The 144,179-nt window shown below is 38.6% G+C and overlaps 3 protein-coding genes and 1 long non-coding RNA gene across 4 annotated transcripts in view; 3 read left to right on the top strand and 1 right to left on the bottom strand.

Moving 5' to 3' along the window:
- The first annotated feature begins 10,299 nt into the window (after window positions 1-10,299).
- Window positions 10,300-38,162, top strand: LOC148595789 (uncharacterized). Its single transcript, XR_015914422.1, has 2 exons — window positions 10,300-10,357; window positions 38,097-38,162. It is a non-coding gene; the product is annotated as an uncharacterized LOC148595789 (long non-coding RNA).
- Window positions 38,163-53,868: 15,706 nt separating this feature from the next.
- Window positions 53,869-115,380, top strand: GHR (growth hormone receptor). Its single transcript, XM_088540307.1, has 8 exons — window positions 53,869-53,950; window positions 101,384-101,513; window positions 103,252-103,412; window positions 104,362-104,540; window positions 108,537-108,708; window positions 110,828-110,918; window positions 113,107-113,176; window positions 113,435-115,380. Exons 1-8 carry the CDS (start codon window positions 53,881-53,883, stop codon window positions 114,404-114,406), a joined length of 1,845 nt encoding a protein of 614 aa, XP_088396433.1. The 5' UTR covers window positions 53,869-53,880; the 3' UTR covers window positions 114,407-115,380.
- A 10,715-nt stretch (window positions 115,381-126,095) lies between these two features.
- CCDC152 (coiled-coil domain containing 152) lies at window positions 126,096-138,279 on the top strand. The gene is made up of 8 exons (XM_010228415.2): window positions 126,096-126,226; window positions 127,545-127,650; window positions 133,463-133,531; window positions 134,746-134,810; window positions 135,642-135,744; window positions 136,440-136,567; window positions 137,452-137,538; window positions 138,062-138,279. The coding sequence occupies exons 1-8, from the start codon at window positions 126,164-126,166 to the stop codon at window positions 138,182-138,184; spliced, it is 744 nt and encodes a 247-aa protein (XP_010226717.2). The 5' UTR covers window positions 126,096-126,163; the 3' UTR covers window positions 138,185-138,279.
- A 1,139-nt stretch (window positions 138,280-139,418) lies between these two features.
- Window positions 139,419-144,179, bottom strand: part of SELENOP (selenoprotein P) — a 7,496-nt gene continuing 2,735 nt past the window's right edge. Inside the window, exons 3-5 of the mRNA XM_088540308.1 lie at window positions 143,445-143,657; window positions 141,907-142,024; window positions 139,419-140,027 (exon numbers count right to left, since the gene is read on the bottom strand). Of these exons, the coding sequence (XP_088396434.1) occupies window positions 139,611-140,027; window positions 141,907-142,024; window positions 143,445-143,657 (748 nt within the window). The 3' untranslated portion in view covers window positions 139,419-139,610. The remainder of the gene's footprint in view (window positions 140,028-141,906; window positions 142,025-143,444; window positions 143,658-144,179) is intronic.

A 144,179-nucleotide genomic window follows, 5' to 3' on the forward strand; every position in this document is an offset into this window, starting at 1 on the left:
TTTCAGATGCTCTAAAGGGTAATTTTATGTAATAGTTAGTCAGCAGTTAGCATTAATAACTATGTGGAGCAGTAGGACACGGTTTAGGTTATTAATAACAATTCTCTCTCCTTACCATCATGTTACATTGTTCAGGTGGTCAAATTGAATTAGCAATTTTACTGCTTCGGGAGAAATGAGATTGGTAAAACCTGGCCCTTCAGTGGGAGAAAAAAGAAATCGTACAATGACAGGTTGCCCCAGTGCAGTGCTGAGTGTCTGTTTGCTGGTACATCAGCTCAGTATTTCTGCTTTTGCAGCAGTGCTTACTCAGTTCTGGCCAGCTTTCCTTTTGAGTAAAGCAGAAATAATTTGCCTATTCTTGTCCAGGTAGAAACATCTAAGGGCAGTTTCTAGTCTTGAAAATCTGCTGAACTTCTAAAACACTAGATTAATTTAAATCCCAGCAAATTGGCTCCACTTTCTAGTCGATGTCTAGGATGCAGTGCGTGTAATCTGTAAATAGGAACCATACATACATCAGTCCTGTGAAGAAATAATCTGTGTGTCTGGGCAGTGTGTAGCTGTTCTGCTCTTTATACCTGGTTCATCTTTACAACCTTCTTGATGCAGCAGAACAACAACTTCTGTATCTAGCAGCGCTTGGGGGTTGGATGTAGATGGTCTGACTGTGAGATGCGATCTATAAGCCAGGAGAAGCAGGCTGACAGAACTGACAGGTTTTATTTTCACTGAGTTAAGGGAGCACGCTTGTTCTTTGCTTCACAAACTGCATGCCTGCTGGAATTCTCAACTGCTTTCCAATGCTCAGGAAGCAGAGAAATTTCTGATATTTCTGTGGGTTTTTTTGTTATTTTTTAAACCTGCTTTTCTTCCCACACACATGGCAATTTATCTCAATGTTACCTTGAGAGCAGTTTGGTGCAGTGGGCTTCCCATTATCGCCTGGCAAATATTGTTTGAATCTGGCAGTGAGTGCTTATTAGATTGTGTTTGCTGAAGAAACACAGTTTGACCTTGCTTTAAACTTAGAGCGGTTCTCTAAGAACAGATAAAAGACAGAACTGTTCATCCAGAAAAGCCCAGACTGTTTAGTGTTTTGACTGTTAGTGAGATTGCTTGTCCCTTTACGTGACACTGTAGAATGTGAGTGAGATTTAAAAAAGTGAGATCGATAGTGTGGTGTTCTCTGGGAGGCCATTTTCCTTCCACACTGTGGTGGTTGCCCTTTTCCCCATACAAGTTGAAGAGGCCTGAGTGCAAATAAATTTGGGACAAAACTATATATATTGTCTAATGTCTATTCTGTCCAGAGTAAGGAAGGTCTGGGGTAAGGATAGGGAAAAACAATTAAGGGCTATGAGCTGGCATATCTTTGGAGTTGATTACTTTTTATGGTTAAGCCTAGTAAAGGGAAGAAGAATGCAGAACTGTTTTTGTAAGAATAAGAAAAAAGTCCAGGGAATGCTATGGAACTTTACTTACAAAGAAACCCTCAGGAAAACTATTGTTTTTGAAATTACAGTTTGAACTGAAGCACAGAGCAGCTCTAAAGGCTAAGTCAAATGTTACATAAACAAAGCAGAATAGAGTGTGGTCAAGGCTCCTGGGCTGTGCAAGCCCATCTGTACTTAAGAGTACCCAGAGCTGAAATCTAGTTAACTGTGCTTAGCTTGAGGCTGTAGTCCTTCAGAGAAGATATCAGGAATGATTTGCAGCACACTATGGGAAATCCTACCTTTTCTTTCCTGAATCCCAGTGCGGAAGTTCTTGGCTCATCAACATGTGTGACTGAAGCATGTGCAGCCGAAAACTCCCAGAGTTTTTACTTGCGCTTGTTCCAGCTAGTCCTAAACTGGGCCCAGTACATGTAGATGAGCTGTTCTTGCTCACAGTTTCAGAATTGCTGCAATGGGTTCAGAGAGAAAGAGAGGTAGCATTGGGGACTTTTCAGGTATGATTTTGTTTGGCCTTTGGAGAGCAGGGCTAAGAGCTCATTCATATGAGGTGGCAGCTCCGCGCAGCAGAGATGCTTGTTACTTGATATGGTCACTGCTGGCCTCCTGTAAGCAGGCCAGTTCTTGTGGTGCAGGACAGCTTGTACCACGGGGAGGAATTGTAACCTGGGATAAAGAGCTCTGCGTGAGGAAGGCTATTTTTGTGGAACCGTGTGGAGGGCTCTGATATCTTCCAGCACTGAGGTACACTTAATGAGAGTGACCATATCGGTTCAGAGGTACTCACTTCGGCAGAAACAGTCTGCAGCTCTTGTGCTGCTTTGTCATCAAGGGTTCTGCTTGAATAACTAATGTACTTGAAACAGTAGTAGATTTGAAAAAATAAATTTCTTTTACTCCATTGGGTTTAGACGCACTTCCTCAGCAACGTGTAATTATGCAGCAAAAGGCATACACAGGTATGTTAACTATAGAGGATACTGCTCGATTGTGCTGAAGGCTTGGGCTTCAGACCCATAGGGAGGCCAGCCAGTAACACTGAGGAAAGATAGCATTTATCCACTTAAATGTAAGAAGTGGTGTGGAGGGCCTTTGCGTCAAACCAAGGATGACAGCAAGAATACTTATATGAATGTGGTCTATACAGCACTGACTTTTCAGGCCTTCTGTCAAAATCTATAAAACCAGAGCTCTCATGTACGAAGGAAATAAGCAGTGCGGATATCTCTCATCCACCCTGACACATGGATGATGCACATAATATCATGATGCAAAAAATGGTGCTATTTTACTATTGTTCCCAGGCTATAACCAATTCTTTTCCAATTATAAAGAAGTTAATATTTTATTAACATCACAAAAAATATTTTGAAAAACACTGCAGGTGCCATTTCCCCTCTAATTCTACAACTGCAGATTGAGGATTCTTTCTGCAAAAGCCTAAGGGCCTTGATGGATCCAATAGAGATAAAAAGTCCTGCCATCAAAAAGAAAGAAGGCAATATATTTTGAATTTAAGACAAAAAATTCTCCCTACTTTCATACTGTGCATTAATTGGTCACATTGATCTTGAGCCCCACAACCAAACTGGAAGCTCCTACAGTCATACAGAAGCTTCTGTAGTCATACTACTATTTTATATACCAAAGTATAAATTTCAGGTCTAATTAATCGTTAAAGAATTTTGTCCTACCCTTTGAACGTTATTTTGGGCCCAAGGAAGTTGAGAGCACAGTTAAGCAGAGGACACCTTGGAGAAGAAGAGAGAATAAGTTTACCACAGTAGGCTCACATATTTTAAAGGTGTTCCAGTTAGTCAGATCATGCAGAAAAGGAGAGAAGGTTGGTTCTCTGGAAGAGAATACTGGGTAGTATTGGAAAGCATCAAATTATACACTCTTACCTATTCATTGGTGCTATCTTAAAGGGAATACCAGGCATTAATCACATGACCAGTGATCAAATGAGTATCTTTAAGTATAAAGATTTATATAACAATGTTTGAGGTGGTTGGACTGCACAGGAAAGAACTCAAGATGATTAAAAATTCAAGTGTAACTTGAATAGCATCCAGAAATGTAATGCCATACAGGTTTTGCTATAATAGTCATGCCATTTCCAGAGAAATCTGTGTTCACAATAGAAATGTTTTTGGTAGTGTGGAAGTTGTTTTTCAAGGGTCTTGCACTGCTGTTACTTGCAAAAGGCATTTGGGTTGCAGAGCCTTGTAGGAGAGTGTCAATGCAGCAGCGCATAATAAAAGGCAGGGAATTGAAAGATTGTTTTTGTATCAAGCAACTGATACCTCTCACCAACTAATTCTATATGTGAGTGGTTGATATGCATGTTATTTGTTTATTCTACAGTTTTCATTTTATTCCTGGCACTGAAGCATGAAAAGCTTCAGACATCAATAAAAATGACTGGCACCATATGTTCTTATGGCTGAAACAGAAGAAGTATTTCTTGCTAATTATTCGTTTGTCTGGAGTGTTTTAAACTGAATTTAAAGGCTCTTGACAAGGAGCCTGGTCTGACAGGGGCTGTAATGTGATAATCCTGTTTCTGTGATGTAGATGTGTGTTTTTATGAATACGCTTATGGACTACAAAAGAATCCTTTTTTTTTTTCCTTGGATCTCAGACATCTTTGCTGATTAGATGCCTTGAAATTTAGCATGAAAAGCACATTCATTCCCTTTCACATTGACTTCCAGATCTGGAGGGTGCAACTGAAGCTGATACTCCGTAGTACTGGTCAAACAGTGTCTGTCCTTACTATTTTATTTATTTATTTATTTATTTTGCTGCCTTAGTGTGGCCAGACTTCTTTGCCTCTAGAGCTGTGTGCCAAAACTATCATAGAGCTGAAAGTGGGAGTTGAATATGCTTGATCAAGCAATTACTTTTCATTTAAGTTGTTAACCATTAAAACACTTTCTAGAGGATGTGCAAGCCCTCTTTAAATGTCACATATTTACATTAAAGCAAGCATTAACTTCCTTTATGTTGTCATTTTTCATAGGTAGTGCGAAAGTAGCCTACAGCTTGAAAATCATTAGACCATTAAGTGTTTTTTTTTTTTTCTTTCTTTTTTTTTCCCATGGAAAAATTATATGAGCTGGCCTTAGAGGGGAAAGCAGCAATAGATTGAGAAGGGAGGAAATAATCCTTTTAAACACTTCTGTGTCAGGGTCAATATTGACTATGAGGAAGAAGGCAGTTTACTTGCCAAGATTTCCGAATGAGGATTTCTTGTTTTCTTCTGACTGCTTTTAAGCAGCTGTGTTAAATAATTGAAGAAGCCAAAAAACAGAATGGTGATCCACGACTTGCTGAGTTTACATACTTAAAGTTGGCTTTGGACATTTTCTAGCAGAACAATCTATAAAGAAGATTTATGGTTCCAAACTGTTGAATTGTCTGTTGCTTTATTGTATAAAATCCATGTGCACTTCATGTGCATGTAAGAAAGGTTATTTTGTTTTGTTTTTTCCATCTTTTCTGACTGAAAGTTGGCTTGCAAATATGGACATGATTTTCTGATTGCATGATGATTGCATGTTTTATAGAAGGTGTAGAAGGATCTGCAGAAGGTTCTTCTGCAGGACAAGTGAGCAGTCTTGCCCCATCGTTGTACTTTGGCAGGGTAGCTCTGGTGGACAGTGGCAAAATGCTATATTTGTGACATTCTTAATATCTTCATAGACTGGTGTGTTCCAAAGGATTTATGCTTTGCTTACTAACAATACACATAGGTGCTTCTCAAAAACCTTATTAAAAGCCCTGACTGAAGTAGCTTGGTTGTTCACAAGCTGCGGCTCATGGACCACTTCCAGGCAATCCACAGAGAAGTTGATTTGTTAAAGTGCTGAGCTATGCATGGCTGAAGGAGAAGGCAGTTAGAGCCTCAATTGCCCATTCAGCAGTGCTCAAGCATAGCTGCCTTGTATTCGTTCACAGTTCCTTTCCTATTCCTCAGTGTTTGGATTACTGAGCAGAACTTGAGGTCTCTGACTGACTTTGTGCTAATTAATGTGAATTCAGACATTTGTTTCTAGCACAGAAGAAGCAGCAAATGATAAAACTCATGTGCTAATGAAGTTAAGAGCTGCAGAAGCTCTTCCAAAGCTGTATAGTTGCAGGGACTGGTATAGGTGGGCATTGGTGGATGTGGAAGCTGGCTGATACAGAACAGCATGAAGTTAAAACAAGCAGCTATATTTGTTGCCATAATTACTGAGCAGAAGTAAAGCATCTTCAGAGGGAAAAAAATGAATTTTAATCTGTATTTTGTTCTGTTTATGCAGTTTGTAGCACGACTGGCTGGCAACGATTTGTAGATGCTGCTGTAATACAAACAGCTATGGAGGAACTGAAAAGCAGCAATAAAAAAGTACCATAGGCACTTCAGATTGTAGTGCAGGGACTGAGATGTGAAGAGAGTAGGGTGTTCTTCTAACACGACAGGTCAAGGTTGAAGGATATGTACATGTGAAGTGAACAAAACAGACTCGTTGGATGCTCTGAATTTTAAATAGTTGCCTTTTGACAGCTTTGGCTTTGAGCCTTGACTTTTGACCTGTAGAGCTCTTTGCCTTCGCTTCTTTGTCTTTTTCTTAGTAGAGCACTTCAGTTAGTACAGAAGGCAACTAGAGCTGCTTAGGATGTTTTATTGTTAAAAACAATAAAAATGAACAAACCAACCTCATAGGCTGTGTTCCTTCTCTTCCTAGACCTCTGTTTGTTTGGCGGGTGAGAAGCGATGCTTTCAAAGCTATCCTGGTCACTCGTAGGAGTGGAACCAGCTCATAGGACCTTGCTGGATTACATGTGGGGAACTTTCTGCAGATCGTGTTTTAAATTTAGGATGTATTTTATGTAAAGTCCTTAGAAATTCTGGTCATTGTTTATCTCAAAGGTGTATCTATGGACAGTACTTTAAATGTTGGCTGCTCTTCCCTAGAGGCAGTTGTTCTGCCCTCTTACCACACATGTAGAAAAAAAAAAGTCATTTTATTGTAATAAATTTGAGAAAATGTGAAGGCAGTGCTGTGAGGACCACTAGAAATAATTTTCATGGGATCAGAATGACCCACAACAGTGTGTTGCATCTTGAATTATTCAGTCAGACACTGAGAAGTTGTGAAGAAAATTCAAAACAGTCTCCCTGAGTCTTGCCAGGATTACTCAGTGGAATCGCGTGTTGCCAGATGCTGATGCTGGATGAGAACAGCAGCCACCACTGGGGGGGATTAGTTTTCAGAAGCTGCTCAAAGTCAGTATCAGTCCAGTTCTTCTAGGCATTCATTAATACTTTACTGACTACCTGGCAGTTTGAATGACAAGCAAGCTGGTAGAAATGATATTTATGAGCAAAGTTCTCATTTATCTTGTTGGATCTAGGAATGCATACAGCACATTTCATGTTTGGGGATTTAATATAGCTGTGAAAAAGGGGTTAGAGAATAGATTGCAGGATTGGAGTGACAGATTTGGTCTGAGTTTCCCAAGCAGTAGCTTCTGGAAGTATTATGCTGCTTGTGGCTAGGAACACAGCCGTGTTTCTGGCTATGACTGCCTTCTCTGCAGAGGGCTCAGAAAGATCTCAGTGCCGGAGGTAAACATTTAGATGATGTTCAGAGTGCTGCGCTAATGGCATTAGCTTCTACACCACAGCAGAACCACTGCAGCACTTCTATTGTGCTTTTATTTACCCTTAAATCACTGCAGTATTTGGTGAATGGTTGGGTATTGTTTTGAATGTACTGAGTTCTTGAAATTAGTAAAAAGACAGGTTCTGCTTGTATTTCAAGGATAACGTATCCAACCCAAGATTCACAGTAGTCTAAAAACTTGCTATTTCTTTTATTAAAGCCATTCTCTTTGGTAGTAGCATGAGCTGAAAGTTTTATATCAATTAAAGATTCATGGTGGAATATGAAGTCAGACTATTATAGTTATCTTGCTGCTGATCAGACCACCTTGAGTAGTTTGTTAATAAAGAAGTGCAAATCCACCCCTGCATTAGCCAGGTATATTTAGTTGCTTCAGTGGTCGGAGCTGCTAGAAGGAATCCAGCATCCTTTCTTAAAGCCAGTTTGTTGATTATTGTATGACCCAGCTGACAGCAAGCCTGTCTTGTGAGGCAGAGGGCAATAATGTTCTTCACAGCTACTTTGTTAAGTAATTGTAAAACACAGCCAGCATTGTTTGGGACAGATACATGTTATATAACCTATTGCTGCCAAGTTGTGTGATATAAAGAAGACTCTTCATCATACAACTTCCTGCATTGTTCATCAGTAACTGAGTTGAGGGAGAACTCTTCTGATAAGACCTAATGGAGAGCTCCTAATCAAGGAGTCAGTAGACATGTCCTGTTGCTCATAGTCTGCTTATTCTGAGATTTATTGTGCACAAGAATTCTGGGTATGTCCTCAAAATTCAGCATACTTTTAGAAAATTCAGATTGCTGCTTCAAATGTTTCTTAAACTGTTGTTTTCATAAATCAAGAGAAATTTAACCAAGTAACACCAGTAACACGTCCTCTCGGATGGTTTGAGTTTCTAAGTCTGGTTTCTGCCATGTGATGATGTGTCTACAGGAAAAAAATCATTTCTACACCATTCTGAGAATGCCCGTAATCTTCCTCTTTAGCAAAAAGGAGATATGGCAGACAGCAGGTGGAAATGGTGTGCCAGAATGAGAGATTGCTTCATGGAGTATTATCTGGTGTGACACTCTTTCAGTGGATGTGATCATTCTTTTTTTGCACAACTAATATAGGTACCTCGTGTGGTTAGTCTGATCTTTCTTCTTCTTTGGGGATTTTTCAGCTATCTGAACTCCTCCTGAAGACTAGATTGGTGCGTGATCTCTTATTTTTCAAACTAGTCAGGCCACTTCTAAATAAAAGAGCTAGAGCAGAAACATTCCATATTTATCATGTTTTATTTTCCAGACTGAAAATTGAATACTTTCAACTAACATGGCATTATATGCTTCTCATTCCTAATTAATTAATTAATTTTGGGTATATTCTTGGCTGTTTTCTGGACAGGAAAAATAGATTTGATTTTTATTTTAAGCATACAGCTGAAATGCCTCCATAATTGTAGACTAAAATTTTCTGCAAGTTTCATAAGGTGAAAAACTGTTGGGGGAAGTAAATGTATGGATATATAACTTTTACATTTCTGTGGAAGCAATTTGCTTCATCCCTTATCAGTACCTGCTTTGTCATGAAGGAACGAAACTGTTACACTTCACGACTGGGAATCGGTCATCAAGCATATTTACTTATTTCCATATTACTGAAGTCTGTATTTTTTTTTCCCTGGAGGTATTCTGTGTACTGTAGCACGTTTTACTAAAGGAAAATATGTTTTTTACCTACCTGATTTTATACATAGAAATTCCTACTTCCTCAGCATAGAAATTGATGAATTGTACCCACACAAAGAAGTGGATTTATAGTTCTGGCCTGGCCTTTGATGCAGGGAACTACAAAACCTCCCCTGAAGCCAGTTGTAAATATAGAGCACATCAGTGAAAACCTGAGAATTTAACAGCTGGCATTCTGTGTGCTTTATGGAATTTTATTCCAACTATCCTTTGACTCTCAATATCCTGACAATCTGCTGTAGTATAGGAAGCTGATTATTTCTTTAAGGAGCTGCAGTTTCTGAGTCTAAAGTTAAATCTTCAGCGTTGCTACAACTAACAGAGTTACACAGCTTTGTTAATTGTGTGTAAGTAAATAGTTTGGTTAGTCGAGTTTTGAACACAGAATAAATTCAAAATACTGCTTAAACATAAGCATATTCCATTTAAGATTCCTTCTTTCAAGAGACCCTGACCTCTATGCCACAGAGGCTGTAGTGAATGGTGTGGTGGCATGCTGGAGCAGCTTTCCTGGTTCAAAGCAAGTTTCGTACTTGGATCATGCTGAGCTGAGATTTTCCCACCTCTGAAAAAGGTGGCTGCACCATGTCTCCCACACAGGCTTCATGTTCCCACTGTCTGTCCATGTCAGCACAAATCCTCTTGCCAGTGCAGGGCAAATCAGATTGCATTTGGGTCAAAAAAAACATTTCAGGAAAATGGTAGCAGTGAGGACTAGTCTCATCCTAATCGTGGAGCTGATGCAACTTGTCCGGCAGTCGCTGGATAGAGGTGGGGACTCCGCCGTGGTGGGACGCCTCGCCATCGCAAGGGCGGCCCACAGCCAAGTGGACTTTAGTCAGACACGAGGCTCCTCTCTGGGAGCCCCACGTGATAGACGTGGTGAGTCTTGTAGCAGCACTGGGGCTGCAGCTGTCCTGGGGCAGCTGGTGTCCCAGGCCTATGCAGGGGGACGCTCTCCAGCTTTGGAATCTGCTTCCTCAACATTGACCGTGATACAACTGCGATGTGATCCAGCTTCTAGCCTGCAACCGTTGGGTGGCTGAAGGACTCATGTACCGAGAGACAAGGGGTTTGGGAGCTCCGCAAGTACGGCATTACAGTCCTGTTTCAGTCAAGCAGGGATGGACAGGATTTAACCTTAGCAGCAAATGGGAAAAGTATCCTAATGATGCCTGCTCTGTTTAGATGATACTAGAGGATTTTTAAAAAATGTTTTCATTTAAAAGAGAATACTTGATCTCTTAATCTAGAACTCATGCATCTGCAGTATTGTTATACTGACAAAAAGGCAAAACTTTATGTGAGAGTACAGGTTAATTCTGGTTCGTTTATTTTGCCAGTATAAATTGGTCAGATCCCTCCTGTGATTGTGACCTGCTAAAGGCAACCCAGTTTACAGCAGAAGAGAAAGAATATTGTAAGCGTCTTTCACATTGCCTGCACTTCTGAGGGTGTCAGTTCTTCAAAGAAATAGTTAAAATACTTGAAGGTGAGTTAATATGGTTCATTTTGCATCTTGGTTTGCTAGGCGAGTAAATGTTTGTTGGACACCTCATTGGTTTGATGTGAATGAATATCTACAGTTACTTTCTCAAAATACCAAGTGTCATTAGGCCAAGGCTTCTATTGCTGGAGAGTGTTGGTATGTTCTAATATTAAGAATCTGCATTAAATGCCTGAATTATTAGTGCTTTCTGAAAGGTCCTCTGACTGTAATGAACTAACAACACTAGAACCAAGATCTTAATTCAGCTGCATAAGTTTAGTACCTGATGTTCAATGGTATGCGCAAAATCTTCATGATATCCGCTATGATTAACAGGAACAGAGACTCTTGCCCCAGGTGATACATTAATTTATTACTAACCCTATGTCATATATATAATTTGCAATTCTATAGATTATGCCAAAGAAATATGAAGATACCTGCCCTGGAGAACTGATAGCTGCATTCTTGACTTCATTCAGGAATGGTATATTTTACATTGCAATATGAAACAAATACAGTTGCATGTGACTGCACTCTACGTAACTTGTGTTTTTAATACATTTCTTGGCATGCTATAAGCCTTTTGCAATCTGACACTCCCTGTTATTACCTGCTCCTTTATATCTTGCTAAAATGGCTGTAAGAAAATATTTTTCTGAAATCTCAGATTTTAGGGAAATTTTGAATATAGCCTGATGAGATATTACAGTGCTGAAATTTCTAATTCTGAATTAAAATATTTAGTCTGCTGTATGCTTTGATATATAAGATTTATTTATAAATAACCCTGACTCTGGATGCAATCAAGTAGTTAATTGCTGAAAAAATAAAGTTTTCAAGAAACTAAGCCAATCTATAACTTTAGGTCTTTTATAAGTAGCTGGGGCTATCTAATTTCATAAATGCTGAACTGCTTTAACACATTTTAAGTTAAAAACTCTTCTTTTTTTTCAGTGTGAAGCATGATTTTAACGGAAAGAAGAAAAAAACAGTTAAATAATATCAAATAAATTCAACTAACAAATAACACACTGATGTTTTTTTTCTCACTCCAGAAGGGTCTGTTTTTAACTTTGTCTTTTGCTCTTGCGCTAACAGCTGCTTGTTTTCCTTTACGGAAAAGGCTTAATTCTATGATGTGTGTGAAGAAAAGAGAAATGCCACTGAGCAGATGCAAAAGACACCAAATGAATATTCACTAATGCCAGATATTGATCATGCAAGATAGAAATGTCATTAAGGGTTATGATGGACATGATACTACTGCTAATGGTATTGCAGTAGACATAAAATGGATGCACCTCCCTGTCCCCGAAGGGTTTGCGGTGTTTTAAGTTGTTACAGCTTGCGTAGATGGGACAGAGGACCTCAGAGCACAGTTGAGGGGGTTTCCACAGAGGCTGTGGAGGCTGCATAACACTGTGGGTGGTTTTACTTAATTGCCAAGTTGGAAAGTTACTCAAAAAAACTAATCAGAACTTGTTTCACCTCAACTGGTACTCGTTGGCACACCATGGACACGAAGAGTTGTGATAGGTGTTTTCTTTCCAACAACCCTTGCCGACTGGAAGACTAGCTGTATTTCTCCATATTCCTTCCTGTCCATTCTGCTCCCCCATTTCTTGCTTCTCTTCTGTATGCCAAATACCATTCTTTAAACCTTTCTTCATCGGTCAGATTTTCTGAACTTCTTATCTTTATTACTCTCTTCTGCACACTCTTTGATTTGTCAACAGCCATGTGAAGAATGAGCTGCTCCAAGTGGAACACAATGTTCACTAGCGCTGGAGAGGGGAACAATTAATCTCCTGGGTCATGCATGTGATGCTCCCATTAATGTGTTACAGAATTGCTGGTGCTGTGAAACATTCCGTTGTTGACTCGCATTTGGTTTCTCGTTTTCTCCAAACCCCTGTTCCGTTACAGGGCTCTTTTTGAATTGTTTTCTTTTGCAAAACTGTACTCTAGCCAGTACTTCATATTGGTTAACAGTAGCTGCATTCTGACATTTAATCGCATAATAAAATACTGAGAAAACTTTCTTGACTCATGGGAATACCCTAGCCATAATCGCTTGTACTCCTGTGATTCAGGAAGTTCTTTGCCCTGTCTCTGCTCCTAAAACAATTATTTTTAGAAGAGGTGTTTAGAACGAAAAGTGGTTTAGTGCAGTAGACAAATCCCTCATTATTTCTCAGTTAGGGGTGATCACAAAAGATTTGCTGAGGAATCTGGACAGGTTCCACCAGCTGCATTAGCATGACATTGAATTCCTGCCTCTGGCACTGCCCCGTTTCAGTCTAAAGGTGCAAAGTCCTGTTTGGTTTGTGGACAGCAGAGATCCCAGCAGTGCTTTGTAATGGACTGAGGTGATAACTGGGGCTAAACTGAACTTTTGACAGTACAGTTTCCCTTTTAGCCTTATCTTCTGCTAATAAAACCTAGCAACTGTAGCTACTAAACTGGCAGGCTAGTTTTTGTCAGCTACAGGGAGGATCTTACTAAGAGCTGTTGCTCTCCCTGAGGTTTATTGCAAAATGAAAATGTTCTCTTTGTCTCTGGCATCAACACAGGCTTGTAAACTTTGTTAACCAAAGAAATACCGAGTTCAGATTCCAAAATACTTGGAATCTAGTTGTTGACTTTTGGGTACATAGGGCCGTTGCTCTTGCTCAGCGCAGTTTTGTCCTGAAACTTCTGGATGATCCCTGTACACATTTTCTTGTTTATTCCTTTTTCTGTCAAAGGGCTCTTTCCTGGAAAACCAAATGGGAGCCACAGTTTCCAAACTGTGCTGAGGGTGATCATTCTCTTTTGTTGTAAGTTCGTTCAGTGGGATGGACTGTTCTGCATGTAACTGGATTTTAGCACTGGAGATGAATATTCTTGAACTGTTGGAGAAGACGTGTGAACGGAGCGCATACCTAGAGAGGGGATTTGGCAAGTAGAAGCAAGGATGGTGTCCAGCTGGGAGTTTCTGCCTGTAGGACAAATGGAAAGGGGTGGTAGCTAGGAGGATCCGAGTCGCAAATCCTTGCCAGTAGCAGCCTGACCTTCACCCGTTCTCCTTGGCACAGCCTGCCCTGCTGTCCTGCAGCCCGTCTCCTTGCCCTGGACATCCCAGCTACTTTCTGCATTTAGAGATGACCTTGGCTGCACGTGTGCGGTAAGTTGGAGCCACAGGTGAGCTCCCATTGAACAGCTTTGGCTTGGCTTGGCTGCATTCCCAATCCAGGTGCTGTCTTGTCTGTTATTTCCCTGTCTGTGTGGGGATGGGAAGGACAGAAGACAGTGCCAAACTATAAGGGCTCCTTTACAAAGACTTTGAAGATGTGTTCTGAGCAGAGAAGTGGGGTTTTGTTTGTGCAGCATTAACCAATTTGCATTCCATTTGCACCGTAACCACTCTTATATAATTACTGTGCACCATGGGCTACTTAAATGAGTTCTGTATGTTCAGGTGAACTTTTTAACCCGCTAAATGGATCATATGAAGAAAGTTAATGCTATTTGTATTTAATTAAATATTTGCAAAGCGAAGATGGTGCACAAAACACGTTCCCCTTTTGGTTCAAGCTAATCAGGAAACACCTGGTATCTTCTTGAGGGACGATGAGTATGAGTTTCTGCTACAGCCAATTAGCCCTAATAGAAGGGTTGATCTATGGAAAGGACCATTGTCCACTTGACTAGTGTGATATTCATCAGTGTTAAAAGAAACGTCTGATAGTGAGTACAGCCTTCTTTTTCTGACAGATCCTTTTTATTTCTTGGTAATGTCACCTTCAAAGAGTTCAGGCAGGGGGGGCTGGCTGCAAAGAGGCAAACACATCTTAAGGCTTCATTTTACCATTCTTTCATTTTACCTTCCCCACCTCACCTTCTGTGCCTGTTTAGCACTTGCCTAAAGATTTTATGCTAAACATGGTGTTATAGAATGCTGGAAGACATTTCCTTAAGAATTGTGGCATCTCTTTGGCTTGCTTTTAATGACAGTTTGTTGCAAATGTGAATCTTAAAGGTTAATGCCACAGGGAAAAAAAAAAAAAAAACTCATTTTAAGCAGAGTTTTAAGCCAGCCACATGAATTTTGAATGCCTGTAGTGGACTTGGCAGTTTGAATAATACGATCCTGTTCACTGTAGTTGGTGTATGAATGCCTCAGTTATTAATAGTGAGAGTAGAAGCAGTGTTGTTCTCAACATCACTTTTTTTTTTTCAACTTGTGAGCAAACTGATTACTTTACAAGTTTTATATGAACTGTGTGCATGCTGCTCTTTCTGTGGACTCAATTTAAGCCCCAATTCTAACATGGGCCTTTTAAGCATAAACCGCTATTCAGAATCACTGGTGTTCTCTGCGAGTGCCTGCATTTATCTGAGAAGAGCTCATTCCATGAATGGCTTGTAAAAAGGGAAAGCTGCGAGGTGTATGTTAGCATTGAAATGTTGTACAGAGTATTGTAACCGTGCAGAAGGGACAGGAACTGTAGTTTAACAGTAAAACTGGTGGGTAGGACTGAGTCATGCTTTTTATATACAAAAAAAAAAAAGAGTTTTCATGTTAAAATAAACATCAGTTTTATTTGCTTGCAGGAGTCTTCTCCATTACATTTTCATTTCAGGAGTGTGTCTTCCTGATTAATGGATATTACCCCAACCTTACTGAAATACAGAAAATTGCCTTTTAAGCTGCTTTTAAAAAGTAAAGAAATGATCTTGTCCTTGCTTTCCTACTGTTTTTTTTTTTAAGCAACAGTTAAACCGTAGACTCTCAAGACGACGTATTGCTGCGAAAGATATGACTGTTAAGCTGGAAAGCAGTTGTGCCCTTTACAATTTATAGGCACCTTGACAATGGCAATAAATAGTCTCTATTAAAAGCAAAGATTGTGTTTAATTGATTGCAGTGGATGTTTTTCTGCTTGTTTTTAATTGTAGTGCCTAAGTTTTTTCCTCCCTAAACTGATGAATACTTGGATTTGGAAGGGTTTTTTCATCTTAATGCAAATGTTAACCACATTCCAGTGCCATCTTCGCTCCCAAGAGAATGGTGCCATTTATGTCTTTTGTCACTTACGGCTTGTACTGTGTTTTAGTGGATGCCTGCACCTAAAAAGTTCCTGTTGGAGATTACACAAAATATGGATTTGGGTTCTTAATGTGCAAAATGAGTCATCATTGGTAGATAGCTATCGGGCTCCTGTCTGACGTATGGATAATCCTACTCTTTCCCCCACTTCGTGGATTTCAGTTGAGTTTAGCTACAGTGATATTTCTGTGTTTGTGTAACTTGGTGCTTTTTAATCATTTAAATATCATAAGAGCAAGCTTTTGAAAAGCACAGTTTACAATAAATTATATTTCTAATATCTGTATCTTTTTGGGGGGGGGGGCACTACAGAAGGGAGGGGAAGGAATTGCCAAGAAGGAGGGTGACTCATCAGAAACATTTGTCCTCTTTTCTTTCCTGCATTTGATTATTTCCATCACAAACTGGAATGATCAATGCCAGTCCGAGTAGGACTGAGGTTATGAGATGAGCCTCAGAAGCGGAAATATTTTATGTCTTTTAACCTCCTTCCCTTGTTACATTAAAAAAAATCATTTTTTCATCTTAACTTTGCCAACCTGTAGCAGGTTTTAGTAACTGTGGAAGCTGTTTGTCTGGCTTATGCTTATTCTCCATTTTATGACATCCTGCATTTTTAAAGGGAAAGAAAGAACAGAAAATGAACAAATAGCTTTATGTCTCATTTCTGAAATTGTTAACATGGATGTGTGCATCCCACGCTAGATGATGATGAACTCCCTAAAATATTAGCATTGCTTTCCATTAAGAAATGTGTTGCACTGCACTTAATGAAGCAGCACTTATTGCTCCAATAGCATGTTGGGAAAACTACAAAGGTTGTTTTAAAGCACAAATGAATTCCCAGAACTCTTCCTTTGTAAATCTGTTTCCAGTGAGCTCTAATTGATAATGGCAGTTAATGTAATACCTGTTGGCTAGGACTGGACTTTGCTAAAAGAGATCTTTGAGATTTGTTATTGATTGCTACAGTCTGTTTGGGGAAAAAAATATTAATTTGGCTGTGGTTTTCTGTCTTTATTTATTTTAGTTGATGAAGTGAGTGAGACTGAAGTCTCAAAGACCTTGTCTATCTTTTTGTTTGAAAATATTTGATAGGTTTTATCTTGGATGTGGCTATGGTCCCAGGAATTACAATTATATACCTGTTAAATAATTACAGTTTTCTGTTCAGCTTGACTGTACAGATAAATGGTGTTTAGTCACAAGGCTGAGATGTCTCATGGCTAATAACTTGATGCTTTGGAAGGAATCTTTTCTCTTTGCAGCCTTGAAGTCACCAATACTTTATATTTGCATGGTGTTGTACGGACATTGAGTAAAGAATCCTTGTCCTGTGAAATAGACTCTAATCAACTCTGCTGCTACCTGTGTAAGGGATGGGAGCTGTGCTTTCATCCTTCCTACCTTCACGATCTGATTTGATTGCCATCATCAGAGAATGGATAATGTTAGACATAAGTCTTTCAGTGGTGACACCTCAAAAATGCCCTAACTGTGAATTGATACAGCTTAGTAGAAGATCTGGACTTGGAAAATGGTAGTGCATACAAGAATTAGTGGGAAAAAAAAAAAGAATTAGTTGTTTTTTGTAATATAATTATTATTCTGCCTTTACTGTCTGGTGTTGTTTGCTTTGTGTTTCTGAGTCCCTTTTTGTGCCATTTTTCCTCTGAATGGCACAGTATTATCTGACAGTATATTGACAAGGGAAAGAAATATGCTATGGAGAAATAAGAAAAAAACAGGAAACTTATCATGAGATTTTTAGCTGGACACAGCCATGAAGCAAATTTAAATAAGAGTTTTCACTGAAACGAATTCTGATTTTATTATGTCTCTTTAAAAAGCAGGTGTTTGTGCTCTGTCACACAACCTTTTACCATGTCCATCCTTGCTTTGCTTTAGTGTGGCAGTCCTGCTCTCAGTTTTTTCTTGCAAGTTGATCAGTTAGTTAAAATAATTTTTCAGTCTTTGATCTGGATTAGATCCCACAGTAGAGTGGTTTAAAATTTGTAGCTCAGCATACACTCAATTAGTGACTAATCCGAACAGTGGAGAGGTGATGCAATTGTCAATGTTCTAAGGGACAAACAGTGCAAGTAAACAACTCACCTGCAGCGACTCCTTTACAAATGAAACGTTTGTACAGTATAGTATAGGCACCTTATCCTGATGTACGTAGTCAGAAAAGAGGCAAAATATATTTTACAACCCATTTTATTTAACTGACATCCATTAATCTGTAAAAATACATGTATTTTTTTTTCCAGATATTGTTACAGACTTGTGTATTAGTTCTGGCTTTTTGTGAGAAATATGATTAATAAAAAAACTCTTGTTCTTTATGGAAAGTGCATCGAATAGTAGAAAATAAGAACTATTTTTGTAGCTCTTTTGAATACTGTATAGAGTGCTGAAGAGTTATAAATATAAGGATTTTTATACAGTGGTAAAGAGCTTGTTTTTGTTCTCTGTTAAGTTCTGTAGATTCCCTGTTATTTTTAGGATACCCTATTGTGCTTCTATAGAGCCCTGTATTTTTACTCTTTGTAAATAACTTCTGTTCACTGCATATGTGCTGCAAATGGCTCTACTGCTATTGTGGTAGGTAGGCTGTTTTCAGATCTGATACAGAAAAATGCATTTCTCGCAAGGTGTTAAAAATAATTTTGTCACCTCCATATTGTCTTTCACCATCACTTCATTAGGAGCCCCTGTTGATAGCACCATACGGTTGTGCTAATGTTAAGCAGAGCCAGGCAGTATTATTCAATCAAGCACTCTCCTAGTGTAAATACACATCCTGCCTACTCAGGAATATTTTCAGTAAGTACTTTTGCTGAACAGTTTCTCTTGATTTTCATCCTTCTATCCTTCCTCTCTTACCCATCCCCTACCCCTCACCGTTCCCATAGTCCCTTTGACTCAGGATGCTGTCCAGACTGGTGCCATATTTATGAAATTTCTTATACATATTTATTGGGTCTATTTGGTATGTTAGTTTGCTATATGGTTTCATTAATGGTTGTGTGATCTGTTTTAAAAACCATTTTCTGTTTGCAGGGCAGGCAGTCTAATGCTGGCCAAATGAACCTAGTCGAGGGCTAATTTTGTGTCGCAGCAATCTACAATGTTGGAGAGCCAGACCGTCATTTTTTGTTTCAGACTTCTACATTATTGCGTGACTTCCACTTAAGATTAACCCCTCTGTGTTTACTGAAAAGAAAGAAAAAGCATAGCATGGAGGAGAAATACCCGTTTCGTGCAGTCCATCTTAACAGTGAGTCGGCATGGGGCTATGTTGTCCTAACTGCCTGTGCATGTAACTCCCCTAGAGGAAAAAAGACTGTTCCTTGGAATTCCAAAAGCCAACTTAAAAATTTCAATCCATTTCTGTGTCTTTGGTTGCTTTTGGAGAGTCACTGGGACATTGGAAGCAAGGTATGGAAGAGAAGACATGGCACTGGCATTTCTCCTGCCACCCCACAGCTCCCTGAGCCAGAAGTCGCCCTCTGAAATTAGTGTCTCCACCAGTTGGAAATGGCTGTAGAGCTATACACTAGTAAATTAAGCTGTCCTGGGACAGCTGGGACATGGAGACCAGCTGTTGCAGAACAGCCCAGCTCCTTGCTTTTGAACTGCCTTTGCTCATGTTGTGAAATTGTGCCTCAGTTGTTTCAACTTTGCTGCTTGACTCAAGCCAATAGTCTTCCAGAGACAGGCTCACAGTTTAACTTCAGAGATAACTGAATTGCAGGGGATCTGGATAAATACTATTTCAGGTTCAAAGTGCCTAGGTATGTTCCCATGCATTGTTTAATTTGCTAGTATAGACCCAGTCCAGCTGGTGAGATGTTATACTAGCCCTCCAGCTCCTCCTTTGCTTTAGTAAATATCAAGATAAATACACCTTCAGCAAGTGGGATGTCTAGACTTGAGCATTGTGAAATTTTGAGTAAAAAGTAGCAATCGTCATGAGTCCTAGTATTGGAGGAACTTTGGCCACTTTGGCTGAGGATTTTGAACAGATGGAGAGAGGTTTTGATTCCGTTTGAAGAGCAGAGAAGGATATTTCAATTTCCATTTCTTTTACTAAACAAATGCTTTGCTACAGTTTTGTGGAGCTGTTTAATGGTGCCTGACTTGATCCTTAAAGAAAAGGAGTAACAGTGACCGAGCCTGGAGATGCAGGCAGGACTCAGTCTGCCTGGAGATGCTGGGCAAGGGGTGCCCCAGCACCAGCAAGAGTTGGAAGTGGGAATGACTATTCCCTGGGACAAGGTGCACCATTTAATACGGAGAAATCTTTCTACAAATCTTTTTCTGAATCATCATGTGATTTAATCTGTGGGGCACAGACCTGGAATGAAGTCGTCTGTGTGGGTGGGGATGCTGATGTGTGCTGCTGTTCTCCCCAGATAGCACTGTCAGAGGGTGCATAAAACACATGTCTGTTTATAATTAGAAACAAAGTAATTAGAGTATATTTGGTTAATGTACTTCTTCATTCTGTGCGCGACCTTCCTTTTTATTCAGATTTCTTTTACCTTGTTTTTTCATAGGCTTGCTCTGATAACTTTTTCTGTATGAAATCTAGATCCAACTGTCCTTAATACTTTTTTCTTTTTGGTGCTAAAACTTTAAAAATCAGATTAACTACCATGCCCTTTTGTTAAATATTCAGGTTATGGAGCTTAAGAAAGTTTTTTTCCTCCATTGCTAATTTGGCTTTTAAGATCTTTTGCTCTATTCTAAACCTGGAGGTCAGCCACATCTAGTTGGTGTTGCCTAAATTGTACTGCAAAAACTTCTGGGTGGCTGCTTAGTTCTTCTTGCATGTGTGTTTTGTATTAGGGTCAGATTGATTGTGGGAAAGGGAGTATTAAAGGAGTTGGCTTTCATTATAACATCTTGTGGCATTATCTTATTATCATTTGGGCATTTTCACTACTTTTCATTAATCTCACTGAATTTAAACATTCTTTTTTTCAGTTCCTTAAGACACTGTTACTGCCCTTGATCTCATCAACACTTTCTGTTGTTCTTAAGATTTGAGATCTTTGGCAGATGAGTTTATAAGTTTAAAAATCCCAAGTTTTATAAAACATTTCTCAGATCCCTTTTCCAGCAACCACCAATATCCTGCTCTAAGAAGATTTTTTTTTTCTGTAATGCTAAGGTATACTCAATATGCTTGAAAAATGTACTTTCATTTTTTATGAGACTTGTAAAGAATGTGATTATGATCCCAGAAGTTTCCATTTTTGCAGTAGTAGCCCAGGAACTTTAATGATTTCATGCAGCTTAGTGACATCTGTGTTATACAACCATTTGATAATTGCACAGACTGCTCTTTTAAATGGCTTTCCAGTAGAGAAATTATACCAAGGTGTTGTCGTTGTTGTTTTATTTTGTTTTATGCTGTATTACATTGTACAGTTAATTTCTGGTAGAATCAAGACATTCAAAAGTCTCTCTCAATAATATAATTGATCCTTGAATGCTGTGATCCAGGCTTAGCAAGGTTTCTTCTCATAGAACTGCTTATTTGATGACAATAATATGCTTCGAATCCTGTATGTGCTTTGGTGCTGTGCTGTAGTTTAGACACTCAATGCAATAAGATACGTAAATTGGAATATCTTGTGCTTGCATCACTTCAATTTTTGCTTATCAGTGTGTCATTGAACAATGTTTACAACTAGAGCTTGTATCTCATAATTGGATGCAAAACGTTATAAACGCATTCCAGCTTCCTCAGAGGACCTGAAAAGGCCTATCTGAAAATAGTCTGCAAACTTCATTAATGAAATCTCCACTATTGGCTTTAATTGGCCGAGATGTGGGGTTCTGGTTTTATAGTTATTTTTCTTCATTATGTTTCAGTAGATTCATGTGGCATTTGTGTGAGAAAACTTAGCAAGACGCTCCTTAAAGCATCACGGCTGCATTAAGTGTGACCATGTACGTTGCGACATAAGTACACGGAAGGAAAACATACAAAATGAAGCACGTTTTGGGAGCACACCTATCAAAATCATTTGGAACATTAAGAAGGAGCCCTACTGTGGGACCACATTTGTCATATGTGAGCCACTTCCTGTGGAAGCTGATTCATAGAATCACAGAATCATAGAATGCTTAGGGTTGGAAGGGACCTCTAGAGGTCATCTAGTCCAACCCCCCTGCACACGCAGGGTCACCTAGAGCACGTGGCACAGGACTGCATCCAAGCGGGTTTGGAAGATCTCCAGAGAAGGAGACTCCACAACATCTCTGGGCAGCCTGTTCCAGTGCTCTGTCACCCTCACTGTTAAAAAATTTTTCCTTAATTTCCTGTGGAACTTTTAGTGCTTCAGTTTGTGGCCATTACCTCTAGTTCTGTCAGTGGCCACCACTGAAAAGAGGCCAACACCATCCTCCTCACTCCCTCCCTTGAGGTACTTATAGACACTGATAGATCCCCTCTCAGCCTTCTCTTCTCCAGGCTGAACAGAAGCTTGATGCTTCGGGCTACTGGAATTTGTCCCCCATGCAGTCCATGGTCAGAGGTGGTACAACCACCATAACACAGGTGGTACAAGCACTAAATTTTGATTCTAAATGGATGATGCAGTAATATAGTGATCATGCAGTCCTTCCTAGAGCTATTCAGTTATCCCCAAGATCAATCTGTATAGTTATGATGATACATCTCTGCTTTCAATATGAATGTATTCAAAGCTTTTACACCCTCTATTTATCTTTTGTAAAACTTGCATTTGCTTGCAGACACCAGGTTGCTGCCTGAGATTTTAATTCAGGGATGTTTCTATTAATCAAGACTAAAACATAGCAGCATTTGCAAACTGGGATGTGTGTGTGTATATACATATATATATATACATATACATACATATATATACACACACACACACACCTATATATATATATGTTTTTTTTCCTCCCATGATTAGCAAACATTATATTGCACAAACCAATGGTCAGGTTGATGGTGAGGAAAATTATCTTGTAACTTTACTGGACTCTTGTTTTGTAAGTTTGTTTTCCCTTTGAATTAATGCATACTCTGATGGTAGGAAAACGTAGGTGGGCTTCACTAGAGTCGGTTCATAAGTGTCCCGTGTATTTGTGCTGTTAAACCACTGCTTTTTAGTGAATGAGGTGTGGGATTGTTTTTTTTTTCTGTTGGTGTCCAACCAAAGCCACTCAAAATCCTTGCAAGTCTTTCTGCTAATAACTGATAGTTTGGATGAAGTCACATGTTACCAGTGGGAAAGACAAGAGAATAATTAGGAATAATCCTTTAATTGAGATGTATGGCTGCTAAGAGATGGGTCCAGAGACACAGCCTGTACATTCAAGTAAGTGTTGTGTCTACACTGGTTGACCACAGCCTTTTTAAGATTTATGTACCTGCCTTTATTTCTCTTCTAAGGGATGACACTGGTGTCACCATGACTGTTGAGTTAAGCAAGCTCGCAGTGCAGCCTCATGGACAGGTCCTTGCAAATTTGGCATGGAGAGAGCTGCACTTCATAGGGGCTGAGTTTTAAATTATTCATAAGCTTTAATTTTTTCACACTCTATTGTATTGTTTTTCTGGTGTTGTTCTGGGCTTTTTCTTCCTGTCCACTTAAGAATCTGGAAAGGAGATGGTGGTTATTTCCTTTTAATATCTCCTGTGCTCTTAAATCACTGGTTCATTACTTAGAAGTACCAATATTACATTTTCCAGCCTCTTTTTGCTGAGTGCATTTGAAATGGTTGTTACTGTTAATTGTTACTTACTGCAACCTTATTTTCAGCCCGTTGAGTCCCTGTGTGTTATCAGTGTTTACTCTTACCCTGTGTATAATCTTGTTCCTGTTTTTCAGCTAAAGGTGCCTTCGGCCTCAGATTACCTCTGTGCTATACTTACTTCATCTATTCCTTTTTGAGTTACTGTTCTGCTCAGATCCCTCTGTTTTTGTGTGTGTCACATGCAGCTGTGTGGCAGGTGACAGATATTATTTAATACCACTAACAAACTGCCTCTCTTTCCAGTCTGTTTTCACCCAGTCACTTGGCTTCCTGATGCTCTTTAAGCCGTAGCTTGCTGCTCATGCAAGCTGAACATGGTTGAACACACGGTTACCTTCATCCTGCCCCTCTCTTGGTGCTTGGATGCCTTGCAGAGTGCAGGTCCTGAGCACTGCCCTGCTGCAGTCTGAGCAGTGGAGGAGAGGGTTGGAGACCACAGGAATTTGGGTCTTAATCTCTGTTGAGTTTTCCCTTGAACTGTTTGCTTCTAACTCTGAAACAGCAACTCTGCTAAAGACAACCTCTCACTTGCAGCTGTGCTGTGGTCCCCTCTGATTCAGTGCAGAAACCTCTTTACCACCTCTTAGTGGTGGTTTAAACTAACCCATTGGTTTCTGCATGAACATGAGCTTCTTTGTTCACACAGCCCTTAGCATTGGGGCTATGTTTAATGGAAGGCATATTTTCAAAAATTGCAATTGCAGCTGCAGTTAAGTGGTCGCTAATGGTGATACTGTTTCCAGAATCTTCATTTTTACTACAGTAAAAATTTACTGCACTTGTGCAGCTGCATCTGCATTGGTGTGCTTGGACAGTCCTCTTGATACCTAGGCAAAGACATATCTTCAGACACTAACCTGGGAATAACAAGAGCAAGCCACCAGGCTCGCTGGATGAAGACTCGAGCCCAGAGTAAACATGTAAGGTAAACGCACCTTTGGGGAGTTAGTGTCTCCCCAAGGTCAGACCTGCAATATAGCAAACCTGTTTATGAAGGTGAGGTCTGAGCCGTGGAGGAGGATCTAGATACAACACTGAGCTCATTTTCCATCCACAGCTGTGCAGAACAGTATGTAAACACAGCTGATGTTTGCCATTGCTGTTATTCCAGTTTAGGGTTCCCTGCACATAGAAAAGGGTCTGAGTGCTCTGAATTGAGAACTCTGTTCATGGCTTGCTTGTAATTCTTAAATCTTTTGTTTATTAAAAATCCAGATTCAAAAGTAAAAGTGGATAGGACACCCTTCTTTTTAGGGTGTGGGGGTGTTGTTCTTCAGTGCTTTTTTGAAAAGTGATAGGCTGCCCACTTGGGGTGATTCATCTTTTTTCCTTAAGGTGATGCATCCCTCTTGCTGTGTGTAATAGCACAGTGCAGAGGAGCAAAGTGATATTTATCTTGATGATCCGTATGCTTTGCAGCCACATGTTGATAATGTGGAGTTTAACTTAAAATGTGGCTGACAAATCTCTACACAAGTGAATCCGAGATAAGTATCGGAAGAGGATGATATTTTAGCGCTCTAGCGGAGCCGTCACCCATGCTCTCAAAGGATTTACAGTCATTGTGCATGAGACGAGCCTGGGAAACAAAAGTATCAAGTAGCTGCCTGTTATTAGCTTTGGCAATAGGAATCTTTGTAGCTTAGAGTATTAATTAAAAATTTAAACACCTCAGGGATTAATTAAACATCTGTGCAACAGTGATCTGGCAAGTGCAGTACAGTATGTTATTTTAGTGTTCAGGAATTTTCTATGTTTATTTTTAAAGACTTTCTTTCCTTCATTTTTGTACCTGGCCTGGAATGAGAAAGAGGAATTTCCTGTAAAAGTCTCTCAAATGATCATATTTCTGTACTGTATATGTTATGATAAAGGACTTCTCACTGATGCTCAGATTAGAAATTATATTCAGAATATTGTTCCTGTTACTATTTCCTATTGAATTTCTCCATCTGGTAATATTACCATTTAAGAAGTGATAACATATGCAAGTAACAAGTAAATTGTAAAAGCCCAAGCAGAGTAATTTGATTGTGCTACCAAAGCAGTGCTAGTGAAGCACTCTGGTCTGCAGTTGCCAGCTTTGAATTACCACGATTCTTATAAATCATATAAGAGCATCGTGGGGGAGATAAAGCTTTCAGCCCTTCATTGCAAATCCACCATTTTCTGTCCAGTAAGCTAAAGAGTAATAAGATGCAGCCATCTGTCTCATAGACTGTGGTGGTGTGTTATAGACCATTACTGTTAATGCTCTAGGGGAGTAAGAGTGGGAAGAAGGAGCAGGCATGAATAATGTAGCATCTTTGGGATCCCATTGCTTTTCACTGTTCAGATTTGTAGAAAGGGCTGAGTTCAGTCCTCTAGTTGAACTAGCGCAGGTTTCCGAATAAGGAATTGTGCATATGTTATGCATATGCAATTTAGGAACTATGGAGAATGAGTAGGAACTATTGGTGCATATATGCGAGTCAGCATGTGTTTCAACTTATAAATAATAATTTGCTTATTTTTCTCTTAAAACACAGATTTTGAAAAACAGGGCTGGTAAATGTAAACGGTATCATAGGGAATTTCTGCAACAGGCATATTTCTCAAAAGGTTTGATGCACAAGCCTGTAACAGGAAGCAACTGAGTAATGCAGTTCACATACATAGGTTACAAAGTGGTTGTGCAAAGACCTACATAAAAGATGCTTTTAGCTAGCAAAAGAACATCTCACACTAATACTTAAAATTATTTCTGATAGCCTATGTGCTTAAAGGCTGATGAAGCCCAGGCTGAAAGGGCCTAAGATAACTAAGGAGAGCACTGGGATCATCACACCTCGTAAACAAGGTGAAAGGACTTCACTGGGTTGGTAAAAGGCTTTGGGCTCAAAATGGTTTTCTTGGTCTCTCATTTTAAACCTAAGCCAGCAGAAGAGGCAGACTAGTATAAATGGCCATTCAGTGTTTTCTTCAGAGTACCATCAATTTTTATTTCATTCTACCTTTGCTTTGCTAGACCTGAAAGATAGTTTGACTGGGTTGAGCCAGATGGTAGGTCTAAATTCCCCCTGTTAAAAAATATATGTTCAACTGAGGCTCGAAAACTGTCCACTGTCCACATTTCAGCTCTATCTTTTCTCTCCTTTTTTGTTGTTGTTGTTTTCTTCCCTTAAAAATGGCTTTTTTTCTCTCCTCCGTTATAAATTTTAATACAATTTCACCATATTTTCAACTAATGCTTTCACTGTCCTTTTTAAGCATGCATATCATAATCAGTGGTTGTAACAGAAGCCTAGAACTGCCTGTATAAATGCAAAAATCAATAGGAGGAACTATCACATTCTGAATGCTCTAAAGCGGCAGATTTTGCATGTAGAATCTGCAGCTTAAGGAGAGGAAAGCAATGGGTAACTTAAAAATGAAGGCTTAAAACTTTGCATTTCAAACTCTCCATTTTATGCTTTCAGAATTTTCCTTTCCTGTTATCCATGGGACTCTGGACTCAAAATCCTTTCCCTGTTGGGTATATTGTGTGCTTGTACAGTAACTGTGGAGTGTCCGCACTGCCTCACTGGACTCATTTTGTCCTCTAGCCTTCAGGAAATTAGCACTAGAAGATAATTTTCCTTTGGTTAATGGGTTCTGAGTTGATGGATGGCCGCATTGCTGGCTCAGTGTTCCTGTTTCTGCCTGCTGCACTTCACTGATCCCGCTTTGTGCCGTGTCTGGTGTTTTTTTCCCGTACATTGACTCACAGCAAAGGGAACTGTGTTTGGTTGCCCACTGTGTGTGAAAGGCGCTGGAGCCTCCGAGTCTGATCAGCGCATTAAGCACTTGCAGAGACTGAGGGATGGGTGTCTCACAGTTGCGTCCTCTTCATGCCTGAATCAACAATGTATTTCCATGATTACTTTAAGCCCATCTCAGACTGTCCAGCAGGTCATGTGTGTTCTTCCTGATCCAGCAGAAATTTGGCTAACAGCTTTTCAAACAGACCAGGTAGCGCCAACAGCAAAGAAGGGAGGGGAGGTGATTCCTGCCAAAAAGGCAAAGAAAAAAGGGAACATCTCCAGCAGCATCCTGAGATGTCCTGCGATGTTCTCAGGAGTGCCTCCTGAGCGGCAGGAGAAATGAAAGTTGGGGCACTTACAGCTGCCTCGTGTGAATTCGGAGATCTTCCACACCCGCTTGGACGCAGTCCTGTGCCACGTGCTCTAGGTGACCCTGCGTGTGCAGGGGGGTTGGACTAGATGATCTCTAGAGGTCCCTTCCAACCTTAAGCATTCCATGAAAAAGCTAAATAGAGATCTGTGAATTCACAGCAGTTTGCTATGGGTTAAGGGTTGTCACTTTTCAGAATCTACAGAAGTAGATAACATGCAGTAGAAATATTTGCTATTCCTGTTAATAAAGCAAAGCGCGAGTACTCTTTATGCTTTTCCATGTGTTCAAATATGTAACTCAAGACTAGATTTAGTTATCCAAGGAGAGACTGTTTGCATGGGCTGTGTTTATAAACAAGATTTGTTCCAGAACCTTTTCTTCTTAATTCATCTCTGTTATTTTCCTAGGGGAAAAGAAATGTTAAAATCCAGTTCTTAAACAGTTAGCTTTAGATTAAAACTGTTCTTTACAAAAATGTACATCTACTGAAGTATGTAGCATAGAGGTATGTTTGTTTAGAAAAACAGACAATTATTCTTAGCAATTATTTTTAGTAAATAACAATTATTACTAAAACAAGACAGAATGGATATTTTGTATTCATAAATACAAATTCAAGTGAGCAGTTTCCACAGAAGCTGTGAGTTAGTTCAGTAATCACTCCTTCAGTTAATCAGCCAATGTAATTTTGTTCTTAGTACAGACAAGGCTAAGGCTATTTAAAAGCATTAGTTGTTTGTACTTAATCACAGGATAAGCAGTGATGGTGAAAGTCCTTGTAATTGACTTTACTTATTGTTATGTTGGCATCAAATAAAAGTAACTAAGGGTTCATTGGATATAGAATTCTTTGTTTCAGGGAATTTTTAAACTGATAGTGTTGTTGAAATAATGGGATACAAACCAAATTTGTCTTGGCGTTCTTTTCTGTTGGCATGGTTAAAAAAATAAATAAAATTTGCCATATAATCTTCTAAAATGAGATCAGTAGCTTATGAAGACATTCTGTTTTGTGTAGTTTCTTAAAACAACTCTTAAGTTGTTCAAGTAGCTTAGCAGTCTAGCAAGAATTCTGCATTGCCCGAAACAAATGTGGGGAAAAAAAGGGAGCTTTACTCCTAAAGTTTCATATTTTCTATGTCTTTAGTGTCTGTTATCCAGACACCTTTTTATCTTCTAAAATTTGATTTCGGTTAAATTTTAAATAGAGATGATCTTTAAACAAAACATTGACTTTTTTGTATAACATTGAAATGGGTACTAACTTGCACAAAACTTTGAAACTTAAAAATCTTTTTGTATCTCCATTCTCTGAAATTCAGTCTAGAGTTAGTTATTTTCAAGTCATCCTCAAATTCTGTTTTTTTTTCACTGTGACAAAACAGAAATGGATTTGGAGTAGGAGACAGAAGGAGAATGCTCAGGTGGAAGATTTTAAGTATCAGATAAATAGGTGTTTTGAGGTTAGATTGGCTAAGGGTAAGGGGGCAGAAGAGAGCACCTCAGAGGCAGGATTGAGAGGCTCTTACAGAAGGAGTCACAGAAACTGAGACAGAAAAAAGCTGCGGGAAGAGTGTGCTCAGTAGAGTAAGCAAAGGAGAATGGCAGTGGAGCCCAGACCCTGAGCTCATTCAAGCACAGACCTTAAGAAGCTCTGGTGAGGTGTGTAGTGGTTTTGGGCTAAGCAGGTGGAGGGAATTATATGATGAGAAAAACTTAACTGGTTACTAATGGAAAAGGTAGGAGATAGTGACGAGTTAGAGGAAAGCCTCAAGGAGAGGAAGAGAGGAGGAGTATGAGAGAGATGAAAGAGGGGAGGGAGCTAAAAGAGAATAGTCAAGAAACCATTTGGCAACCACTTAATGCTTGGGAATAATCTTGAGATTATTTCAACATTATTGCACTTTTTTCTTCCTCAAAAATGAAAGTAACCGAAGGGGAAAGTCTCAGAATAATTCTTTTGATTAGTGACCTTATGTCTGTGTTTGAAAGGTTTTCATTCTCTAGAAGTCAGTTAGGCAACTGTCTAATCTCTTTCATCTGTGCTGCCTTGGAATCTCCAGGCAGGCAGGAGATTGATATGACTTGTAATTATCTTCCGTTTCTTGGACTGATGCCTTATGACTGATCACCTGAATTTGGACATTGGACATGAAAATTACATTCATTCAACCATCTTCGTGTAACTTTTGTGCTCTACCTAGTGACCCCAAAGCACATTTGGGTACTTGGGAGAGAAGCTGGGTCCTATTATGGGCTTGCCTGGTAGAGGAGGTGTTCTTACTATCTGGCAAAGCAATGATGCCTGTTGTGTCCAAATGACAGTATCCTTTAGTCATTGCTTCCACTGGGAGAGCCAACCTGCTAGTAGGTGCTCAGGCAGCCTGGTATTGGCTGCACGGTCTTGCTAATTTTGTTACTCCGCTTGGGATCTTTCTTGGTTCCTTTGAAATCTTTACCTCAGACTTTGTGCTAGCTGCCAGTGTGTGAGGAGTGGAGACTTTGATATGCGATACTAGGCTTTCTCTTTCCATGCCTGTGCAGTCATTCTTGTCCCTTTGAACTAAATGTGCATACTTACTCATGATTTATGAATCTTCTAATTTCTGTCCATATGTTTCATTCCAGCCTCTTCCTGCACTGTGTGTGCTTTTTTCTTTTTTTTTTTCTTTAAAATATGTCCCACTGCATTTTCTTCTACACTTATTAGCATATCATGTAATCATTGTGGCAGCTAGAACTTATTACAGGATGGCATCTGTGGTATGTTTAAGGAAAAAGATGGGGCTACTTAGAAAAAAATATATATGTATATATAATATATATTCTAAAAGGAATTAAAGTCTTTATTGAGGTGAAACTCCTGGTTTCTACTGATTGTTCTCATTTAAGCTATGATTACAGGAAGGGATTGCTATTAACAGAAGAAAATAGCACAGGAAAGGACTCATTCTCCTTGAATATTCTGTGATTTGATTTTCCACAGGTGGATAGTAGGTATAGCTGATTTTGTGACCACTCTAAATATTTCACACTAATGTTCAAAAAAGCAGATTCATAAATAGTAACTAAAGCCTGTTTTGGTATTTCAGTCTGACTTTGGTAATTTTGATACAAAATTTATGAGCTCTTTGGAGAAAAGTATTCATTGCAGAGAGAAGCACTTGCCAGCTTCTCACATCACTGTTGCAACTGGAGTCATTGCTAACTGTTTCTTTCTTTCTTTTAGACCTTTGAGTAAACAGCCACCAAAGTAAGAAATACTCCATAAAAGGGTCAAATCATTGATCACTCTGAGAAGTTCAAAAGAAGTTACAGGTCATAAAACACTCAATCATTCTAGGATAAGTGAGACGAGGATTTGGTATTACTCAGGTTACAAAGCACTATATAGACTGCGTAGATCTGCAAGTATCTACACAAGATTTTTGAACTAGGTATTGAAATTTTATTTATATAACCATTATTGCTCATTTTCAGTCTGAAAGTGATATATTGTATAATTCAACCCACCCTGGCAAACTGTTATCCACTGTTTGTATTGATTATTTTTGGCATGGCAGACAACATTTGCCAGAGCTATGAAGAACAAGTTGAATTCAAATTTGTCTGAAATGTTCTATTTTAAAGCAATATTTATTTTGTTTATCTGTATAGATCACATATTTTCATTTTGTGTTCAATATTAAAAAAAAAATCATGATCAGGCTTTATTTCCAAAATAAAAACCTATATTTTTTCTTTGTACCCTATGCAGAATTGTTTATGGAAATAATTACTTGATAATAATCTTTTCAAAGTTTCACAGTACAACAGAATGAAAGTCTTGATTCTTTAGTCTAGGTAGTTAAACACTGACAAGATAAATCAGGGCTTTATTAAATTAATGATTCAGTAATTAAAATGAAGGATTCAGGGGAAAGGCTTAGAATAATATATAAAGTGTAAATAAAGTCTGGACTAAGTTATCATTAAGTGGAAGAACAATGAATCATGAATTGCAATTGTGTAAATGCACATGCTTTCTGCTGGGAGAGTAATGATTTATGCCCGGGAGCATTCGCTCCCACTCAGTTACTGTCAGCATTAATTTTTTCATTATGACGGAAACTTCTGAAATGATCTGAGGTTGAAGGGAAATTTAAAAAATCAAAATCTCCTTGCTTTAAGTTTCTTTACCTCGTGTGTGGGGACAAAGTTTGGGAGTGTGAATGACTGCAGTGTCCCTTTACAGAGACAGTTATATTTAGATACATGTTAGTAAACATATATTAGAGAAGCAAAAAAAAATTGCAGGTCACATTCACTTCTTAGTAATATCATTTATGGTCAAATTATAAGTGTTTCATGTGGAAGTTATTAGAGATTATCTGATTTGGCATACAGTGGTTGTCTTCAGGGATGCCTTTGTAATATCTCCATACTAGAAGAGGAAGTGCTCTACGTTTCTTTTCATTGAAAGAGCTACATGAGTTCATTTGATTCTGTTTTCACATCACTCAGCACATGTCTCGTGTATGCATCTGTAGCTGTATACAAATGAGAGAACTGCTAAGAAATATATGTTACATAAAAGTGTATTACATTTATTGTGTATATACAATAGTATAGACTTATACCGCCTACAAGCTGGGAGCTGTCTGAGTACGGCCATCAGTGGTGGTGCTGCTGCCAACTGCTGCAAGTAGGCCTCTCTGAATTCCTGTGTCTACCTTGGGATTGTTGATTTAATATTTTTAGATGAGAAAACAAGCCTAAATCAGTGGAGAAATAATTGGCTGAAAACGTGAATTGCACAAGGTTCATGTTCTCACTTGGCGCCTAGTGAAAACACACACTGAAGGAATGAATTCTCCATCTCAGGATCGTGTTAATTTTGACTCTCTGCCCCACAACATAAATACTCCTGCCACACACATTTTCTGTTCCCTAGTTAGCCACTTGTAAAGAAAGCTTAATTTTTGATGTTGATGCTGTTATAGTTGGACTCCGCTTTGCATCAGATGGACAGCACATTACCAATGGTGTGGACACAAAGACCTGGAGCAGGGTAGCATGCGTGCAGCTTTACTGCACTGTCTGGTGAATCTAGCCTTGTGGGCAAGAATGTCTTGGCTGCACATCTGCTCTGTTGTGATTTTTAAATAAAATGCCTGAATTCTTTGAGAGAAATAAAATGGTAAAATAGCTTAGTTAACACTTGGTAATGTTTCATTTGACTCAGAGCCATGTTGTGGAGCTTGTAAAGCCAGTCATTTAAAAATGAAGTTCTATAATAATGTTTAAGATAGCAGCTGCAAGGCTTAATGGCCAAATCACACTCAAACATAACCGTGATGGAGATTAGGTAATAATAGCAAACTTACTTAATCTCCCTTTTTGTCCCCATAGGTGTTTCCTAAAGTATTAATAATACCATTTTCAAAAGTGGGGAAAAAATGAAAGCTAAAGGTTGTAATTTTTCCCAAATTGCATACTAAGATGCCAGTAAGCTTAAAATAAAGCTTGTATCGCTCAGCTTTATGTTCTATACTGCTCAGGTGTAAACTGTTCATCCGCTGTGGTGATCAGTCATTAGCTTTTTTGATCCAGTAAATTTTGCTTGTATGTTTCTGTATTAACATTTTTGCTAAATCCCTCCATGTGCTGAGTTTTTTCTTAGAGTAGTGATTTCTCTAGCTGTGTACATTTCCTAGGTGACTGTCTTGATATTCTTTATTTCCTTATGGAAAGTTGTTTTCTTCTGCCTTCTTTCTAGTTCCATTTATCCTTGCAGTAGTTTTAATTTTAGTTGAAATTAAACAACTGCTTTCCTCCTTTTCCATTTTCTTTGTTTGAATATTTTGAAATGAATAATCAAAAAGGGATGGGAGATGGTAAAAGGAAAATGGATAATATTTAAAAGCCAGGCCTTCCAGTTTTGCAGAAATTATCTGGAGCTTTTAAGATAGGACTAGTTTATCCTGAATCAACAGTGTCATTTGGTTACAAAAAGACAAATATAGCAGAATGAACAAAGTTGTGAGACAACTATGTGAAATAATCATTTCATCTTGGCATGCCATCTGAGGCTTTATCAAAGCTCAGTCTTGAGCTAACTGGAAGTGTCCTGAGGAAAGTTACATGAATGATCAGTGGTTCAGAAAACTTGGTAGAAAGAATGGGTGTTATTTCATTTACAGAAGAGGGGAACTGTAATATCCTTCATAGTTAGAGGACTGTGCCTTTTTACAAAAGAAAAAAAAAGGGGGGGAGGGTGGAGTGGTTAAATTGCATCAAGTGAGGCTTGAGGTACTTATTAGAATAGCCTGCTAGGAGGAAAGGATAGTTGAGCAATGGGATAGATTGCTTGGGGAGGTTGTAAAATCTTATTTATTTTCCATATTTCTATTTTTAATTCTTCAGTGTCTCTCTTACCTCATTAAAAAGCAATCTGATATCAGTAGCTTCTCCCACATGTACGTTATTAATAATTGAATTATCTTTTACCTTTTTCTTAAAAAAAAAAGGGGGGGGGGGATTATCTTTATAAAAATTATATCATTATAAAAAGATGTCCCAGACTTTAAATAACATCCCCAGCTCTTTGCTCTTTTGAAGTTGATTAACCTCTTGTGTGTGAACTGGCTCAGTGAGACCTAGCTACAATAATTCTTTAATTTTTTTTTTATTATTTATGGTTTTTTGCAGGTTGTGCTTGGTGTTTCCCTGTTAATTTATCAGGGAAGCTTCCCTTTATGTAGTTGGTATGTGAGCCAGAGTTTCAGCTGGTAGTGCTTTGGTTTTCCTGCCACCTAGATCTCCAAATACTTTACCTAAACATCGACTAAACAGTTCTTCAGAACATTTTCCTCAGTTCAAGTAGTTGCTTATTAACTGTAGCTGGGATTATGACTTGTTTCACTCACGAAAGACAGCCTGAATACTCCTTCTGGATACCATAGAATCTATCCTGTATGTCAAGTACAATATTAGTACCTAATTAGAAAACTTTGACTTCTTGTCTGCTTATGTGCTTTACAATGATGGAAGTTTCTTTGCGACCCAAGAAAGTGTATTAATTCCTGTATTTGCTCTTGGACTGTAGTGCTGACCTCTTAAGCTATCCTGCCCAAAAATATATTTGTAAGCATAATGCAGCGTAAAACATAAAACTATGCATGCCAAAGGAAATATCAGCTGATACTCAGCTTAGTGCTGCTAAGAAAATGTTCTGGTTATTATTATATCAAAGAGACAAAGATTGCCAAATCTGTAAGAACAGAAATGTGGTCCAGTAAAAGACTTAAACCTTGAAAGGTTTATCTGATTTAATGAGGGGAGGGGGAGCAGTGAGTGCATATGGGGGCACTGGAGTCTGTGCAAATCCCAGGCGTTAGAGATAAGTGGTGGTTTAGTTTTGGTCAGCCCTCTCCCTAGAGAGCAGCTGTCTGCACAGATACCCAGTGGAGTGCTCTATCCTGCCTGCCTTAAATTTGACTGCAGAGCAGTCTCGGGAAACTATATATATATATGTATGTGTGTGTGCGTATATATATATATATCTTTTTTTTAAAGAGGATTTACAAGTTTGGGTCTTTCTTGACTTAGACAAAAATCCAGACAAAAGGTCTGTTGGCGTGTTTGGGTCACCATTCTACTTTTTCCTTTTCTAACAGGTTAGTTTGTGAGCTATTTAAAGAGATCTAATGGGCACAGATCTCTGGTGGAATCTTGAAATTCCAATACAGAACTAAGCCTGTTAATGAGTTCGGGAAGCCAGACTAGTCCTGGATAGTCCCTGTTTTAACTCAGTGCTGCAATCCTTTTGTTTGCCACATGGGTTCATTATGATGATTAGAATTAAAAAAAGAAAAGAAAAGAAACACTCACTTGTGTAATCTATTCATGCAAAACTATGCTCTTTTCCTGGAGATGATGTTCTTCCAAGATCACTGAAAGTGGCCGCTTGCCATATAAACATATAGCGTGTTACTCTGTGTGCCGTACTGCCTCTCTTTCACATGTACTGGAGTGGCAGAGCCAAGTACAAATCCAGCTGTCTTCATGTTTGTGTGCCCTGTTCTCAGCTGCAGCCTTGCAAACAAGCATTGTCTTCACATGCGGTCTGCGTGCTATCACCACTTGCAACCAAGAGTGAAACGGAATGTTCTGAATACAATTAGGTAAACTGAAATTAGGACATTTCCCTTCTGTTGTCCTTAAAGTAGCTAAATCTTTTTTGCTGTTGAGTGGGATTTCAAAATATCTTGGAAAAGCTACTGGAATAATTTTTCCCTTTGCTTTTGTAGTAGGAGTCTGATTTTGTCACATGGAGATCATTTCCACTTGCTAATACCCTACCAAGTGTTTTGAAACAGGAATTTGTCAGTAGTTCTTGTTAGCTCATTTCAGTCAACAGCTGCCTTACATGTTATTACTTCATTGCAGTTGAAGCCCTTTATTGTTGAAAAAGAGAATTGTGGCTTATTTTTCTGTGGGGTTAAGAGTTCTTCTGAAAATCACAAATCCAATCAATGTTATGGGCCTTGCAGAAATATATATAAATTGGACAAGCAATCAGACTCTCAACCTCCTAAGAAGTGAGCAAGCTCTTTCTGAAAAATGGGATGTCAGAACTTGTTGGTGCGTGTTTATGGTGCAAAATGTAAAGCCCTTTCATGTAACAAATTATCCAGCCCTACTATTTAATGATGCTAATCATGAGAGAACCCTGCTTACGGATTTCACTTTGAACACATAGAATAATTTATTTTAACCTTGAGTGATGTTGCATATTATTTTTGCTTTTGCCTGGAAATATGTATAATTTTTAAAGGATTCAAGGTTCAAGGATTTTTGTGTAGATGATTTTTGTTTCTGTTACCTTCTTTTTTTTTTAACACTATTACAGAGGTGCCGCTTAACCTTTTGCCATTGCAATGAAGGAAGGTTTCTGAAAAATATGGTGAAATTTTCATTCTCAATCTATTATATCTTGCACTCAGTTCTTTGTTGTTTAGAGATCTGTTTGTGTATTAAAAATACAAAAATAAATAAGAAAGGCAGAAAATTTTATGATTGTAAATCAGAATTTCTGCTGCACTTTGTTAATCCAGTTCTAGCACTTCATCAGGGAAAACACTTATTTAAAATATTACAACCTTCTCATTCAGCCTAGCTCAATGTGGTCGCATTCAGTCTCAATGTAGACAACATTTCCCTGCATGTTATTTGTGTTTTTTCTGCAGACTGCTTCCTTTTCCTGGTTATTCCTTAGTTATTGAGCCTGATATTGAGAGATACTTTTCAGAGTCCCATATGTCCCATAGTCCCACCCAACAGAAACTAGATTCCTGTGAATCACTCAATTAGTCAGCACCGTGGCTGACTTATTAAGATACTTAACAAGTCTGACAAAAAGGAGATCAGAGAAATTACTCTTGATGGTACCAACCAGCACCTTTCTTGAAAAAATTCTGGTCACAAAATGATTGAGGTTGGAAGAGACCTCAGGAGATTATCTAGTCCAGCCCTCCTGCTCAGCCAGGGTGAATCAATGTCATCTGTGTACATCAAAATTTCCATCGCATATGTGCTCAGAATCAGCTAAGATTTTATTATTATTATTGACTTTGCTGGGAAAAAAAACGTATTCCCTTCTTTCCTGGATCTGTCCCTTTTTTCCAGTCAGAAAAATGGATCCTTCCATCTCTGGAAAGAAGTAACCTCCTATGTTAAACTAGTGTGTCTGTGTATATGTGTATATATATATCTTAAGTTTAAAAGTGCTCTTAATTTAAGGTCTTTTTAATGCTACTCGGCCAAATATAGCAGTTAGAAGTAGGCCTAGGAATTCTGAGCAAAATAATCATAGAATCATAGAATGCTTAAGGTTGGAAGGGACCGCTAGAGATCATCTAGTCCAACCCCCCTGCACACGCAGGGTCACCTAGAACACGTGGCACAGGACTGCGTCCAAGCGAGTTTGGAAGATCTCCAGAGAAGGAGACTCCACAACCTCTCTGGGCAGCCTGTTCCAGTGCTCTGTCACCCTCACTGTTAAGAAATATTTCCTTAAGTTCCTGTGGAACTTTTGGTGCTTCAGTTAGTGGCCATTACCTCTAGTTCTGTCAGTGGCCATAATGTACCTTTTTTTTTTTTTTTTTTTTTTAACAGCTTGCCATCTTCCTGTGAGTTTTACATACTGTCTTTTCAGAGGAAAAGGAAGTATTACTTCTTGAAATAACCAGCTCATAGGTCACTAGGCTAAAATTTTGCTTTCTAAAGTAGTAGGAGTGAAATACTATTCACCCAAAAATTGTCCTTGATGATCTGGAGTTTTCGTCCAGTCCAGCTGATTTATATCTTAGATACACGCAGTAAATTAGTGTTGATCAGTCTCTCTGACTTCTTTTAGCCACTTAAGTCTGTGTTGGTTCGTTTTAATGTCAAGGTTAGCGCCGGGCGCTGCGGCGTGGCAGGGTGCCAGGCAGGGGAGGCATCTCGGGCAGCGTGGCCGTTTGAGTGAGCGCCACAGGTGGCTCCATTGTTTGGGCCCAGCTGGTGGCCTCTCCTGAGGTAGCCTTTCCTGACGGAGGACACTGTCAGGACACCCTTTAGGGGTCTGGTACGGTGTTTTTGCTCCATTGTGACCTTTGTTGTGCCTGAACTCATCTGTTTTCTGTTTTTCCTGCTTCTGCGTAGGTGCTGGGATGGCTGGAGGTGGTCACATTTTGCAGCTAATCTGAGGGACGTGTGAAGCATCATCTGTACCCCCTGACACTTGAGGTACTGTGATAACCTTAGTTTACCTTAAGCATTCTATGAAAGCTATGAAAAGCTACCTGCAAGTAACTTTATATATAAATGTTCACTAAGCAGAGCTATGGGATTGAGTCCTGGTGCTCTGCAGAGAGTCCTCCCAATTCCTGCACTCCGTTCCTGCAGAGGATGGTATTGGTAATAGGTAGGATACAGAATCCCCTTCAGGAATCTTAACTCTTTCATGTTCCACCAAACAATAGAAATACTTGAATTAAGTCTTCAAGCTTATTCTACTGAACATTAGTGGCTATCCTTTGTGATAAGGGGCTGTGAAATGGTAGAGTTCTTAAATTTTTTTTTCTTTGGGATTTTTTTTATTTCATGAGACATTTCCCATTGTAAAGTTACTGAAAATGTTAATTGCCTGACATTTTCAATGCATAACATTGAAACAAATTGATTTTTTTTTTTTATGGAGCCAGAGTTTTAAAATGCTTATTATGATCTTCTATGTGACCAGTCTTGGTTTAAATGATGCTTAAATGATGCCCAGTTTGAATGTATGTATTTGGTCTGATTTATTTCTGGAGTGTATTCCTATGAGTTTAATCCAATTGCAGTAAGGATCAAAAGCACTGCAGAAATAATGTGCGGTATAAGGGATCTAGGCTTGTGATTGATTATGGCCTGGAACTGGAAAGCTGTTATCTATCATTAAGCAATTACACAAGATTTTACAACCAGCTTCTGTATACCGTATCAGTTTTATGCAACTTGGCTGGCTATTTCTGTCTAAGCATACATAAATGTTATTTTATTAAACAGAGGAGAAATTTTAGATTTTGTTTGCTTTGGTTGTGGTAGCATATAGGCAAAACTTGCTACCCATTGTCCACATTTTTAATGTTTCTAAAATTACATGCTTGAACTCTGTATGTATTTATTGTGCCATAAATATGTGCTTTAGAGCCTTGTCTAGGGATTAACTGATCAGTTTAAATGATCACAATACTGAAAACTTGCCTATTATTTATGTTTGCAAAGTAGGCTTAACCTACAGTTATTAGGGACCTCCTCGACCAAAACCTTTTCTTTTGTGGTTACCTTGATGTCTCATATGAAATAATTTCATAGCAGAAACATGGTAACACCACCACACAGAAACCTTATTTTGTGTTCTGTTCTCATGACTTTTTGCGGCCACCAGCCCTGCTGGTCCCCAGCTAAGCTGCCTTGCTGTTACTGCTCTTCAAGCAGCAGTGCAAGAAGCATGTCTAGTACTTGAAATGCCCAGCGTGGCCTTGGAGCCTGCACCTGCTTCTGAGCACTGCTGGTTCCCTCTGCGATTCCACCACCTTGTTCCTCTTTGTGATGTTTCAGTTTCCTGCTTGTAAGTGAGGGCTAATAATACTGAACTCTTATAGTATAGTATGAACTCATACAGTGTGCCATACTTGAGTCTAAACTAATGTGGCATTATCAAGGGAGACTTTTTATCTCCCAAGCATGACCATGCTTGAAAATTGATAGTGAATCCTGGGATGGTAAAAATCATTTCTTCGGTGCTTTCTTTTATGATGTTTTCTCCCTAACTACATTTGACTAACTAGTCTTGGAGAACATTTTGGCACAGGGAATAGGAACTAATTTTCTCCAAGGATGATGTGATCATAAGGGAAGGGAGATTATGCTGATCAGATATGCAGAAAATTATATACCTATAACTTGCATTATCTATGCTAAATTAGTTTTAGATTAAGATAAGAACTGAAAATGTGATAACTATTCCCAAGTATACCTATGCATTGATTGGCTGGCCTTTATATATTTACCTTTTAATACACCTTTGGCAGTAGCTGCACTTCATGCGATTTACTGAAAGCAGATCTACTGATCTTCTGTGAATGTGAGGCATTTAATGCATTATGGAATGTTCATCTGCACAATTTCTAAACTGAGATTTAATAAAGTGATCTACTCTAAGGAATTCATTTTCCTAAATCAACATGCACTATCCTATCCTTAAAAATTAAACGCACACCTTCATACTTCAAGTACTAAAAGTAGCCACAGATGGGGCAAAAATAGTTTGTGTCTCATTGACATTTGGAACCCAAATGGAAGATAACACACGAAGCACAGCTTTAAATAGATGTTGACAGTGTTGGCAGTTATGCTGAATATACTGGAAAAAAATATAATATTTGGCTGAAAGTAGCAGAGGTGTTTGAGAAATAGCTGCTCTAAAATATTCTAGTAACTGAAGTTTCCTTAACTGCTTTCCTTACACGTATCTAGCTGCCAAGTTAGCACACTTCTTTTTTTTCAAATAGAAATCAGCTAATTTTCTTCCAGTGGAGTACAACCTACAGTGTACAGAAACCTTTTGTGGTGCTATGTGCTTAAGAAATGCTAAGGAAATGGAAATAAAGCTGACTGTGATCACTTGCTCTGCAATTTGGAGAAACTTGTTGGCTTATCCAGGGAAGAACCTGTCTAAAATTGACAGTCAGTGTGCAGATGTTATATTGACAATAAATATGTCCATCAGTTTAATACCAACATGTCGTAATACTTTTCTCATCAGACAGCTTGTTTGTGTACCATAAACTACCATAAGCTATATATCAACCATTGGGTCCATGAGCATGCAGTCAGGATCAGATCCAAATCCTATGACCGCTAGTGTTACAAGTAGACCAAAAACATATATATCTTTAATTATTTTTAAAAAAGGCTTTTATAGCTTTATGATCATAGAAGGGAGGAACCTCTAGAGCTCATCTAGTCCAACCCCCCTGCACACGCACGTGGCACAGGACTGCGTCCAAGCGAGTTTGGAAGATCTCCAGAGAAGGAGACTCCACAACCTCTCTGGGCAGCCTGTTCCAGTGCTCTGTCACCCTCACTGTTAAGAAATTTTTCCTTAATTTCCTGTGGAACTTCTGATGCTTCAGTTTCTAGCTGTTTCCTCTAGTTCTGTCAGTGGCCACCACTGAAAAGAGACCAGAACCATCCTCCTCACTGCCTCCCTTGAGGTACTTATAGACACTGATCAGGTCCCCTCTCAGCCTTCTCTTCTCCAGGCTGAACAGGCCCAGCTTCCTCAGCCTCTCCTCATAGGGCAGATGTTCCAGGCCCCTGATCATCCTTGTAGCCCTGCGCTGGACTCTCCCCAGCAGCTCCACATCCCTCTTGTACTGTGGAGCCCAGAGCTGGACACAATACTCCAGATGTGGCCTCACCAGGGCTGAGTAGAGGGGCAGGATCAGCTCCCTCAACCTGCTGCAGATGCTCTTCTTAACGCACCCCAGGATCCCATTGGCCTTCTTGGCCACGAGGGCACACTGCTGCCTCATGGTCAACTTGTCATCCACCATGACACCCAGGTCCCTCTCTGCAGAGCTGCTCTCCAGAAGGTCAGTCCCCAGCCTGTACTGGTGTCTGGGGTTATTCCTCCCCAGGTGCAGGACCTTGCACTTGGCCTTGTTGAATTTCATGAGGTTTCTCACTGCCCAGTTGTCCAGTTTGTCCAGGTCCCTCTGGATGGCAGCGCAGCCTTCTGGGTTATCATCTGCTCCTCCCAGTTTCATATCATCAGCAAACTTGCTGAGGCTCCATGAAGGCTCTATGCCTTCATCCAGGTCATTGATGAAAAAATTGAACAGGACTGGACCAAGGACTGACCCTGGGAGACCCTGCTAGCTACAGGCCTCCAACTAGACTCGGCACCGCTGATCACCACCCTCTGAGTTCTGCCATCCAGCCACTTCCTAATCCACCTCACTGTGCACTCATCTATCCCACACTTCCGGAGCTTGCCCAGGAGGATGTTGTGAGGGACGGTGTCAAAAGCCTTGGGGAAGTCAAGATAGACGACATCCACCGCTCTCCCCTCATCTATCCAGCTGGTCATTCCATCATAGAAGGCTATCAGGTTATCAAGCAAGATTCCCCCTTGGTGAATCCATGCTGACTACTCTTGAGCACCGTCTTGTCCTCGTCTTTCCTCATAATGTTGCTTTATCAATTCATCATGCTGATTGAAGGGTTCAGCTCCAGATTTGGTTTTGAATGAGTCTAGCAAAACAAGGTATTATGACTGTTATGAGGAAGAGTTACAGAGGCAGTCATATTTTAGTAACAAGTATACATAAAACGGACGATAAACTAGCAGAGTAAGTGTAAAAATATACTCCCCCAAATATATACTTTTTTTAAAAAGTGAGAATATTCCATATTCATTGGTATCCCCTTCTACTCTGGCTCTCTACTAATTTTAGCTTTTACAGAATTCTAGTGGAATTCAAGATCCTGCGTGAAACATGTATGTAAGTATACACAGCAGAATCTATAGTACGATCTACAGCAATTATCAAGAAACTTAAGCTTTGTACATATTTTAATCATTTAAAGGTTAAAATTTAATGAACTCTTGTCCTTCCACTGTGGAAAAAAAAAAGAAACAAAAAACAAGGAAATTGAAACACAAACATAAGAACTCTTCAAGTTCTATGTTTGGGGGGCTTTTCTACTCTGTAAGGGTACATCTGTTGGGTGCTTTCCTGCCAGTTGGGCTATTCATGAGAAAGCTGGCTAACCCACAATTTATGTTTTTTCTTCTTTGTATTTTTTTCCCCCCACGAGTTGTGCTATAGAATTTGGCTGAGGTGGGAGGACAGTCTGCCTTCCTAGGGAGACAGCAAATCAATGCCAAACCATCTGAAACCAGATTTGTTGCCCAAGAAATTAATTTAGTAGACTACCAAGTGATCCTGCAGTTAATTGTTCTCCACAACCCATAGAAAGCTAACATCTGGATTCATTTTCTAAGCTATGAGAAGACTACGGACTTTGAGCACTTTTTTTTTTTTTTTTAAACATGTGGTGAGGGCAGCTTGTATGAATTTATATTTAGGGCCAGCTGTGAATGTGATGGGTCCGGTCTCAGTCATCTTTGCACACTATCTCTTTTAGAAACTGCAGTAGAAACAAAAGCAAAATATGTTACTTGAATGACCTCCACTGAGTCATAATTCCTCTTAGTGTACAAGCTCAGTCACCTGTTATCATTTATGCTGCTAAAGGCAAACCTTTATGCAATAAGTGAAATGAAAATCAGGACTAATTTGTACACCAGGCTAATTTGAAAGTCAAAGCTCCATCTACTATGATATTCTACCATTTTAGTAATGTTGGGATAAATGATAAGCTAGGCACATGTGATTTATATAAGGCTTCCCTACACTTTGCAATAGAACCTGGGGCTAATCAGTCTCCTTATGTTCACTGTGAATTACACATTACATCCACAGTTCAAATGTGATTGTGTCATACACATTTTGGGAGTAAATGATTAATAGCGTTTAAATATATATATAAGTTTTATGTATTTATTTGACCATTTTTATTTCACATGGAGACCTTTTATCTCTCCAAAAATAATGTTACCAGTGGTATTAATCCTAATAAGTGTAAGAACTCCCCAGAAGAGACAATCATACTCCTTCCCAAGTAAATGAAGGAACCATGATTCCACTTGTATGCAGAAAGTTTCCACACATGACTCCAAGTATTGACTAGGATGATATAAACATGCTGATCAGAAGGAAGAGAACTAGTTCCTCCAAGTGTTTTGCTGACAAGTCCATGTGAAAGTAGCATTGTTCCCTGTTTCAGTATGGAAATGGATTAGTCAAGGCTGCTGTTCGAACTAGCAGAAGAATTAAGTTTTACGAATTAAGTTCATATGGAATTTATTTTTGTGACTAGCCCTCACAAAATCGATATGAGTATAAGCAGTAATTCTGGTAGTGGTGGATGAAGGATTGTGCTCTCAGCTGTTCCTCAGAGCAGATACTTTGCAAATTTTGCCTGTAAAAATCTACTTATTCGTTGCTCTGTAAAACAGCAATAACAGAAATGGGGTAATATGAACGTACTGAATATTAAAATAAAAAGTATTTGAATTTGCTCCAAAATTTAACTTTCTTATTTGCAAAGTACATGATGGACTAGTGAAGGAGAGGGTGTCCAGAAGCAGACTTGCTCTTCTCCTGCCAGGCATGCATTGAATAGCTCTTCTGTTTATAATGCAAGTTGCAGAATACCCGTTTTTAATTTGATCTTTCACCTGTTCACTAATGTTCCCTGATAGGGGAAACACTGAAAGGGAATGCTGTCCATCCTGACCCTGCTCCTTGTTGGAAAATGGTTAATGATACTCAGCCTCACTGTAGATTGCTTCAGGATTTGCTGATGGAAAAGATTGTCTAAAAGTATTACAATATTTCTTTATATACAGATTTGGTACGCTTCCTTTAGTACTCATATTTAGCACCTTAGTTGGTTTTTTTGTGAAGAAACATTAGGTGATTTAAGTAACTCCTTTCAATTACAGTTAAAACTTTCTAATTAGAACCTGTCATCTCCCTTTCTTATTCTAAAACATAAACTTCCTTTTTGTGCCATGCTAACTGCAAGTGTCCGCTTGGAAAATTTACTGGATGATTATTATCTTCACTAACTCTTAATAGGTCACTAAATCTACAGATTACCATGGGCTATTTGGTTTACTGTCCTTAAAAAAAATCAAGATAGCTTGACCACCTGCTGTGCAATTAACATCTCTACTTCCTTAATACTCTGTCATCAAAATATTCTCTCATCTCAACAAAGTATATTCATATCTCATTGAAGTATGATATATTCTCACATGTGCAATACTTCATAAAAATATACTTCAAACTTGTTATTTGGGTGTTTTAATATGCAGATCTCACTAATGCAAATAGAGGGAGAAGTGAACTGACATTTTAAAATTTTATCAAAGGTCTGGAGAGACATGAGCTCTTCTTTAGGAGTTGCTACTTAAGAAAACTTGTTTTAGTGATGCTACATGTAAAAGTACTGAATAACATCCTTATGCTGGTAACATTCAGCATCTCTCAGCTTTGTCAATTTACACCAACTAAAGATCTAGCTCATAATCTTTTTATATGACTATTTCAAATGTTTTATGCAATTATGCAAAATGTTGAATACACTAGGCTGCTTCTTGGTAGTTGTGCACATCTTCTATATTTAGATGCATAAGGACTTGAAGCAGAAAATGCATGGAGAAAAGGGCCAGGGTACAATTTTAATAGGGTTTTACAGGAGAGACTGGAAAGCAGTTCCACATACTGGTTCTCCTTATCTAATGTGTGTGTTTATTTTTTTACTATGGAACATTTTAAACATAATTTTACCTGAAGTTATTTGAAAAGATTTTTTGAACAAATGCTTAAACCAGACTTAAAAGTTAGTTTCCATGCATAAATTACAGATGTAAATTAAATCTATTGATTAAATCATTGTTTAAAATGATAGCTACTTCCAGACACAGAAAGTTGCATCAATTTAATGCACTATTTACAGCTGTACCTTTGGTCAAGCTAAGTAATCTTTATATGGTTATCTTTATATTGCCAAGCAATAGAAAATGATGAGTAGCGGCATGTGTACATTCTATGCTCCTCTCTGGATGACCAATGTAAATATGTGACTACTTGGACTCAGGAGTGTCTGTCCTGAAATCCTGCCAAAATCCTTTGTCTGTCAGCTACCAGCTCTCATTTAATGCAGTAGTTAAGTCAGTAACTTCCGTAATGCTGTACAAAGCTTGTAATCCAGTCTTTAATCTGATTTGCAGCACATGAATAATTTAGCGTGTGTTGGACCACATAACTCATTTGTCTCATACTAATAAGCTGTCAAGTAGGTTCCATTAGTCTTAGGATAAGTACCAGGGTCTTGAACTTGAGTTTTACAGTTTCATGGAGATATTTTCTCTGGAGAAATTTTTTTTTTTTTGTAGATACTATTGAAAATTAAACCCCATTGAGTATTTTGGGAAAACCTTCAGGAATTCAGCCTTTTGAGATATGAAAGGCAGTTCTGTGTTGAAGGTCATTAAAGGAAGTTGGGAATGCTTTGTTCAAAGATATTAAGTACAACCAAAACCTATTTCACTTGAAGTTAGCAGAGGCTTCATTTGTAGCATAAAATTTCTCTTGCAAGAGCTGACCCTGTCCACAATCAACTGATTATATCAGAGAACATCTCCTGAAATGTATCTTATATTTGCCAGAGCGCTAACTGGCATATTTATCCCAACTGGAGCAATAGAATTGGCCTGCTATAAAGGTACACTCTGGTAGCATGTATAAGAAGGTTCTTTAAAATTACGTATGTGAATTTTCCTGTGGCTTACACCTGTGTTCTTGCCCAAACTCCTGCCAATGCCACGCAGTTTGCTTTCTCCCCAGATGTCCATGCTCAAGGTCTTCAACATTCTGCCAGGTGCTGAGAGCTCTGGCTCTGCTAGGTGAACTACTTAACCATGTTCTTGTGTTAAATATTCTCATGTTAAAATAGCCTTGCCTGTTTAAGATCAGATGTCTTTATTGCTTTGCTGGATTAGGGGCAAGCTGCTGCGTTATAACAGATTTAATCTTAGTAGCAAAATACAGAAAACTACTTTTTTTTGTTGTTGTTTTTAAACACTGGAACATAAATGTTTTACAACGCTAGGAATATTATTTAATTTCCTATGTAATGTATGAATTATTATCTTAAAATTATTTTCTTTTGGCAATTTAGAAGAAACTTTTTTTTTTAATGGATGTTACCTGAGGGGGATTCTAGCTACAAATTCAGACATTTCTTTTTCTTGTCATAATACTTAATGCATTATATCGATGCATTATATTTCTTTAAACAGAATGGAATATATTTTCACTTACATAGAAAAATTCTCTCACTTTGCTGTATATTATTACAAATGGCATAAAAAGCTGGATTTTGTCTTTTGGATGATTGATGGTAAAATTATATATATATATATATATAGGGTCTGGGAAAAATAAATTACCACTGTAGTTGAGAAAAGTGTTTATAGCCTGAAAAAACTGCCATTCCCATCAGTAGGCCTGAATTCTTTTCATTAGCAATACAAGTACATGTAGAACTGAGCGTCAACTCACAAATTCCTGTCTGCCTGATAGCAGCTGGATGTTACGGTAGCTTTCAGCTGAGATGCATCTGTTTTGCTGCTGTGATATCTTTTAGGAGTTGAATGTTTTTGAAGTTGAAAACTTTTCTTCCTTCATAGTAGGTAGAAACTTAAAATATAACTTTAATTCGCTTTCAGCAATTTTATTCTGAAAGAGATGATAAACTAGTTTTATGGTTAGATCCTTCCTGCACATATCTTGTCCCTCAGGTTACTGTCAGGAACTGATATGATATATCACATATTTATCCCCCTTTGGCTTCCTAGACCAGTTTCTGGGGTGACTTAGCTTTCAGTGCAAGTCCAGAACGGTGTTCAAACTCCGGATCCACAGGAAGGCTCCTTAACAGCATGTAATAGGTGATAACCAGTTGTCACTCTGTCTTCTGTTTAAAGGGACCCACCCGAGTAGGAAGTGCCATTTCCAATTCTAATACTTCATTATAAATTCTTTAGTTTATGTAGCACTCTTAATGATACAAAAGTGTCTCTGTTCTGTACTTCTACTCTGTCACAAAGATGAGGCTTTTAATGATCCTCAAATTGGTGTCAAACCATGCATAATCATTGCTGTTTTATGCCAGAGACATTCATTCTTTCGCAGTGATGCCTTTTTTAATTTTTCCTTGGAAGTTGTTTTATTTGCAGTGAATAATCTTTGTTTCAGTGATTCAGTGATATTATTCCCAGTTCTTTTCATATCCTGGGCTTCCACACAGACTAGGTGAATGGAATTCATACCAATTGAGACAATTTATTATTTCTGCTTCTAAACACAGCGGAGTATATAACACACAGACGAGGATGCTGTAAAAACAGGCATTCATCCAAGTGCTGCTGATGACTCAATCTGTATTATCAGCTCACAAGGAAAGAAGTCCTTAGGTCCACAGCCCTTTTAGATTGTGTTGAGCTGAAGGGCTCTAACTCATTTCATCAGCAGAATGACTCTGTCTTATTGGCATTCAGTGGAATGAGGATAAGCAGGCAAAGTGATTTCAGCTATGCATATTGAGCCAAACCTGTCTGTATTATGTTATGCAAACACTGAAGAAGATTTTCTTTTGGTAGCACAAATCTTGCCATGAGTTCACTTGTGAGAAGTCTACACCCTGCAAAGGTAAGTAAAGGCCTAAAAGCATTTTAGAAGGATATGTGTGTATGTGTTTGATACTTACATAAACGTGTGGTTCAGTGCAGCGCAGAACTTGAGAGCCTGGTGTAATATTCTACTTTTTCTTTTTTTTTTCAGCAGTCTTAGCTATTTTGTGAGGGAAGTATTTTTGTGTGCTCATACATGTTGTAAATTCTTGTGTCCTTTCCTATTCTTGATCTGATGGAATAATGAAATTTAGCAATTGTACAAAAAAAAAAAAAAAACCCACACAATAAAACTGACTGCAGCAAAAAGAAAAACACCTTTGGTTCTGGAATAGTTGTACATGTGTTACTTTGGCAAGCACGTCTAAACTAAAGGAGGTTACAGGGGAAAAAAATTTCTCATATTTGGAGTTCAGTGAGTTAATGAAGATGGCAAAAGCAGAAATCCTTTCCTAGGCACAGTTTTAGTGAACAGAACAAAAAGGTTTTCTTTACTCTCCTATTGGTCTCAAATTCAGGAACTATCTAAACCTAAATATTTTACCAAGGAGGCAAGTTTTGCTTAACAACAGAACTGCTGTGACTTACTGTGGGTTTAACATGCTACTCAAACCAGAGCAGATGGAAACAAATCTGTAGGATTTCTCTTCTTAAAGATTTTTCCTAACTTGCCTTCCTACTGTCTAATACTGACTATATTTATGTCCCACTGGAGAAGAGTTGTGTTTAGATTCACTTGTGATTGACCATATTCCAGCATTGCTATAGAAAATGGCCAAGAAGTGTGTTTTTTTTTTTTTTTTAAATCCTTTTTATAACTCCTGGCTCCCTTTCTCTACTGAAGCAATTAGCCTGAGCTGACCCCTAGCCAAATGTTCCTGTGGTCAAGTTTCAGCTGCCTTGAGGACAGTCAGCTGTTGTAATTTTTTTCTGGTTTTAGCTCTCTTCCTTCTTGCAAGCTTTAAGAGTTGGGTAAAATGTAGACTATTATTCCTTAGAATAACATGCATTACGGACGCTGAAAAATTTTGTGATGTTAAGCAACAGGGACTTAGTGACATTTGTCTTTCGTCATGTACAGGAGTAGGTGCTGCTGGACGGATATTACTAGACCTTAAAAGATCAGTTTTCTCCTAAAGCTGATAAGAAGCAAGAAGTTGTGTCTGCCAGGTTAATGCTGCAGCCTCTAAACAATGTTGTTCTTGTTGGCAGCGACCTTGCACGAGTGGTTTCTGAGGAATAGCAGTGGACTGTTACAAACAGATATGTGAGAATATTCTGCAGACAGTAGTTGTGTGCTGATGGGGCACATGGTCCTTCAGAGGAATCTTCTCAGAAATTTTCTTCTCTACCACTGAAAGCAGTGTTGTGGTGGTGTAGCTCCTGCTTTGGAACAGATTTTGTCCCTTGAGATGCCTATTTAGTTGCCTTTACGGGGCTGTGGCTGTACAGCATACCCTTGACCTCCAACACGCCTAGAAGTGGTAATCTTCCCTGCAGCTCTGCTGAGCTCTCTGTAGACACAGAAAGGCTGCAAAATCCCCAGTGCTTCACAGCTCTTGCAGATACTATAGATCCCTTTGCCTAGGGAAGATCTTGAATACAAACCCAGCCCATGGGCTCTGGGCTCTGATATGGGCCCTCCTACTTCCTGCCCAAAGGATGATGCGTAGCCTATCTGTATTTTAAAGAATGCTGATGGGTTTTGAGCTCAGTGTTGTCTGTATATTGGCTATATTCAGTCACCTGTTGAATTTTTATCCCACATGACACTTGTCTGGAGAGACACCTCATTGGAGGACTCCAGATTTGGATTTGAACCGAACAACAGCACACTACTGACTTGCCTTGCCATGACGGAGCATTTCTGGTCTTCCGCAGAAGCTGCGCTTATTTCTGTACAGCATTTTACTGAAGAAAATTGAGAGATTAAGCAGGGATTTTGATCAACTTAAGAGGTTAGGAACCTAAGTTCATTCAGTGCCTATTTCATTCAGCGCTAAATGTTTTGGTCAAGGTCTATGACTAAGCAGGAAGCTGAAATGGTCAGCCTAGCCCTGCAAATGCTCTTAATCTCAAGTAAATGGTAGCTGCTGCAGGATGGGCAATCTGTCCTCAACCCTGGCTGCCCATTCCCATGCCTGTGCTGTCCCCACTCTGCTCCCAGGGTGCATCTTTGTGGAGTCATAACGATAAACGAGGTCAGAGAGCAGATTTGTTACAATAAATGTTTGTGGAAGTTTTTTGGCTGTATTAACTTAAACAATTTCCTGATCAAGTTTATTGCGTGTAGGTATGTAAACAAGTCTGTGATCCCAAGCAAAAGAGCGATACTGGAATGGGATTATTTTTGTATGCAGCAATTAAACCTCATTTAAGTTTAAAATGATTGTTGAAGTCTGGAATTTATTTCCAGACTCTTGGGTTAGCACTCTGGCTGTCAAACCACTCTTCCTCGGAGGTAGCTCCCAGTCACAGCAGCAGATAAAGAACAGGATATTCATGTCGTGGATGGCCATATAGTAGAATTGATAGTGTTCTAGTTAACGGAGTTCTTCAGTGTGATGTGCTTCTGAAAGCTGGAACTCTGTTCCCAATGTGCTTTGAATGACTGGTTCTATTAATGATTTTTGTGGAGAAGTCATGTTTTTTTTTCATGCATCTGCTATTAAGCAAGAATAAGCAAGAATAAATAGGAAAGTTTGTAGAAGACTGCTAGGAAACTCAGCAGAGGTTGATGGAGAGAAGTGAAGGGAGAAATGTGGCTAGAAGGAGCCTGGGGCGTGTAGGTATTGCCGTACAGAGAGAGCGCAGAGGGACTGGAGATAAAGTCAGGAAAAGAACATTGTTTTCCTCTTCCACAGATCTGAGCACAAAACTTTAGGGAGACATTTGGGCTGGGAAATTGATGTTTGGGAATATCTGTGCTGAGAGGTAGAGTCTGTTGGAGAAACACATTTTAAGAGAAATTTCTTTGTGCTGTGGAAAACCTCCAGTTGTCCACTGCATGACTGATAGTAGGATATTTACCAGAGCACAGCTCCTTCCTGTCCCAAAAAGCAGTCAGTGCTCGCATGGAAGAGCTGGAGGGAAAGACAACTGCTTGATAGGGTAGAAAGAGCATGAGAAGAGAGGAAGTGACAAATGCAAAATGCATTTCTGTAAGAGAATTACGATTAGGGGACAATAAAATTCCTTTAAATAGGAATACACGTGAGGGTGAGGGGACAATTGACTTAGCTAACAAGAACTTCTTGTACTGGGATGTACCTCACGGTTTGTCAGCATAGCTCCTCTCTGAGGAGCTTTCTTGCAGCCCTGTGCATTCCCACAGCTGCAGCCTTCCCTGCACCTTGATTCAGCTCCACAGACTGCTTCTCTTGGAGCAGTCTCTGTCCCAGATCCTCACTAGCATACATGCAGTCTCACCATACATTTTCCTTCCTTCATGTCCACCTAGAAATAAGGGAGTTGCCCTTGGACAGACCTGTGTCTGCTTGGATGGGGTGAATCCTGTACAGTGCTCATCAGAGACCCAGAGGACCTCCTCCACCTCTCCATACCAAGCAACTCTGCTTCTTTCTGCCATGTACCAACCACATCTGGCTGAAGGGTGTGCGGGAGTCCGGACTGGGAATCCCCAAGGCAGTGAAGGTGTCAAAGCAGATGTGGTGGGATGGTCTCTTGGTTTGTCTCTTCAGGGTCTAGGTTAAACTCTAAAGTGTGATTGAAATAAATTCATCTCGTGTTTTGAAACTTGAAAATTATAGAGCTGTTATGAAAATGTGAAAAATACCTTCTGATTTTCAAGTTTTGTATTAAACAGCATGAACGAGAAATTTGGAGCTTGTTATTATTACATTTTTTTTGCGATGTGAATATGTTCTCTTGGGGTAATAAAATTTAAAAGAGGGAGTTACTTCTTTTACTCTTTTAGTAAATTTAGCGTTTGCAAAATTTTATATACTCAGTGTGTCTGTGACTTGCAGTTGTTGATGAATTTCAGACTTTGCTAACTGTGCTGGGAATCTGTTGTTTAATAACCAGTTCTGACAGCATCGGTTTTGTTAACGCTCATTTAAAGATTGTTGCTCATTAGTGGACTTGGTTATCTGAACACTGCTGATTAAGTCTCCTGTTAGATGAGGAAAGAAAATGTCCAATTAAAAAATAAAAGGAAAAGCACAATTTGTCGTACTTGCAGTAAAATCCCAAAGTGGAACCATGGTTATATCCCTGCAGGGGCTCTCTGAGCTGGGGGGCCAGCGTGCTGGGCAATTTCACATCATGGCATGAGATTTTCAAGCATCATTTCAGTGTTCATGCTTTGTTGGGTGTTTTAACTGTGCTTTTGAAGGTCTTCAGTAATCTCTGTGTTCTCCTAGCACTGTTGTAAACTGTCAGGTAGTAATCCATATTTATGACTGTTTTTTCCTACTACAGATGAGCACTTTTTTTTTTTTTGGTGCAGTTTTGTGCTGAAGGCTGTGCTGCCTTCAAGCTCAGCATAGCGCAGGCTCTTCCCTTCTTTGTTATCAGAGCCAAGTATTAACAGCATGAACAAAACCCTGTCCCTCATACGGAATTGTGGGATGGGCTTGCGGGATGCGTGCTCTGCAAAGAAACAGGGCAGAAGAAAGAAGGTATTTTCTGGGGAGACTTGTGGAAAGGCTCTTGGGCCAGGGGCTCTGTGTGGTGAGATGTATGCATGTGCTTGGGTCCATCGGAAGGTGCCTGCTCAGAAATGGCACCGACTGAAGTTTTCGGTGTGAGCCCCCATCCGTGGCAGCCCCTAAGGACAGGCCAGCAGAGCAGGGATGCTGAGATGCGTCTCGCACGAAGCCAGCGGGGAGCAGAACAGAGGGTTAGTCCAGGTTATTCGAACTCCTGCTGTCTCCTCTGCCTGCTCTCTCTGCTAAGCGAGCGCTGCTCGCTCTGGCGGTGGGTACCCTGCTAGGCATCCAGATGGGTTATCCTGCTCACGGCCTCTTGCTTTCTGGTGTGGGAGCTGCACTGTAAGACTGCATCTCTCCTCTCCTTTTTCCTGCATGGAGTCCTAGTCCCAGGAAGCATTATATGGGGCCTGCAAAGCCAAACACAGTGTTAGGAGAGCGTGACCTGGAAAAGGAATCATAGCTTTGTTCTTTGAGATTATTGCTCTTTCCACATTTTCACATTTACCACACATTTTCACATTTACCCTGATCAAGTCACTGAATTCCATTTTTGAAAGGTTGTTATGGGGAAAGTTTGGTTATTTCTTAGAAGCAAGATAGACTTTGAAAATAATGCTTTTTTTCCTCTACATTTAATGAAATAGTGGCCCATAAGCTGGTCCCATTAAAAAAATATATATACGGTAAAATATTACTCTAGACTCTATTGTCCTAGCCTGTAAGATATTATATGACTTTACAAGGCAATAACCTATAAACTAAATACACTTCTGGTTTAACTCCAGTCAGAAATTTAATAAAACTAAACGGTAGCTTAAATATCATGTAACTGTAATAACAAGTTTATAAAGAAACTCTCTGATTATCTTTTATTATTACAGAACTTAGAGGTATGGATCTTCGGCATCTGTTGTTTACTTTGGCACTGGTCTGTGCAAATGACACTCTCTCTACAAGTGATGGTAAGTTTTATATCTTTTTGCCTCTTTGTGTATATATAGACTTTATATAAAAGTATTTTATATGCATATACAAATACCTTGGTTGCAGTAATCTGAGTGCATCATTTGAAAAATATGTCAGTTATACTTGTTATGAAAATGATGGATTAGACTAAGTGTTGCAGAGATGGCGAATTCAGTAGATGGTGAAGGCACACACAGAGGTTGAGTGAATGTTGGTGTTGTGTATCTAGGTTTTCTGCTCCTGTTGTAGTCTGTCTAGTACCAAGGTTGTGAAAGAACTATATGGGGGTTATTTTTAATAGAAATTTTTTATTTTCCTTAAGTATTTTTAGTGTATTCATATGTTAGAAAAATATTTGAAAGTTAGGAGAAAGCATTTTCAGACCATATGTTTGGGGTCTAAGGCCAGTATAAACAAGCTTCTTAAGAAATGCACTTAAAAATTCTTGAGAAAAAGATAAAATAAGGGATTGGAAAAGAACCTCTTGCTTCAACCAGTCAGATTCCTTTGAGTACCCAGTAGAAACCTTTTTATATGGTTCGTTCAAATTCTGAATACATATCCTGCAGTGGTTTTGATTCAAAAGATCTGCTCAGCTTTTGCGTCCACTGACTTTTGCATCTCCTGGCTTTCCACAGTGCTTCCCTTCTCATCTCTCTCGTCCTCAGTTCTTCCATTTTAACTGAATGCAGGCTGGAAGGTAATCCCTGTGACTGAGCTGTCTCTGCTGCTTTTTGTTTTTGCAGCCAGCAATAATTTACAAGTCTTTTGTATGTTCTAGAGGCCTGACTTGAGTCTGCTTGATCCTTTTAAGCTGATCTTTTGCTATTTGAGAACCCATATTAGCTTTGGTAGGAGTTTTGTATTGGTCTAGACACATCTGCTTATGCTGGTTATGACCTGCTCCTGCAAACCAAAGCAGCCTACCTGGTCTGCTCTGTCTTGTTGGCGTCTTTGGAGAGAACGCTAGCGGTTTTCTGTAGTGACTAACTTCTAATGAACATGTTGTTTCTTCTCCCAGAGCTACCAAACCAGCTGCCCTAGAGCAGTTTCTTGAGCAGGTGCCCTCCTGACTAGCTAACTGAGAACAGTGTTAGCAGAGGATGTCAGAGGGGGCAGTCTGATATGTAATTTTGGGAAAAGGGGAGTGAAGCTTCCACAACAAACTAAATTTATTTTGCATCATTTGACTTCTGAGTTGGTTAAAAGAAGACGAAGTTTCAGAAAGGAATTTGCTGAATAAAACTATGTATTCCCTTTTTTTGTGCACCAGTCCCTTTATTTAGACCCATGGGTTGAAATAAAATCATAGGTTGAAATAAAATTTGCAAATTCTTCCTTAATCCTGTTAAAATATGGAAAGTCAGTATTTCTCAGTGAAATGTGATACTTGTACCACCTTCTATTCATTGCCTCTTACAGAATGGTCAATAGAAAAAAAAACAAATGTGGTCTGACTTGATCTCCTTTCCCCCTCCAAATACAAAAATAATCCCTGCTCCTCTGCAGTCTGCTGGACCAACTGATTTTTCAGTTGAGGCTTAGGAACATAGGGCATAAGAGGCTTCTTGGATCTTTGGCAGATGAAGTATGGTCCAAATCTCCAAAGTTCTGTGAAAAGTTTCTGCTAACTGTAAAAAAAAGCACAAGCATAATGCCACCTTTTGCCCGCTCATATATGCACCCACCAAATATTTAACTTCCATGAGCTTACTTTGAGAATCGAAATACTGGAAGAACACTTGGATTATGTACTTGTGCTTAAATCCAAGACACAAGACTAAATATCTACATCCTAATCTGCCCTATTTTTACAGAACTGTTCATGTGAACTGAACAGAGCATTAACGCTTTACGAGTAAGTTCTAAATTTTAAAGAGCATTTAAGGTTGTAGCCCTTTGAGAGTGCGGGAGCTGGTCCACTAGGAAAATGAGACCAAGAAGGGTAACTTGAATGGGGGTATTGGAGATAACAGCATGGCAGAACAGCCGTGTGTCATTCTTGCATGATTTAGGACAATGTTTTTAGCCAGTATCGCCTTGCTCTTTTTTTCCATGTGTGTGTGCCTATATACACAAAAAGTTCTCATGAATGTCCAGCCCAACCCATTACTGCGTCACGAATCCTGAGGATTTTGCAGAGCTCGGCCGAGCACAATCTTCCTACATACTTAAATGAAATGTGCAGCAGAGGAGCCGCATCTGCAGTGCCAGAGCTCCCTAGCAAATCCACTTCATTAAGCAGGGTTTTTCTGCAACAGCACAATACAAAATTACAGCTAGCTGCTAATCTTACACATCACTGACACTGTGTTATATTGACTTGTACATGGAGGGATCCACAGAAAAGCTGCACACTTTTATATCCTGAAAGTGAAGCTTATGTGCAGCTTTACAAGCGTCTGTGCTCTGAGCTGGCTGTGTGCATTGGGGTCAGATCCACCCTTGGCACGCAGTGAAATCCCATACGTGTTTCCTCCTGGCAGGAAAGAGAGTGTGAGGCCAGCAGTTGGCTGGAGAACCGCAAAACGTTCAAGACGAAGATATTGGACATTTAGTCACTCATTTGCTGTCTCCAGGCTGGTGCCAGTTCTGCTGGAGTCTTTCTGTTGATTTAGCTAGTTTTCGTACTTGCCTTTTCCTAAGAGCCTAGGTTGCCAGCTCCTTAAACAGGGCTATGGCTACAATGACCTGACTGCGGTGCCTGCCATCTGAGAGGTGAGGCTAAATGTGGCCAAGCATGTCTGCTGCAGAAGTTCTCCATGCATAATTCAGAGTGCAGCAGTCACCAAAATTCAGGCTCCTGACAAAATAGGTTGCTTTGAAGATGAGGAATTACTTGCTTCTGAAACTACTATAGCTTTATTTTTAAGTAATGAAGTACATGCACAAGGGACAGTACCGATTCATAAATAGGCTAGTGACTTCTATGCAATAACAGTCATGGTTCAGGAAAAAATAAAGGTTTATATGTATGTACACACATACTGTTTCTGTTTGAGATACTTGCATTAGTGTACCTGTGGTATTTCAAATATATATTCCAGCATATATCTTGTAATTTTGTTTTAAGATATCTGATAACATGGGGAGGGAAAGAGAGTGCTCCAGGCACAAGTTGCAGAAAGCATAGGAAGCAAGAATAAGTTTTGTCTGCTTGTTGCTTCTCCACAACTGACCATCACAGGTCAGATGAGGACATAGAGGAGTAAACTGGGAAATATTCCCAGTTAATAAAACAATACATAAGCTCATGCAGTTCCAAAACTAATTTCTTCCCCACTGAAAAGAAGCAGTAAGCATCTTATATCATTTTTGATACTAGAACAACTAGAACTATTCATTCCAGAATATTAAAGCTTTGCTCATTCAGTCTCTGAAACAGGTTTAGAGAGGAACTCATGTTTAATACTAGCACAGTACTTTTGAGTGACCTGGTTTTGCACAGTGATATTCTAGGAGAGATGAGCCTGAATTTACATTTTATTTAAACTGATTCCAGAATGTATTTTTTTAATCACAGCTTTGTTTTGGGATACTTTTGCTATTGTTTTTTGTTTGTTTGTTTTAATTCTTCTATGAAGGTGTTAAGCTCAAATGCTATACTTGCCTCATTTTTATACATAAAATACCATTAATTATTTCCCCTTATGAGACACATGAAATCTAATTTTTATTTCCAGCAAAACTGCCTTTTGTTAGGCTGGTATCTGGTGTCTTATTGTTATTGGACACTTTGCATGCATTTCATATCCAGATGAAACCATCTAAATTTAGGTGTGTGTCAGGTGTTAGAGCTCCCAATTACACATCCAAGGACTGAATCCCTTGTCCGTGCAAAGGGATTTATTGTCATTGGAGACTCCCCTAGTTACCCGAGACATCTGCATGGGGCTGACGGAGATTACAGAGGATCCCTGGGGGATGAGCATCCTTCTGGAACGGCAGCTTAAAGCCAGGCTTCCTGAGCATGGTGTTTAGACAGCTAAATGAACATCAGCAGCTCAACTGCTTTTTTATGTCTCAGGAAATACATTGTCTAAATCCCTACTGACGTCATGGGAACATAGACACCTTCAAGTGAGGTGCATCTGTCTGTGAATCCCATGGAGATGCTCCGGGTATCCAAAATACCTGCATGAGACTTGTACATGGGGCCTACTATGGGAGATCCATAGCAGCAGTTGAAGGGCAGGCAGAATACCCTAAGTAATTTGGCATAGTTATAGAAGTTTAGGCAATTGAATTTTGCTCTGGATTGCATATAGAGAGAGCTAATTGCAGGTCTCTTCATTTTGAACTGAGTTTCACCTTTATAGTCATCTGCATATGTTATGGTGCATAATTCTGCATGCTTTCTGCTGGATGGATGGTAATATAGCTGCTCAGTACACTGTTGGTCTGTGGTCAAGGTGAGGGGTCTTGTTATGTGGCTAGGCCAGTTAACAGCTCTCAGCATGAAATTCAGTAGCAGGCCGACGTTTTCTAAAGGTAGGGATTTCACTTTCCTGACACTTTGAGGAATTCTTAGCCAGAGCAGTGAGGTGTCTTTGAACTGCAGCATATTCTCCACTGAGAATCAAGTACCTACACAAAGTGAACTGCCACATTGCTTGTCCCTAAACTAATATATTTTTTGTCTTTTTTTAACTGATCGTACATTTTAAAGACTCATATTAAAAATCGTATGTTTGACTATAATTTATGTGTGAGCATTTATATTTAAATTTCCCCCGAAGTTAGATTAATGGAAACTCTGACAAGCCAGAGGGAGATTTTTTGCATTTCTCTATACAAGCCATGAGGAGAGACTAACGAGTTTCACTTTCAGGGATCCTGTAATACACAGTTCTGCCCATACTGGCAAGTCTCTACACAGGGTAAGGCCATGCACTGATACTTGGTGTCAACAAAGGAATGCTGCTACCTAGGATCTCTTTTCTCTTGGGATTTGCAAATCTCTATATTCAGCACTATATTCAGAGTTTGTGTACATTTACGTTGAGCTCATGTTGAGCTGAAGCATCGTAAATTGAAAAAAAATTATTATATTTAAGCTATGTTTTCAGTCAGTATCACCTTGATAAGTGTTTGTCAGAATGATGATTCTCATTACTAGTAATTTTACCTATCTATCTCATAGTTTTATGGCGTGTGTACATGATCCCTGTTGTAGGAACATGAGAGGAGCTGATTTTTCTCTGTTGGTTCTTTGAGATTCTGATTGGAGAGCAATCCCAGATAGAATTAAACATTTAAGATGTTCCATACAATTTCTACAAGGCTCTTTTCAACTATTACTCCTTTAGGATCAAGATAATGAAAATACCAAGATAATGTGTCTATGCTCACCAAATAAATGAGAATTTTGCAGCCTTTAGAGATTATATTTAGATGTGTTATGATTTTTTTATTATTTCAGAAGCCTTTTTGGATGTTTGAATCATAAATTTTATTATTCTTAATAACTATATAATAAAGAGGAATGGTTTTAAACTATGTCCAAGGTGGTGTAACAGTCATAATACTGCAAGTGGAAGCTAACTGTGAATCAGAGGTGTTTATAACTCGCTAGCTTGGTGCACCTTATTGGAGGGTCACAGGCTTCCCATAAAGATTTTTGCTGTAGCTAGATCACTGTCTTTTGTGTTAAGATAAATACTGCATTACAGATGCCTAAAACATAAACCGGGGTCCTTGCTGGGATATTATTTGATATATTTGTGTATTTTAGGAGAGTATATGTTGGGAGCAGGCAGTCAGAAGATTTATTGAATGAACTTTAATATTTGATACTTTTTCTGACCTTCAAACCTTCTAGTCTTCACCTGGAACGTAATCAATAAGTGTCACAATTTGTTTATCTTTTGCATGGGATAAGAACCATAGTAAGCGCATAACATCTTGCATCTGATATAGCAGTGGAAGGATTCTTAAATGAATTCTTAAATGGGTTCTTAAATTCTCTTATAAAGAGATTTTTTAAGTTGAGAGACTCATTTCCAAACTAAATTCCTAAAAGAGATCTATTAGATTGTACAGATCATAGAACAATAGTTTTTTTATTATTATTTGTGGAAATTTGTTTTGAATTTTAAGAGGAGGAACGTTTTCTCATTTTAAGATGTGGTGTTGGATGTTATAAAGGAGTTTAAATAGATGACAGATACCTTGGGAATTATCTTGCAGACTGTCAGACAGGTGGCTTTGTGCTTTCATAGTGCCATTCATGTTGATGGGACTGGTCACATGGGTAGAAGTGTGCTTAGAAATAAGTACTTGTTGTTGATGCAGAGGTGAGGTTGTGTTTTGATTTCAAAACCAGTTGGTCTTGGGACTGGCAAACTGTTCCTTGCCATGGGTCTCACTTTCTGTGTGGGAGATGAACTTGTCCATCTGTTCATTGAGTTGGAAGATAACCAGGACATTGCTGCCTGGCCTGAAACATTCAAAAACTGAAAGAACAGGATCTGGGTGGTAGTTTTGATTGAAGATGTGTCTTCTGTTCTAGACAAACTAGAATTTTATAAATCTAATTTATAAAGCAATTATAAATTCTAGCAATCAGTACAGTGACAAGCTAGTTATCATACATATACGGTATTTTTTTATTTGTAATGACTTATTCGATCATCAGGAAGACTTGATTTTTTTGCATAGATTTAACTATCCTAATATTGTTAGAAAGTGCCAAAAGATGAATGAGAAAGGGCACAATCTTTCCTTAGATTAATCTGCAATATCTTGCCTCCTTTTGGTAACAGGTGGTAGTCATCATAATAGATCATAGAGCATAATCTGCTATTTCTTCTTGTTGGTTTTCTCTTCTTAATTCTTCTAATTGGAATAATTTTTGCAGTTGTGTGCTGCTGTATTATCATGGAGTACAAGCCAAAGCAGAGAGTTACCATTAAACCCCGGGAAGTCCATAGTTGGTATCAGCTTAGTACATCTTATTTTACGTGCACTGTGGCAGAGTTGTTGAGAATATAGATTTAAAAGCTTGTATCTACAAGCAAAGCCTTTTAAGCAGTGTCCTTATTTCCAGAAGTATAAGTAGCTCCAAGCAAGAAAAACGTTCTTTGTACAGTAGAAACTGCTGTAGAAGCCATTCCAGGAACAAGGATCAGAAAGCTTGGCACGGGGAAGTGTAAATTATACCACTCTGATCTGGTTAAACCATTTTTGCTGGAAGGAAGATTCATTTTGGCAGAGATAAAAATAATATTTCCATCATCACTTTCCATTGCGATTAGGCATGGCTTTGATAGCTATCACAAAATTTTGAGGCAAAGCCTTGAATTTTGAATCGGTGCACATCTGAGTTGCTTTTACCACTTCCTAGCTAGCACAGTATGTTTCAAATAAGCCCCTTGTCCGGGCCAAAGTGACAGTATGCATGATCTCACACGGAGAAGGAAGAAGTCCACGCTGTATTTGTTCTGTGTTGGCATTGTTGCACAAAACTAACAGGAAAAGATATGGGGTTTTTAGGAGTGGAAAGGTACTTGCTACATTTGAGCTGCAGACAGACCTCTCTTTTGTAAAGAGGAAAGAAAAAGGGAAAGGAAAGGAAGAGCACAGAAGAGAATGGAAGGGAAGAGAAGAGAAGGGAACAGAAGAGCCTACTGCTGAAGTTTTCAAATATAGTAGACTTTAGAAACACATATTCAAACTTGCAAGTGAGCAGCTCCAGTGGTTAAAATGCTGACTCGTGGTGCCAGAGATTGTCTCCTATGTCCTCTTCACCAAACCACATCTGACTCTAGCTTTTACTAATGAAAGTTTCAGGCCCTAGGATATCTTTGCCTGCAAGACTGCCAAGCGGCACTTTAGGAGCAATCAGCTTCAGTCAGACACCCTGTGAAATAACGTACATGCCATGGTTTTTCCATCCAACTATCTCTTATGTCTTTGTCTCTTTAACATTACAGCCATTGTGTAGACTTCCTTTACTGCTGCTTAACTGCCATATTTTCTTCTCTCTTTTAAGCACAGCCTCACCAATTTGTCATCCTCTGATTGCTGGTTTTGAGGTTGTTTGCCAAAATGAGCCCCACCTCTGTATTTAGTGGGAGCAGTAGTCCGCTGCTGAAGTTGATCCTTTTGCCTCTCGGCAAGGTTCGCCATCCCAGCGCACGCCTTGCGTGTCCTCCTGTGAACCGGCACCGCTCCTCCTTCTCCAGCAACCAGCCACACGCAAAACTGCGGCGCTTGGGGTTGCTTTTGGTGGAGGAGCTGCAGGGCCCCTGGGTACCGAGCAGGTCAGGGGGGCTGCACCTCACTTCAAGTAAGAAGCAACTTCAATGCTTTAGAGTTGATCAGGTGCTTAAGTTGCCCTGTGAAGAGGGACAGACTATTTCTGTTAGTATCATATATTCTACAGAGAATGAGTGAATATCTGATATTTTCAGTCTATAATCTTTTATAATTGCTTCTGTCAAGGCAATGATCAAAGCACATGAGCTTAATCCAGTCTAAGTGAGATGACCTCTGTGCACCAAGAGTTGGAAATACCTGGTTGTCCTGTTCAGAGATGTGCAGTTCCCTCAAATGACAATACTTGTGTCTCCATGTCTAGAATTTGATCCAAAATTTCGCTTACTAGAGTTATTCTTCTCCCAAATTACAGCCATCAGAAGCAATGTGCTTCTGTTTACAGTTGTCACCACTTACGCTAAAATCCCAGTTTCTGTGCAGCTAAGCTAACTTCAAAGAAAAACTTCTGTTCACACAGGCATTTAAGTCTGTGTTTTTAAGGAGGAAGAATAGATGATGAATGTAGCAAAAATATGCCCAGCAGTTTCTTAGAGCTATCTAGGAAGTTGGCAGATCAGAAAATTCCTGGTTATTTCTTTTTACTTTAACTTTTGTTTCGGTATTTTAAATATAGTTGTATAGTTCATGTGATTTTAAGCATTTTGTACAGTATTAGCCAAAAGACCTGAGTTAATGAACTGACTGAACAAAAAGGGGAGGAAAAGCAGTTCAAACAAATTAACAGTAATCTGTATTATAAATGCATATTGCATGAGTTGTAATGGATTATTCTATGCAATGGAGCGCATGCATAACAGATTGCTTTCAGTACTGTAACAGGAAAAAGTAAATGTTGTTATTGTACATTTCATGCATGCAATAAAATGGCCCTGGGAAACAAAAACATTTCAACAATTATACAGTTACTGTGCAGTAACTTACCCTGCCTGATTTTAAATACAGCAGATTTTCAGAACCAAGAGAGTCCCTAGAAAAATCACAACTTTTCTTTCCATGCTGTGCTCTTCAAAAGTCACAATCAGAATTACATTTGGAAAAGAAAAAAATGTGAGGAGAAGAAAACACACATCTGAACTTTTTCTTTTGTGTGACTGCGAATTGGAGAAGCATCTTTGACCAAAAGGTGGTTCCTACCGCCGCAGATAAAGGAGCACCTGTTTGACACCTCAACATGATTTCAGCACTGGTCAGTGCTCCATTCAGGCACTCCAAGGGATCAGAAGAGAAATATTTTTAAGTAGGAGTTCACAAAGTATAATCCCTGAATTGCATGGAGTGATTGACAGCTTTACACTGGTGACCACCATCAGCTGAAACAGATATTATTCAGGCTTGGGGCAATTCCAGCACTCTTGGATACTTAGGGAGCTGGAGCCATCAGCCTTTTGGGGGATGGATTGGTCCAGCCTTGCAGAATTTGTGGGCAAACCATCCCGTTCCTCATCTGGTTGTTTCAAACCTTGACAACCTCCCCTGCCTCTCCAGTTACTCTTTGTAGCAGTAGAAGTGCAGTGGTACTGTACTTAGGATGATTACCTGGTTCCAGGGATGCTGGAAAGGGGACCGGGAAAGACAAAGTGGTTGGGAGCTGGTCCACTGAGCAGTCCTCCATGAACAGACTCCAGCACGGGCCCCTCTCTTCCCTTGGGGAATAAAACTGCCCAGTTTAAGCTAGGATAAATGTGGTATTTGGAACCTGATCCAAGTCATTTTTCTTTTGAAAAGTATTTAGTATTTATCACCAATGTTGCCTCAATGTCTCAAAAAAAAAAAAAGTATCAACAATGGAAAATGGTTGATCGGGCTGTAGCATGTGGATTTGCAGACAGTCACTGATATAACGCTGTAGCAAAGGTTCTTTAAAAGATGCCAGGGGATGGAGCGGGAGGTTTTTCATGGGTTAACAATTGATTTAAAGGTGACATCAAGGAATAAATGGTCAGTCTCTGCAACAAAAACATATCCAAAAGAATGTTTCCATTCTTCCGTCAAAACAAACAGAAATTAAAGAGACAAGCTTTGCAGCTTGGAAAGCTCAGTCGTGGGACGTGACAGAAATCCCTGCAGTCTTGCCTGGTGCCAGGAAGGTGAAAGAGGAGGATGTGAGCACAGGGCCGCCATTTGGGAGCCTGCTTGGACTCCTGCGTGTGTGTGTACAAAAGCTCCGTGTTGTTACTGCTAAAATGATGGGGGGCAGTTTGACTGGAGAAATGCAACAGTTCCGCCCTGCTGGGAAAGTTTAGCTCTTGTGAGTTCTCCCAATTACCCAGAAGATATCATGGAAACTTGTTGAAAGGAAATACATTTATCCTTTATTTGGTCTAGGGTTTTGTTTGTTTATTATTCCCCTAGCAATGTGTATTCTTGGCTTTAGAGATGGGGCTGACACAGAAAATTTACGGGCAAGTCTGAAAACTCTCTTGGATCAAGAGTTTACATTTGAATCCATATGTGCCAGAACCCTGTGTTTTTCCCTCGGTAAGCGCAGAGTAACCAGAGCTGCAGCAGGCCCGGCTCGTGGGCACCACTTGCAGTGTGTTTCTTCCAAGAGGCCCTGAGCATTTGACCCAGACCCAGACCCCCAGCAAAATGGGGATAACTACAGGGGCTTTTAAAAACTACAAAAGCAACAACATGTGCAAAGTGCAATTATGTCATTTTAGCTTCTGAATTTAGGTGTTTCCTCTCCATCACGGAAACACAAAGCAAATACTTGATTTGTCTTTGAACAGGTGATTGCAAGCATTAGGGAAGTGACTGAAGTGACTGTTAGGTAGTAACTATAAATGTTAAAATTGTTTATTATTTGCTGTAACTGATTAAATAGCTAATAATAATTATAGCTTTCAATGAAAATGGTGATGATAATTAGAGTTAGTGTTTAGGCTTTAATTCAAACCATGTGTTTTAATCTGTTTGTATATATCCTGCATTCATCTTTGCTTGCAATGAGATATTCTTCTGGAAGATATAAGTAATTATTACAGGAATGGAAATTATTAGTGGTACACGGTTTGGCAAGTAAAAAATGCCTTTTTAAGTTCTTAACATCTATTTTAGAAGACTTCTACAACGGAAGTGGTTGAGGGTAGAAAATAATTCAGAAGAGTTTTCTGTCATAGACTTCATGTTGAATATTTGGGGTCAATGCAAATAGGGTGTTTGGAAGAATAGGCCTCCGGTCTTATTGTTCTGTACCATTAAATAAGTTTATATTCATAGGGCAAAGGAAAATATTCTTGAGTAATCTATAAAAGAGGTGTTCAAAATAGATGAACAATGAGGAAAAATGCTACTGTATATTTAGACAACATTATTTTGCACTGGACTGTTTCGTTCTTGGATCTATTCTTCAGTGGGTTTGTGAGGGTTGTTCAGTCTAGCTAACTGATGTAGTTAGCTTTGACCATAATTGCTTCATCTGTTCTTAATCAGAAATTGCCCTATAATCTACAGATGCCTTCACTTGGCTCCAGAGCCAAGTGCACTAGCACTTCTTGCTGTGAAGATCTGACAAGCCACATCCTAAGAAAAGCATCTAGGACAACACCACAAGTAATCATGTGGATGGATGCGGGATCAATAGCTACAATCTCTGCTCTGCTTTCTGAATCTGTGCCATTTGCTCAATAGGAAGCTGTAGAAGTGGATCAATAAAACACAAGATATCTCCTGCAGATCTTGGCACGAACCCCTTAGCGCCTAGGCCCTTTCAGGATTAAAATTAAGTCTTTGGTGGATTGTGTCATGCTTTGCAGAGATGCAAGGCAAGGCTTTGCTCTCAAAAGGTTGCACTGGCAGCTATTTAGGACAGCCAGCTGTCATAGCTGTGATTTTGCTTAACCTCCCATTCCCGAACAAGCTCGTTGAGTTGGAGTACATTCATTTTTATAAAATCACCTGCAATATTGCAGATACCTTCTGAATGAGTTTTCATACTAAGATGGTGGAATTTAGTATGGTTGTCGATAATATCCAACTGCTACTGTCTGCTTTCCCCAAGCTCTGAACACAAAGCAGTTGTTTTCTCCAAGTTGGTCTTTGCTCCACAAGTCAAGGAACATTTGTTTTTTTTACCAGGAGGAACGGACTTTACAGATTCAGGCCTCCTGGGCATGTTTGCATGTGGTGAAACTTTGAGAATGTTCTGTTGAGATAAGTGAGTGACAGCTTCCCGTTCGTGTTCTCTCAGGAGGTGAGGGTTTTTTTCCACAAGTGCTGAGCATCTGAAAATATCTATATCCTCCTTGCAGAGCTCCCAATCTGATATGTTATCTTATCCCTCCACTACAGCAGGCTTGATATGCTTCTACACCACTTTATCTAGCCAATAGTCTAAAGGAGCAGTCCTGGTTACAGGAAAAACTGCAAGGATTTCATCTATCTGGGTTACTGTTAGGTCTGTGTTGTCCAACTTTTTAACAGAAGGCTTGATTGGGAGTTATTGTTAAATGCTGTTTTTCAGTTATGAGATCTTGTTACTGTTGGAATTCAGCATGTTTTTTTCTTCCCAGTTGTCAAGCCAAAAGTGCAGTTTTTCCTTTAGAGAAGGAGGCTGTTTTCTTCTTGCTTTAGAAACGTGTCAACAGTTAATGTCTTGCTGTTTAATTTCATTATGTCCCCCTGAAATCCCTCTAGAAACATAAGAATTATGACCGTGGTAATACTTATCACTTCCATGGGTTTTAATCTGAAGATTTTGCAGAGATGTGTGAAATGTAATTAAGAGCTGCAGTAATCCCAAGATATATATATATGCACTGACTTCTGAACTTGAGAAACAGTGTTAGTTTTCCTGAAGTCCTACACAGAGCTAGAAAAAGTAAACTTTAGACTTGAGATGTGGCTCTTAACCCACCCCCTGTAATGTGGCCTAATCGAAAATAAATGTCTTAAACGGATAGAGCTCCTGGATTTAAATAGAGATACCCTCTATCCGCTCCACTAGTTGCCTGAGGGAGTCATATCATTCAGTCAATTACAGGTTATGAAAAGTCACTTTAATCTTCTAACCAATTACTTCTGGTAGGGCACTAGATCTGTCATATTGCTCCTCTATTAAAGATAACCCACCCTGTCTTCTTAATGGGTGAAAAGCTGTGCAGCATTTCCTGATTGTTAGACAAATGTTAAAAAGCAGAATGTTAAAAAAAACATAAATTCTAGAAAAATGCATAAGATGAAATCCTTCTTCCTTTAAATTAGGGCAAAGCTTTGATTACAGGTAAGGGAAAAAGTAGTTTATACCTGTGTTTAGGATGGTTAGAGCATGGACATGTCCCTGGGAGTAACAGAGCTGGCACAATCACAATCAATCTTTACAGACCAACAACATACTAAACAGTTCAAGGAAACTGCTGTGCAGAGCACTTAGTGTATCCTGAGTTCTCAAGTGGAGTTTATTTCAGTGCTAAGATAGGAGATTAGATTTACTGATTACATTTGGCTTTCGTTTATATTAGTAGGTGGCTCCCACATGGTCCGCGCAAAATTTGCTTTTTAATTTTTTATCATTTCCTGAAGGAAATGTGCCCCAATTACCTGAGCTGGCAACCCAGCCAAAATACAATTTGGCTTCCCAGCCAAAATACAAAAGAGATCGTGGTAACTCGAAGCAGTCAGATGAGGTTGGGACTTGATGACAGGAATGAGTGAGAAGCTTCCAAAGTCACTTATTTGTCCTATGGTAGACGAGACCTCTACCTCTCCAGAAAGGATAATGGTTCTGTGATAAAGAGATTAGTCTGAAACAAGCTTTCAACATCTGGCCATGCTGCAGAAAATTCTGTGTGCCCTTGGCAAATCTGCTAGTATCTGTGTCCTGGCTCCCTAGTTGTAAGAAAGAAGGCATGTTGAGGATAAACTCCGTAATGGCTTTGAGTTGGTCAGATACTGTGGTGTTAAGTTGCTCAAGTTACGCAATATTCTGCCAGCAGTGTTGAATTTATTGTGCATAGCAAAATGATAAAAGATATTTTTTTCCACACTCAAAACTGGCAGGTGGCTGCCTCGGCCAAGGCAGCAGTGTGTTTGTCAATGACTAGGTGACAGCACCAGCAAGCAGAGAAAACCCTTTCCCCCAGCACATATTTGCTTACTGCATAAATCCTGTACTCGCAGAAACTTTGCTTTTTTTCCAACAGGCAAAGGCTTGTACTAATGTGAGTCCATAGCTAATTGTTGCCATAGGAAACCATGAAATGGCCACCCACATTTTAATTTCTGAATGGGACTCTTGTTCAGACATATTCTTCGATGGGTTTGTGAATGTATGCACATAGTGCGCAGAGACTCCTTCCCCAGAGCAGTATGGTCGGGAGGACACAAACTCTTCCTAGAAGGAAGGAGCATCAGCAGCACCTGGAACAATTTCTCTGAGGGGCTGCTTAGGTACTAGGGACACCCATGGTGCCACCTTCTGTTGCTTCACGTAGAAGGACACAGCCGGTCAGGTGAAATTTTCGCTGTTCTTACTCAAATAAGTATAAACTGTGACCCTTCAAGCCTTTCCCCACTGAGCATTATGGCCCAGAAATAAAAATGGGAGTACTGAAGCTTTTCAAAGAAGAAGAAAGTATTTTGTTTCAGATCATGAACATATTTTGTCATTTTCTTGTTTTCAGAAAAGGCTGAACTAGCCCATGTGAAGTTTTCTAAAATATTTCTAGCCTGAGACATACACCAAATTTAGAAAATCTCAGTTCAGATGATTAAGGTTGGAGAAGTTAAGAAGTTATCAGCAACTGAAACACCCTTGTTTGCAAGTAGCGATGGAAAAATGTGCCTAAGCCCAGTCTCCGTTGGGACATGACAAGGGAGGTGCCTCTCCATAATTTCTGCTAACCAGCAGGTGCTCATGGAAATCTAGGAGAAAAGCCAGATTTCTTCAAGGATGCAGTCATATGCAGAGCACAGACAGGAGATTTTCTTCATGTCTTCCCTGCTTTGGCACAGATATCTATCTTCTTTTCTATTCTTCAGCACTGTCACCTGTTCAGTGAAGCCAATAAAGCTACGTCATTTTACTGCACCAGCTCCTGTGCTCTTACCAGTGCTGTAGCCTCACCTGTTTTGAATATACAGTGGCTCAGAGGAACTGCAAAATGAAGCTGAATCTTCCAGTTAGCTAAATTTGACTTTTTAAACTACTTAATTTCTGAAAGCTTTAGATATCCTACTGAAGCCAGGCTGCTTGCTAGCAAACTGCCTCAGAAGATCACTGGGGTCACAAAAGGTAGTAGTTTCTTTCTGTCTGCATTAGCGGGGACCAAGGACATCTGTAAATGTAAGTATGTGCACTACTTTCTGTTAGATAGAGTCTCTGGGAAGCAAATTGAAACATCTTGGTGAAAATATTGTTTTAAAAGGCTACCTTGTCCCTGCGTTTGCTGCACATTTGCTTTGGATTGTGAATTTGGCACTGTGTTTTGAGATGAAAGAAACTCCGGCACTAGAGTACAATTCTTGGCTTCCTCTCTGTACAATACAATCTGCCGATTCCTTGTGGATCCAAATAGTGACTAGATTAATATAAATCTCAATTACAGCATAGTTTAGGACAGCAAGCAAATACTTGTTGCCATCTGCCTGATAAATTCTGTGGGGTGCAGCCCTTTAGCACCAGCATGTTCTCCCTTAAATGACGGCCTGGGGTGCAGGTGCCCTAGAAGGGAGGGGGCTTCAGCTTAGGCCTTGTGCCTTTTCATCACACTTGGTCTGGGCAGTGTAAGAAGGGTTTTCATACTCCTTTTTTTTCCCCTTTTCCTTTGACTTCAAAGAGATGGAGACTATACCTACTATTAATCTGATTAGGTTTTGATGGCAACTATCAAGGAAGAGATGACTGTGGATGGATAGATACTCAGTGGGGTTTTGAATAGTGATAGACCTCTAAATGCCATGCTTTGTCATTTACTTAAATTACAGTTTTAATTAAAACCAGAAGATCTGTCATCTAACTAACATGATTTGTGTAGTACTGTGAAAGTAACAACTACCAATATTGAAAGTGAAAGTAACAAAATAAAATATCTTAATTTTTGGTTTCCCTCAAGAAGCTATTTGCTCTGCATTATCCAGTTTTCCTCATCTGAGTAATCTGCTAAGTAAGAAGAGACATGTTAGTAAAAACATAAGCAGGAAACCTATTTTATGAAAGTTTTACTCTTTTTAAATGACCTTAAAGAATTTTAAGAATGAATTAAACCGAATTTCGTATGGGCAGACAGAAAGTGGTTGATCTTTTTCATTTAAATATCAATATTGAAATTTAAAAGAAGAATAACAGTATTGTTTTTTCCTCCTCAAGGTAGCTTGTCTAGCTATATTTTTCCTTTCTTACCTTAACACACTGTACACACTTTGTGGACCATATAAAACTTGTTCCTTCTTCCTCACTAAGCAGCTAAAATGCTGGTTCCACATCCATGAAATTATATAAAATCTGGGTATTTACCATAGAATAGTTGTGACTGTAGAACTGTGGGCACAACAGGAGCTTATAATTGACTGCAACAATGCAGTCAATTAAGGTTCTTTGTAAAACACCATATTGAATATGACGGATTATTAGGAGAATAATTTATTTTAAAGCATAAAATGTTGTACCTACCATATTCTATATGTCATATATAATCTTTTTGCCAAACTTTTCTGTTGCAATGTGAAGAAAAATTTGTAATAAAATAAGCAGTTTCTTCTAGATAACTCAAAGTAAATTGCACTTACTTGTGTTTTCAGCAACAAAATTCTGCTATATAAAGTGGCTGCAAAACGTTTTTTCCTGAAAGATTTTTGTGTATTTTGTTCTGATTTTTTTGATCCATTACTATGAATTTTCATCACACTTAGCTTTTCCTAATGTCTCCTGTGTGCCACCTTTTTAAGCTAACCAACCTTTGTAAATACATTAGGACACGTCTAACCGATTAAAAGAAAAGTATAGATGGATCTGTTCAAGGTTCAAATGTGTCCTTCTGTCTTTTATCATCAATGTGAATCATGCGGCAATTTACATGCTTAAAATAGTTCATAAAGCACAGCAAAAAAAACAGCAAACAGAGTCTGTCTAGAGGAGACAGAAATATATACTGAGCTTTTCAATTTGGTGTTGTGGGAGGATTTTTGCAGGAATAGGCCAGGCATTTTCCATTTGTGTGTTTTCATTTTTATTTTGAATTATTTTGGTAAGCTTGAAATGCTGTGTGCTGAAAGCTGTGGAAACTGAAATCCTTTGTTTGTCCCCTCCTAATGATATAGTATGGGAAATTGAAATACATGCTTCCAGAACAACATGAGATCACAACAATTCACCAGACAGAATTGAAGTTTCACGCTAAATCAGCATTTCACCTCTTTGCTGGTGTTTGCAGAAGAGGAATGGGATATGCTGCAGGTTAAGTCACTGGAAGATTTGGAGATGTGTTAGTGGTGTATAGTCCACCGTTCTCATTCCATACAGCATGGAAAATCAGTGAATAATAAGTGTTGTAAAAAAATAAAAAAGCCCCCAAAATGGCATTGCTTGGGCCAGGAAAAGGAGCGATGCTCCTTGCTCCAGATGAAGGCTGACAGCACTTCCTAAAAACGAGCAAGCCAGTTTGCCAAAACAGCAAACCTGTTAGGGAGAGTGAGACCTCAAGCGTTGGCGAGTGAGGTTGTTTGGAATTATCACTGCTGTGCGGACATAAAACAATAGATACTTTAGAAATAAATACTGTAAGGGGGAGTAGAGTTCATCCAAAACTATGTAAGCACAAGTTTTCCCTTACAGGTGAAAACAAGGAGTCCCTTACATGACTGAACAGGATAGGAAATAGAGCAAAGTCAGTGAAGGCAGGTAGGTAGTAAAGTTGCACAGGTGTCTGTAATGGCACCTGTTCTGTTCTACATATTTATAAAGAACTTTAAAAATGAGGAAAATACTGAGGTTACCAAGTTTGCTGATGTGATGTTAAGTTGCTTAGACTAGAAAGAGAAGGGCCAACTGAAGAGCTGCAGAAACACCTTAAAAGACAAGTGTAATAAATCAGTAAATAAATTCAGTGTACATAAAGGTGAAATATAAAATGTAAGTTTTTGCATGTAAACAAAACAGTCCAAACTTGGCCTATAAAATCTCAGTCCAAACTGACCATTGGGACTCAGGAATGCAATTTTGCCGTTGTAGTATATTGTTCCATGAAAATGCCAGCTGAATGCTCATTGCAAGGGTAGCATGTGCTTCCAGTCTTCCCACCCTCCTCTTGTAAATTCCCAAAATTAAAGAGAAGTGTAAATTCAGAGAAGAGTAACAGAGATGAGCAAAGGTAGGGAATGGATTCTATACTAAAAACAACTATAGTGACTATTCTCTGTGGAAAAGGTGATGAAGAAGAGAAAAACATATGTCTATAGAAATAATCTTCCCTAATAGAAGAACCAGCAATTATTAGGCTTATAGAAGGGACAAGCAGAACAAGCAAGAGGTGATTCTTTGTGAAATCTGTAACTAGGCTGTGAAACAAACTCACTGCTGAAGTCGTGGATCCTTAAGTTTGGGTAAGTTGAAAGAGGCACTGAACAAAGGACACCAATTCCACAACACTTTGCAAGTGTGGAAATGAGACCCAGCTCAGGAAGTGTGTGAAGAAGCGTGTTACCCATCCCTCTTGTTTATGTACTCTTCCCTGTGGATGTGTTTTTGGTCACTCTTTGGAACCAGATTACTGATACTGGTGCTGTTTATCACTGTGGCCTTTGCTAAGCTGTAATTTCTTGGATGCACCTAAAATCTACATGCTGAAGCAAAGGATCAATAGCAAAGGTGCCACTCATGTCAACTGCAGCTAGGATATTGAGTGCAGGTGGTGTGTGATAGGATGATGATTTCATCAGATCTGTGCACTAGAAGGGAGAAGTGAGTTGGTGTTGTGGTTTGCTAAAGCAAGATCCTGCTCTAGTGTGTGCACAACGCTGACAATGATTCTGTCTGTGTGCTTTTGCACCTCCCAGGACACAGTCTTGCCCATCTCTGTTCCACTGGCCCAAGCACAACATCACGTGCAAATTTTCTACTACTGGTATAATGGTTGTCATTTTTTCTATGTGATTACCTAGTCTCTTAGGGGAAAAAAAAAGGCAACATATGTTCAAGACAGGACAAGCCAAGAGAAATTATGAGGTCAAAAAAAGTATTTCCATATGGAATGGTTCAATAATTCTGTTAGATGTGGTTTGATATTCCTAGTCAATTTTACACTGATCATTGCACTTGATACACAGTCTTTGAAATAACATGGTCAAAAATCATGTTAACTATACATGAAATACTATACAACCAGTATTTAAGGGAAACCAATAAAAAAGTACAGATCTCAAATGTCCATGTACTATTCCATGGAAGTTTTTCTTTTTTTTATCTCTGCCAACTTTTTGCTAGTGTTCAGAGAGTTTTTATGCCTGTGTGATAATTGTTACTGAACAGGAGCAATAGAAGTAAATTGCGGAATCAGTGCAGTGCCTGTGTTGGTGTGTCATGTTCAGGTAGTTATGCTGTTTCTACAGAAAATGCTAGAAATAGTCAGGTCTCCAGTCAACTTCAAGAAGTCTTTCACTCCTTTTCTGCTTTTGGTATGCAATGAATGTCATTCTGGTTATATTAAAATTAATAACACCTTCAGAACCTTTCAGCACAAGGATCGGCATGACTTAGGCTTTTGGTAGTTCCCTCTGTAGCCAGATTTCCTCAGCTGAGAAGACTTTATCCCTCCTGTAGTTATGTGCAAGAACACATGGTCTGGGCAGCTAACTGGTGCAGGCTCTCATGTAGCTGGAGAACTGGAAATAACAGTTCTAAAGTAAAAACTTCAGATTGAAAACAGGTTAGACATAGTGCTGGGTTTTACTGTTTCGTGTGATTATACAGAATTGGAGGCTACTTGTTTTTCTCTCTCTCCTTTTGCTTTCCTCTCAAAAATAAGCAGTTAAACAGTTTGCCCATAAAAATAATAGAGCCCATAGTGAATTGTATTGAGCCTGGTGCTAGAGGTATAGTGTCTGCAGTCATTTGTGAAAACTAAACTTTCAACTGTTTTGAACTATGTGAGGTCAAAGATTCCACCATTGAAATCAATGTTCAGTCTTTGTTTTAGAGTTATACTCCTTTCTAAAAGCAGATAGCTTATTTTCCAATTACTTTATTTATGCTAAAGACAAAATTGTTCTGCCAGCCATAATTTGGGGTATATTGCTATCAATTACTCAGCACATATGGTGAAAATAAATGTGATGTTTGGATCAACACATTCCTTTAACAAGATGAGTTGCTTTCATATAATTGTTTCCAGAATCCATTAATTTAAAATAATCTTACCAGCAATTTGAAATAATCTTACCAGCAACAGCTGTGGGAAAATTAGGAACTGTTCACCAGCAAAGGCAAGATATAATGTAAGTTTAAAAAAATGTATCTGTAGCCTGTACTAGTGTTACAGTTCTGGTTAAAATAAATAAAATATTTTATTAGGATAAGTACTGTAGCATGTGATATTTAAAGCACAGTTGGTGTCTTTTATATCAAATGCAGACTTAACAGATTGTCTGTATAAACAACAGTGGCCACAATTTACATGTCTTGTAGAGGACCTTGTTTTTGATAATATCAAAACACTTAATAGATTGATATAAATTTAATGTACAATCAATATTTTTCATAATTATTCTTTTTGATTAACAAATGAGAGAACAGAGATACAGAGAAACGCAGTAATTTTTCCGAAATTGTAAGGCGAATATGGTGGTTGAGAGTGTAGTGGCTTGGAAGAGAAAAAAAAACTTGTATCATGGCCCCGAGAGGGTCCCTCAGGCTCACGATATTTTGACGGAATCTTATGAATAGGCACAACTGGGCTCTACAAAGAGACTGTGATAGAAATTGGAGGTATTTATTTCTTTGTCGGAGTAGTGAATGTCAAGTCTCTGCCTGCTGTAACCAGTTGTTGACTTAGGACACTCATCGTGTACTTAGTAAACTGTTCTGTTTGCTAACAGCGCTTAGAGTTCTTGTGATTATGGCCTTGCTCCTTAATGAATGACGCCTTTTTTATGACAGTCAGAGGTATTTAAAAGAATAACTTCTAAGATTTCATTTCCTTTGTGAAGAACAGTAAGAGATTCCATAGAGATTATAAGAGTTGTTGTTGGACACACTCTTGGTGGGTTGAGAGAGGTACACCTATCATCTTCCTAGTCTTGCAGCCACATGTATAGGAAACCTGTTTCCAACTATTATAGGGATGAACCTGAAGTGAATCAGCAGAATTTTATACGGTATCCTGCCAACATTCATCTTCTACGTGTATTTTGAACTCTCTTTAGAGTAAGACAAAAAGGAGACTTTAGTGTATGGAAGAAGTATGAGGAAAAAATAATCTAAACATTATTTGGCCACTAGATGGAAACAGAAGCAGCAAGCATGCATTTGTGTCTATAAATTTATGTATTTACATATTCATCTGAATATTTTAATCTCTTATGAATGCATGAAAATGCAGAGGGTGAATAAAATTGTTATTATTAGAATTGAAGCCCAGAATAAACTAGTCAGAGAAGAACATGATAGAGGGATCAAAGAGAGTTGAAATAAGAAAGGGAAGGATGCAAATACCAATAAGAGGAAAATTGAACTTGTTGAAGCTCGAGAAAAAGATGAAAGTCCTGAAAGCAGCATAATTTTGTCACATCAAGAGAGGCAGAATCTGTAAGAATGTCTTCCCATTTTTTTCTGTATTTTTAGACATTACCAATGTTTTGTTTCTCCTCTTTGCTTCCCATGCTCTGTGCATTTATGTCTAGTGCCAGTCACACTGCTTTCTCTGGAGATTATCATTACTAAACCATCAGCTGAGGTGAAGTGCAACATAACTTCATGCAACCTAAATTCTTTAAAAATACTTTACTCCTGAGCTATTTCTGTTTTCTTTAGTTCTAAAGGAATTTGAATTTTCCAAAGTGCAGTGTTCATGTAAAAATCATTTCCTGATTTTTGAAGCAAAAGTTCAGTTTGCAGCATCCTTTTTAACAAAATTTTCCCTGAATATGCCTGCCCTTTATTTTTCAAAGAAAATACCTTTGACAATAGGATCAGGGAATCAACCTGAACTGCCCAGAGTTTACAGAGAGCTTGCAAAGAAAGGTGACTTCTCAAAAGAGATATACTTTGACTCTGAAAAACAAAGGACAGGAATTTGCAGGGGTGTGTACCACACTGCTTGCAGTAGAGCCAAGCCTGTAGCACGGGCATAGCCTAGAGAAGGAGCAGTCACGGCAGAGACTCTGGTGTTCAGTGGAGGAGTTGACCAGCCACCTCCTGCCTGCTGCCAGGACTGCCAGGATCCTCACCTAACAAGGTCTCACTGTTCTACCTCTGAAAATATTTCACTGTTGTAATTTTAAAAAAAATATGTATTTTGAAAATAAATCTTCCTTACTTGATGCTTTTGGGGGAATTCCAGAAGTTTGTAGCTGGAGGCGCTTTGGAAGAGAGAGTCTAATAGCATGGCAGTAACACACATGTGACAGGCACTCCTCAGCCACGGTTCAGCTCACCTTAAAGCCGATGTCCTTAAGAGACTGTCAGATTTGCACCTGTTTCTCTCCACCGAACACAGAATGCTCACAGAGCTTATGTAGCGTATCGATACTTAAACCTCAGTGACACTGCCCTCACCTCTCCTGAGTCTTATATGTGTATGACAACATCTTTCTGTTGCCTGTGGACGTTGAAATCCATTCTATGAGTCAGAGTACAAACTTAGAGAATACAACAGAGGCTATATTTTGTAGTACTTACATTTTAGAATTACCATGGCAGAGTCAATAGCAACATGTTGTGCTGTGAGTTAACATTCACAAGAAGAATTTACCTTAGTTTAGGGCACAATTATTGGTGCTAAGTATCCTGCTGTGTCTTCGCTCTGAAAAGCCTTTTAAATTGACATGGGTTATAAGGACTTTCTTGTTTGCTGTGCATGTTTGCAGATAATTTTGTCTGCTGTTTGTATTCTACAGTGACACGTTATAATGCTTGGCTATGTTGAGCACTACAAAATTGTTGTTCGGTCTGTGCAAGCCTAGACATAATTTTAACAACTGTTGATAGAAAAAGTCTGTCATGAACAGGTATGTGGAAAAATGCCAATCTGACTGAGAGTTCAAAGGAAAGCAAAAGAAAACATTTTCTGGCATCTTGGAAAGAAACTTGAATATATTTTCACAGATGTGCAGACATTTTGGAGAAGATGTGGAGTTTTTTTTCTTTTTTTCCTTTTTTTTTCCTGTGTGTATATAAATTAATCAAACTGGAGTGAAAAGGTATTTTTAACTTGCAGCCTTTCATTCTTTGCTGAACAGCCTCCTTTTCAAATCAGGCTAAACATCCATCCCTAATTAGTAGCAGATGCAGCAGTACGTGCACAGGCGTATGTCAAGAGGACATTTGGAAATCATACCAGAAGGTACAGTGCCAGATAGGAAAGAAATATGTGAAGCTGAAGCAGGGAGTCGTTTGGAGAGTTCAACAGTTGTTCTATAAAGATAGGAGGCAAGGGGACAGCTGCGAGGGGTTTTTAGGTAACGCTGCAACACGAGCGTCTGACCCCAGTTTCTCTTTGGTGGAGATCTTCTATCCACTATCTGCATGTGCCAGAACTGCACAGGAGTTAAGAGACACCTTCATAATGGATTTTTAAAAATCTGTTTACATTTTCAATTTTTTCCTCCTGTCTCCTAAATCGTAGGCATTTTTAATAGCGCAATGTGCTCATAATCATTTTTCATATTTTTTCTCTTGCTTTCACATCTCTGTAGAAAAGGCAGGCCAACTGTGGAGAAACTAATTGGCTGTATACCAATGAAGATGATACAAACATGTCAATAAAAAGAGCATGAAAAAAACAGAGGGAATTAAAAAGAAAAGTTATTTCAGCAGTGCTGTTATTGTATTGTTATTATTTTTAAAACTTTACTTGTAAGGATCTAAAATATACAGTAAAAGTATCTTTTTTAATATTAAATATTTATTGGTTACTTAAATGTACTTGCACCAGTCTCGAGTAATGTTTATCCCTTTAATTTAGAACGCCTCATAATGTTGAATCTCAAAATATTTTTTTTCTTTTTCAGTAGTACAGTTGATAGATATTTGGAATTACCATGCAAGGTTTCTGTCAGTCTCAATGCCATGACTACAGACAGTCCTTCAAAGACTGGATAGTCTATAACTCCAAATACAGAAGGCAGCACCTTGAGTGGGCACTTCACCCTCAACTATCAGTATGGGGAATCAGTAAATGCCCTAAGCTTTGATTTAAGATTGGATTAAATATATCATCCTATTTACATAGATGCAAAGACTTGCTAAACTCCTCTGAAAAATAGTAGAATTACTAATTTCTCTGCTTAAACAAGCCTGAAAAATGAAACTTTCTCAGTCCAAACCAAGCTGGGATGAAATCAAAGCTTGTGCTGTTTTCGTTGTATACTACCAAAATGCTTCAAAGCATTCTGTGTCTGTGTTGTCAAAACAGATCGCTCCTGCCCTTTGCAGCCCAGGCAGGGAGTTAATTGATTTCTCTGCAGTGTAGAACTGATAGTAGCATGGGGAAAATAAAAAACGAATCACCCGGGAAAGGGGAAGCTACACAGTATAAGCTTGATGAAGACGTGACCCAGGGGATAGACCAGGACTAACATCAAGCAGTATTGAAGAGATATGAAAAATCCTGCCTTAACTTGTTTTTCACCCTCGCCTGTGTTTTCATTGCATTCTACGTGTTGCGTGGTTGGTTTCTTTTCTCAAGGTTATCTGAAGGAGCAGCTTGTTCCTGGTAAAGTGATGCCTCCTGGGGTTTGTACTCCCATTTAGGAGGGTGGCAGTGCAGACCTCCGAGTGGCATTTTGGCAGCCTTCCACATGCAGTGGCTCTTTCCCTTTCCCATCCTAAGACGTCCTGGAGAAGAGGGATTTTCCAGGAAATCTTGCGTTGCGTTTCCCCAAGCCCACTAACACCGTTTTCGGTGTTGGGAGCGTGGGAGTGCGGCCGGGCAGCTCTGCTGCATGCCATGGCAAACGTCATCGCAACGGATCGGTTTTGTTTTCCTTGGGGAACAACTGAACTGCTGACGTGCTTGTGGCTTTCCCCCTTCTGTTTTCTTTGTGGGGGGCTTTGCATGCTGAAAGAGGAGGCAGACTTGGTGAGAGCAACTGTGGCCTAGTAGATCCATAAAACTATCAGCTCTTTTCTGTATCTGTGCTATCTGTATTTGTATCTGACAAAATAAGGTTATGGGATAAATTCACTGCCCTGAGTCTGCTGGAACAGCTCTCTACAGTAGCTGTTTCCCAAGAGATTTATGTGATAATTGGGAGAGCCTCTCTGTAGACAGAAGTTCAAACAAATTGACCAGTACTCAGACACAGGAATTAAGGGTGGAAGATGATGAACCATTTTAACTTTATTGTGGAATATTCCTGTAGAAACTGCCTGGTAATCTGCAATAATTACTGCCCAGATCTACTAATTCACTAGCCATCATTTTCTTCAATTAATAAAGAAGTTTCAGTAATATGTACTCACAATGTTTTTCTTTTCTGTTGTCAAGTCAGCACGTTCTTGCAGAATTGTCCACTCTGCAGGGCTTCATAAATAGTTACAGATAGGATTGACAAGCTGGAGAGTCCATCAGAGGGCCCCTGAGGTGGTGACATGCAAGGAGAAGCTGAAGAAACCCGCTTGGTTTTACATTAGCTAGAGGCAGTTTTATAGAGAAGCCAGTTACTGCTCAGAGGTGGGTGCCAAGGGGCAGTGGTCATGAGTTTCACCAGAAGATATTCCAGTTGGACATGCAGAAAAGCTCCTTCCCTGGAGCAGACTGCCCGCAGACACTGCAGGATTCCACCTGTGATAGATTTAAAGGAATGGGCAGATACAAAGATACTGCATGTTTTATGTAGCACAAACTCCCGTTTGATGGGGCTTCTGAGCAGAACACATGGTGGAGCTTACAGAGGAAGAGAACTTTGCTCTTGTTTTGGTGCTTTTCCTAGACTGACTTTGCTTGCTGCTACGCACTTCTAAATTAATTGGTAAAATGACTGTAGGAAGTGCTGCTAATACTGTGTGATTAAGCTTGCCTAACTCTTCCTACTGAAATGTTCCCAGAAGCTTGTAACTCACCAGGGAATTGTCTTTTATCTTGTCTGTGAAATGTACTCAGATTTTGATAATCGAATGGGAATTCTAAATTTTTTGTATGTGTTTTCAGTAAAAACTTCCATACATTTAGTAGATAAAATTTTCAAAGGATCTGAAATGAGTTTGCTTAGGCTTTTTCCAGCAATTAGTGCTAGCGAGCCTGCGTGTGCTGCCCACAGCGGGTGTCTGAGCATGCTCTGTCCCAGAGACAAAGCAGAATTTCTCTTAGCAGCTCCAGGCAGCTGCTGTGGGCTGGGATGTGGCCAAGTCCTGGAAGCGAGAGCAGGAAGCCTGTCTCGGGTGTGCATTCAGTGACCCTCTCACTGGTGCCAAGACTGTGTGGGGAAAGGAATAGATTCAAATTGCGTGGGGTCAAGAACTAAGCTGGGGGAAAGGGAAATGGGCAAAGGTTGAATTTATATTGCTTTTTAGAGCAGAATTAAAGGAGTCTCAGTGGCCCAGATAGGTGTCCATCTTTATTACTTACTTCCTTGAATGATTTTGGGACTGCTTTGTGGAAGGACCCTCTTCCATTCGAGGAGAAGCTTCCAGCGTGTCTTGTGTTCAGACAGTCCTGCAGAATGAACTTGTCTGCAGTGTGGTGGGAGACAGCCCCTGCCTGCACTATCTGCTGCCATTTTGGCAGAATCATGCAGATGCTGTCTCAGGTGGTCTGACAGGTGAGATACAGAGCACCCAGAGGTGCACCCCAGAGTAGGGTGACTGCAAGAGACGAGCAGCCCCATGTGCCAGGCCATGCTCCAAAGAAGAACACCCCATGCCCTGGACAGGGGCGGCTGGACAGAGGAGAAGCTCCCCAGCAGCTTGCTGTGTATTCGCTGTGTATAAGCTCTACAGCCTCCTTCGTTCCTGAGGCTGAGTTAGAACTGAAGATTCCTTCGTCTCAGCCGTTTGCTGCTTCGTGCTGAATAGCTGCAAATCTCACCCCCAAGGTGCATGTCTGAACCAGCTCTGGAGAGCCAGCCATGAGCCCTTTCACATGCAGGCAGGCGGCATTGTTGGAACTGGCATTTACAAAGATGGGCTCGTATTCATTACGTGTTTTCTTTCTATGTACATCCATCTTTTTTTCCATTACACATTAGAGCTGCAGAACGCAGAAAACATAAATCTGCTGGTGACTGAGATTCATTTCGGCAGTGTACCAGAAGTGCACCAAATCTTGGTGTCATTAGGCATGGCAGACTTGTATATGAAGGTCTTAAAATGTGACTGTGTGATTATGTTTTTTTCCTCATATTTTAATCCAAAAAGTATATTCTACAACTTGCTGAACAGCCCCATGGGTGATTTTTCCAGGTACATACTGCTCATCATGAGTAAATGTGGTAGAATCAGTCCCATTCTCTGTTCGTTTCATAATGAATATGTATTTTTGATGCAGGTTAGAGGAATTAAATTCCTCACTGGGCTCACTGTAAACCTGACATTTTTAATTTATAACCTAGCTTTCTAAAAGCAGTAGAATGCTTGTTCAGTGTAAGTTTGATGTGAACATAAAAGATGGTTTCTGCAGAAAAAATTGCCATTGTCTATGTCAACAAAAGATTTCTCACCAGGATGCCAGTGACAAAAAGTAAATCCATTTATTAACAGTGCAACAAATTGCTAAATGCTGCAGCACTTTCATTATATGAGGCTTTTAGAAAGGGATGGCAGGGATTTTGTGACAACAGTTTTGAGGGAGCTTTGTAGTGTATATTAGGGATTTAGTGTTTTCTCTTTTGTAAGATTTCAAAAAGATTTATCTTTTTGTAAGATAAGTTCTTTTGATGTGTTTTTGCAGTCTTTAACCACCCTTCAATAAGTGCTGAAGGTCTGTCGTTCTCATGGGCCATTTTAAACTGCAAAACAAAATTTGCACAAATGGGGGACAGACTGTATTTTCTTACTTTATATGGTGTTCAAGTTCGGTGGTGTTGTCTCAGTAGCCAAAAACTTCCCGTTCCCTGTGGAATTATGTAGCATAATTGTTGAATGAACCCACATTATACTACTTCAAGATGGTAAGGTAGATCTCTTAGTAAATCTTTTTTTTTCAGTTGAACTGAACTAGCCAGTTTCCACTCTTTTACTTCACAAAATTAGAAGGGAACTTCTGGCCCTACGCAGAAGATGGAAGGCTGTCTTGGGACTGTATTTGGATTTTTGCTGTTCTGCAGCAGTCAGCTGTACAGAGCAGCAGCCTCTTATGGGCATCCAGTGACAGAGTATCACACACTTCCAGATTCATCCATCAGGGAAAATGCTGGCAGTTAACTCAGAATTGTAGGAATATCAGTAACGAATATCAGTAAAGAAAAGGTTGGATATCAAAGAAGGAAGGAAGGAAAATAAGGATGGAAGGACAAGGCTATGAGAGAACAATAATGAAGGAGTTCATGAGTGGAAGTAAAGAGCTTTGTGAGGGAAAGAGAGGGGATGAAAGGAGAAAAAGTATAAAGTGGGAAAGCCCTTGAGGGACTTTTGTGACTAAGTTGAGGGACAACAGCTGAAGTCCTCAGAGCTCTGAAACATGAAAGGAATCTTAGTTCTCTGATCTTCCTATCACACACACTTTCATCCTTGAAGCCATTCCCTTTGAAAACTGGGCCTAACAAATCTCAACATTGCCTTTTATTTGACTCACCCTTCTAAGAGCCTGGCCCCAAGGGTGCTCAGTTCCCATTTAAAGGTATGAAAGTCAATCATGTTTTGGGATTATTCCACTAATCACTTTTTCTTACCACTGTATCACTGGATGCTGTGAACCAGTCTGGTCACAAATCCCTCACAAAAGATAGGGTGCGTTTGACTCTTCAGAGCTTCAAAACATTTTAGGCCCCTTTCATGGCTCATAGAGTTACAAGTTGCTATGGCGTCTTCCCTCTGCTGGGCCCTGCTGTTTTGCTTGCATGCTGATCGTGGTGTGTCATCTGTGACAGCTCCCCACAGCCATGCACGCGCTGCCTTATCTTCATATGTGGTGTAGAGGTCTTGGAGAGAATTAATGCTGCACGAATCACTCCGCAAGATTTACAGGGGGAAAGAAAATCATAACCTGGTAGTGTCTGTAGGAGGCCTTTCAACAATATAAATCTTTTCCTATCTGTTAAGAGCTTAGCAGTGGAATAATCACATTGCAAAAGTTCAGGAAATTTTCGGTTGTTGTAGGCTCTGTTGCATTTCTGAGTTATGCCTGGGAAGCAACCTAAAAACCACCATGAAACTTGCATTTTGGGAAGTGAGAAATAACAATGAATTTTATATTCATGATAGATAGACATATCAGGTTTATCTAACACTATTCTTACCATACTGTTCTTTCTGAGCTCTCACTATTCAAGTTATATGCAACTTAGGTTCCTTTGGAGAGGATAAAATTTGATAGCAGAACTAAGCAGAATTTATTTGCATGGATCTATGATTGGCATGAATCTTTTTTGACTGCGGAAAAAATAGCTCCTTATGTTCCTTTTGACCACTCTTCTTGCTAGTTGCATCAGTTGCCCCTTGTTTTTTTATTGCAAAAGACAGTGAAGGATCAAGTAAAGTTCATCTTTTCCATGGCCTTTTTGATTTGGTAGGTCTTCATGTACAGCGTGGAAAAGCTGTCTCTTTTCCATGCTAGGATGTCGCAGCTTATGTAATCATAGAAAATCTGTTCTTCAGCTTTCTTGGTAGCCTTGCCTGAGGACAATTTATGAGGGGAGGTGAGCTTTTGTGATGGGAGGTCAGCTCTTCTGAAGGGGTAGATGCGCATGGGGGTCTGTCTCTCCATATGCAAGACACTCCTACCATGCTGCTCCCCACTCTGCACCACACTGCTCCCCACACCAGCGGTGTTTCCACTCTCGGAGCTGAGCTGTGCAAGGGCAGAAGGGAGCATGGAGAGCCCCATCACTCACAAATGAGTGTGGTAGCAGCAATTTGGGGAAGTTTTGCTGGCTTTTGGCAGTGATAATAGATGCTGGGCCTCTGTGTCTTATCTTCTGCAAGGCAGCTCCAGAGGGGATTTTTCTTTGTAGTGCTGTTCATCCAGATGCTTTAAAGTTTGCTTTTCTTCAGAAGCAACTGACACTTCAATCAGCTCTTCCATTAACACTGGCTTTAAAACAACTTGGCACTTTTATAAGAAAAAGGATCCTGCTTGATTTTACCTCAAAATACTTGCTGGGTGATTTCTAAAAGAAGAAAGCTTGTAAAAACATGTTTGATTTATAGTTCGGTGAGACATGCCAGGACTTTTTGAGGCCAGGTGAAGATTAATCTGTCAGCATTTTGCCACTGTCCTAGGAATTCACAACATGTACCACCATGTTGTGTGCCTGCAGGATGCCAAAGAGGATGGCTCTTGGGTTCGGTTTCCCAGCTCAGATAACAGCGTGAACATCTTGCCAGTAGGCCGAGACCTACACTGACCTCCGGTAGCATTTGATAAGCAAAGGCACTTTAATAGAAGTAGAAGGTCTTTCTGGGCACCATGTGATTAAATTATTGCCCTGTGAAGAGATGGCCAGTGCAAATCTGGGCACCTTTAAGCGCTCACTACGTTGCATGTTGGGATTAGGGCACATTTCTACAAGGAGATGCCATACTCCTAATCTAAATGCTATTTTCAAAATGAAGGACACCAGAATGACTTAGCATAAGCAAACTGTTTAATCTTCTGCTCAGAACTGGCTGGACTGCTTTCTCTGATGTTTTCCATCAAAGGCAGGCACCTGATATTAAGATTTTGAGCCCAAAAGAATAAACTACAGCAATATGTCAGGCAAATTAATACCAGATTCTGTAAGTGGGATATGTGAGGAAGCCTTAGCAGATGGCATTGCTAGACCTACTGCTGGTACATACCTTATTTTGATTTGTTTCTGGTATCTTACATGTCTCTTATCTGTTCTGTCTTGTGGATATGTTACTCTCCCTTCTCTTTCCACCTTCTAGTATATTTTTTTTTCCATAATAAATGCTAAGATAAGGTCCCAGCAAAACCAAGACTGGTTTTCAGTTTTAGCTATAAACTCTTGACTACCATAATTTTTCTTCTCACCCTGTTAAATGATGTGATTGAATCTGGGTGCTTAGCTCATGCTTTAATGGTCTACAAATGAATGCACCTGGAAATCTTAAAAGAACAAGTGTACATAAGCATGTCCTGTATTTCTTGGTTCCAGCTTTTTCTGGAACAATTTATGGTCTGAAACTCATCTTTTTAATGTTAATTTGACATTTCCATTTCTGCTAACTAAAAAAGGTTAGAGAGAGAATAAATAAAATATGAAAGAATGAAAAAAACTTTTCAGATGTCAAACAAAGTAGTAAGCTTATGTAAAATATGCTATTTTTATTTCACAAACTACCTTATTTATGACTTTTTAGCATATGTATGTTATAATTGTTGGAACCACACACAGTACTAAAACAGAGATGCTATTTAAAATTTCAGAGTTGTTTAAGCATTATGAATTTCTCTCTGTAAATGCATGTGTGGAAGTTGCAAATCATAGAAACTATTCTCAGATGCAGATTTTGTCTTTCATCTTCATTTCTGCTTTCATTATTTGAACCTCTAACTGATGATATATGTCCCTACATCATTTTCATGCTGTACTTCTGCACACTGGTATGCTGGTACTCACCTGCAGGCATCAATTAAGAAGCATAGTTATTTTCTGAAATAAACTCTTCATTGATGCTAAAAGAATTAGGCTCATCTGTCCCCTGGCTGTTCAATGCCAGACCTTCACTGCTTCCTTGTACGTGCTGGCAAGAAATTTTTTGCAGTCACAGAGGAAGCTCGAGTACTGATTTGGCTGAAAAGTAGTTATTTTTCCATCCCAGTGTTAGTTTTCTGCCATTTCCCAACGTGGTGTACCACTTGGTACCACTTGGTCCACCAGGCTCCTGGTAGGGCATAGAAGGAAACAAATGCCCCCTGAGCCTGCATCTCTCAGTGGCCCTGGCACTTAGAGGGACAGAAAGAGTTCAGTGAACTGCAGTCAATGAGGAGCATTCAGTATCTCCAGGTAGCAACTCAGAGCAGCTAAGCTCCTTCCCTCCTTCCTAGGGGAATCGATTAAGTTCTTCTAACATGGGAGGAAAGAGGCACTAACTTAGCACGCAGAAAACATGCCGGAGAGGCTGAGGAAGAGAGAGGTGCCACCCAGGAGGAAGCCTTTGAGGCAGCACTAGTAGCGTGAGTCCATTGCAGGCCAGGAAACGCTCGTTCGTGAGAGTTTTGACCACACTGTGTTGAGAATGTTAAAAAAACAGATACCAGACTTATTGATAAGTATTAGAGAGAAAAGGCCATGGCAAGGAACTGTTTGCTGCACTTCCTTGTTTTAATGTAAGGAGAGAACCCACGAAGAGATTATCCAGCAGGCAGCCCTTGTACGTACCTCCCAATTAATGCAAGCGTGTTATTTTAATACATGTTTGATATGCTGTTCAGAGCTCTTAGTTGTGTTTTTTATATGTTTTAAGCAAATTTGTGACAGCATTGGATCGTTCATTGGTACCAAACTCCAGATGAGGTCAATATAAACCAGGCTCTTGAGAACCTGGCGTGATGATACAGCTTCATCAGGCCAGAGGAGAACCAGAACTCACTGCTGGTCGCACGTCACCAAGGCCTTTGCAAGCTGTGGGTTGCACTTGCCTTGTGTAGCTTTCATTTGCATTGCTCAAAGGCAGCAGCATGTGCTCAGAGAACCCTGTTGTAGAGAGCTGCATCACAGAAAATAGATTTCTTGAATATTATTGTCAGGATTAGGATACTTCCCAGCATGACTCTGTAGGCTGTCCTCTCTCCTTACAGTTATTCCTTCATATCTTTCTTTATAAAAGCAACTGTTCATTGTTACCAAGGCAAGGTATAAAAGAGTGTTTTCTTCATTTCTGTTTTCCCTAGGCTCTAAAGTCATAGCATCTTTTGCCTGACTGGAAAGATGGGAAGCATAGAAAGAAACTTAAAAATACAGAAAGTTTTTTCCGCCTCAACTTTGGGGCCTCTCTCTTCATCTCAGTCACTCTTATTTATTACACTAAAGAGCTCTTCTGTTTTCAGGAGAAAAAATGATCTTAGATAATATAACTAAGGAAACCATTACTGGATATATCTGTGCTGAGATTTTTTTTTTTAACCAAGATGATATATCTTTTAATTTTTTTGTTTCTATAAAGATTAATTTGTTAAGGAGTGTTGTTTGATTACCTGGACACAAACGGATGTGATGCATATTTTGCTTGTCTTTTCAGAAGGAACAGAAAGAGTTGAAGAGATGCAGGATTTTAATATTTCTTAAATTGTGACATTTTTATATTTTAAAATTATATGCCAGCTAACAGAAGGTATTAAAGCACATTAAAATACTCACTATTATTTGAGTTTCTACTGTCTTGGACCTGACTTAGTGCTGTGCTGGGTGTGATAACCGTATCCTATTCAGGCCTAGCAGAAGCTGGTTTTCAGGTTATTTCTGGAGTAACCATGAGCATATGATAGCTCACATTGTTCAGTATAATGTTGTCTTGGTTTTGACATAAACAAGGTGAACAGAAACACTGAAATATTTGGGGAAGATTTGAATGCTGATTTGAGCATTATATGGTCCCTAGTTCATTTGAATATTCCCTTGGTGGGTTGATCTTTGTGTGATTGGTACTGCCACAGCAGCACGAGTGTTGGACGGCAGACAGATCCAAGCGAGACAGGCTCCCTAGGCGCGTGATCCGGGAAGCCACATGTAAGCAGTTCAGACAGAATAACCTATGGATAAACAGGAAACACTGAGGGGTGATGACCATTAAAGCTCCACCGGCTGAAGAAAAAGATTTTTGTTAGTTGCATGAAGTTATAAGTCATGAGATTCACATGCAAAAGATTTCTTTATGGTGTTTTAGGATAAATCTTTCCTTAATAAAGAATCAGTGAGAAATGGTGAAATACTGGGAGGACTTTACCTTTTAGTTTGCAGTTCAGGCAAAAACTTTGCATAGAGAAGGTGAAAACATCATGAGACTGCTCTAGTATTAGGTTTAGCCTGGCTGTAATAGGAGGGTGCTGAAGATCACATGAGAAGCCTTGCTCAGAGATTTCCTATTCAGATTTGCAGACCATGGGTCATGTTCTGTTCTTAATAGTACAATATTTGCCTAGCTAAAGCCAGCACGATTGCAAGTTAAGAAAAATTTGTCTCTGGAGATGGCATAAAGCATCCAAGCTTGGAGTGCTGAACTCAGCTTCCAGATAGTCTGAGTCCAGCACTGTTATTGGTGCTCAGCATTATGTGCATCTCCTAAGGAAGTACTCTTTAGTAGAAATGGTGTTGTTTTTGTGTTAGATTCTTTATTGCAAATGTTTTAGGAGATAATGGGCTTTTTTACTGTCTGCAAAATTAAACATTAGCTGCCGATATAAACCCATCAGACTGTTTAGGATAGTTCCAATCTCAAAGTTAGCGATGAAGTGCAAATACCACAGGCTCTTACTGACGAATTGTCTTCTCAGACATTCCAGTAGGCGCAATTGAGTCTCAGCATACTTTACTTTGGTTAGAGATTTTTTGCCATTTACACTATTTCTTCTGTCAGGAGCCTTTTGAGACCTTCTGGACTTTTGCCTCTGCTTTTGATTATCCCTTGTGTTTCTTGAATGTGAGGCTTCCACAGGAAAGGTTTTGCTTTCTTTTCATCTATTTTCACTACAAAAATATTTTGTAGATACACGGAATCACAAAGACTGGATCAATTGAAAGAACCAATTTTCCAAATTACTTTTTATCTGTTTCTATGCAGCTAATGTATAAGCCTAGGCTGGTTCTTAAGACAAATGGCAGTTTGTATAGTTTTTACTTTCTGATTTCTTTGAAACCCGATATAAATACTACATGCAGCTGTAATGCAAAAGAATTGGTATCATATAATTCTGTGCAGTAACCACATGTCTACATCTGTGCCTGTAGTGTGTGCATTCCTACTCAAAGACCAGACATATAGTGCTGAAATCTTATTTTATTTCTTGGAAATATTCAATTTTATCTCCTGCCGTAGCTTCTGGCCTCCCTCATGCTCAGTGAAATCCTCACTGAAGTGATTGTTTCACCAAGTAAGGTAGTGGGAACAGCTGGCGTCCGCGGCTCGGCTTGTTTTCCATGTGTGCTTTTTTGCACTCTCCGGAGCCGTCTCGCACTGTCCAGACTTGGAAGGAGCTTCAACTCTCCTACGCTTGACATCAGCTTGGCACCGAGCAGTGATTCTTTCCCGGCTTGGAAACCGCTCCTCGTGGCACTGCGCAGCTTCGTTTGGTGGGGGACGGCAGCGACCGCGGCGGGGGCTGCGTGAGGAGAGAGCTGCTTCATGCGCACGCGACGCCAGACCACCGGGACAGCAAACGTTAATGGGGGAGATAGAGCCCCCATTGTATTTACCCTGCGGAAAAAATATATATATTTTTCTCATTAAAAAGTATCCGAAGCAATGAGGCAAAGATTAAAACCTAAAATTTAAATGGGAAAAAAGCAAAATATTTTACATATAAAAGTCTCCAGTCTAGCATTTCAGTTTTACGGTAACTCTGCGGTCCCGCTGTCACTACCAAGTACACAGCATGCAGTGCTTAGTGACAGTGTAAATATACCAGTCAATTCTTCTGTCCCCAGGAAATCACTGGTGTCCGTTTGCTGTTTGCAGCCAGCTCTGCCAACACATCCCATCAAAAAACCTCTCTGGTGCATAAGCAAAACATGTAGCATCATTTTTAGTATCTTTTCAGCAGTTGCTGTCTGTAATATGAGTTTAAAAACAAGCAGCCTTCAGCTATATCTTTATGGTTTACCGTTCATAGCTTTGTTTTCTTTCTGTCTGCTTTTTTTGTTGCTGTTCCTTTTCCTTTTTTTCCTGCCTGTTTCCACCTACTTATTCTTGGCTGTTGTAGCTCCTATTCCGTCTTTAGTAACTGAAAAACACAGGTGTATTTAAAGGTTAGACTGAGGCTTCAGCACTGTGAATCTCAAGGTGAAGATTCTGAAACTGTCTCTGAGAAACTTGGGGCCATTATATAACCATCTCCCTTTTCCAAATTTCGATGGTCCTTGGAGGGCCTTCAAGGTTTAGCATTTGCTTAAAGAAACCAAGACAGTATGATGAGCGAGGATTAGGTGTAATTTTTTAAAAATCCAGGGATCCCTCAAAAATGGCATAATAATTTGAATAATTTTTGAGAGCTCTTTAAAGGCTTCTTGAGAAGTCTTCTTAAAGAGTCCTTTTATACATCTTAATCAACCTGCAAATCAATGGGGATGTGGAACAAACCTGCCAAAAATAAGTCTATATAGGCAATTAGAGAACAATTTTCTACCCAAAATTAAATTGGGTCTGGACTTGGTTTTGTTTCTCTCTTACAATTGAGTAAATCCAGTTCACCTGTTGATTTGAACAGCATCAGTAAGGGAGCCTTTCAGTGAAACAACCATTTGCTGAACTAAACCAAGGTGTCATCGCGTAACTCAGTAATTTTAATTTCCATCCTCCTTACTATTTCTATCTATTGCTAAGAAAGTACACTTAAAGTCTCCTGGCTTCATGTGCTTTTTTCAGTTCCCTGTAGAGACACTGAATGAATCACTTACTTAATCACATGTACTTTATATATGACATAAGTGTAGTAGTTTTGGTCCTTTTGCATAATTGCAGCTTGTTGTAGCAGAGAAAATGGCGCAAATGTAATATTATTCCTAAGACCTGAGTAGAAGCTTCTCCCTATTCCTGTGCAGGGGTGTAGATGGGATCACAGTTGCTGAAACCATAGTCAAAATGCATAAATCTGGCTAAATGCAGACAAGTGATCTGTGGGCTGTTGTAGTTTGTATTTTCCATTACAAAGATGTTGAAGCAGAGTCAGTGGAGAGACTACTGGCTTAAATGTTGCGCTTACTGGTAGCTACAAAATACATGCAGAGATAATGAGACAAAAATGAAGAAAACCAGAAAAGCTGGACCAGAAGCAAGGTGATATGATCACCATCAGAGATGAAGGATTCTGCCATATCAGCCTTAAAGCTTTCCAGACTTAGAGGGGTTGAAGGCAGAAGGTTGATCTAGCAGTAATACCTGGTGGAAGTCAATAGCAGGTGCAGTAATGGTTAATAACAATACCTGCATTTAGAAACCTCCATGTAAGTAGAGTTTCCTACCTGGCCAGCAACATAGTGTCTGAGACATTGGAGCAAGTTTTGCATACTCAAAATAAGTCCTCAGTAATCATTTTGACTATGTTCTTCCTTCCCACTTCTCAAGCCTGACTGGGGTTCTTCTAATGTTCTCCCTGTTTTGCTACTGCAAAGTGCAGAAAAATGCGCATGGCACAATAATTCAAACAATGGTATTGTTTGAATGACAGATTGAATGAGGCAATGTACAAAGCACTTATTTACTGTGTGCTAATTACCAGAACCTGCTGACCTTAAGTGTGTCTTGGAAAGCGTAATAGAGAGGACAAGCAATTACTATAATGTATTATATAGGAGAGCATTTTTTGCAGACTTGTGTTTGATTGTTTTAGTGAATCTTTGGGTGTGTGTTTATTGACAGAGCCTATTAATCTTTTTTTTTAAAAAAAAATCTAAATAAATAACGAGTGCTGTATTGCTTCTGCATCGGTGTCACTCAGGCCCTGGGAGTGAGTCCCTCCTTGACACAGTACCTGTTTTTGTCAGAAATTGAGTTGTCTTGATGCTGAGGACTAGTGTGGTACCGATAACTGTGGATACTTACATTGGTCTTTAGGTAACCTGAATATTTGTGCATTGTTTTGACCCGTGAGACAATGGCTGCTTTTTAAAAAGAAAAAGAAAAAGAAAAAAAGAGGGCTTCCCTCTGTCCCTCTGCAGTCCTCCTGTGTTTATTTGTGTTTGTGAAAATAAATTGGAAGAAAGCACGAAACAAGCCAAGTGAGAAAACCCATTTTTGCAGTGATCCAACTTGACCTCTTATAACCCCACTGGTTTTTAATTCCGTGAGTTCGAGTGCGTTTCAAGGGTGGAGAAGAGCAGCCTCTCACCACCTTCCTCAGCGATTCCTGCTCAGCTGAAGCCCTGGAACACCAGGCGGGCACCACTCAATCGTCACAAAAAGGCAGTGCTTGTTAGAGAATGTTAAGTTCAGCAGAGGATACATAAAACTTAAATCATTTTTGGCAGTCAGTCAGAAAAAAATGAGATTTCCTTCATAAATCTGTCCCCTGTGCTCTTGAATGTGATAGTTTTGTCCAAGTTCCTTCTGCAAGCGCATCGCAGGGTGAAGCTGGACGCGCGGCTTCGCTCAGCTCACTTTGCCGACGATCAGAGAACCCTTTCAGGCCTACTGCCAGATTGCAGAAATGAAAACTGAGGGAAAATATGTATTATTCTGTTAAGTTCGGCTTCCCTCTGAGTCATGAATCCTCCCTGTTTGTGTGTTCTCTAGTGCTTTGTTCATCTGAGTGTTAAACGGGCTTCTCTGGGGTTTGTTTTTCTGCTCTTAATGTAATTCCATCTGCCTAATGTCATCGTCATGACTTCTCTCTCTTTTGGTATTTACATCATCTTGAGTTTCGCAGCAAGTTAAAATGTATCCAGCTCAGCAATTTTCCTATTTTGGGCAGAACATTAGATACTCCATGTTTGTAAATTTAAATGTGTCGCATATGTTTTCTTTCTTATGCCAGAGTCCAGCTGGGATCCAAAGCATATAAGACTAGTCACGTTCTTGAGCGCTGCCTGATATTTTGGTTGTTATTGCTGTGTTTATTGTTTTAAGGAAAACTTGTTTGTTAATGTAGCAGATTTTTTTACATGATATATCACATTTTTGCCTTCATTTCAGACCATTAAAAGTGAGAGAAAAAAGGATCATTGCTTTAGAAATACTATAAAAGGGAAAATATTACTGTATTTGATTATATATTTTTATATATTATTGTATATACTAAGTCTATAATAACTATATAGGTGGTGGAACAAAATTTATCAGTCACTTTCGTTTTGAAAACCATTTTCAAAAAGGATACTCTGACAAGAAAAATGCAAAACTACAAAGTTTTAGGTTCTTACTAACTCTGAGGATAAACTGAGTAGAAAACAATACTTTCTTCTTCTCTAGTTTGTTTTTTAAATTTCATTGAAGTTGGTAACTCATAGCTTATGATTCATTGCAATAATAAAGCTCTGAATTGCTGAACAAATAAACATCCTGGCTGCAGCAATAAATCTGAGACTCCAAAAAGCACAGGAGAAATAGTCTATGCCAGAAAGTTCTAAAATACTCAAATTGATGCAGTCTTCTCTGTGACCCAAAGAAAATTATTATGGCACAGACGCGGGGGGGGGCAAGTAAAAATACGATGTAAGCCACTGTGTTTTTCTCAGTCTCTGTGCAAAGATGAACTTGGGCTTTTTCATCATGAAATAAAGTGTTTGAAGAATATAGGCTTTGGTTGTTATAACTGATCAGAGTATGACAACTAAATCCTCAAACTGTTATTTTTTTTTTTAGGTAAATGGCCCATTGTTGTAGGGGGTGAATCTTGTAGCAGGATTTCTCAGAGCCTCTAAATGGCAGATCAGTAGTGCCCTTTGGAGTTGCCCTCCAGATGTGGAGAGTTAAAAACAGTCTCTGAAAGGTTTTTCTCTTCTTACTTTTTGCATTGGTAACGTGTTGACCATAAAAAGGAACATCTCTGTGGACTGAAGAAGATTGCTGCTGGGTATTTCCTCCAAATACATTGACAGACAGTTAAAAATGACATTTTTCCTTCTCTGTTGGCTAAAAACAGTACCAGATTCCAACACTTAGAATTTCGTGAAATGGAGATTGTTGAGATTGCATCTCATTCAAGTCTCTACAGAATACAGAGTAGGATTTTTTTTAATTATATGCAAGTGTTATTCCCCACAAAACAGGCAGTCATTACCTTGAAGAAAGGTTAAAATCTGCAAAAACCAGAAGTAGCCTGAAGTAACAACAAATTCAAGAATTTACGTATAGTCCTGGTCTCAAATTGGCAGTGTGAATTAGAAGCAACAAAGGTCAAGAACAAGCACAGATTGAGGGCCAGTATCTTCATGAGTTGCTTCACTCGAATGTAACAAGGGTGTGGTGTGGAAATAAATAACAAGAAACATCAAGATGGGTTTGTGCATAACAAGGAGTGTTTTGGTGATGAAATATGGAGTTTGGGGCATAGTGTCATCAATAACTGATAGTACACAGCTATGCCTTGTCTAATGGAACCTGACAAATGCATGGCCCTGCTTTTATGGAGTGTCGATTCTACTGAATCTATTGATGGAAGTCTTGCTATATTTGTAAGGAAGACTCCAATGCTTCTATTGAGTTGTCATTATTCCGCAAATGTCCTTAAAATAGAGGTGCATTATAGAATTTTCTTTAGTTATTGTTTCCTCTGCCTTGCCACTTGAGCTGTCCTCATTGCTGCCTGCTTGCCAACCTCTTCTCTCATTCACTGTCTGTTTTGGTGATCCCTGAAATATGCAATTTCTTCTCTATGTATTAGGATATTTACACACCAGACCAAGTAATTGTCATCTTTACTATTTAAACTATGTGTCAGTGTGATTGCATCTTTGTCACCTTAAAATTTCATTTTCAACTTACCAATATTGTTTCTTCTCTTACCTCAAATCTTTTGCTGCCCTTTCCTATTTGTATCCTCCTCTGTTTTTTTTTTAATATCTCATCTTCTTTTTCCATCTTTTTTCTTCCTTCTTTACCCTTCTTTATCTTGTATTCCATGTTTTTCCTCCCCTCTATCCATTTACACTGCCTGTGTTAGCTGTGCTTTAACTTGGGTTTTGTGAAAACACTCCCCATATTGTTCTCCCGCTGGCACTTCTGCTGTTTGCTTTTCTAACCCCTCTGTGTAACTGTTTGCTGCCACCTCATGCAGCTTTGGTAGTATTGCATGTGTCGTGCATGTCTGGCGTGGGCGCGCTGCCTTCTCAGCCCACAATTCTTCCCTGATTCGGTGGATGCTTCTGAATTGCTCCTGAAGCTCAAGCCTGGATGACCCCTTTTCCTGAAGTCAGGAAACCAGACCAAAACATCCATATCATGTTTGAATGCTCATTCCAAAGCTGTCAAACTGCCCCTCTGCGCAGGCTCTTTGTTGTAGGAAACAAAGGCTAATGTTAAAGAAAATATTTAGTCAGATTTAGCCAAGACTATCGTGATGTCCCTTTTCATGACATTCAAATGCATATAATTGTAAAATTTCAGTGCAATATTGGACATCCACAGCTATAATAGTGATAAAAGTTTTACTTGTTTTATACACACTTTCTTGAAAATGTAATTGCATTTTGGGCATGAATATGTGATCACATGAGTATGTGATCAGTTAAGAAGTAACTCACAGTCTCACACAGGCAAAAAGATGTTTGATTTGAAAGAGAATGACTCTCCATTGCCTCTTGGTGTTACCAAACTCCAGAATGCTTTTTTTTTGCTTTTTTTTTGTATCGCAAAGTTGTTAAAAATTATTTCTGCCATTCATAGAATCATAGAATACTTAAGATTGGAAGGGACTTCTAGAGATCATCTAGTCCAACCCCCCTGCACACGCAGGGTCACCTAGAGCACGTGGCACAGGACTGCGTCCAAGCGAGCCTTGAAATCTTAGATTCTCAGACTTCCCCTCATCCTCAGCCTACTCACCAAAAGCCTAAATTCACATGACAGCAAAAAACTGGGCTTATTCAGGACAGCCCAAATCCAAATTAGAGTCAGCAGGTACATGGTTATCTCATACCGAAACATGAGATCTGTTCAGATTTTGCCTAATCATCTTCCATGGTCTGCTCTGAGTCCTGTCCAGCAAAAAGGTAAAGCAATAATCTAATGACCTCATTTTTTTAGAAGTAAACTGATAGTGAGAATATTTACTTACACAAATTAGTAAGAAAAATTAAAGTGCCCAGCTCGTGTCTGTTATGCAGGGATGCTGATTTATCGTTGCTCTAAGTAGCAGTAACTAAAACAGATGTAATGCAGTGGTTAAAGCATATCACTACTGTTGTAGGCAAACCTCAAGAAGCTGAGCATCAGTTTTTATTAAGAACCACTGCAATATTTATACTAAGGCCATAGGGAAAATACACAGCACTGTTCTTTAGCTCACATAGCAATGCAGCATCTATTTCAGAGTTGCTAAACTTCACTTTCTTTTGAGTACGTTATATAAAAGGATCTCACTCATTACTCATATGAAAGAAATTCTTCTTTTTCCTGCAGAATTAGTCCAAAACTTCGCTACTGCCCTTTGTGGCAAGAGCATAATTGAGAAGCAGCCTGATTAGGATGTGATATGGTTGTCTCTGCCTGCTGTATCCCACTTCCCATGTGTGTTTTGTCTGTTAATATATGAGTACTAGACTGTACCTAAAAATGTCATCCACTGACAGCAAATGTCCATTTTGCTGTGCAATTTGAAAGAATCAGAACTTCCTGGTACCAATAATTGAAATTATCCTGCTCTTATTAAAATTAATTGCCCAGCATTTGTTGAGCTTAGTGGATTCAGGAGCAGATCCTAATTGACAGAGCATTTGCTTTCAGTGTACAAATTTGAGCTACAGCAAACAACATTCCAGTTTCTCATAACTGCTACCAATTTTAGATGTAGTTCTGCTACTTTTCCATCCTTCTCTATTACGCTCTATCAATGATGCATGGTGTATGCTTTGGGAGTGGATCATAGGAAGATATATGCTGTTACATAAGGTTCCTCTGTCATTGATTTCTATATTAGTATATGTTATTGCAAGTATAAGTTTGTTCTAAGTGTGATAGTTTTAAGTTCTGGTACCTGACAATTTTACAAAAACCTTTTAAAATTACCACAATCAGAAATACTTTATTGCACTCAGAAAAAAAAAAAAATCTGTCTCTTAATTTACTGATTAAGTTACCTTAGTGATCAAGTTACCTTGATTTTTTTTTCTTGTTGTCACTATGAATTTACGTATGCCATACTAGTAGGAGCTGTTTCTTTACAACTCTGGTACCACTCTGCTGTTGTTCTCAACAAGCCTTTAGAGCTCTGGGGGCCATTAATTAATCTTACCTTTAGGAAAGGTGAGGATTAGTTAACAACCGCTGTTCTACACTCATGACCAGCTACCTTTGAAGGCTGATTTTGTGAGCAGAAATTTTAAATAAAATAATACCTAGGGTAGGCCTGAAAGAAGATTAATCCATAGAAGAGTTAGCATTGAGAGAGCTCTAGCTTGTCTTTAAGACTTTTTTTGTTTTACAGTCCATCTATATATTAATTTCTGTAAACTACAGCCACAATATTCTGTTTTTAATGATTAAATATGACATTGAAAGCACACCTAATGGAAAACTGCAGGCTGATGACCTGTGGACAAATGTAAGAAGAAAAGATGGCACATCTGCATTCCTGATTCTTTTCCGTTAACTGCACTATTGTTTTAGCTACTGTGTTGGCAAGGTTTTTTCAAGCAGAGCCAGAATTTAGACCATAGCTAATCTGTGGTCATAACAAAATGAATGCAGAATGAGAAAAGATTTTCTTCCTTTGCAACATGGTTGTGATTGTGTAACATTTTGCCTTCCACTGAACCCAAAGGCAGGAGTCACTTTCCTTTCAAACTTTTTTACCAAACCTTCTTAATAGTCATACTTGGAAGCCACAGATGTTTTAGCCCTCTTCTGTATTTTCTGCCATCAAATCTGGATATTTAGCTAAATATAAGAGATTACAAACTACTCCCATATGTAGTGTCTTAAATGCTGAGATTGTGTTCATGTCAATCTGACCAGAATTTATTTGATGAGGTAGGAAAAGAGCAAATATGTATCCATATTTTGTTTTGCTTTTCTAGCCTATTCTAAATCTCTGTTTGACGGCCTTTATTTCAGTAGCCTGCTGCTTTTATGCCCAAATGCATTCCACTGAGCTATTGTGTTCATTTATCACATTCTAGTACAGTGTGTTCAGGAGATGGAGCTCACACAGGGTCCTGTAAAATGTTCAGAATTGATTTTGGAGGGGAATACAGCGTTCAAGAGATCTGCCCCAAAAGGGCACATTAAAGGGCAGAATTAAACAAATCAATTTGACAAAAGTTTCCTCCAGTCCGTCACAAAGACCTGCTGTTTTGAAAGCTAAGGATCTGACACACACACGTGGGAAATAATCAATCAGAAGGTACTTTTCCTTACAAATGGAAACAGTTATAAGATACAAAAATACAAATTATTAACCAAGAAGCTAGGAGCATTCATCCTAGACAAATTATTCCCTACTGAAAAATTCATGGGGCTGTTGAAGGAACATCTGTCCAGATAAAGGAAGAAAAATCTTCTCAGGAGAAAGTAGACGTGTGTCTTTAGGAATAGTTTCCTCTAACATTAGGGTGTTAGGAACCACAACTTAATCTGTATTCTGTGTGAAGTGCTAATCGTGTTCATTGTAACTGATGCAATTCTGGCTACCTTGTAACCCATTTTTCCAGAAGACTTGATATATCTTATAGACCTTAATTTTGCTCATATATAAAGCTTATTAGTTCAGCTGGGTTCATTATTAAGATATCTAAACTCTTACGCAGTCTCTGAAAGTATGTGAAGTTTGATTCCAGCTGTTATTTGGTCCTATTAAGAAGTCATTGTGTGATTTTATTTACATCTGGACATGAGGATCTGCATGGACTTCAAGTGTTTTGTGTCCTGGCTGCAAATGTAGGAATCAATAGAAATATTCTAATTTAGGAGGTTTTTTCAGTATATTATTTTCTTAAGCTCTTACCTGTTTTAGTGAAATTATCTATATTTGTTCTCAATTTTCATGCTACCACTGAGGCTAGAAACAGGAAAAAACGAAACATGTACTTTTGTGCACATTATCTGTTTATAGAAGAAGAGAGAAACTCCTTGATTATAGGTATTACACAGTTGAGGCAATTTTACTCATGTCTCTGAAGTAGATGCACAAAATTTCATTTCTTTTTCTTTTGTTTTTAAACAAGGGTTTGATTTTGTATTAAATATGAAAGAAAGTTTGAAAGCTGGAACCTCTATGATTTTTTAAAATGAAAAATAGTAGTGTTCTTGCATCTTTTATTCCATTTTCTTTTGACTGTATATTACAGTAGGGTGCATGTGTTTTTTACCATAGGATTTTTACCAGAAAAAAATTGATTTGAAGAGTGATGTAAACATTTTTAAAAGTTCAGCTCAAGGTCAGCCCAAAGTATTTAGGGATTTTAGGCTTAATCTGTCAAACAACTGAATGCCCTACCAAACCAAACAATGTGCAATAGTCAAAATGTTTTATTTCAGTGTTTTCTGGAAAAAAAAAACAATTCGCTCTTTCCATTTGCTGCAACATTTCACTTTTTTTCCAATTAAAAAAAGATTTTTTTTAAAGTTCAGTTAAAAGGCAGATTTCTAGCTAGGGAACAGTAAAAATCCTAAGTCTTTGAATCAAACATCAATTATTTTAGGTCAAGAAAAAAATAAAATACTTTTTTGCTTTAGCTGCCAAACTTGCAAAATCTCTTATTTACATAATTCTCTTCAGTCCTTGTTCAATGTCCAAAGTGTTAAATGAGGCAATGATACGGCGCGAGCAAATCAGAAGTTCACAGTATTCACATATTGGTTACTGTTTGTTTCAGTAGATGGCTGGCAATGTAGAATGTAGATGGGACAGTCTGAGCCATAAACTAAAGAACTACAAACTGCCCTGTCATTCAGTGTCTGTAGTTTATATAAGCCTTAACTAAAGAGTCGATGCTCTATAAACTCCACATACAGGGTCCTCATACATGGGCAGAAGCATCTGTATTGAGTAGGTACTTTCTTCAATGTTGAGTGTCTGATATTTTGTAGCAGATATTTTCAGTTGTGATATTGCAAAAATTTTTGCAAAGAACTTCCCATGCACAATGCAGCAGCATTGCCTTCCTCACTCTCCAGGGATCATTCCACCTATCATAAACACCCATCTTGTATCAAAACGTTAGGTGCCTATCCAAGACATTTTCTGTCTTCTGTCATCTAAATGATCATGTTTCCCAGCTAGCTGGTGAAAGGAGATAGCCACCTCCATGTCCATATGGTGTCCCCTTGGAAATTTTTAGAATCTAAATAGGAAACACTGATATTTTCAGATGGCTGCTTCATGAAACCATTGTACCATTAAAATCAGGTAGAAGTTAAGTACTTACTTTGGAAGCAGTGAATCATACCCACCACTTTTTGTTACAGGGATCGACAAGGTTGACTGATGGTGTTTGCCATTTAATGGTCTTAGGTCCTTTCAGTTTTGACAAAGAACAGAAATAATGAACAAAAAAGCAGCATGTGGCAGGACAGGCACATGCTTAGAGCTGCCCTTATCTCTCAGAGCAAGGTTGTATCTATGCAATGCAGTGTAGGCAAACGTGAACACAGTTCAAGGTAGCTACACTAAGTGAGCCCTGAAGTGCCTGATATATTGCAACACTGCTCAGCTGGGTAAATACTGAAGTCATAGTTAGTTTAATGGTGAGCTCTGGAGTGCCACAGTTCTTTAAAGCAAGTTCTGGCGTGCGTCTGTACTGAACTATGGCCACAGTGTTGGTGTACCCCCCAGGTGTATGTAGCTGCAATACCAAAATTTCCACACTGTGCAATAGCTTTTTTCTTTCTTACTATTTCATCATTTACAGGGATCGTCAACAAGATATATATGTATAACAGGACTTTAAATCTTACCTCATTGTACATAAGTGATTAAAAGAAAAAGATAATTGTGCATAAAAATGGCAAGTTTCACTTTAGCAGTATGATAGTCTTTTTTGTATACTTAAGTCTCATTCTGACCGCTCCCATTTTTTTGTGACAGATCTTCTGCAGTGGCCACAAATCAGCAAGTGCAGATCCCCTGAACTGGAGACATTTTCATGTTATTGGACCGATGGAAATTTTTATAATCTAACTGCTCCAGGAACAATACAGCTATTGTATATGAAAAGGTAAATAAAATGGAAAAAGAAAGGAAGTAGTCATTCGTTTAGATATGCCTCTTATTGCATTGCTTTCTTGCTATGATATGAACCATACTGTTTTTAAGGGCATAAAATTGTTTTTTAAATGCTAATTTTTCAATGTTACAATTCTTTGTTAATTATGAAGTCTCCTGTAGTAACCAGTGTTACTTGGAGAAAATTAAGAAAACTTTCTTAATAAATATGGATCTGTGTTGCAGAATACAAATTTGAACACTGTATGGCTTAGGAAGGGAGTCTTACTATGGATCTCCAGTTTATTTCTTATCAACCTAACATGTAGCTGTGAGATTCATTATGTCTCTACATTACGTAGGTGGATTTTGGATCCAAGGTAAAAAACAATGTTTCAGTGCAAATGATCTGCTGCAAGCACCAAGAGAGGGCAAACTTTAAAATTAATTCATATAGGATGGACAGATCAGGTATTTCATCTTTGCCCCAGGCATAAATGTGGTGTGATAAAAGGTGTGAACTGAACATCCACTTTGAAAATGTTTCTATTTTAATGTGCAAACATCATTGAAGGATCAGGACACAACTGCATCACATAACTGAGTATCAAACATAGCACAGGCCATACTATCCCATTACACCTTCATCAGGTGTTGGCTTTGTCAGAGCTGCAGCATTTCTTTTAGATAAGTGTCCAGCCTCATTGGGTGAGAGCAAAACATGTGCCTAGTCGCATGGAAGCTCTTTTCTCAGGTTATGTAGCATCTACATTTCAAATTTTGGTTCTTAGACAGCCACTCATGTATTGAAGGCTCCACTTGGCATAACTCGGTTTCAACCTCATCCTCTCATGTAGCTTGAGTGGCTCTTGGTAGGAAAAGATATTTTTGTTACACTTTTTAAAGAAAAGACTGTTATTTCTCCATCAAGCCTCTAACAGTATGTTTGTAAAGATTCAGCCTATTGGGTGTGAGAGTAGTATTAGAGATCAGCAACAGCAACAGCAGGACTATTCACAGTGAGGTTTGTTTTTCTAAAGTGATTTTAGAAATATGAGTAAACATCTGTCACTTTCCTGTAGTATATTTCTAACAACTTAGTCCTTTCCATTTTGCTTTAATGGAAGACACTTTGGGGTTTGGACCTGCTAGATAGTCTCAGCTCGGCCTCTCAGCTTATCTAGCTCAGCTAGCTCAGCTCATCTGAAAATGCCAGTATATAGAGAGTAGCAGTGTTTCTCAGTGTGAGGATGCCAACCACTCTTTATGACTCTGTGAGATTCTCTCCTTGAGGAGGTGAAATGATTCATATTAATATGATATTCCTGTTGCAGTTTTTTAATTTGCTAGTAATACGAATTTCTGAACAAAGTCAGAGTGGAAAAAACACAGTTAGTTTCTTCACTAGTAGTTCCAAGCCTGTGTCTTAGAAGTCCAGTATCACCAGTATTTCTCTTCCCTGTGCTGGGCCTCTGCAGCGCTCGCCCTCGGGCGCTTGTCCATGTGAGTCATCAGAGCCACCCAAACCATGGAAATGCCACCAAGAGTACATGAGAACCTAGGCACATCTATGCTGGTAGCTTGGATAATGGCTTGGCTTTTTTGTAATCACAATAAATATTGAAATATATTTCTCAGTTCCATACAAGTTGTGACTTAAGAACAGTTTGTCTTGTAACATCTATAATTTGTATCTTACGAAATCTGTAAATCTCTCTCTCATTTATATTATGTTTCTATTGTCATTCTAGGAATGATGAAGACTGGAAAGAATGTCCTGATTATATCACTGCAGGAGAAAATAGCTGTTATTTCAACACGTCTTACACCTCTATTTGGATACCATATTGTGTTAAGCTTGCCAATAAAGATGAAGTATTTGATGAAAAATGTTTCAGTGTTGATGAAATAGGTATGCTTCCATTTTGCATTTTAACTCTATTTTTTACCACAATAGGTATGGTTCTATAGGCTTTCTTATTGTTTATACTTCCTCATGGGAAGGCTAGCTTTAAAAAATATAACATATAGAAAAGGATTTGGTTTTGTAACATCTGAAATGTGAGCCACACCAGAAAGTATTACCTAGGGTTATAGAATGCTGCAAGGATAGAAGTAAATTTGTAGTTTCTCTTTATGAAAATCAGTGGTCACTCAAATATATGCAATGTGTGCAGATGAGTTTGTCTTTGTTGTCACTCCCGGCCCTCCCTAACGGACACTGCTCACCCTGTTCTTTGTGAGCAATGAAGGTGTCATCAAATCTTGATTCTGCAAAATTCTGGAACCATATAAGTTTTTTTTCCTTTTTTTTTTTTCTTTTCTTTTCTTTTTTTTTCCCCAAATCAGCTTTAGGTTGCAGAATCAGCATGCCTAGCACTTCTAAGCTAGAGCTTATATTTGTTGCCATATAAATTGTGGCTGTAATTTGACTTTCTGGATGTTACTATTTCTTCAGATCAGTGATATACACACATACAGTTACCACATTATTCCTGCAAGGAATATTTTTATTCATAATCAGAACTTTAAATTTAAATTAACAGTTTTAATTTTTGATGGATAATTGATTATGTCTCAGTCGTTTATAAGCTATTGGAGAATAAAGTGTAATGTATTCTTAGTCTTTATTAGTCATTTGAATAAGATTTTCATCAAGCATATCTGTCTCCAATGGCAGGATGCTCTCCTGTTTTTAAGCTTTTAGTTATTTTGTCATGAATTCATAGGATTAGATACTAATCAGCATATTTGTGATTAAGATGCTTTTTAAATCCTGAAATCATTTAGCAGTGTGTAGCAAGAATGGTCATTTCACATTGAAAACTGGCTGTTTTATTCCAAATACTCTGTTTAAACAGTACTACCTGATCCCCCTGTCCACCTTAACTGGACTCTGCTAAATACTAGTCAGACTGGGATCCATGGGGATATCCAAGTAAGATGGGATCCGCCACCAACAGCAGATGTTCAGAAGGGATGGATTACTCTGGAGTATGAATTGCAGTACAAAGAAGTTAATGAGACAAAATGGAAGGAGGTATGAAGCAAATACTTGTTATGTAAAAGTAGTACAGTGCAGGCTTCTTCTGTCCCTAACTCTTTTGTACTATTCTTAAAAGTAACAGGTTTGTAATTGCTAAGTAGATGATACCTTAAGTATAAATGTATTCTTCTGAAGTTTTCGGGCAAATATCTTAACTTTTCATGTCCAGATACTTAGCATACCAGTTAATAACAGCAGACCCTGAGATCCTTTTGTTAGATTAGAAAGTATAGTAATAATCAGATATACACAAGCTTTTCATGAATAAAATACTTCTCTATTAGTTTGCTAAACCTCAGCTGTTTGAAATAGTGCATGCATCCTTTTAATAGCTGAAATAAATATTTTATTCCTGGAAAATGTCACAGTGTCAGTCCAGATTTTCTAAGGCATCTGTAAAATTCTAGTATATATGGGAAAAGTGATTTAAGAAGAAAATACTTGTAATTTAATTTTTATAAATGCAACCAATGAAACATGTATAAGACATATAAGTTTCAGACAAGAAAGCAATTTGAAAAATGTGTCTATAAAGATAGGACTTGAAAAAATGAAATGTTTATACTGCAAATCTTTTAGGTTTTCTTTGAAGACCACTAACTTCTCATGAAGTTATTTTTCTTATTATGGAAAAAAAAATGTATCCAGCTTATCTGAATGTCTAGGCTAAATGTCAGTATGTTACAGAATATTTGGATATAGGGACGTCTTTCTAAACATCAGTTCAATGAAATAAGAACATGATTCAGAGTAGAAAAGTAGAACCTTTCTTATTTTATTAATAGGAATGAATTAACTGACAGAGTGAATCAGACACACTCAATAATTTGTCTTAACTTATAAAAGACAGATTACCAAGTGAAATATTTGTAGTGAAGCTGATTTGTTGGCCTTATCTGTGGAAGGCCTTTGACCCCTTCTCACCTTCAACCCTTTTCAATGCTAACATTTTCTGTTTATTTCTTATCAGTAAGTCCATAGTCAAGCAAGGCCTATAATGTCTATAATTTTTACTAACTTTTCCTTGTCTGAATTTCTTTCTATGTACTGACATTGGCTGTATTTATTTACTGTGTACCGTCTATATCTTAAAGCCTACTAATGGGTTAAGTTTAGGCAATAAATCAATACAGGAACAACTTGAAAGCCTGCAGGGTTTTGTATGAGACTTGCAAAAGAAGATGGCAATCCAAATATCTCTTTAAAAATGACAAGTCTAGATTTTTTTTTACACGACTTTAGCTATCAATCATACAAATACACTAATAAATCTCTTTGCTAGTTCCATTAGCAGTAATTCCAGTACGTCTTGAGAATAGTTCTTCTTGGGAGGGGCAAAGACTTGAAGTTCAATCTTTCTTCTTTCAGAAAACCATTAAGGAATTGCTGAATGCTCTACTTGCCTCAAGAAACAGTATCCCAGATGATTGTGTTCTATTGGGGCTGTATTGTGTATTATCCTGCCTTTCAGCCTACTCCACATGGCGTTATTCCTTGCAAAACTATCAATTAGAACACAAAAGTGAAATTTCTAGACAAAATTTTGATCTGGGCTAAGATAATAGCAAAAGACAAAACTAGGGTTCTCTCTCTTTGCATTCCTTTCTGCTTGTAAAAAGCAGGTATTTGTACAAATATCTTGTAAAACAAATACTGAAGCAGTAAAGAGGTACTACTGATGGATAGTGTATGATGGATGGAGAGTTACATTTTCAATTTTAAAATTATTAGTTTTATACACAAAGGATACTGGCTACTTAAATTTGACATAAAGTTTTCTACATGTAATTGATACAAATATGAATTTATGGGACTTACCAAACAAGGCTGGTTTGTAATTTCATTTTGCAGTCTTTGAGGGATGAACCTGTTTGGTTTTTTTATGTATATTGTACCTGCTTCTTTCAGTCCATTTGATAACTGAAAGTAGATAACTTACATCTTGGTATAGGGATTAAACTTTAATTAACAAAGTATTGCAAGAGTAAATCACAGTGCTGAAAGAATCGAAATTATTTCCTGAGAAACTTCCTAAAACAATAAAATCCCCATTCTCGTTTAGTAACTGTTCATGAGACAGATCCAAATTCAATGTAGTTACTCTTTGGAAAACTTTTGCTATTGTTACAAGTTATTTGTTGAATATCTTTTTAAATTTCTTATCTTAAAGTGTTGCCCGTTTCACTCACTAGACTGAAAATCTGTGACTCTAATGTTCGTGCAAGTTTGATAATTATGAGGAGCAACAGTCTCTGTGAGGCTGTGGTGTTCTCCTCATGAGGTGTGGAAACTCGCTTGTCGTATAAACAGTAGTGAAGAGTGATGATCTAGAAGTGAAGTACCAAAAAATGTATGCAAGGTAGGGAATCTTAAAAATCTACGTTTCCTCTAGTATTTATTATAGTTTAGATTGGGTTCATCTTTTCATTTATTTACAAAAAAAAAAAAAAGAACAGGCCCAAATCTACCTCGTGTGGAATGTCACTGATGACCACAAGTCAGTCCACTGTGAATAAGACCGGACTCTGGCGGACTCGCTGCTGGCTCTCATATCTTGTCGATTTTTTGTTGGCAAAGGTCAAATTTACGTTGCAGTATTCTCAGGGCAGCAAAGCCTGATGTACGGGGAGGATCATTTGGGGGATGTGAGCGAATGCACTGGATGGCCTGGCCACCATCCCCACAGAGCATGGGGCTGTGTGGGTGCCCGCCTTGTGCTGCCCCCCCTTTCACTCTCTGAACTGGTTTGGTACTTCTCCCACTTCTCACTCTATTTTCCACCAGGGACAGTTGAAGCCAGTGCCTAAATTGCCTAAATGAGTTTCCTATGCGCTGCCATTCATTTTTACTGGTTACCTTTTATCCTGTGCCTCTCATAGTTTTCACTTGATTTGATCCTTCTGATCAAATACGCCATTCCTTATTAGCACTTTCTGAAGTGCATCTTGTACCTCCAGCAAGTGAGGTCATTTAAATTACACAGTTGCAGTAATTACACTTCATGTTTTTCAGGTCTCCATTTTGGCCTGTATACTGCCCTTTACAAGTGCCTGGCCACTGCTGTCCTGGACAGTAGTGCCCTAGCATCCCTGGCATAAGAATCTCCTTTAGATGTCTCAATAAAAACATCTCATGCAAAAAAAAAAAAATGTATTCTTTCTTTGTGACTTCATAGCATGAAATAAGTAAGATGGGCTAGTGTGTGATAGTCGATTGTATTCCCTGTGCTATGTGAATTTATGTTTTGTGTACATTTTTTGTTTGCTTGCACTGGTCTTTTAGTGTGAGAAAATAATATTCTTCAGAAGAGGAGTATAAGGAGAGATTTCACAAATTAAGACCTCCAGTGTGTCTTCCTACATAGTTTGGTATGCAGCAATATCCAAGTATGTTGCAGTTAATGCTTAAATGTAAAAGTCTATAGAACTACAATCTGATCCCAGCTCTACCGTTGTCTCTTTGCATTATCCCACTTATATATACGTCAAGATTTTGGCAGCTATGCAGTCTTCCAAAAAGAAAGAAAAAAGGCAGATTTCTAAGGCATTTATCTAAGATGCCTTTAATTCATTTTCCTTCTTAAAACAGAATCTGTAATGGGGATTACAGTTGTTTTAGGACTTTCATATTATTTGAACAAGGTTTTTGGCACTGTGAAGATGGTAATAGTGTGTTATAACAGAAAAAAAAAAGATTTGCAACTTGATGAGATCACTGGGAGATATTCACACTACCTACTTGCAGAGTATATGGGCACAGCTGCCTTTTTTCATTGACTGGACTTACAGAGAACTTGGATTCTCCATCTCAATCTCCTAAATCAAAGCAGCTTGGTCGCTAGTAGGTTCAAAGTAAATGGCGTGAATTTTCTTTGAACGCTTCTTGTGGTGCCTTTGCAAGTTCCAAGTAGCAAATGTGCCTTTGATTGCTGATTTTGTGAATGCTAAGTTTGAATATGCAACAAACAAATCAGTCATTCTTTCTCTACAGCTAGAACCCAGGCTCTCAACAATGGTCCCGCTGTACTCTCTGAAGACGGGAAGAGATTATGAGATAAGAGTTCGATCAAGACAACGAACTTCTGAAAAATTTGGGGAGTTCAGTGATATCCTTTATGTATCTTTTTCTCAAGCAGGCCTTGAACTTGTTCATTGTCCTGAAGGTAAAGAAGCAAAAAGTAGCAAAGTGTTTTTATAAGCATTGCTGTGTTTTTTGTCTATTTGTTTATTCTTTCCTTTTATGTTTTATGCCTGAATATATTGTCAGCTTATTAAGTGAAATTCACTTGATGAGATTGAGAGTGTATAAGTTTTATATATGTGTTCAGAAGTAAACTCAGGAAAAAATCACAGCTCTTCAGAGAGCAAAAATATGGGTAACTTCAAAAATCAGAAACAATAACTGCTGTTGCCCACACCATAGAGTCTAAAATAACAACACACAAGTGTGTGAAATCGCACACTTCACTGTGTAAACTGATCACTTTAAAAGTGAGGCAGAGAATTGTCCCTTCCATAAAACCGGCTGAGTCTGTTATCAGAACTGTGCTGTGCTTTCCCAATGTCCCTGCAACTAGTAAGCACAGTGTTTGCCTCCTTCGTGCTTGTACTTGCTTTTGAAGTAAGACAGAAGAAGAAACAACTTCTGGGCACTACCTTTGGTCTGTTAAAAGAATGAGGTAGTGCCTTATCCTAAAGAATTTTCAGGTGTGAGAAACTAAAATAGCTCTTCAAAATATGATTTCCTTAGCACATTCTTTTAACAGACTTTGTTTTCTAGAATATTACTGGAGGTGTTAAAAAATCAAACATAACTCTTACCTTTCAAAATCTAGCTAGATTTCCCCCTTATTTTTTTTAGCTTTTTATATTAATATTTTTACTCGTATTTTATATGAACCCCTGGCATTTTTGCTACCCCAAATCAATCTGAATTGTCACAGTTTTCATATGAACAAAATGAAAAACCTCTGAAAGTCTAAGTTGTCATATGACACAGTTTTCCTCAGTCATTGCAACACAGATACCTGTAATTCTCACACAGCAGCAGTGATCTGATTTGATGGATGATTTCCCCTCCAGGTATTGAGTTGTTGGACTGGGACTAAGTTGGAAATTCTGCACAAGAAAAATGAGACAGCATACTCCAGTGTGGCAAAATTTATTTTTTCTTCTTCAGTACTTCACCGTTCAGAACATAGAAGTAAATTTGAAATTTTCAGCATTTCAATTTGAATGTAATCTTCCAATTTTTCAAAGCAGCACAGCAGGATATCCACAGCTCTCACTGACATGGCAAGGAGTTACTGCTTCTCTTTTACCAAAATTGGGAAAAATCTCACATAGGCCTATCTGCATTAAAGAGTTTAAGTCAAAATCTAACCTATGAATAGAGAGCTAGAACCAGTGCCTGAAAGTACTTTTTTTTCCAAACACTATATATTTATATTCATATATGGAACTCCATCCAGTATCTCTTCATCATAAAAATAAGTGAGGTTTTTATGGAAAACTTAACACTGGGAACAAATGAGAATAATCTAAGACTATAGCCAGAATATTTTTTTCTCTACTTTGTGTTTTCCACAGTGCCAGCTTGAGTATGATGTAATTGCCAGTATTTAAGAGAGAAAACATTTATCAGCATTATTCTTTATTCCTACCAAACTTACCAGTCATCTACGTTTTCTCCTTGTAACAATATGCAATGTAAATGAAAAGAGGAAAAGAAAGAATACCTTTTTTTTTTTTTTGCATTTGACACTACTCAGAACATAAAATGAATAATCAACCACTGAAAGAGTTGTGTTGTGATTTCTGACACGGCCATATTTTAGTTTCTGGGAGAGAGGGATGGCTTGCCTATGATTTCGTAGAGTTACACACTGTAAATAGTGTTCACTCCGTGCTGGCCAACAGAAGCAGTAACATGGTTCACAGCATTACATGGTATCACAACTACTGGCACGCTCCAAGCAGTCAGAACGTTCCTCTCATGACTGTTTTTGCTTCTTATGTTGTCTCTGCTTTTGTTGACATTAAAAACTCAGTCTGTTTCTGCAAGGATCCAAGTAGACTCACAAATGCAATATAGAAACCATTGAGACTGAAAGGGTATTTTTTGTTTCTGCTTACTACAAAACTTTTACATTTAAGTAACCAGAAATTCCCTTATTGTTTTTCATAGCTTTGGAATTTTTGGGCAGCAGAAGAAAAGGTTAAAATTAAACATGCAACAGAGGCGTAGATTCCTGCTAATCAATTTTTGTTCTCTTGTTACAGAAATTGAGTTTCCCTGGTTCTTAGTTGTCATCTTCGGAGCATGTGGGCTGGCTGTAACAGTGATCTTAGTCCTGTTGTCTAAACAACCAAGGTGGGCAGTTTTCATCTATCAGGTTTTGTTTATTTGCAGTTTAAAAAATAGGTGTTTTCTTTTTTTTTTTTTTTAATTTAGGGGTCTGAAAGCTATTTTAGAGATTGTTTCCCATCCTCCTAAGAAACATAGATGCTGGCATTTATAAGCACTGGGCCTTGAGCAGGGGGAGTCTGAGCAACAGGTCCTGTTCTCTTTCGATTGCAGAACATTGTATAGCACAGTATTTATTTGGCTAATTTACTGAAGGCTTTGAATGGAATTAGGTTTTTAGTCTGTTGAAGTTTTGTAAATACTGTTTTATACATTTTTTTTCAAAAATTCCCCCAATATATGTCAATATGTTTCTTGTTGTTAGACTATTCAGATGATCACTGTTTCTTCTCAGAGCCACGGGAAAAAGTTTTAGTCATAAGGCAGTATTTGGTCTCTGTGAACAGACTGATGCTCCTACAAATAAGATGACCAAAACAAAGCTCAGGATTTTCTCATTTATAAAAATGATAGAATGGTTTCAAAACAAATTCATTGCCCCAAATGTGTGTTCAGGGATGGGTTTCGGCAGAACTAATTCAGTTGGGATGTCATGGCAGCACCATCCTAGATTGTGGAGCAACATCACAGTCGATCCCCCATGCCTGTCAGTGGTCTCATATGTATGCTCTGAAAATGAGCATTGACGGGTGTTCTCATCCCAGCATGACAGCAAGTCATTGAAATGAGAACAAGACGGAGCAACGGGTGCAGTCTGAGCTAGCTCTAAGAAAAAATACAGGCAAGCAGCTCAAAGTTTTGGCAATGCTTGACTTTCAGGCAGCCCCTCCCTGTAGCAGCATCCCGGTTTGGAGCTCACATCAAGACTTCTGATTTGATGCATGAGAAAATCTAGAGGCGTCAGAATGGGGAGAGAGCAACTCACACATGGGACCTGGAGCTTGCTCAAGTGAGCACTCCGAGCCAGGAGTGGCTTGGTCTTGGTCACAGAAAATCCTGAAGGCTGAAGCATATCTGATCACAGCTCCTTCAGATTTTAGATGCTCCTCATGATTCTCAGAGGAGGCTTTCCTCCACTGAGGGCCCTTTATCTGGGATGTTTTTCTGGACTCGTTAGCCATAACCCTTCCTTTGCGTTGGGGGGAGTGGGAACTTCCATAGAGGAGGAGGCTACGTAGATCTCCCATAATGCCAAATACCAAGATTGAGTTTCCTCCTGTAGATGCAGGGTACCAGATACCAATTCCTATTTCCCTCAACTGTGACCTCACAAGACCCAAACGAGGCTCCCTAGGAGCGCTGCCCTATCTACAGTAGTTAGCTCATTCTCTGTAAAGTGGAGAGAGGCAGTTTTGAACTACCTGAGGGTAAGAAAGGAGCCCAGGTCTCACTCCTGAACAGCTTCTCCGGGCAGTGATAGGCAGAAGTTTTCAGTTGTTTAGTTAGACGCTATGCGCAGTCCTGGAGCACCTCTGAGAGCAGGGTCAGAGCCCAGCAAGCACAACCCTCCAGGGAGTAGGTGCAGAGTTACTGGGATTTTGGCCACTATTCTAACTTACTGGGCAGTGCTTGCCAAAGAAACAAAACACCTAGGCAATCTGGGCCTTCCATAGCTAGGCAGAAGGTGCCTAAATCTTTCTTTGGCACTTTTTTAAGGCTCCTCAGGTCCTTCCTGGGCTTCACCAAGGTTATTAACAAAACTAGTGTTTGGATTTGGATCTTATATTCTCATAGCTTACCTTCTCAAGTAGGCAAGTGATGCAGTATAAAGAAAATGGATGGATTTTCCTTTTGGGAAGTACAGTTCTTCTGTTTGCAAAAGAAGCACAGAGGTTAACTGGAGATGGTAGGCATGGCCCACCATTATTGAATTATTATTATATTATGGAGAATCATCTTTCTCTTTGGATTTTTTCCAAAATTTACTTGCTTTATGAAGGACTGGAATAATATCTATTTCTATACTAAGTATCTATGCATTAGCAAGTGACTAGTTCTCTCTACAAGGATAAAACCTATTTGGAAGGAGAGAAGGAAACAATCCTTCTCCTTAGCATTAGTTTAAATTGAATCCTCAAATTCAATTTAAATCCTTTCAGTTTTGAAGTAAACATTTATAAATGCAGTGTAAAATTCCCTTGTTTCAGAACATAAAGGACCATTTCAAACTAAAAAAAAATCTTTTTTTTTCCAGATTAAAAATGTTGATTTTTCCTCCTGTGCCAGTTCCAAAGATTAAAGGGATTGACCCCGATCTTCTAAAGGTAATGTTATGATCTAAAATCTTCAGAGTGGGAATCATTGCAGTAGTACCAGGTGAGAATTGTTCTCCAGGCAGAACAGTTTTACAGGAAGAAATCATGAAATGAAGGGATAAAATTGGTTTTCATAAAGTACAGAAGAAGAACTCACCTTGCAGCCATTACATCAGCTACACTTATCTTTCCTTAAGTTAACATTCTCAAAAAGCACAAAATTTTTCACTTGTTCCTTGATAACATTTGTTTTTTCTTGCTTTACAGAAAGGAAAGCTAGACGAAGTGAACTCCATCTTAGCCAGCCATGACAGCTACAAGACACAGCTGTACAATGATGACTTGTGGGTTGAGTTCATTGAGTTGGACATAGAGGACCCTGATGAAAAGAACAGAGGTTCAGATACCGACCGGCTCCTGACTGATGATCATCTGAAATCACACAGTTGCCTGGGAGCAAAGGATGATGATTCTGGACGGGCCAGTTGTTGTGAACCAGATATTCCAGAGACAGACTTTAGTGCTAGTGACACGTGTGATGCAATTTCTGACACTGATCAGTTCAAAAAGACAACTGAGAAAGAAGAGGATCTCTTGTGCCTTGATAGGAAAGATAACGAGTCGCTTCCTAGTCTAATCTTAGATACAGACACCCAAAAGCCTAATACGAAAAATGTTAAAATTCCGTGTGAAAATAATGAGTCGTGGCCACCTTTTGCTGACGGTGTTGAAGCATCCAGTCCCTCAGTCCATACCCAGCTAAGTAACCAGAATTCCCTGACAAATACTGACTTCTATGCGCAAGTGAGTGATATTACTCCAGCAGGCAGCGTCGTCCTCTCTCCTGGGCAGAAATCCAAGGTGGGGAGAGCAGAGTGTGAGGGTTGTGCAGAACAAAACTTCACCGTGGACAGTGCCTACTTCTGTGAGGCAGACGTGAAAAAATGCATTGCTGTGAGTTCGCACGAGGAGGGAGAGCCACGCGCTCAGGAGCAAAGCTGCAACGAGGACGCTTACTTCACCACAGAGAGCCTTACCACTACCGGCATCAGCCTCGGGGGGCCGGCAGCAGAAACCCCGAGCATGGAGATGCCTGTGCCAGACTATACTTCTATTCATATAGTTCACTCTCCACAAGGCCTTGTGCTCAACGCAACTGCGCTGCCTGTGCCAGACAAAGAATTTAACGTGTCCTGTGGCTACGTGAGCACAGACCAACTGAACAAAATCATGCCATAGCTCTTCTTTGACTAGGTGTATGCAGTATTTCACGGCAGAGAGTCAGCTTGGGCTTGTATGCTGAAACCAAAATGAAGTTTAAAAGTTTCTTGTGGTTGTTATAATTTTATCTGAGATGTTGAAACATAAAATATTCATCAAAATATTCCTATTGTGTTCTGTAAATATTATCTATGAATTTGTCTTGAGACTGTTTTACTAGCAGTGACTGTCTTGTTATTGTAGGTGTTGATTTTTGTGATACTAAGCATTGAAATTACTATGTTTAATGTACAGTAAATCGTGCTTTTTGATAAAGCTAAGAATCAGGTGGTTTAAAGTCTAAGAGTTTAATAAACATCATGCTGTTGGCAAAGATCTTTATAGCAGTAATTGGAAACTGAACATATAGGTGAAAAAAACAAAAAAAGCTTGAATAAAGAACACATTTATTTTGATTTATATAAATTAATAAAATATATTTTAATATTTTAGTCATAAAAGCATAAATGTTTTATATTACACTACACACTGTAGTTTAATTATGATGACCCATCTAAGCAATGAAATTGCTGCAATATTAGAAAAGTATTTTTTGCTTTATAAAAATTTTGTGTGCAGCAAAAAGAAAAAAAGAACAGATTTTTTTACAGAGTCATTTTATACCTCCAAGGAAACCTATAGAAAAGTTTTGAAATATTGTAGGAAACTACAGTAGCTGATCCTATTACTTTCTTACAGTAAGTAATATAGAAATATACATGAAATTGAAAGTTTTGTAGAAAACTTTAAAATATACAGAATATTCGGGCAAATTATATTTTCTGCTCCATCCGATCCTGGTTAATACTAATAATATACTTTTTTATAAGCAAGTTTTTGTTGACCACAGTATGTAACAGTGTACAACTACACTTTCATTGAACAATTTTGGAACACACATGAATAAGCTCTAGTGATTTAGCAGCATAATCTTTTCACATTTGACCAAGTTCTGAAGCCTTCTTACAGCCAAAGTTGTCACTACAGTCATTTGTTTGTGCCACATAAAGTGTTGATTAAAGCGATAAAGACTTCAGGATTTGGCCAGCAGTTCATTTTTGAAGCTATGCTGGGTTTAAATGACTTCAATGGATCGAGGGAATCGAATCCAGTGTCGTTCCAAGGTGTTGGTCTCTTTTTTGCAGCCTAGCAACGTCTCCTCTGATTGCATTAGGCCAGATTTCTGGAAGGAGGAAGGAGAGGAAACAAAACTCAGCAGGGGAAGCTTCTTGTTCTTAAGTATATTAGGAACTTTCCAGAGCTTTGCAATGAGCAGTTACTGCTTCAGAAGTTACCCTAGCAGGCCATCGTAGCAGAAGTACTACTTAGAAAGCAAATGGGGATCTTCCTTTCCTTTCCCTTCCCTGAACAGAAGTTTGTGAAGGGCAGCGAATGCAGCTCACGTTCGTGGTGTCTCCCACTGAATCCACCGAAGCTCTGTTTGTGACCAGGGGCTTCGGGACTGGACTCAACTACTGGGAGGGATTTTTAAGGTTAGCACGGACTTTATGATAAATGTGCATTAGATATTCTGCTAATTTGCTGCTATATTTTTCTAACAGCTACATTATTTACTTTCATATAAAATTTCATAGGTGATAGACACTAATACAATTAATGCCTATGTGTGTGTTTGGAAGAAATTTCTTACTCTGTTTCTATTGCCAAAAATAGATAAATACCTCAATCAAACTCAGAATGTCATTTTGGTACTTTACTGGTCACACAAGCCATTAAATGCCGGTGAGAAGATTTGTGTCTTTCAGTTTCTATTTAACTTTCCTGATGTCAGTGTTTTGTTTGTTTTTCTCAAAGTTTAATAAATGTATTGTCTTTGATCTGTCCCGGCACAATGTGTTTTATTGCAGATAATTAAATTTTTATAGAGTGTAGAGATTTTATCAAGAGAAATCAAGTACTTGTCATTAAATAAAGTAGATTGCAGCTTGCTCTGTATACAAAGAAAGCCAAATGGGATCCATATTTTCACTGATTGAGATGTATATAGCTAAGAATAGAAGCACAGGCCTAAATTTACAGGCAGAGGTAGGTACAGGACATGCTGTACCCAGCACTGCCCAAGACATGTGGTACTGATTTAGCAGCCCAGTTTACCTTTTGTGGGAACAGCATGTGATTGCAAACAAGTAAGCTGTGCTAGCTCCAGATTTGCACCTACAGCTGGAAGCACAAATCAGAAATTCTGACAAAGCTCATGAGCTGCTTAAAGCAATAGTTATAAGGAGTTTGTCCTAGGCGTATATGAACTCTGAAAATGAGTCTGTCTATGAAAACTGCAGTATCTTGAATGTGTTCTCTCAGTGTGTAACTCAGTAGTGCACTACAGCCCATCTTTTCTAGTGACTGAAATCAGTGTAGCTGTTGAAAGAATCCAACTATATTTATATGGGGAGACACTTTCCCCACAAGGGAATCAGGGTATGATTCAGTTGCCTACACACAGAGGCCCAGTCTCATGTAGGGGAGAAGCTCAGTATCATGTAGGGGAGAAGCCCAGTCTCATGTAGGGTTCACAGTCTGGCCTCCAGCTGCTGGTCCAGAACAGCACAAGTCTCTTGTCAATTCCATCTTATCTGTCAGCCTCAGTCACACCAGAGGTCTGTGTTTCAGTAAGTGAATTAATCCCTGTGAAGGATGTAGTTACAGGGATGTAAAGGGCTTTCTATCACATAGTCTAACTTACCATTTGAGGTAGTGGAGCTGTTCTGCTGTCCGTGTATACACGTGTCTACTTCAGATGGGCTGAACTGACCAGTGTTCTTGACTCTTCACACTATGATGGGAGCTTGGATGTCTCGCTCGCGTTCAGACACCAAAATGTGTCTGTTAATTAAAGTGTCTTAATGTTGAGCTTGTCTTAAGACAAACTGAAAGCTGTGTGAAGCATAGCCACAGGCAGCTTTTTTGATGGTACTGAGATATTGGGCTACTGCCACACCGCCTTCTAAAAAAAATAAAAAAGAGAGTGGCTGATGCACAGTCACAGATTGACTTATTTGCCAAGAAAAGAGAGAAAACATTTAAAATACTACAGAAGCAATGCAAAGTTTGTTTGAGGGAATGGGAAGAAGAAGAGGTAGGCACTACAGAAGATTACTTTTTTCATTAGTTTTTTTTATTTCTAGTTCAGAAAAAAATCCTAATTCAACAGGAGAATTAAATTGGTGAGAACTTAACTAGCTTTCATAGCTGTTTGACTCTGAAAAGATACCACCAGATGTATTTTTCCCTTGGAACTGCCTCTGCTTAAGTCTAATTTTATTGCACAAATTTTGCGCTCAGACTAATCCTTACTAATTACACACACAACCAATGCTGTGACTGCCACAGAGGCCATGCCCACAGGCCAAACAAAAGCAAGATGCAGCCCAAGTGCATGATTTGTGTATTGCCTAAGCGCTCTGGCATTCCTCACCTTCACTAACCAGTGCTAGTGGAGGGAGCAGGCAACAGGCGGGGGCAAACAGTCAACAACGCAGCGTGAGCAGTTGTAGGTGGGGCTGTAGGAGGGATGTGTGGATGACGACTGTAGCCAGTAGTTGTAATGAAAAGCAGATGCGGCCTTTTAAAATCAGTGCATCCAGTCAATTGCCATAAATGTTTGACAGTTTTCGTGGGTTTTTTTGTGTTTTTTTTTTTTCCCTATAGGGTTTAACATGCCTTTTGTGTAAGACCATCATTTTTCCCCTAATATATGAACTTCAGATCAGTGAAACATTGGCTTGCTGTAATTAGTCAGAGAAGGCATGAGGTCTGTCCAGGCCGTGCTGCAGACTGAGCCCCTCTCCTGCAGCCTGGAAGCAGCCCGAGCCGCGCGGCAGCCTCATCCTCCTCCGTGCGTGGCAGTAACAACGAGGTCCAACACTGCTGCCTTCTGGGGCCTCCAGTAACAGGGGCTGAAGAGGCAGAAATACCCCGTGCTTCACTATGGCCCTGAAGCTGCCTTTCAGCTCATTTGGAAGGAAATAAAAACTGTTTCCTAAGAGATACCTGAGTCTTATGAATACCAGGGAACTGATTTTCTCTTTTCTTTTTAGTAGCAAAATTAACACTGTTTTTTTTTCCCATTTGTATTTCAAATGAAATGTTATGACATTGTACAACAAAGACATTTGCTATAGAACCACAAGGTTTTTGTACAGCCTTCACATGCTAAGGAATACGTTACCTTTTCTGATGTGTTTCACAGCAGCTACAACCTCTGGTTACAAACTAAGGAAATAGCAACCTTGCCCTCCTGAATGGAAAACTGCTTCAGGAACTGGTCCTGTGAGCCAACTGAATGTACTTGCCTTGGAAGGGTAAGGCATAAGCTTGGAAAGCTACCAAAAGCAACACTATTCCTAGCAAAGCTGTGCTACCAAATGAGTGGGTCCAACACAGCTTTGGTGGGAGCTGCAGGTCTGACACGTTCCGCTCTTTCCAAGCACCCTGCCCTCCATCTGGGGCCCAGTTGTGTGAGATTCTTTAGACTCATTAAGTTGTTGACTTTCACACTGGAATTCTTTCTTTAAGTCATGGCACATTTTTTGTGATGGAATCGGAACAATTTGCTGGCGCCTTGAAATGCCATAAAGTATTTTAAGTTAAATTCCCTGAGCCAAACTGCTGATGGGAGAACCGGCAAGTCTGGACAAAGATCTGTGTTATCTACAGTTAGGTTTGCAATCCCTCAGGATTTAGGAAGGTAAAAATTTGCCCACTTGCAGTTTATACATTTTGTAATAGTAGTCAGACTACAACAACAGACTGGCCAAAGAATGACCTATTTTATGAAAAACCCTGGGGAGAAAAAGTCTGTTGCTTCTGCAGTATAAATTATTGCAAAGAAGTCTCGCTTTCCTCCTGGAATGTGCCTAATATTAATGAGCTGATTTCAAATAATCACCGATTAATCAATGATAACAACCTCGTAAACTTACTTCATTGGGTATTAAATGATTATTTAGATGCAAAATGTCAGTTTGAAGCTTGGCACTGAAGGTTGAGCACTACCAAAGAGAGCAGCAGAAGAAATGCATCTTCCCAGCTTGTATCCCACTGCCATAGCGCAGTGCTTGATGCCTGTGACATGGCTTCCCTTCCTCACAAGACTATCCCATCTTCCAAAGATGAATTGTTAACAAGCCATGGTTGGAGCCAGAGCAAGGGGGGAAACAAGGAAAATAAATCAGGAAAAAGGAAAATAAAGTACTATCCAAACGAGTTGCTTTGGATGGGATCAATTAGACAAGATACTACTCTAGCAGAAACGTGGTTCCTATCAAAGCAGCATGTTCCTATATTGTTTTAGATGTATTTAAGAACCTTTGCTACTGACACTAACAAATGTATATTTTGCTGTGTGGTTCAACCACTCAGTAGCACACTGTTTTTGTTTGGTTTTGCTTTAGTTTAGAAATTTAAGAAAACTCATCAAGAGAACTTCAGCATTATTTTATGACAGCATCAGAATCAGAAATAAATTATTAAAGTGGCATAATTATTGTAAACCTAATTAAAATTATTACAGTTTGACTCGTATGCCAACAGATAGATATTATGTAAGTGAGAAGGTGAAGGCCTGCACGCTTGGTTGCTTAGGTGTTCAGTGGAAACAGTGTAATTATTTCTGTTGATTTTTATTATGTTGACTTCATCCTTTCTTTACTGCTCTTCATCCATTTTCTCTGTCATATCTTTATGCCATTCTTTAAATGGGCTCTGCTATCTACCTGGTACGTGCATATGTTCAAAATCAACAATATATTCTTGCACAATTAGGTTCTCCCAAAATCTGGCATGAAGTAAATTATATTTAGACACTTTAATGAAAAATACTTGAAGACATTTAAGTTACACTCAAGGCATAAAGATATCTGAATCTATGTGTAGATAGACCCTTTCTTGCTTGTAGAAGAGATTAAAATTTGGTAATGTGGCACTGCAATGACTAAATGCAGGTACATGCCTTCTTTTTGGGCCCCGGCATTTATGTATGCATGTGTACGCACAGGAGAATCTGATCTAAACTGAGTCAACATAAATAAGCATTTGTGCCAGAAGAAAAACAAATAAGCTGTGCTACAAATTAATGTTTTCACTGCCACTTGGGTGGTGGCTGAGACTTCTAAAACAAAAAAACATTGTTCTGGCATTAAATTATTGTAAACGTCTGTAATCAGTTAACTGTAATCAGTTAAATATGAGGGGCTTTTTTTTGCCCTTGGAAACAGCACGTACTATGAGCAAAGCACTAGACCATGCTGCATACCTTCCACACCATATGCCCAAATATTTTCATAAAAGTTATGCTGCAGAAAAACACAGACTACTCCAAAGTCCTATAGACAACTTGATACAGTGAGTTACAGTTATTTTTCATCCAGTTCATCCAAACACTTAGAAAAGTGTTTCAGAAGGCAGACCAAGGTCAAGCACATGGTGCAGCTAACACAAGAGACTCTGTGATTTTACGTCTGACCCTGATAACCCCATCTGGAGGCTACAAAATCAAATTTATCACAGAGGCACGGAATGATATAAATTTTAGTGGCTTTCATTTCTGTTTTATTTAGTGTTTACCTTCTTTTTTTTTTTAGTTCATCCAGCATCACAGACCAATACTGCTTTGTTTACAAGAATATGGAATTTATATAAGCAATATCAGAACTTTATTGCCCACTACTGTCCTGTTACAAATAATAAGACTTGTATTTTGATAGATACTGTAAAAAAAAAAAAAAAGAAACACAATTATTTCTTCAATACTGCAGCTATAAAGGAAGGATTAGATCATCTTTTGCCTGGCAAAAAGACACAAGTATGGAGGGAAAAAATGTTGCACAGAAAAATTTTTTTGCTGTTTATGAACAAACAACTCAAGCACATGTTGAAACTAAGTGACCTTTTGTGTTAATTGATAGCTCTAACTGTAAGCGTAAGGTGCCTACATATATATAGGTATATTAAAAGCATGTAATGTTATATATTGTTACATTTTGGGATGTCTTTTTTTTTTTTTTTTTTTTTTTGGACAAGTTAGATAATTTTAGAGCACAACAGAAGCTTCTGCACCAAAATCCATATCAACACGTTTCATTGCCTAAACTAGGAAAAAATCTCCTATCAATAGGACTAAAACAACAGCAAAAATGATGCTGATGCCCAAGACACACAGTAGTATCATTTTTTCCTCTGTGCTATTAAACTACCCTGCAATCTGTCACAGTAGCTTGTTAACTAACAGCCTAGAGCAGGTCAAAACCTGTGCACACTTCCCTTGTGCTCATCAAAGTAACAGAAAAAGAATCATTTTGTGAATCCAGTTGAATTTTGCCCTAGTCTAGTAAATGTTATCACTGTTGCTATTTTAAATACAGATGCTACATTCCTCAGAGATTACTGGGCTTAGAGAGAGGACATGGAAATGCAGGAATACCAGTGTGTGAACTGTGGGTTACTGTGCTTTAAACTTCTCAGAGCTCACTTTGTTTTATTGTTCTTTTCTTAATTTTTATGGAAAACAAGAGTGATTGTACACCTTTTTTCAGGCCTAAGAAGAGCGCTCATTACTGTGATGTCTGACTAAAGCACTGATCTAGTCTTCGCCACAAATAATCCTATCAATCAGAGTTGTTATTTTTTTTTTAATTACTTTGAAGGTTAAAGCGTGGTTTTAGGGGTGGTGAAGTTTTTGCAGATAACTAGAAGGCTGTAATGTGTAAAAACTGGCCAGGGAATCAGGACGGGTGTGCTAGGAACCACCAAGAACATTCAGTGAGTTTGCTGGAGGTTGACAGGAGGATCTTTCTTTCCTCGTGCTGGACACTGCAACATGACCGGACTGCCAGGTCTAGTGCTGCAGTTGTGACTGCACAGTCCTCCTTTTCCCACTTGCATCTGAGCTGCAAATCCTCCACGCACAAAAAAAAAAAAAAAAAAAAAAAAAAGAGAGAGAGAGATTTTGATTACTTCAGTCATGTCTCTATCCCAGTGGACAACAGGCCTCTGACCTACTAATCATAAGAGTTCCTTGCAAACAACTGTTGTTGTGACTGTCCAGTAGGTTGTTGCTTCTCTGGACATGTTCAGACATGTCCTGTGTGCTCTTTTGACTTGTAATCTGCATTCAACATGATTTCCTCTAGTGCTCCCTTCCTGGAAACAGTATGGCATATTTTAACATTTCTGAGAGCAAGGATACCTTTTTCCAGCATGCAGATGTAGCTCTAAGAATATAAGGTTAGTTTCTTCCTGAAAAACGTACATTCATGAAGCAATGAACAATATTTTCGATGTTCAAGTCCCAGCCTAAAACAATTCCTTTTCAGATTATGTCACCAAACAATCCCCTCCTTGGAGATGCTCTAAACTCAGCTCGACAAGGCCAGGAACAGCCCAATAGAGTTTTGAACCTGTTTGGAGAACACCTGTTTGGAGAACTGGGTGACCTCCAGAGGTCCCCTCTGATCTAAATTATTCTGTGATTCTCTTACTCACCCAGCGCTACTGACCTTGAAAGCTAATGATGATCATTTAAATGTTAAAATACTTAGCTAGCCGACGAGTTATTTCCTACAGTTACATTTAACAGCTATGAATGCAGAAGAGTCCCCGTTCCCCCAGGACAGCAGGATATTAAGTAGCATGTTCAGAGACTCCTAGCAGGACTCTCTTATTCCGGGCTGATATAGTTTGGTCATGGGCTCAGTGCTTGGAAAAGCTGCAATCTGTGTGTATTAAAGTGGCAAGAAGCTGGGAGAGGGGAGCTAAATTTGTTTTCACTTGGTTGCCTACGATTTCCCAAGGATCTTATTCAGTGATGCAACACGTCCCTCCCAGTCCTCTGTGTCTACTTTTAACGAAGCCTGGCGAGATATAAAAGATGTCAGGCCAGAAAAATATTAACTGCATTTGCCATTGAATTTCAGTAACAGAACCATTAGTGGAGGAGCTTGCTCCTTTTCATATTTAAGCAGAGCCACCAGTTGCGCAGTCTACCCGAAGCACCTGCAGTCTCTTCAGCCACAAGCACAGTGGCAGCATCTTAGCATTTTCCCCAAAATAGCAACCTCCTTATGGATGAGACAAGGCCTTGATTTTCCTAAGAAATCTGGGTTGATCATCCTCCAGCCTTGCAGCGTGCTCCCACACTAGTATGGGTATCTCAGAAACTTTCCTCAAAAGCTATTTGGGATAATTTCCCTCAGAAGAAAAAGGAGTGCTAGGCAGGGAGAAGTATCCCTGCTCGGTAACCATAGCTACCAGAACATAGAAATGCTGAGAAACAGAAGGGAACAGGAATTAATCCTCCCTATCACCCACGGAAGTGCTCCCTTGCCAAGCCTATTCACTGCTCTTCAAAGGAGCATCCACACATTGTATTCCTCCCTCAGCTCATGGTATTGCCGACATGGGAAGCCATTTGATAAATCGTGGAGTGAACATCCGAGTGAAATCAGGACGTCCACGGATGTCCTCTGAGGTGTTTTTACTGTGATTTTTCATTTGTTTGTTTGATCGAGGGAGCTGTTGAAGCACCTAAGCTAAGCCAGGGCGACAAGAGGGTGCAGCAGTGTCCCCAGCCCTCCGGGTCCCCAGAGGCCGCACAGAGGCCGCCCGGGGGAGCCGGCGCCGCGGCGCCCCCCGCGCCTCGCCCCAACGGGCGGCACGCCCCCGCGGGCGCGTCCAACAGCGGCTCCGCGGGGGGGAGTGCGGAGCACCCCCGCGGCGGCGCTCTTGGTACGCCCCGCGGCGGCGCTGTTTTCCCGCCTTCGGGAGCACGTGGTGTCGCCTCCTTCGCCATTTTGTGCGCGTCGTGGTTGTGCCAGGCGTCGTGCTGTGGGTGTTCGGCTCTCCCCAGAGAGGCTCTTTCTGTGTTTCCGGCTACATCTTCACGTAGTGTCCCTGTGGAGAGGAGGGAAGGAGGGGGTTCCGTGGCGCGGGGAGGTATCGGCCGGATTTGCAGTGGTGCCAGCATTGTGGTTCCCCTATAAGGTTGGGGGAGGTGATGTGATTCACCACGGTCCAACCTGGGTGCTCGTAGTGTTGACCTGCGAAGTATATTTTTCAGTATCCTGAGAGACTGATAAAAGTGAGGAGAGACTTCATGTAAATAGTAGTTGCTCATCTCTTAAAATTGTGGGAAAAAGATGAGACTAAAGTTTCTACATCTGAATAATTAATATGCCATTGAGATATGTACTTAACAATCTAAGAGGAAATGTTCATGTTATGTATTAGTAGGTGTTTCACTGCTAATATTTGCATATTTTCTGAAACGAAATCATCAGCTACAATCAAAAAAGATTACTGAGAAAGAAACATTCTGTGGGGAGGCGGTATGGAATAACTTGATGAAGTTTTATAATAGTTAAAAGTCATGTTAGTTTTTTTTTATCTTTTAGTTAAATAAATATTGTTAAAAACAGGAGTGGAAGTCTTTAACAAAAATGTTTTTGGAAGATTTAGTGTATATAATCTAGCATGTGAAAAATAGAAATGTTTTTGAGTTTTCTTGCTGGAAAAAATATATTCGTAATACAACATGTTATTCTGAATTTACTTTTTTAGTTCAACAAGAGCGTTATTCCCTGTGGTGCTATTAGTGATTGCTGCCAAGTGCTGAGCACATCCTGTCCTGTAAAAGAACAAATGATGCTGGGCAAATACACAAGCAAATTGTGGGCAAATACATGAGCAAAACTGTGTATAAAAAGACAACTCCCTCAGCTTCCATCCTCAGTCAGAATTGAGAGGATGGAAAATAAAAAAAAAAAAAATCTAATAACGAAGTAATTCTGAAAGCCTGATGAAAAGGCTGATAGGCAAATGAAAAAGATACTGTCCATGACCCCTCAAAGTGTTGGGATTTGGCAGTTTTACTGTATATTTAGATCATTAACCAATAGAATATTAAGATGTGCATTACAAAATAGAAGCTGTGAATATGTATCTCAAAATCCAGTGCAGCAATTATTCCATTCTAATAACAGATTGTTATCATTACTCATTTAAAGTATAATGAAGGAAACTAATGTACAAAGAAAAGTATTAATTCCTAATGTTACACATATTCTTTAAATTTTTGGCAAAGAAAAAAAAATAGCTGTTCCATTAGTCCCTTTTAAGTTCGTAAATACAAGATACAGTTGTGCATTAGATGTCTTTATCTACTGTCTTTATTTATTGCTTTGCTAATTAAATTACATAGATATAAAGACTTGTAAATACCAAATGACTAAAAATGTATCTTCAGAGAGCACATGTAAGGATTTAAAAATTTGAGTAGCAGCTAAGTATCTCAGCATGTACATGGTTAAAGCTATACATTAATGCAGACTCTAGTCATAGTGAAGTCTCATTTTTTTCATTAACTTTTTTCATGTTATCAAATTTAACTAAAATGGATCTGCTTCTTATATACAGAGCAGAATGAAGAATTGTTCATTGAAGCACAAAAATTACAAAAAATTGATAGGTTTGGCTTTGAGCTTTCCGACATGTTGTAGATATGCTGAAGTTCAGATTTATTGAAATTTAGCATAACATGAAAAAATAGTTAGAAATTTGAAGAAGATGTTGTGTATTCTGCTAATATTTGCACTCTATGGAATGCTTTTGAAATAGTGCAAATGAGGAGGATAAAAATGACTGGATATTTTTTTCCTGTGTATACAGTGGACATCAGGTAAGGTGTTCCAGGAATAAGTGACTCATAGCTGTGAAGAAACTATGAAGAATATCAGTTTGGTGAATCTTGGTAAACTTCTAGATGACTTCTCAGTGATAGAAAAGGTAAGTAAAGAAGATTAAAAAAAACATTGAAATTACTTTCTGTGAATACTTTGGCATGTTTTAATATGCTTTTGAGGTGAAAGTTTCTTCTAAGTGGTGTAAGTTTATACTTGACCTTGAAATACCAATTTTGTTTGGAAAGTAAGTGTCTGTGTTTTAGTGCTCAGAATGATTTAAGATGAATGATTATCCAAATGTGTTCGGTTTGATATAGTTGATTTGTGAAATAGCAAGTGAAAGTCGTGCTGTTGTACATTTGGTATTTGTGTGAAGGAGGATCCTGGATCATTTTTCATAGGAATGTCAAGAGATTCCAGATAACAAGCATTTTAAATGTGATCCATTGAAATGCCTTCTGTCTGCAGGAAAGATTTGTGTTTCTTTTGTTTTTCGTAATGAAAACTTACTCTGTGTGTGCCTGTTCAGTATGATAAGATTCAGACTTCTGTGTCCATAAATAGACAAAGATATTTTCTCTTTAGGCACTTTCTATTATTGAATTATTGAAAGAAACTAGCAGTAGCTTAACTCAGAAGAGTTAGTGCTGATGTATCAGAACTTGTGGATGTGCAGTCACATTTATAGACAATGCATACACATGCATTTTTTTTGTCCAAAACCAAAATGCAAAAAAACAAATATGTATTGAGCTCTCTTTATTTTAAGAATATGTCAATTCTTTAAAGATGGATCAAACGAGAAAAGCACTGTTGTAATTCTTGTTCGATTAGACCCATTTTGTTACCTCTCTGGTGACTGATCCACATCAATCAACCCTTACCAGAGATAATATAGAAGGACACCTGAAAAAAATTTTGGCATTATCATGAAAGAAGCTATTGCGCTAGTCGGTATTCACGCACATTACTCAGTGCTCAATGAAGGAGTTAATAACCTCATGTGCAGCCCAACACGAAGAAACTTGTCGAGGGTTGAGCTATGCTATGAACTTAAGAATGCACAGGAAGCAATTAAATTACGATTATTAAGTGGTTTTGCAGATATATCTTCTACTTTTTGACCTCCTTTAACATGTATTTAGTACATTTAATTTTGCAAGAGGAGGCCCAGAATTATACTTGTCAAAGATTCCTGGAGTTTGTAGGTGTTGATGTAAGTTGATGTTGTGCATTCTGGATGGTAAATGTTTAATTATGTTTAGCTCTCAGTCTGACCTTGTTCTTTGTAATTCCCGGATTGTCAAGTAAAATAGGCTTGCAATTATAGTGTTGTATAAATGTTTAAATCAATTTAAAGCTCAAGATTTGAAACTTACATAGAAAAACCTAGTGTAACTTTAGTCTCAACAATTTTCTAGAAAATATCAGAAATTACTGAAGCAAATAACCTACTGGCTCTTCAGCTGGAAAAATCCGGTATGTTGGTAAAATTAAGCCTATCTAAAGAGGACTCAGCAAAAGAAGGTAAATATTTTGAAGAACTTTTTTTTTTAATTTAGGAAGTTCTGGAAAGTATTTGCTTTATCTTTGGTAATATCAAATACAAAAATAGAATAGCAAAGATCTAAATCACTTCCAAAAACTGTTCTGCTTAATTTTTGATAGTGCAGTGAAATGCATTTACATAAAACACAAATCCACAAGTAAATTTTGAGAGCAATATTAAAATTATTTTCCAGTCAAGGGGAAGAAGAAAAGGATCAGCTCAGCTGATTAGGTGATCAGACACCTAGTGATGTTACTGTTCCCAAAACAACATCCTTCCCATCTGTACAGGCATCTTAGCATTGAGTGAACTACCACAGGTTGTTATGAGAGTTGTTTTAGGCAAATTAGTGTTTTAGCTTAAAAGGTAACTTGTCATTAACATTCCCAGGCAACTTGGATGTCTATATAGAATGACAGAGTCCACATTTGGTAACTAAGGTTATCACTGACATTGTCACATGCCAAGATGGGCTGCTTATTAATATGACAAAATCTAATGTTTTGAAGTAGTTCCCAAAAAATGTTTTCCCTGCTGAAAAATAAGAGAGGGCTAGGTGCATTCTTGGATGCATTTTTTGTCGCCTTATGAAAACATCAAAGTTTGAAAATGTCACAGTTCCAAAACATCAAAGTGTGTCTATAATTGGAGATAGGATGTCAAGATGGTGGGATTGGTGCTCTAAGATGGTGTTTAAAAAAAAAAAATTCTGTCTTACCTTGTATGATTTTGTTTGCATAGGGTCAATTTGATAGCCCAGTTTGGGATTTAGAATGCATTATTTTCCTTATACTATACTGACTATTGAAGTTCTAGTATTTCTCTTTCAGTGTTGGTCAGTGAAATAATTTAACCTAAATTAATTACATGCCCTTGTCCTGGACTTTGGGTATTGTTAGGGTACTGAATCTTGTGTTCTCCCTGAGCATTTCTTCAGCTTCTTGAGGACTGAAAAGATTTAGTCTGTCCAAAGTAATTAGATGTTATATCTGTGTAAGATTTAATAATGCCCTGTAATGCTAAGAGATCAGATAAAATCATGATCATAAAAAATCAAAGAGGCTGTCATATTGTTTAATCAGTGTTATTTCTAATTCAGTTATAAAGCATTAACAATCACACAGAATTCCTTCAAGCTTCAGTTCAATTACACTGATACTAATTATTGTCCTAAATTTATTCCATAAATAAATTTGGTTTCACATAGGAATAAAGTTGCCAGACGCTTTCACTTGCATCTTTACTGAGACTTCAGTTATTTAACATACTCAGAAAGGAACTGGATAAGTTGTTGAAAAAGTGAGTAAAAGTGTGCTAGTGTAGCTGAAGTATTCATTTTTACTAAGAATCTCATGATACAGAATGACTGATGAAAAGGGAACCTGAAATTCAGCAGAAAGCATATAGGAGACCTTGTATATAAATAGTGGCAGGTTCTAATTGGCAATTTCTACCTCGGAAAGAGATCTTTGTGTCATTGTGAGTAATTCTTAAAAAGTAACAGTGGTTAAAAATATATATATATATCTTGTCCCTGTAGAAAAGGGTTTTTTTGTGTAGTATTTTTGTTTCCTGCATTTCAGAAAGGGCATACCAGAGCTAGGAGAGACACATACATGCCAGTGAAGTTTTGTGTTATCAGGGAGCAGGCAGGGAGCCCAGCCTGCAGCGAGGCTGGCAGAGACTTGGGTGTCACCAGCAGGGACCTGGTCCCTCCATACCCAAGGGAGGTAGCCCCAGGAATGGTGGTGAGAGTCAGACTTACTGACCAAGTCTATAGTGACACAGGAAGTTGAGTTAGGAGCATAGTGAGGTCTAGAAAGAACAATAGGGTCAGACATGGTTCAGGGATCACCAACACATTGATAGTGATGAGGAAGGTCTGAAATGAAGCCAGGAAGTCAGTCCATAGGTTGTGGTTGGAGTCTGGATTGACAGGGTATGTGTCCAGGCACAAGACATGGCTGCAACATAGCTGCAGCAGAGCTCAGGCTGGGCCAAGATGGAGAAGCTCAGCTTGCCCCCAAGGGCAAGAGGGGACCCAGACATTGCCCAGTCTCCTTCCAGTTTTATTCAAACCACTTGTTTGCACCTCACCAGTCATACTCTTTGTAAGCTGGCCTTGGGCCCAGGCAGCCAAACCCCCAGGAATAGAGTGCACGAGGAAACACTTGGCACCCTTCTAGATAACAGTTATGGAGCATCTGAGGAAAGACTTAGGTTGACCAGTATTTTCAGCCTGAAAAGAAATAGCAGAGATGGGATGTTACTGTAAAGTCCTGAATGGTGCAGACAAAATGACTAAGAATGATTATTCACTGTTCATTGTAATGAAATAGGGGGAAGTCAAACTTGTCGATGGTTAAGCTTCTATAAAGGAAATAAAAGGAAGATTTTTTCCATACATCATACATCATAAAATGAGCTTTTTGAATCAATTGCCACCGGAGTTTATGGATATCAAAAGTACAGATGAGTCCAAAATGATGAGACAAGTTAATGGAAGAGAACTTTTTGGAAGCTGAAAGGATATGTTAAGGATAATGTTTGTCCAGATTTTTGTATTCTTTCATAAAGTATCTAGCACTGTGTATAATGAAATGGGGTAGTGAATTGGATGGAAATGTGGACTGAGCCATAAGAATGGTTTGTTTCTCAGTCGGACATGAGAGTTACTGAGAGGGAGAATCAGACTTTTTTAATGCAAATAAAACGAGGACTCTTTTGTATAAAATGGATTTCAAAGAGGAAAAGGAAGAGTTGGATGAAAAGAAGAAAATATTTCTAGCATAATACAAATAGAGGAAAAAGGGCGTAGAGCAACCAGTATGAAAGAAAGCAGGAAGTCAGACCAGCTGGGAGGACTGCAGAAAGGAGTGTGGAAGCAGAATGGACTAAAACCAGATGGAAGTCAGATGGGAGATTTGGGCTTTGTAAATGGAAAGTAGTGCCTCAGTTTGATGAGATAAGAGCAAAATGATTTGAGGAGATAGTTATGTCGATATCATAACTGAGGAGAATGACCTCTGGAGCTGTTTTGAAACACAAGATGGGGGGAAAAATGTCAAGGCAGAGGGCCAAGCAGAAATACCAGAGCAATCAGCATGAAATAGGAACCAGAGTTTAAGCAGCAGAGTTAGTTAGGAAAGAGATCTCAGTAATATTTGAAATCATAATAGTTGTACAAATTATTCAGATTGTAAAAAGGGAAGCAGAACTGTGGGAAAGCAAAGATTTTGGTATGGGAAGTAAGAGAGAATACAGAACTGTTAATAGCAATACTTAGAACAGCATGGAGTGTCCAGCAGGTGATTGTGAAAGCCACCTAGTGATAAGGCAGTAGTAGGTAAATGAGAGATATCAAGGAAATAGAAAGTATTTAGATAGATTTAGAAATGGATAATGTTCCTCACAACCTCATCAAATTCATCTACAACATCTGACCTTTGGAAGATAGATTTATTATTAAATCTACCGCGTTGTTGTATACCATATTTGCAGAAAAAAAACACTAATGCTAAGTAGTTTGATTCCTGTTTTGTAAAACTTTTTTTTGAAATTCAAAGCACTGTGGGTGAAAGGAACTCTTTGATGGGGAAATACGACCTCAGGACCAGAGAAAATTTATCGATCAAATGCAGGATTGATACTTTCATTCTTTTTATGGCAACGTTATCTTTATGCACTCTTGTTTTGAGAATGGCTTTTTAGAGTGATCCTGCCAACTTGGAGAAGAAGATAGCTCCTAATCTCATGTTCTGAACTACTTCCTAACCGCTTCCTAGGATCCATTCTAGTCACATTTTTCAGGCTTATCATTTGAAGCGTCTGTACCAAGGCAGCAGAAATTGCTGGGTTTGGACAGTTGTATCCATGTCATGATCATCAATATCAACATGCATTCTAGTATTAACTTCATCTTATGACAAATTTGAAACAAGAGAAATGTATAAATAGGGTGAATAAACAGCTCAATTTTAGAGTGCAAGTCTTAATAGTAGATCACAAGATTGATATAATTTGCTGTGTTAAAACAGCTAATAGCTTGAAGTGTAAATGCAGATAGAAGAAACAGCAAGAAGTTACAAACATTAAACATGGGAAAAAGAACAGTTAGGCTGTTCGGTCTTTCTGCATGTGTATTCTTCACAGATGAGGAATCATGCAGAATTCCTATAGATGGCCAATGCAGTGTGATCTAGCAAAGCTGCAACAGTCTGGCGGAGTTTTTCTTAATACAATCAAAACTCCCTGTGGGTTCCCAGTATATTGTACAATTACACAACTGTAATAACATAAGGAATTTGTCAAGATACATCCGTTAAAGATAATTAAATACACTGGGACTAACTGTGTTTTATCTGAAGTGGCTTGCACTTAAAGTGGTTGTGGTTCAGTGCAAGACTAGCTGCCATTTCCATGCTTGTCCAGATGCTTTTCCAATTTCTGCATAAATTTCAAGCATTTGAATTAATATCTGTAATGAAAGGATGGAAAAATTTGTAATAGAACTTGTCAGTACTCATCAGTCAGATAACACTGTAAACTGGAAGAGTCCCATTTTAAGAAAGCATTTTTGGTTTAGTTGCTAACCATAATTGGAAATATGAAAATTTCTTCCAGCACAAACAAACCTACAGGAGAATATAAGGCACCCAGATATTCCACTGTTGAATGCATTGTCACTTTTAGTAAAAGTAGTAATAAGGAAGAATCCTTCTTTGGTGGCTTAATATGATGAGCCATTAAGTTCTTCAAATTACATGGAGAGCTACTACTGCTGCCTGTGGTAAAGATTAACAGATTTTCAGATGATTTTATCTTTGTGAAACTGTCTGCAGTGCAAATTTCTGTACCAGGTGTCTGTCTCACACTGAATCCGTATTCTGTTTGGCATTTGTGCACATCATTATAAATGCATTTAACATATAGTTAACAGTGCAAACACAAACATCAGTGTTTTTTCCAAAGCAGAGTAGAAAACATTTTAATGAAATTTGAAAAAATATTGTAATAGGACATCTTAAAGCTCTTTTCCATGAAGCTCTTGCTTCTCCGTATTTTGGACCAGAGACATAGTATTTTTAGACTTTTTCTTTGTGTAAGGGCTGTCTTCCATATTTTTTTCTTTCCATGGAAAACCTTTCCTATTTCCTCAGATTTTTAGTCCCCAGAATTATCTCTAGTGTAAGTTAAGATGTACTCCACGTAACTAACAATCTCTGTGTATGGGGTGCGCTAACTTGGAACCTCAGCTTTCAAGCAGGGTTTTTCTGCAGCACAGCTGCAGAACAGAAACTGTGAGCAGGTTGTGTATCTGTGTTGCCAGTGCTCCCTCTGCTGCTTCTTTGCAAGCGTGAAATGGGGGAATGTGACAGGCTGGCATTGAGGGGCATGCAAAACAGGCTTGGTGGAAGAACAGATGAAAGATTTTTTTAAAATGATTGGAAAACTTAATCTCGGGACCAGCATCTTAATTCATCTTTTTGACTGTCATATTTGTTATGTAGAGATTGCTAGTTGTACTTGTGTGGTGATTCTTGAAGAAGGATTTTCAGTTATTGCTACAGGTGGAAAGGAGGGTTTTTTTGCTATACAGAATATTGAATATTCTTGGATTCCAAGAAAATGGGTACTTAAACTTATATTAAAAAAAAAGTTATTCTCTTACATTTTTATTACAGTTTTTAAAAAGTGTGATGTTTATTATTTGTTTGTGATAGTTACAATCATTTCTACAAAGAGAATAGTGAAAGAATTCAAAACCAGTGGTTTTGTCATTTCTTTCAGAATGTACTGCTTTGCAGAATGTGATAAATGGTCTAACACAAACTGTTGAAAACCAATGTAACGTGAAAGGTAAGAGCAAAAATCTATATTGTATTGTAATATAGAAGGAGCAGGTATTTAAAAGTTTAATTTATATTTTATGCTTTTTTCAGAGAGGCAAATTCAATGGCAGCCAATCAGAAACTAAATAAATCCCTATCTAAATTCAATCCTATGCCTTTTTAGTGGTCTGAGTGCTTAATGTCTGTGCAAATAACAATACAATTGTTATTTGAAACCACTAGAAAAAAACAAGTTTTAGCTCATTGAAATTTTTAGTCAATAGTTGGGTTTTAATTTTAGTTCAGTGTTGCACAGGAAATCTTATGAAAGGTGAGAAAGCTTTATTTGTTCTTTGGACTGTGATCTAGTAAAGCACTTGCACATAATTTTTACGTGTTTAAGTGTTTTATTAGATCAAGGTTTTAATCCTCTGCTTGTGTTCTAAAATATACTTGTTAGCCACGAATACTTGAGAAAACTGCATTGCTATTTAAATAAGTATATAAACTATAATAAATGTAATCAGCTCTATAAATGTTTTGTATGTATAATAAATATCTGGAATATGAAAACATGTATTTTTATACATAATGTGAAGCAAAATATCTTTATATCCCACTGCAGTTATATATCATATACACAATTTTATACCCATTATGTGTTCAAGACATATTAGCATAAATGTTAAGAAACCTCTAAAATAGACAAGATGTGGCTCTTTTTAATAATCATAATGATTTTTAATAGAAAAAGCATTATCTACTTTTTCTAATTTTTTTTCTTTGCAACACTGCTTTCCACTTAATGGCATATTTATCAATAATAGCATATTTACTGTAACTATAGTTAAGGCTTCATAAGCGCCTGCACCCATTTACTAAGTTCATTTCTGGGGAAATGCGTACTTGGAAAGAAAGGGTTGCATGTTCTATTTGCAAGTGCTATAGATATGATAATATTCTCTTAATTTCTGAACCAGACAACTTTGCATCTAAGTTCTATTGACTAGATTAATTATAGAAGGCTAAATATCCAAGTAGTAATATTAGGCAAAAATGATTACCCTGTTCATTTTCTATTTTAAAAAAGTGACAAAAATTACATAGCTGTGAAAATGAGGATTATCATGTCTTCAAAATGTTAACAGTTTCTTAAAGTTTAGAAAAGCCAAATTGAAGTGTTTTTTATTTTAGTTATTACTTTTTGTTGTCTCATACTGTTTATGTTTTATTATTATGTAGATGAAAATGAGAGCCTGAAAGATAATATTCAGATGTTGGAAGAGAAATTAACTGCTCGTGAACAGGTTCCTCACTAATGGTCCTTCTTTGGCAGAGAACTAAGATGTCTTTCACTCTATTTCAAAAGTTTAAGTATTCTTAAACTCTTCAGTACTGATCGCATTGTTGCTACACTTTTCCTGAAACTTACCATATGCACAGAGAGAACAGTTGCTCTCAAACCAGTATCAATAGGAAAATGTGCTAAAAAGACTAGAGATCAGTTCTCCCAAACTCTGAGAGCTCTGGCTAACTTATGGTTAGTCGTATTAGCTTTAAATTCAACTTTCTAGGCTAGAAGCTAATCGTTTGTCCAAAAAGGCAAATGTATTTTTGATGTTTAAGGTAACTGCTTTACCAGAGAAACAAGAACCATCCTGAATTTTGGCTGTGGTTTCCTTGGGAGTGAATGCTATAAATAGGTTGCCTATTGAAGTGTTTCTTACTATGGTCAGTGACTCGCCTACAAGCAGAGGGCTTGGACAGCAGCTTTAAAGGAGGCATCTCAGCGCTGGCAACTACAGCCAGTATTAAACTACTACCATACTTGTATTCAAGCAAAACTTATAATAGTTACGCTCAAAATTCTTTCTTTTGGGTAACAGTGCAATTTTTTATTTTATTTTAACAATACTGATAGCTGCCACATGATTTGTGCCTTTTTTGTTTTTTTTTGGCTGTGGCCTTTGGGTTGTGGAAGTAGTAACTGGACATTTGGGATTTACTAGGAACAGAAAAACAATTACTGAGTTACAGAGAGATTGTATATTTTGTCAATAATATTGTGGTTTACAGAAGACTTTCTATGTAGGCATGGGAACCTGAAGATTTTTTAATGAAGTATTTTCTATTCACAGGAATATAAACTTCAGATTGAGAAGCTTTTGATGGAAATTAAAAATAAAGAGGAAGACCACAAAGTGGAAATAACAAGACTGAATCGTGACATGAAAAAACAAAGTAAGTTCTCCAAAGACTAAAAGCTGTGAAGCTGAGTAAACAACGTTGAAACCTATTCTAGGATAAATACAGGATACAGTTCAACAGAAACGTACATTTTCTATGTAAAGTACAAATGTAGTACTGATAAAACAAAGATACGTGAAAGCTCTAAGTGGATAGAGTGTTTAACTGAATTTAATCTTAGCTCAAGAGTAGACAGTTACAATTAGGTAATAGCATGGAGGTACCGGATGATCAGAAATTTCCAAACAGGTGGAACAAACACTGGGAACATGGGCCTAAGAAGTATCTGAAGGAGTTAAGTGCTGGCTGGGACTGTGAAATAGATTGTTACAGGATTCCAGCTTCACTCAACAGAACTTCATGCATTTTCGTAAACATGCACTTTCGTAAATACAGCTTTCAAGAGGAGAACTATTTTGGTTATGCACTTAATTTAAAAAAAAAAAAAGGTAAATTGTGATGCCTCTTTGTTGCCTTACATTTTTAAAACTTTTTTTTGGTTTGACTGAAATTGTTTTCCTGTGGAGTGCTCAAAGGCTGTTGGAGAAAGTCTCAATCTTTGCGAAATGCTATTATTATTTTTCATCTAATCCTTTTTATAGTTCAGTATGTTAAATATTAAATATATATTATATTAAATATATATTACATTAAATATATAATATGTTTCTTATGATTGCTGTTTATAGTTGAACTAATAGAAGTGGAATATAAAGAAAAAATAGAGAAAAAAGAACTGGAAGTATTAGAGTTAAACAGACAGCTGAAAACTCAAGATGAAGAGAAGCAGAATGAAATAATTAAACTGCAGATAGAGGTATGCGTTATGAAGCTGAGTTAAAAGTAACTGGGCACTGGTAGACTTAAAATGTATAGTGGAGAATAGTGTAAATGGTACTTAATAGAATAATTTGAACCTGTGAAAATTTAGAAGGTTATCTGTGCAAATAACATTGCCATGTGCTCTCTTTGGTAACTGTATCTGAATGACTTCTTCAAGGACACTGAAATTTGCTGCATTCTTAAGCCACATAATATTGGAAATTTTGGAAAGTTTATCAGTGTTTTTGAGCTATAATGAAATGAAAAAGGAATGTTTTCTACTTGTTTTTCATTTTGTTAATATTTGGAAGATGCAGACACTTACAAACTTCAGGAGCATATAGACTTCCAATCCTGCAGAGCTTTGAGAGTCACAGGATTCAATGTATATTTCATGCTTAGGTTTTAAGGCCACTGTCCTAGTAACTGGAAGATTAAGGAAATACTTTCACATTAAAAAAGAGATAAGGTGTGAAGCTACTTGGGCTGAGGAGTTCTTGGAACATTAAGGAAGGGTAATGCATTCTTCCTTTAAATGTGGGACTGGTTCTTTCAACATTGGTTAGCGGAGCTTTTTTTTCAATTTAACGCTTCAGAAATGCCTATGATAAATTGTCATTTTAATATTTTATATCAATTTTCTCTTTTTTGAAATAATTTGAAGGATTGTTTTTTTTAAAATGTAGCATCTGATTGCATTCTCCTTTTAAATAAACTTTCTGGTTTTCATTATCCTAGGATTAAATAGTACATAAGCTTGCCACTGCTACTTCTAGGTACAAAAACAATGGATGAAATGTGAAAAGTATGCTCGGATTATTTAGTATACTTTTTTTCCTATTGGGTTATTAATGATTTATCTTACCCTGATTCTTTCAGTTCAATGCTAAATTAGCAAGAGTTCAGAATAAAACAGCAAAATCATTTCCAGATGCATCTGTCCTGCCACAAAGTATCTATCGAAGGGTATGTAATTGAATAGTCTACAGCTTGTGACTATTGTTACAGTCTCCTTCAAACAGCAGCACCCTGGATTTTTACTGTCTTATTTGCTCTGCAATAAAAACTAGGAGGGGGAAAGTGAGTTCCATGGCTGATAGGGTCTGTATCATTCCCTTTTCCAACACTTCCCTCCTGCCTCTGGACAACTATCTTAATGCCTTTTTTGCACTGTTCTTCATGTAGATGCTGTTCAGCTTAATAACTTTGACATCAGCAACAACCAAAGCCCACTCTGCTTCTTGTAAATATTTGCTCACTTGGGGACTTAAGATACAGCTATTATCAGTGACAGATCTTAATTGTGCACTATTGTTTTGCTAGGCTGAGAGTTGTTTTGGGTCCCCACAGAAAGAGGATTCTGGGGAAGTTATCTTTGTGATACTGTAAAAAATAGTGTTGGAGTATTTCTCATTAGCAACAGTGTATTTCATCAGTATATAATTCTACAGGATATTTACTAAAGAAGTATTTACTTGTGTCTTTACAGAAACTGCAGCATCTCCAGGAGGAAAAAAACAAGGAAATTGAAATTCTGCGTAACACCATAAGGGACTTGGAGCAACGTCTTAATAAAGGCCAGGACCTGCACTTGAAACGGAAGCGGTTTTGAGACTACGTCCTGCTGAAATCCGCTATATCTGGTTCTCACTGTGCACAAAGTAGCTCAGACTGTGCACTTCAAAAGTGAAAGCAAAGTACAAAGAAGTATTGAGTTTATTTTTATTGAAAAACTCTCATGTCAAATATTCCATAAACATACATTCTGTTCAGTATTCACCATAAGAAGCATCAGGTTTTGTAGGAGCGAGTTTCCCTATTAAACCATCATTAATTATGGTGCATATGCTCTGAAAGTGGTTTTCCTTTCTTTCCTTCCTTTCTTATTTATCCAAAAAACTTTCAAATAATTTTATTTTCACTTCAGCTTGGTTAATAAAAGTTAATAAAAGTTAAAGAATGCAAAGTTACAAATAGAAGATACACAACTGAAGTTTATGAATCAATACAGATTATCAAATTCAGCAGTGTTATAAACTAAGATAAACATTACATCAAAATTGAATTTGGTCCCTACTCCACTTTTTTGGTACAAATACCGGCCTGCATCAAGAGCTGTTAACACTGCCTTATGCTAAGCACAATCCTGTTCATTGAGATTTGACAAGCTACAACAGTGTGTATTGGATTATTCTATAGTAATAGAAGATAAACTTACAAATCTGTTACTTAAAAATAATGCAATTACCACTTACATTTAAGATAGCAATTTTGGAATGTTGTTCAGGAATAAAAGTTTTATTGTACACAATTTGTACCAGAGGTTAGAGAAAAAAAAAAAAAACTTGTGAATATATTCCATGTTCTTTCTTTTAATAAAGTGTGATTAAAATATCTTTTTTGATTCTCTTCTGTTCTAGTTTGCTAGCATCACACAGAAGCCCCTAGGTCATAGTTTATGCTTCTGTCTTCACAAATGCAAACAGAATGTTAGAAGAAGAACAAGAAAGACAGATTAGTCATGAATGCAGACACCTTTCATCTACAACTGAAAAACAAACTATAGGTCAGTTAAATTGCTTTAAAATACTTCTTTTTTTCATTGATGGTGCTTGACAGGTTTGGTGTTATTTCTAAGAGCACTTGCTGTAAAACTCCAGTTGTTATCAGTATTTACATTTCTAACTCCACATTTCTACCACCTGTCTTTAATTTTTATTTTTCTTTAACTGTGGGGCAATAAAAATTGAATCTGTGAACATTTCCACTCTTAGAATCATATGAATGTAGGCCTCATTTTATCGTGTTTAGTTTGTTTCTCAGGCTCAGCTCCCTGCCTTCTCCTGTCACTGTCAGGTGTCGCTAGTTTCACTGGCTGCTGCTGACTGTCAGGCAGCTGAGAGCAGACGTCACTGTCAGGACTCAGTGATGTCCTCTGCTCGCAGCTGCCCGTGTCAGCTGCAAGAATTTGGAAGTGCCCCGCGACACTGTCAAGTGACAGAGTTGCCTAACTCTTCAAACAAAAGGTGTCGGCAATGTCAGCATCAGCTACTAGAAGTCGTATCTGATGCTTTCTCCCAGTTTCAAGTTAGCTGATTTTTACAGCTGCTTTTTCCCTTTTTTCACAGCTTTTTATCTTGAGTCAGAAGTTCTGCACCTTCTCCCTGAGGAAGAGCTTCCCCCTGCTCTTGGCTGCCCCTATGATTGTGTCTGTGGTGGCCAGCACCTCTGTGACGCCAGCTGCTGTGAAGGGGATGGCGCCTTGGACCTTCAGCAGGACCTTGCTGGTTCTCCTGCTCGGGACGGTGGCGCCCATCGCGGTGGTGGGGCCGGTGCCGGTGCCGGTGTGGGTGGTGGTGATGGGAATGTTGGTCAACTGGATTCAGCTCAATCTCTGCTAGCTTTTCATCTGCCTTTTTAGTGATGTTTTCGCATATATCGTCAATATCGGGTTCCTAGAAAATAATTTTTAAAAACAGTTCAAATAGAACATTGTACCTAATTAAATTATTGTAAAACAACACAATCACAGAATGGTTGAGGTTGGAAAGGACCTCTAGAAATCACTTAGTCCAACCCCTCTGCTCCCCCTGGACACAGGGGGCATCCAGGTGGATTTGGAAGATCTCCAGATACGGAGACTCTACAACTTCTGGGCAGCCCATTCCAGGGCTCTGTCACCCTCACAGTAAAGAAGTTCTTCCTCACATGGAAATTAAGATAATAACCTTGATATTTTTCAGTACCTGAAATCAAAGCAATGGATATTTTAAACTATTTTTATAAATATTTTTTAAAGACTGATGCTGTAACATAAAAAGTAAACAACAGCTTATATTTCCGTACAGAAAACAATCATCAGTTAGCTCTTTGGCTTCAAAAAAATAAAATACAAGGACAAGGAAAAAAAAAAAAAAAAAAGGTTCTATCTTTTGGAGATCTTTTGAGTCCACTTCAAAAGTATGTGGGTAGGATGAAAGCAGAACAAGTTAGTGCCAAGCAGGGGATCTGCAGAAGGGTCTTGTGAAGGGTCTTGCAGGAAAAAGGAAAACTAAGAAATATCTGCCTCCAAGATATATCTGTGAGGCTCAGTCTTTTGAACATCTCAGGTTATTGGGCATAATTGCGTTTTTTCCTTGTTGTGCTCCTGAAGCAGTTTGTCGGGGGAGTAGCTATGAAAACAAGATGAGAGATGGGATTTTGGAGACTTTTCAATAAAGCTAGATAACATTTTTCTTTACATAGTAAACCCTTATTTCAGAAACATGGAGAACACAAGATTTGAAAAGGAAATTCTCTTGTTGAGCTACTTGATGTCACAGGTTCTTAATTCAAGAGAAGCACAGTAATTGACCGGTAAAGGAAAAAAAATAGGGAGAAAGTGGTTGTGATCAATCAGGCTAGATGATTTCAGCTATGAGTACCTGCATAAGAACTACAAACCGAAGGGGAAGTAGGCATACAGGCACTCTGCAATTCCTTCTAAACATCCTATGCAGCGTTTGAGATTTGAATTCTTCCGAATCATCCCCTTTCAGACTGTCTCAGAAAGAAGTGTCTCCTTCTGTGGGAGCTACCTCATGGAAAAAAGGCATCGCTCTCAAAAGGAATGTTGTTTACAACATCACGGGTAACTGCACAGGGCTCCAAATGTTAAATTTCTAGGGAATTAAAATTCATATAATTGCTAATAAGTGTTTTCTTATGCTAGGATGCCATATTTGACCGCCCGTGGTCTACAGCTGGAAAACTGTATGACAGAAATTGAAACCATGATGCTTCTGGCTGAACTTTCACATCGCGGTATGTACATTTTTGATAACCATTTAGTCCTGATCTTCAGTTATATTTAAAACTGCTTTATATATATAATGGAACCAATACTTGTAATCTTGTATTACCACTTTTTCATCAAGTATTGTATAGTGTTTTTAAATATAAAATAATAAAGTAACTCAGACCAGCTCAGATTTTACTCCCAAGTTTGCTGCAAGTATACTAGTTGTTTAAGTACCTATGTTGCCTGCCAACACTGGAATACTGAATGAACACCAAGTATATGTAACTCTAGGAATTGAATAGCATCCAAGATTGCACTTAAATTACTGAAAACTATTCACATTTTTATCAAGGGCAGGAATAATTAGTTGATTCTAACTTAGATCTGCTTCATTTTGAAAAATATTTTAAAATTATCTAGCGAACAGGTATGAAATTTTTAGATTCCAAGAAGTCATGTATTTGGAGATTAATCTCATGGAAGTAATTCTTTTTTGAATACCAGCCAAGTCCACTTTCACTTCCTAGTAGGTACAGAATGAAATAACAAAATACCGTATAGGAGCAATTTCCACACTTGTTTTCACAGTATGCAATCTTTATAGATTCTTCTACGTATTGAAAAGACAGGAAGGAGTAAGGCAGACCAAGATGATACACTAGACGGCCGCATCTAAGGACAAAAAGAGTTTTGTAGTTACATACACATAAACATATATACATGATTAAATCTCTCTTCATAGTGTCTTCTTATTTTATTCACCCCAGTCCTCCCATACTCTTACACTCCTACAGAGACTGTTTCTCTGCAAGGAGTAAAAAGCAGTATCTGCATCACACACTTCTGCCCACTCAGCCACAGCAGTCAACAGGGTGAAGCATGGTTTCCTACTGACATATTCCCTTGGCAGAAGCCTCCCATTTAGCAGTATGGAGACTACCAAAGGAACACTCTTCACACAGCCATCTTGCTGATGAGGACTGCTGTTTGCATAGTGATCCGAATCACAGGATGGTTGCTGCATTCATGCAAGGAATGTCTGAGTGCAGCATAACATGTCTCTTGGCAGGAAGCATGCACTGGTGATGTGGTATGCATCAAGGTGCATGTTTGCCCTGCGACAGCTGTTGAGTGTTCAGGTGAGCAGCTGGAACAAACATGGAAGTTGTGCAGCAGGCACCACGCTGAGGGCCCTGCTTGCAATCTGGGCAACAAGTGTCACCAGCCAGAGCTCTCTGCATGGGTGCAGCCGAGGAGCAGCAATGGGCACAAACTTCATTGCTAATAAGGACATAGCGGGTCCCTTCATGGGCTGCATACAGCTTTGTTGTGTTCCTCTGTCAGGTGACAACAACTTTCCTCACAGATACTCAGGCATATTTGCTGCAGAAACAGCCATTCTCCCTCTAAAGATCATTTAAGTGTTCTTTGAAGCCCACAGGCCTAATATATCTAATTTGTACAATCTGCGTCATAGTAGAAGAAAAAGAATTCAAATTCTTTATTAAACTTAATTAGGTTTCAGTGTGAATTGAGAATGTTCTTCGCAGTAACATAGTGATTATTAAGATGGACATCTTAGAAATGTAAAACTAAGAAAATAGGATTTTAATTAAGTAATTATTAGTTGTCCCAAAAGATAACGTCCCAGAATCTTTTGATCAAAAATCTAGGTTTTTTTAAAAGTGTTAAGTTTCACCTAAAAACTATTTTTTCTACATGGTGACAGGAAGGTTACATGGCTTTTCAACCAGTTTTAGTTAAAATGTTTTCATGAAAAATTAGGTAGTTTTTCTATCTTGATTCTATTTTCACCTGCCTCCATGATTTGAAGTTTTCAGAGAATAAAAACAGTGTAGGAATCACACCATGTGTTCTCAGTTTTAATATATATCCATCGTAACTATACTTCTGTAAACAAAAGCTGACTTTTGTAGCTTCCTTCTTCCTGTGAAAGTCAAAATTCTTTACATAGTGCAACTCAGAAGCTGATTATAATGTCTATGCCGTAACTAGGTTATTTGCAAATTGATGAATTATAGCGAACTACGAAGTATAATTTCAAGTATATGCAAATATTTTCTACACAGACCTGTCATAAATGAGAAAATCATCTTTGTTTCCATTTAAGATAGTCCAGACATCAGCTTGCTGTTCATCCTGCTGGTAGACATTAATATAGTCTGAAACACTTTCTCTCAGTAGGTGAAATTTCTTTTGTGACTGAGTTCCCTGGTGGTTGACAACTACATATGAGATATTGACCAGTCCTTCATTCTCTAACTTCACTCGCAGGTCCTCCAGTCTAATAGAGAATGTAAAGAAAGAAGATCATTAATCAGCAGGGAATCATAAGATTATTTTGTTTTGCAAGATAAAATGATATTTTTGAACACATGCATGCTTTCAGAGATCAATGATTTGCCTTATTCAGCAAAAGCTAGTAAGTTCCATCCTGTTTTCATTGAAGTGAATGTGATTTCCTTAACGTTTTAATGGATGCAAGTCTAAAACTAGTAAAACAGATTCTTGCTATTTGCCATCACCGTCAACTATGTTTTCACCAAACCAGATCATACAATAGCTGGCAGCTTACTGACATGTCATGGTTCTTGTCTTTTTAAGTAAAATATAGTATTAAATCAAGCAGACATATTTGTTTTCATACTGATTTTTGTTTCGGTTTTTATTTGCCTATATTCCTTCAGCTTATCTGATGTCTTTACTTAAGTGTTCAGTTAGGAGTCATACGACTGGTAGAAGTATGCACAGCATGAATGCAGCAGGAGAGTATGTAATCAAGAGACCAAGTCTGCAGTTAAAAGGC

Source organism: Tinamus guttatus, unplaced genomic scaffold (genome assembly GCF_059628265.1).
Source record: "Tinamus guttatus ecotype Peru unplaced genomic scaffold, ASM5962826v1 Tinamus_guttatus_pri_ptg000059l, whole genome shotgun sequence".
In the NCBI taxonomy this organism is placed as follows: Eukaryota; Metazoa; Chordata; class Aves; order Tinamiformes; family Tinamidae; genus Tinamus; species Tinamus guttatus.

Coding starts and splice junctions, on each gene's coding strand:
- GHR (XM_088540307.1), top strand. CDS start 53,881: ATGGATCTTCGGCATCTGTTGTTTACTTTGGCACTGGTCTGTGCAAAT. Junction 101,514..103,251: donor CAGCTATTGTATATGAAAAG/GTAAATAAAATG, acceptor TTGTCATTCTAG/GAATGATGAAGACTGGAAAG. Junction 110,919..113,106: donor CTGTTGTCTAAACAACCAAG/GTGGGCAGTTTT, acceptor TTTTTTTTCCAG/ATTAAAAATGTTGATTTTTC.
- CCDC152 (XM_010228415.2), top strand. CDS start 126,164: ATGAAGAATATCAGTTTGGTGAATCTTGGTAAACTTCTAGATGACTTC. Junction 134,811..135,641: donor AATTAACTGCTCGTGAACAG/GTTCCTCACTAA, acceptor TTCTATTCACAG/GAATATAAACTTCAGATTGA. Junction 137,539..138,061: donor CACAAAGTATCTATCGAAGG/GTATGTAATTGA, acceptor GTGTCTTTACAG/AAACTGCAGCATCTCCAGGA.